Source organism: Phaethon aethereus (assembly GCF_964289735.1).
Source record: "Phaethon aethereus genome assembly, chromosome: 3".
NCBI lineage: Eukaryota > Metazoa > Chordata > Aves > Phaethontiformes > Phaethontidae > Phaethon > Phaethon aethereus.
The window spans coordinates 121,244,392-121,388,570 of NC_138576.1; the positions used below are offsets into that span (position 1 = coordinate 121,244,392).

Sequence of the window (144,179 nt, forward strand, 5' to 3'; positions counted from 1 at the left end):
GAGCAGCTAAAGGCTACAGTGAATAGAAACCAGTCCTGTATAATTGCCAGTGGCAGATCTACCTACATGCAGTTTGATGTTTCTTAGTGGATAGGGGTGGAGAATGACCACCTTATGCCTCCCGAATAAAGCTTCCTTTGTGCCTCGAGTTGTCCGTCTGGGGTGGGGGGAGTGATATACTGGTATAAAACACCTGCTGGTGGGATTTTGAACTCCTCTGGATAGTCAGAGCAGCAGCTCTTAACTTTCTGAGTGTAACTTCTCTCACTAGGGCATTCAGGGGACGCTGCTACCCCCAGGTCTTTTCTTTGGTCTCTTTCTCATGTCTGATGCTCTGGTGGAAAGGACACACATGCTCTGGGAAGGTCAAGAATCAATGTAGTGATAAGTGAGATAATGAATCGGTATAGAAAAAAGGAGGGAAAATCAGCCTTCTGCTGGCAGATGGAGAGAGGCACTCTTTGGGGAATTAATCGTGCTGCTTTCAAAATCAAATCTTCATGTCCCATTTAGAAAGAGTTTATTAATTCATTCCTTCTCATGCCTTGAGATTAAAAGAGTGAAAGAACTTTGAGTGGAGGTCGATGATTGCTTGCTTGCAACAGTGAAGGCTGGAGCTGATGACTGAGGTGTCCTCAATCTCCTTTGCTTTCCTGTTTCTGGACCTGATAACCGTTTCACAGAGAGGTTATATCAACCCCACCTTGTGGGCACTAGAGGGGTCTGTGGAATCTGTTGGTCCACTGGTACACTGCAATATAACCAAACTAATAACAAGGGACTTGGCTCCTAAATTTAGGCTTTTGAAAGGTTTTTGAAAATCTTGCCTGTAACATAGAGAAAAAAATCAATTATTAAAGAATCCATTAGCAAGTTATTGCCCCATTAGGTTTTTGTGAGTGCATCTCTTTAAAAGCTGTTTGAAAAGGGGAAAAAAAATCCCAAGTGATAAAGTAACTATAATAAGTAGCTACAAACAGCAGAAGAAAGTGAGAGCAGGATTACACTGCCAAATATCCCACCTGTAACTCCTGCCCCTTGTTTTTGCAAGGGACTGATTGCCACCTCCTGGTTGATGACTGGCGTTGAGGCCTAACTGCATAGCAGTTATTTTTACTGCTAAAGTAAAAAAGCCAAGGAATTAAATTCAAAAGGAAAGATTCTTATTTAAAAAAAGACCCTTCCTTAATCTTCAGTGCTTGGTCTGCGGACCACAGAGAAGGACGAACAGGTTTTGACCGGGCACATCTTCCCAGTTAAGCACTTTTGTTCTCCTCGTAAGACGCTGCCTGCTCTGCCGAGGCCGTCCATGGTGAGCTGTGGGTCATGCAGCGAGCCATCGGCCAGCCTCGCCTGCATGGGGAAGAAGACATCACACAGCTGTTCCCCCAGTTCATGCCAATCCTGTCATGCTTGTTGTGGAACAGAAGCCTTGGGATAGATAAGGGGGCAGGGGGGAGTTACTGGTTTTGAATAACCTAAACAAATGCAGTTAAACTGCCCCTGTGTTTCAGCAGTGCAGCCTCACACGTTGTAATAAAACATGTCTTGCCTTTAATTGCTTTTGAAATACGGGGATGCTGAATGCTTCAGAGCTGCTGCTTTCACCCACCAATTTTGTTTACCAGACAACCATGCTGGAGCAAGCGATTAAAAACACCCAGGAGAGTTATGACGATGAAATTCAGCTTTACAACGAGCAGATTGAAAACCTTAGGAAGGGGATAGAGGAGGCTGAGAGGACCTTGGAGAAATACACGACCGACTGCCGCCAGCTAGTGATCTACCAGCAGTCCCTGGAGAACGAGCTGGAACGGTACAAGCGCATCATCGAGAACGAGGACAGCCGGTAAGGCTGGATTTCTGGACTCTCCTAAAGGGGCCAGTTATCTCTTTTATCTCCTTCCAAAAATGTATGTTTAAGGGCATTTGATCCACCCAAAGCTATGGCCATTTCACACCTTTCACTGGAGATTTCCAGGGATGGGAACCTAAATAGATGCAAAATCTAGTCAAGGCTGTGCCAAGGAAAGGGTCAGAGCCATTTTGAGCTTCTTTCCATACAGTCTCCTTTCCATATACTGTCCTCGCGTCAGTGCACAGAGGTCAGGAGCATACAAAAGCGATTTGAACGCCCTCTCCACTGCCCGGGTGCTGCGGGGCTCAGACAGGGCAAACGTCCTGTAAAGCAAAGCACTCATGACAGCAAACGCATTCTTCGGGCAAGCGGGGGAAAAAAGGCTAGACTAGAAGAGATTTGCAGGGATTTGGATTACGTTTAAACGTACAGAGGAGTACTGGCTCCCTCTAATGTCAGCCGTCAGCCTCACATGTGAAAAGGAGCCGGGCTTTCACTGCAGCGCCCGGTGCTGCCTGCGCAGGCAGGCGCAGCAGGGCCAGACTTCTGAGCACCCAAAACGCTGCTCAGGGTTGTCCAGACGGTGCAGGGGAAGGACACTCGCTAAAAGTCCATCTCACGTGGGGAACAGGTGTTTCATCGATTTTTCAGTGTCTTGTTTTGGACACTGCATTCTGGATAGGAGTATCCGATCAGGGTAATTCTCATCGCCTAATATCAAAACACGCACCTCTTGCATATCAACACAGCACGTATGTCCTCCCTAGAGGCCAAAATATGTCAAGTTCTGGCAGAGCAGACTGGAAAGGCCACAGATATAGTAACTGGTTTGCATATAGGCCAGCCTCCTGATTTTCATTTTTAACACTTAATACCACAGACACCTCAAATATTTTCCAAGGAAGACTGTCAGTTTTCTTTTTGCCTGCTGAAATCAGGTATATGCAGGTAACGTTGTAATGGCTACCAAATTTCATATTTTACTGGCCGGCATTTACAGCTCTTGCCAACCTCTGCTGGGCATGGATTGACTGTTTGCTCATCCAAAATCTTCCCATCCTTTCAAAGTGCCGCGCTAAACTACAAACCTGTTGCTATGAGTTTTTACCACTGGTGTACTTTGCCTAGCAGAGCATCCCACATCTCCTGCTGGTGAAACCAGCTTCACTCCTGTGAAGGTGCTGTGGCTGTATTGATTTTCCCTAGACAAGAAACAGCGTCCCATCATTCTCTTTGACTCCTCACCACAGAGAAACACATTTCTGTAACCTCCATGTTTCATTTTGTGTAATTTCACTTGCTCTTGATGGGAATAAGGGGGAGAGGTCTGACCGATGTGTGTCTTCTCCGGCAGGTTAAACTCTGCTATAGCAGGAACGCCAGTCACACTCTTCACGCAGATCTATAGACCTGTCCAGCCTCAAGCATCGAGGGGAAGAGGTAAATCTGTGATATATCTTCCTGTCTGTCAAGAGCAGCATCATTGTATTTTAAGCTGTTTTTCCATTTGTCTTCCATATGACCAGCTGTGACAGCCTGACTCGAAGCTTGCTAAGTAAATGCAACAATTTCAGCTTGCCTCAGCTGGCTTTCAGACAAGCTGTCAAAGGCCAAAACCACAAGCAAGAGTTTCTTTGCTAATTTCTGCAATTTACTACTTAGGCCAATCAATAGAGCAAAGTCAGAAGGCACCTGAATCTATGGAAAGAGCTGGGGGTTTTGTGCTGACTTGTTGTGAGTTGCCAGCCCACACTTCAGTCACATGCAAAGAGCATCAGGGCATGTTGAGTGCTGCAGGCAGAGGACACTTTTTGGGGCCTGTTTATGTCCCATGGCCAGGTTTCCTCTGAATGGCATTTCCTCTCTGTTGTATCATTGCTTGTTAAAATTAGGATGCTTGTAAACCTGGTGACAAGGAAAAGGCTGGGACTAAAATAGTGAGGCTGCTCTTAACAAAGAGGCGAGTTGGTTTATAGAAAGGTGCTGTAGGTACTAACATAAGAGATTACTTGCTATAGCTTAAATCTAAAGCTTGCTGGGTTTTTTTTACTAACAACAAACTGCCCTGAGAACAGAGATTAACTGTGAAATGAGGTTTTTCTCTGGCACGCAGGTGTAATTTTTATACCTGCTCTGTGAACGATAGCAGTTTCATATAAAACGCGACCACAATGCATGAGGCCGAATCCTCAGCAGCTGCAAATAACTACTGTCCTGCAAAGTGTTGCTTTATACCCACTGAGGATTCAACCCATCTCTAGGCACACCTGCAAGGCGAACAGGGCATTTTATGTGCGTTACTGTACCTGTGACATGGGACGAAACAGCTGCCTGCAGGAAAGCGTATTCCTATCTGTCTGTCCCCTTGTTCCCGTAATTTCCAGTACCAACCTCTGCCGCCTCTGCTCTAGCAGTTCATGCTTTGAAAATCGGTAGCCTGGCCGCGCTCTGGCTACTGAGCTGTCATGGGCTCTGTGGCTACTGACTGCCCAGGAGATCAGCAACACGGTCTGTGGGCAGGGGTTCCCTCTGGGTGGGCCTAGATCTCACTGTCAGTGTTTGAGTGATGCCAAAATGTAGCTCCTCAGCACCGCACCGCTGGCTGCTTGGCTCTGTGCCTGCTGGCTGCTCGCTGCTTCCTCCTGATGTACCTCCCTGTATCTGCCCATACCCAAAATTGCTGTGACGGGAGGTGCCTGGCTCACCGTTAGCCCCCTTGGGACACAAAGGCGAGGTGTCCCCCTGCTGAGCTTGTCTTCAGAGGCACTGGAAGAGCTGGTGATAACACTTGCCTTTCCTGTCAGGCCTAGACAGCTCACCCAGCAACCCTGCATTCAGTGGGAAGGTTTTACATAAGGCTTTGGGGTTTTTTTGCTTCCTAAACCCCAGCAGAAGTTGTTAATGCCGGACAAGCTGTTTCTACTTAGTCCTACTGCCAGGCCATGCCTCTACCTTTGGGCACCTGGCTTCATTCTCTGCCTTGGGAGACGAGGTTTCTTGTCACATCAACAGGACCAAACCCTGCCATGGGACCTGGGAGGAAGGGGCCGAGCCTGTCTCGGTGCTGAATGCTCCTGCTGAGCGTTAGTCCAGGCCTAATAGGTGAACATGTTGTGCAGCTGCCTCTCTTACACGCACAGATGTCCTGTCCTCACACTGCGTATGGCAGTGGTGACCTCGGATGCAAAAGGGCTGCATGGCCAAGGGGCCCACACCAAAAGAAGAGGCTCTTGAATGCGCTGACAGAAGCTGTGCTCATGTTTGCTGCTGCATTCAGCTCTCCGGCTACAGCAGTGAGGATGAGAGGCAGCGTTTGCAGTGACTGTGTTCAGCACTGTTTGTTGTTTGCTTTGTTTTGATTTTTCCCTAGATATCACCCAGGCCGTGCAAGACATTGCCAGTGTAAAGCCCAGACAAAAAGCTCTGACAAAGAAAATTGCCAGGAAAAAGGAGCTGATGTCTAAAGACATAACTGACGGTCTCTCGCCTGAAAGAATGTACGAAAGAACTCTGGAAGGTTTTGACCAAGATCAGCTGGAGTTTAGGCACGAAGGCTCAGTCCCATGTGAACCTGGGCAGGAAGGATTAGAACTTGATGAAAAAGAAGTGGGCCCAGAGGATGTACCTGATGGAGCCCAGATAAGTAAAGCCTTCGATAAATTGTGTAACATCGTGAGGGAGAAAATGAGAGTTTGCAAGAAACCAGAGCCTAAACCTGATGCCCGTCCCAAAGGGCGTTATGTGCTGGTAACAGGGGAGGAAGGCTATGAAGAACCTTGCATCTTGGCCCCCTTCGTCCCGTCAAGGGGAGGGATCACAGTTTCCACCGGCAATGGGAAGGTGATGAACGGTGGTGATGTGGAGCCCATACCGGAGCTGCCAGAACCTGCCGAACCATCAGAAAAAGAGAAAGAGGGTATCTGTGAAAGGAGGGAAGAGTTTGAACGCCAAGGTAAACGGGAAGAGAGGGAGGACATGCTGGAACGGGGAAAAAAACCGAGAGGAAAGATCGAGCAGATCACAAAGTATCCAGACATCTCTGAGCCTGAGACAATTCCTTCCCCTGGTCTGGTAAGCCCAACCGAGCCAGGAGTCCTTCGAGAGACAGAATATGACCGAGAAGATAAGCAGGGCCTTTTGTTCAGGCAAGCAGGCTTGCCCGGCTCCATGAGCTACGAGAAGGTGGAGGTGGTGGAGTCCATCGAGAAGTTTTCAGACGACAGAATTCAGACGTACGAAGAGACAGCAATGATTGTGGAGACGATGATAGAGAAAACAAGCAAGAAGAAAGCAGGTGACAAAGGCTCTTAAGTGACACACACCCCCCCTTGATAGTCAACTTGTCTGGCATAGTTATTAAATGACTGTTTTTTTTCTGACCGAATGATACAGTAGTGAGGTTTTTGCTTGTTTGGTATGGAACAGATTGATACCTTGGTGGCAATTCTGTCTGACGTAGGCTCACTTTTGGTGCAATGACTCCAGGGCAACAAGTAATAGGCACAACCTATGCAACCGATTTTCATGATTAGGACAAGTTGAAAGTAATTATTATTATTACAGAGCTGCCTGGCTTTCCATGGTATCCGGGACAAATTTGCCACTGCCAGTGCATGTTCCTCTGCTGCTGCTATAGCTGCCGTACAATTCCCCATCTCTCAGACAGCTGCAAATGTTAACTTGTGACATCTGGTTCATTTAATAAAAGTTTTGCCTTCTACAGAAGATACCCACTGTGGGTTTGTGTCGCCTTTACCGTTGACGGATGGTCCCTACTAGTAAACGTCAAGTGACGGGGTGTGCAGGAGTTTTTCCAGGGGAGGGGCTGGATATCTGCTGAATAACCTATTCCAGATCTCTCATTTAGTCTTTAAACAGAGATGAGCTTGGCAGACCTTTCTTTTTGCATCTAAAGACAAACTCTCTGTATTTGAAATAAGCTCTTACTGCCTATCTTCTAAGAATAAAACTTTAAATTCCACCAAAGTGGGGGATAATGCTTATAAAACATACTAAAGGCATTATTTGTCCTTCACCAACACAACTAAAGTACGTACAAATGCCAAGAAGCTTTTGAGCAGACTGCAGCCCACCCGACTGCGTTTTGGTGTTTTCTTGTTCAAGTATATTGTTGGACTGTAGCGTTTTACAGAGTTTAACACTGCCACATGGTCCGGCCGCAGCCCGGTCACCCGCAGTCCCACGTTGCTCCATGGGGTTGCTGGAACAAGTGGTGCCTTCCTATGACCCCTTGCCTGGGGGAGCAAAAAGCAACACTTCGGCAACAGCCTCTTGCAGCTTCCAGAAATCTTGAACTCGGCGGGTGGGGGGGAGAAAAAAGGAAAAGAAATCCTTCACTTGTGTATGTGCAAATACCGAGCACTATTTAAAGTGCTTGTGCATCATTCAGGCCTCAGTTTGGCTTCAGGCATGCAAATACCCACTAAAGCGAGGTACATACTAAAGGGCTTTTCTAGGCTGGGCTCTACACCTTCCTTCTCCCATCCTGCCCTGTTCTCGCAGTTTCTGTTCCAGCTTTCGGCATTGTTATGCCTTTTTTTCTTTGTGGCTGATTACTCTTGTCAGTTGTGAAGGACAGGGCTAAACATCAGCTGAGCTGACGAGCCTGAGCTTCAGGAGTACCTTCTCGCACCACCCGAAACCCTCCTGCAATATTGTGTTGGGTTTTTTCATCATCGAGTCCCAGTGTATTGGTAGCATCTAATCTGACTGCTATGCCTGGTAAAGTAGCACCTTCTTCTTTGAAACAGGGGCAGGTGACCCACATAGTCACGTTTTTATTCAGGCTTTTTTGTCGATGCCGTTTTATTGAAACGCAGTGGGAGTATATGCCAGACATTTCTTGCTAGAGGGTGTGCTGCTTTTCAGTTTAATTCATTAACACTGTAAATAACCAGAGAGAAGGAATTTATCAGCGCATATGTAGGCTGCACTCTGGTGAGCTGGGGGCAACTGCTCAGAATAACTGCTCGTGAAAGCAGGTTTTGACTACTGCATGGGAAAAAAGAAATCAACTGCAGCAATAGGAAGTCTGTTTAAGAATTCTGTCACAGAACAGGGTGTGAACAGATTCAGGCACTACCTGGACAGAACTGGATATTTCCCCCCAACCATTGGATTTCACTGCAGTACAGAGAGTTGAATGTTCAGAATACAAAAAGCCTCAGTAATGGCAAAGAGGCAACGCTTCGGGAGAGCCTGGGTTAGGTGTCCCATGCGTGAATAGCCTCTGCCACCTTCATCTGTTTTGTGCCGTGGTGTCACCACTCTATGCTGCTGAGACAGAAACGTTTTTCTGATGCTCGTAAACCACGTTGAGCTGCTAGGCGATGCAAGTATCGCTCCTGAAGTGGGTTTAGAGGCCCATGCTACTGAAGGAGTCGTGCCGCACTGCATAGGCAGCAACCTGAGGTGCCAGACTTGAACCAAGCTGGTGCTGAGCTGCACCGTGGATGCCAATGTCAGCAGAAGCCAAGGACCATGAAGAACTAAGGCCTGAATTATGCTGCAATGCCTGACCTGCCTTCCATAAAGATGGCAGTTGCCCAGTAAGGCTGCAGATGACAGGCATCTTTGTGTAGATTTGTACGAAAATTATACAGAAACCCACTAGTATTCCATTGTTCGTAACGGCAGTGCAGAACGGCACAGTAAATCTCATGATTTCTGGGCTAACGTCTGCTTTCAACGCAGATTCTCAAATGCAAATTCTCAACCAAGTGTTTAAAAGCGTGACAGTGAAATACTCACCAGCATTTATCCAGCAGAGCCTGGGACAAGACCTAGGTTACTACAGTCACATTCTCACCTCAGGCCATCAGAGCTAGATCAGGAGGTTCCCTGCCATCTTTTACTGCTGCAGAGATGGTAAGAAAGTCTAAAAACACCGTGTACCCTGTGCCATGGGAATACATGTTCTAAAAGGTACCCAAAAGTGTGGGTGGGGAGTAGGGAGGAAGCAAGAAACAGGGTGGTTTTGCGGATCAAAGTGGTCCAAACAGCAGAGAAAAAAAAATTGGCTGCAGCATTGCCTTGGGGCCAGAACTGCTTATGAAATGCAGCGCAAAAATGTCACTGTCTCTCTTCCTGAGCGTCCTCTTCCCCACTGAGGGCAGCAGTTCGGCACCCGCGGCACTGCCAGCCTCTGCAGAGCTGCCCTTGGAGCCAGCGGGTTTCAAGCGTGTAAGTAATGCCCAAGGCTCTTCCTAGCCTGTGGCCTCAATCTTCTATGTCCCACCGTACCCCCGAGTTAACGTAAAACCTCTTAGTCTTCATCTGTTTTTTGGACGATTGTGTTTATTTTCTCAGTATCCAGCATACAGAGGATACAAATTTCCTTATCTGTATAAAAAGCAGAGGCATAGGAAGTCATCCCACTTAGAGCAGCGTATTTCTTCCCGTATACCTTCAGATAGGCAATGATGATGGGACCTGCCAGTTTACAACAGCTCTTTATTTTACCCATATTATAAAACATGATCACAGGGCTTTAGTTGAACAGTGGTCACCTGTTTTAAATCCCTTGTGTTATAAATACTAACAAATTAACTTTATTTTCTATCAATCAGCAATACCATAAAAACTTAGTCTAGCTAGACGTGCTTTTCAGCGAACCCCTGATGCAAAAATCCTTAAGAATGTGAAGTAGATTTCTATATTGTATATATACTTAGTTTTATATATATTTATATCAAAACTCACCATTTGTGTATATAACTCATTATTGTGATCTTTCATAATAAATTTATGTCAGCATTATGAAAATATGAACAACCATCTAGTTATTTTGCTGCTTTGTAAGATATTTAATGATTGAACAGAGAACTGCAAAATTACATGAATGCAATGGAAAGTCATGTACACGTTCATTAAGATTTCTACATGGACTTTTCGTATTCCAAAACTTTTTCCACATTTTAGGAGTCCTTCAAAAACTTCCAGTTACCTCTTTCTTTGAACACATACACACAAGAAGTAATGATGTGCGTATACGTATTATACATTACATACCATATGTAATTATATATTTAAAAGCAAATATATGTAACATACTCCGAATATACATATTGTATGTAATATATACATACAGAGATACCACAGGTGTGTTGTATGTGTTTAGAAATATGGGTGGATGCATAAATATATATATATATGGTAAATTTTTCCCTCTGATATGTATATGCTGCTCTTTCTGAGAACTGGGTGCCTTCCATGGAAACCTACTGCCATCAGCGCAATCCATTCACTTCCAAAGACGCAAGCAAACCTGTCCCCAACCCATTTAACTTCAGTGAGTTTCAGCTTATGAACTCCAGTTCATGCTTCAAAATGGACCCGTTTTGTCCTTGGGTTAAGTTTTAAATCACCAGACTAAACACAGCTGATGCTATAATGTATTTGAATAAGTAACCAAGAGTGCTTCAAAAAATAAAAATCACAGGGGGCCCGATTCTTCTCCTGCCAATACCCATTTTATCCCACTGTGACTCGACTGCCCGAAGGGACTGCTGCACGCAGCAAGGAACCTGTGAGTAGTGTGAGGCTGCTTGTCTCGGCTTTAGAGTGCAAGTCACATAAACTTTGCGTAGGTTGAGCTGTTTATTTTGCATTTGGATTTGTAAAGGAAAGAACAGGCCTTTTATGGAAAGGGAAGAGATGGACATTCACTAGAAAATAACAGCAGAGATGATTATACATTCTTAAGTGAAACGTGCACCATATAACCTTTGTGTTAAGTTTCTAATCTGTTAGATAAATGTTTACTTACTGAATGTGTTTCTACTACTATGCACCTGATTAACCAGGACAACTCTTATTAAAATGTTTTAGATGAATACTCTGCATATTAAAAATACATAATAAAATTCTGAAACTAGTCACTGCTAAAAAGTAGATCTTGGATCCTGCAAAGATCCGAAGCACCTGCTTAAAATTAGAATTCGAGTAGGTCCACTGATGGCCTCTACTGGAAATGAGTGCCTAAATATTTGCAGAATCAAGACCCTTTATTATTCAAAGGTTAAATTTGGGATCTCACACCTGAGAACATGTAGTGGTTACTACCATGAGTGATCCCCACCAAGGAGGAGGTTACGTCTTGCGCCAATAGCCAGAGCAGACTCCAAGGGCAGGACAGACTGACTTTACGGAGGGACTGACTCTTAAAAACAGCAAAGAGCAATGACTACCAACAAATCTTCCCAAACACTACCATTTTATTTCCCAAGAAGGCCGACTTTGCATTACAGATAAAGAACTTAGGCATATTTTTCTCCTTAAATATATTTGTATAACATAAAAATAACAACTCTCTATTTTTAAAAATGAAATTTGAGTAAAATTTGCTTTGGGACCAAAACTGTGTACTTCAAATTTCTCTCACGGCAATTTACTTACAGCTGGGTTGTAAACCCCAGAAAACAGGGGTCTGTGGTTGGAAATAGCAGCCTCATCTTACGCTGCTCTTCTACATCTTGGTACAGAGATGAGCAGATGCACTTTTGCACACAGGTTGCCAGAAATCCTACAGCCCATTCCCTATGTGCTTGTTCTGCTGTAAGATGGTAAATTGATTTCAATTGCCAAAATTAAAAAGAACAAAAAACCCAAAAAAACCCAACACAACAACAAACAACTGAAACTTGTGCTTCTAGAATGCCCTGACCCTGCTTGCAAAGCACTTTCCCTTGTCACCCAGCTTCGGCATCACTTTCCTTCCTTATTGCATGCCTGTTGAACCATTTTGTGGCTGAAGTGTTAGCGTGTATGTGGTATAGGCATAAAATCCTTCAAAAGAATTGGATTTCTGCAAATTGGATTGGTAAATTTTCTTCATCTCGATTATTTATTTTTGTAGGGTCTAGTGCTACTTTGGTTGAGCCCAATGGGGAAAGTCCCACTGAAGTCCATGATGCAGAAGGAGCTGTTAGACGTTCAAAGACCTCTCCAGCCAACCTCTTTGTGATTCCTTCTCTCATAATAATTTTTTTAAATGTGCCCATTATCACCAACTGCCAATGTTAAAATTAACTCTTTTTTTTTCATACAAACAACATTTACCACAAAAATGTGAAGGGAAAGCCATCAACTTGTTTGCAGGTTATTACCTATTTGTATGACACAAAAGAAAAATCATTTACAGTCACAAACTGTACATAGTATTCAGTGGGGGACAGTATATTTGTGGTTTAGAGTAAAAAAAGGCTTGCTTCAGTGGTAATTAATTATTGACGAGATATAAGACTTTAAAATCAAGAAAGTGTGATAATTTGGCTACAGAGACGATCATTGTAATATGTCTAACAGAGATTGAGATAGTAGAAAGGTGAGTAGAGGGATCTGGGGAAGGAAAGACACCGTCATGCAGAACAGCACTAGTTCTTGCTCAGTATACTCTTCAGGCTTCTCTCCACTGCTTCGTCTAGTTCTTCTTCCAGCTCTTCCTTCTTGGACATGGCCAGTTTGGACTGATAATCTTTTACTATTTGGTCTATATATGGTGCGCTCTGAGTCCCGTGCAGCATCAGTGTCCACTCCTTCAGCACGCCCCGCTGCGGCAGACTGCCAACAAACCCAATCTCTAGAGCCCAGGTGCCTCGGGGGTCTTCTCCCCAAGTGTGTGTGGTCATGAAAGGCCATTTGTCAAAACCCACCTTGGAGTCATCATCCCGGGGACGCCGGCTCAGTAAAATGGACTTGGTTCCCATTGGCGAGGTCATGTTGATGTTGAGGTCTCCTCGCCTAGTGGAATTCACAGTTATAACTGCTTGGACGTGTTCAAGGTATCGCACAAAGTTTTCCTTTCCCTCACAAGCATCGGTTGTAAGTGTGAGGACCAGCTTGCCACTTGGTGATATCTTTCTGCAGGTCAAAAGATAATTAAGCATATTAAAAGGATACACACAGCATGACATGGCTTATGCTAGAACTACTGGGTTCTGGTGCCTCACAGAAAAACCCATACTATTTTCCCTATTAATACACGGGAAAGTAAGGAAATAATAGTTGCAAACTTAGCCAGAAAGAGAACATTCTCTTTTTAGAAAATGCTATCGAAACCTTAATTGGAAAATACATTATGAAATGTACACCTACACAAAGAGAGAAGGAATACAATTAAGTAGTACATACTGCTCTTTAAGAAACATTAACATATATTTAATAGTTGCCTTTACTTATCACTATTATATTTGGTAATTGCATAATCATGTGTATGTTCAGTAGAAGAACTGTGAGCACTCAGTCATGTCAGACAGTCACCTGAAAAGAGAGCAGCAAACAGCTGTCTGGAGTCAGAGGAGCCAGTGCAGTGCAGTGACATTAAATCCTGCACCTTTGTTCAGATTTGGCAACCACCACAACAAACGTGGGATGCCAGTGTCGGCTCATTTGAAAAATATTTTTCCATGAAAATCGCTTATCCTTGAACTGCTCCTGCACGAGAGCACACACACTGAGGAAAGTAGTTGCACTTGTTTAACAAGTTGCTGAAGTGCTGCACCTTGAAGTCACAAATTTCTTGGTGGTTATAATTCAGTCCTTATGAAGGCAAAAGCATAATTAACTGAAGGACATCTGTCCCATGTATTACCAAAAAGCTAGACCTGCAGATGGAACGCAGGCTCAGTCCCGCTGCGTTTATTTTGCAAGGACCCTGTCATCAAACGGAAACCAGATGCCTGTTACCAGCGGACAGGGCTCCTTTGCTGGAGAGAGTCTGACACCCGACGATGCAACGCCTGGAAGTTGACACGCAACAGGAGAAAACCACCTCACGTCTGGGCCATGCAGTTGCTCCCAACTGTTAATGGACTTACCACCATTTGTCACCAGGATGAACTGCACACAACAGGGAGCAGCATTATGCCAGTCAATGCTTTTGGCTCCCTGTGTGTTGGGCACCCACAGGGTGTTTGCTCCCCGTGTAGTTGAGGAAACTCGTGAGGCAGCACCATTTTCCAGGTGGGCCTCCAAGGCTATCAGGAAGAGGCAAGCGCGTGCTGGGGGACAGCAAGGTTCTTCCGTGCCTTCCCAACTCTCGCAGAGGAGGCCAGTAGCCGCTGTGCGCTGGGCAGTCCTGCTTGGGATCTCAGCATGGGCCCCAAGGCACTGGCGCCTGGCACGGGAGCAGCGCCCTACCAGCAGTCGAGGTTGCCAAGGGCCTGCTAAACCCGTCGGGGTCAGGATGTAACTGGCAGTTACCAGCTGCCTCAGAAACTGGTGAGCAAACTAGACTGGAAGTGTAAACAAAATTCTCTGCCTTTTTACCGTCAAGTGTGCTGTGATCAGTGTGGCACTTTCCTCTGTCTAAAAGAAATACTTGAAAGTCAAGAATTACTGCAATCGTTAAAAAAGGGAGTAAGTCACAAAAGCCTCCAGTCAGCTCGTCGTTACCTCTTCCAGCGGCTTCTCCCTGACCTAGGTTTGCAGTAAAGTAAGAGAGAGAGTCCCTTTTAAAGGGCATTGACCACACTGCAGTAATGAATACCTTCTTTTCAATAGAAACAAGTACCAGCCTTTTCCCTTCGATAATGAAATAATGCGTTCTTCAGAGACCAGTGGAAGCATTTCATTCAAGCCTAGCTTCCAGGAATTATCCTCTTCTTGAGATGAGCTCCAGGTATTACAGCTTAGGATATCACTAATTAGCTCAGGCCAGTCTCTGCCGCCCTTTCATAGAGTATTGCATTCTTGGGAGCACTTGCAGGGAAAAAAGACATTCAGGTCCAGGTCCTCATGGCATTTAAACACTTAACCTTAAAAACGTTCTGAGTCTTACGGATGCCGTGGAGCAGAAGCTGGTATAACATAAATATTGTATAGCTAAAATATTTGAATATAGAAGATCCTCACGGTTTATTTTGTGTGCCAAAGCACAGGGCAAATACACTATATGCAGCCAGAGGTGAAGGATCATAATCTCGCAATTGCCACACACTTGCAATTTGTCTGCACAGGGAAGCATTGTCCTTAAAGCACTCTGAATTCACGCTGCCTCACAGCAATCTCACACAGCGGACAAAGCTCTGTCAAACAGTGCTTCATTCCGAGAGTTGTGATAAGTGCTTTCTATCTCCTCCAGTGAATGAGGGAGGACGCTACAGCCTGAGTCTTTTCTATCTATCAACACCCCTGAGTCTTTTCTATCTATCAACACCAAAACCCAAAGAAACCAGAGCAGTGTTACCACTCCATCTGCTTTGCAGACACCCTGACAGCTGCAGACAGCTTTTCTCTCCACCTTCTGAAGTGCTGCAGCACAGAAATTATCTCGGCTCTCTAAAACACATGAGAAAAGCCTTGCTCTGCTCCCGCTTTTCCTATTAATTGGGATCCAGTACTCTCTGCTTTGCCAGACTAATTGCTATAGCCCAGGTGAAGGTCCCCAAAGAAACTAAAAGAACCAGGGGTGCTGGAAAAAGCATGAAAGGAGCAGAAGAGGAGATGAGAGGAGATGGGCTTTCCAGACCTTCACACTGTGCCGCTGCCCAATTACTATATATCTCTCACTGAAAAATACATTCACTTCTGCAGGAAGTGTAGTACCCAGTTAGAGATGAGCAGGGGGAGCTAACTGCTCTCTAGAAGCACACTCCTGTGTTCCCGTCCCTCAGCTAATGGACTATGATGTCCTAAATTATCTTTTTATCTCCCTGAACCAGCCAGATTCAGACTTGGCCTTTTTTTTTTTTTTTTGCTGACCCAGCAAAAATCCCTTTTCAGAGCAAGTTCCTATTGCTAGCAAGTGTTTCTACACGCAGCAGAGAAACGCTGCACTTCAAATACGGATTGCTGTCAGCACACTGTATATTCTAGGCTGTCCATTCTTTCCTGGCCTGTTTCTGCTAAGTGACAGCGCTGCTCTGGCACACACCCCTGTATTGACTACTCACCTACCTAAATCTATATTGAATATGTATTTTATGTATACAAATACCTATACTTATAGAAACACATACAGAATATATATAGAAAATATTGTTCCAGCAAAGTCAAACTAGAAAAATAACGCAATTACCGATGGCAGAAGTGCAGTGTGGTTTTAATATCCAAGGAATCTCTGGAGATGCTGGGAATTCACTAGTTTTATTTACAGTATAATTAAAAAAATGTAGATGTTGCAAGTCATGATGCTTATTATCTCCTGTCAGTGACATTTTCACTGGGGGACGTAAATATTACATCAGTCCTATTAACACAGGGTAATGATAGGGGGGCACCCACACAGACCACACACAGAGACTACACTGCAGTAGAGTTCGGAGGCTTAGGTGGTGACTCACTTGGCTGAACCTTACAAATCTGTGTGCTGTAAGCAGAGAGCCTGTTCTGGGTGCTGCTCTCAAAAGACACCAGTGCAAGGCAGTGGATTTCTCAACTCTGGAGCTTGTGAGGCAATGACAGCTATAGGGAAGCTTTACTGCAGTCCCAGGACCCTGGGCAGCAGGAAATGCACCGTCCCCTCTGCTTTTCTATCCGTTCAACAGCAGAAACAGGACAGGAAAACAAAAGCAGGAGGAGACAATACTACTGCACAGTACTTGGCCCGACTCTGGCTCAGTCTGTTGCCAGAATACCTCTGCTACATTGTCTAATGCATGGAGCCAAGCCTACAGAAAGAAATCTCTCTTCCTCTAGGAAGATCCCCATTTCAATAAATGGGACTGCACTAAGATAAATGAGGTGATTTGTCTGCATTTAAATTATGAATAAACTAGAGATAGCTCAAAATTAGCTTCAGCACTCTCTCATTTTTTTCCTACCTGTGAGTGTGCGTAGGCCAGATAAATTAAAACTCAGATCTCAGCTGTAGAACCTTGGATCCTGCAAATACAAACCCATCTGGAAGGCTGGGAACAAACTTAGTCTTGCCTGGCTGAGCTATGTGCCAGGGTGGCATACTGGTTTGCTTGCTTTTCCCAACAGAGTAATGATGCCTTCAAAAATGGCACTGACAAGTCAAATTTCAAATGGTATAAACATAAATTTGCCATTATTAGGTTAGTATTTCAAATAATTAAACTGAACTATAGCTGTTGCAGTCAATTAATATTAATTCATTCACTTGTTGACTCATTCACTTCAGCACATGAAGGTAAATCAGAAAGTAATTTGACTACCTAGCCTGCAATTTGAGATTTGAAGAACATAAACACAATTAAATGCTGCAGTGTTCAAACCCAATCACTGGTACCTGTGGATGATTGTTTCAGTCTTCTGGAGATAAAACTGTCTGCTGGGATATGCCACAAGGAGATATGACCTGGTTGACAGATATTTCATGTGGCAGAAGTTTATGTAATTTACAGTGCCAGCCTCCCGGACTTTCACTTGTGCACAGGCTCTTTATCCGCAGAAACTTTGGCACAAACATACCTGTAAGTACCCGGGAGAAATGGATGTTGCTATTAACACTACTGGCACAAGCAATGATGATACAGATGAGCTGTAGAATGCACTCCTCCAGCAAACCAGGAACTGAAAGATGATGTAGTTTATTTTATCAACTTATTGAAATAGTTGGAATGCGAGGTATGGCAATATTAGGCTTTGTTAGAAAAAAAATTTCATTATGTTTCTTGACTATCTATGTCTTTGTCAACCTACTTGCATGCTTGTGGTCTCCTAAATACCTGGAAGAAGCCAAACACATACACTATACTATTATTCACTTACTCAGGCTCCTGGATTGACCCTCCAACACAATGGAATCTCTCGGGAACAGTCTTCCAGTCTTTCGCCATCTTAACCATTGCTCCTGCATCTAGGACACCGTAGCCAAACAAATGGTTGAATTCCAGCCCAACGCCATTTCTGCGCCATTGATGAACCTCATCGTGAAGCTGGTTCCTCTTGGAGGTGAGCACTGTCAGATGCTGCATGTCTCTCCATGTCAGATCCGAGCTGTGGAAGAGCAACATGGAAAACACACAGTACAGTATTTCCAAGCAGATATTAAAGACAGACGGAGTGTTTGAATAAGCCTTCTGGTAAAATTTGCTTCTATGAATCACACAGAAATTGTATCTATACACATATCAATAACAAAGCTTCTGTTGATTTCAGTGGGAACAAGAATAGGTTTTAATTGTATACTACTTCCACAAAATATATCCCCCAAAATTGCAAAATCATTTCTGATTGTTTCCCTGTTCTTGAAAACAACTGCTTTTAACTACACATTCTAGATCCACCATGCAATTTTTAAGCTACTAAAATGAGTAGGATGTTATACCAGGTCCTTAAAAGAATACAAAAAGACAAAGATGATGACAAAATTTCACCTAGCCTTCCCCTTAAATCTTGCCCTCTTTTCCTTGCCTGCTCCTCCTGCTTTTCCCATGGACCTTCCGAGATTCACCCAGAGAAGCCCCAAGCTGATGAAGCTGATGAGTTGCAACAATCGAGGTGTTAGTAATTTCAGTATTCTGCGCATATGGGTATATGGGCTGTGGGTGGCTGTGGGTTTGCATTATGAGGTACAGTAGAGCTTTGTCACCCATGATGTACTAGCATGGATGGATGCGGTCAAGTAACATTTGTCTAGATTCGATGATCATTTTTCATCATCAGCTCTTGTCTTCCTAGATTTGCAGTGATTATGATGACAGGAAGGGCACTTGTAAGTTATTATTCTGGAAGCTTTAGAACTGACATTCTAATTCTACGTAACTAAAGCTATTCCAGTTGTTTTATGATGAACTCTTTCAACATTACAATATGTCTGATTCAAACCATCAACCTTAAAAGGATCTGCTTTTCAGCTTTCTGTGCCCCAAGTAATAAGCATGTGTGCATGCTGAATATACACCAGAATAGCCAATTACTGTCATTTTTCCAAGGTGACACAAGATAGCTGAAAAGCAGATTATCACTTGCATCATTCTTACTGCAATCTTCTAAGAGCTGCTACATATCTTAAAACTGTACTTTCCATTTCACAGATTGGTCTGTTTTTAGAGATCTGTCAGACATATATTGTATATGAGCTGACATACTGCAGGCAAGAGGAGTCTGCAAGGGAGATTGTTAGCCACCCCCGTGAAGGCTGGTGTAACTCATGCAGGGTAGTTCTGCACAATACAATTTAATAGAGCCGGTCTGGAAGGAGATAGGAGATGCTGACAGTTCTTTCTCTCCCCTGACCGCCTTCTCAGCAAAAGGTTTGAAACTCATTTGCAAACCAGGGGCATTAGTCTAATAGTGATAGTAACAAGTGACAGTTTGGCAAGAGTAATTCCAGTCTTCACGGGTAATTCAAATGAAGAGGAATGATAATTATTCCTGAGATATTAAGGTTGTAGTCCAGGTTAAACAAGCAGTGGTCAGTAAATTCATTAAACCTTTATATTTTTACATGGTGGCTGTCTCACTGAACAAATTTGACAGTAGAAGGAATGATCATCCAAAGTTAAACACTTGCATGGGTGTTTTCCGTGTCTAAAACCTGAAAAAAATGAGACTTGGCCCAAGTCATGCTCTGAGCACAACAATCATTGCTCAGCTGATGATGTAGACTTTATATCCTCTGCCCAATCTTCATTCTTCTGCACTGTTGAAGAAAACTATGTGCATGTACATACAACTTCATGCGGCTGTTACAGCAACTGAAGCGCTATAACTCAGCAAATGTCTCTGGTATAGATTATTGTAAGGAAAACTTCTGCTAATTGTTAGAGAAGATAGCGAAGCAAGATATACAAGAGGGCTCCAATGTCATGAATAGCATGGAGGTGCTAAATAGACAATGGATATTTACTCTTTCACGTAACAGAGCAATTACGTAGCAGAGAAGCAAATTACCAGCCATGGGTTAAAAAAAAAACATAGGAAACATTCCCCGCCATCGCCAAAAAATATTACTACTGTGGAACTCATTGCCACTGGATGACACAGGTGCCAAATACAGACAAGGTGAAAGAGAGTTACACAAATTTAAGGAAGAGAAATGTGCCTGTGGCAGGATAGGCTGACTGCACTCTCCAAAGCACCGACTGCCAAAGCTGTTGTTGAAAGATCGCTCTTAATCCCCATTTGTTGTACTCTCCCCTAAGCATCTGTCATTGCAGACAGTATGTGGCACAAGATGAACTCCTGTCTGATACTATAGGTTCGTTCTTATGTTTTTCTAGGCTGGGCATTCCACACTGGATATGTGGAGAAAGGAAATAATCTCTCCCTCCAAACAGTGCTGGAGAAGACAAACCCCTGGAAGCAGTGGATGGAGATGACGCAGACAGAGCAAGTCAGCCAAAACATATCTGCTATCTGGCTTTGGCAAGAGGGTTGCTCCACCTGTAAGTGGGCCGTGCATGTCGCCACTGTAGCGGGCAGCTTGTTAGCTGCTCATTCTAGCCCCATGCCACAGCCAGCCAACTGAAATGATGAACAACATTAAACAAACCGCAGGCCCTCTCCTCTCTAGAGCTCACAAGGAATTTCTCAACAGCATACTTAGCCTCCAGGGCCAAGGCGAACACTCCGGCTGCTTCAGGGGCAGCTGCAGATGTTCCCGAGTGACGCAGGGTGCAGTTGCCATACAAATCCGTTGTAGCCTGCAATGATATTAGACATAATTAATGAAAGCAGATGGTCCATTTTCCTTGCAGCTACAGACTCAGAAAAATACAGAAGTGGAGTTTGTGCCCTTGCTCTTTAAAGTAATGGTGCATTTGTTCCTAGGATCTGTTTTCTTTAGAATAGTGCATCAATTTAAGAACACAATGAGACATAGTTACAGAAGGTGTGAATGCAAGAATAAATCATGATGTAGTAAAACAATGTTCACTACCACTTAGAACTCATAAACTCATATGGATGGCATTTATTTCCTATAAACACAGTTTAACCAAAGGCCTTAAACTCCCTTGTGGTTATCAGAAGGATTTGAAACTAGAATTGTGAACAGTATTGAGCTTTTCAACATTTGTGCAACTGCAGAACCAACAGCAGAACCAGGCTGCTATCTTCTATGCAGATCAATCACTAAGAAGAGACCAGAAGGAAACTTAAGAGATACATTTTATGCCAGTAACAACAGAGATGCCACAGATCATCTTGGCTGATGTCAGCATAGAGCTGATATCAAGATAGAAACCAGTATTTTTCCATCTGCCACCGCACATGGACATTTAAGATTATACAGTGGGTCTTTGGGGTTTGAGACAGGGCCATAGAAAATGTATAACAGCTTTTGGCAAAAACTAACCTTGAGTTACTACACCTGAATTTTCCACTCTGTGAATTAGTCTATGTCCTGGCTAGTCTGAAGGTTCTGAAGAGCAGTGATCAGTGCGGTGGAAGAGAATCTCAGTTACACCTGAACACAAACTGCGTATTCTCCAGCTGTAGGTATGGCCCTGAATATGATGCTCCGCACCGCTCAACAGGAGACTGAGGGTGATCTGAACCCCCACATCACCTCTGTGGGTGACTGAATGTCTTTCTGCTCTGTGCAGCTTGTAGCACAGCACAAGTCTGGTTTGTGACTGCTCTGCCAGCATAAGTAAGCATGATCTCAGAGGTTGACACTTTTCATTCAGATTTTTATAGAGACCTTTTGTCACACCATCCTCTGGGAAGAGTGCTATTGAACTTCTAAATCTGGTTTCTGATAAAGAAAGCACCAGCTACATGAAGCTCCAAGAGATGGAAGATCATTGCTGTTCTCAGTATTAATCCCACATCTCCTCAGCTGACAGTTTTGGCACCATCACGTACTGCAGATGAGAAAATATCCATCTCAACAAAGAACCATCTGCTGCTCCAAAGCAGACAGAGTTGTAATAGGTCGTGGGAGTGCACAAAGACAGCAGCAACAGCACAATAATATCTGGACTCACCACGCCAGCCTCCGGATTCCTCTTCCTCCCATTACTAAAGGTGGAGGCTAAGGTTGAAGAGCAGCTTTCATCATACAGAGCTGTCCGTCCATCATTTATAGCAGAATTGATGGAGATTGTCCACATGCTCGATGCGTAACCATCACAGTTACAGTCATCGTAGCTGCCCCCGTCTCCAGAGGCCCAGACATAGATGCTTCCTTTGCCGCCCCGGCCCTGTGAAAGGGAAAAATCCACCCTCTTGGGTTAAACTGCAAATAGGAGATAGCAGCTACCTTAAACTGCACATGTAATTGTAACGCTAGGCTTCTATAAAGGAGAAAACTGGTCCAAACAAAATATACATCAACCTTAAGCTGAAATAACATGGACTTCTGCAGGTTATTAAATCCAGTTACCTGGCAGCCATGGCCAGCTCTGCAACCTTAAGTACACAAAGCACTTCCATTTATCTCCTGTTTTGCTTGACGCCCCGAAGGCTCCTCTGCCAGATGCTACGACATTTTATGGATTCATTAGCATTTATGTCAAGGTCTAAGTGCTATGAGGAAAGCGTTCTTTTAAAAGGGATATAGGTCATCTCACACACTGGGTTTGTAAGATCCAATTAGGTCCAGGCAATGGCTGAAAAACTCTGTAAAACTGGCACCTTTTTCTCTCAATAGGTTTTTTCTCTTAAAGGTATCACTGACTCAGAGCTGTTTTTCTGACAAACCAGCTTCTACTACTAAGCAGAAAATAAAGTTATGGGACCATATGAATCACCTACAGAAAGATGGTCTGCCAGTTACACTGAAAAGGTGAGAGATGGATGGGAGAGGCTGAAGCTGAAGGGCAGCTATAAAGGCTTCCTGTTGGTTAAAGGAAAGAAATCTGTGTCCTCTCCCCAGCTCGCAAATGGTTGCAGATAGGCAAGAAGTGGGAAGGGATCAACTCAGCTCCTTCTTCTCATCCCATACTAAGAAAGAGGTAGGGGCTGCCTGGAAGGGGGTTAGACCCGAGAACCCCGACACTCAGGGAAAGATCAGCGCTACTGAACCCAAAGCTCAGATCTCCCACCAATTCCAGCACAGCCACCATTCTCTCTGCGTTTAGTCTAATGTAATTCCCTGTTTACTTCAAGCAGCACCAGAAGGGCACAATTTACCATACTGTTTATATGTGTTGGGCAGAAGGTAAGAAAAAAAAATCTCTTCTGGCCTCTTCATTGTCCAGCATGAAACGGGAAGTTAAAGAATATACAAACATAGCAACCTGCAATGGTATTTTAATTGGGAACCTTTTCTGCCAGGAATTTAAATCAAATCTGAGCTCCCAGCAGTAGCTTCTATTTTTCATCATACCCCACTGAACAGAGCAATCTCATTATTTCAAGCACATTAGTGAGTTGCATTATAATCCACTGAATTGCACAGCAGGTTTGCTGCCACTGGGGCATATAACATCTTGGGACATAGATTTTCATAATGAAGATGATGACCATGAAAAAGCTTACTGAAATCAGTCTAAGAACTCCCACAAAGATCTGAGATCAGTCATTTGAGTTTTAAGGGAGGAGGACACTGTTGCAAAAATACGTGTCTAAGAACAAAGCAATTCCAGCAAATTATTTTTTAAAAATTAAAAAGATCAGCATAACAAGAACAGTTATGCCTTTTTTCACTTTGACTTCTTCCCCTACAGGGCCCAACCCTGGCCTTTGGACTCACTTCAGAGGCTACATCCCAAGTTTGCCATCATGACCACAAACACCATCACACCACCTTGACACCATCTGCCTCCTTTGGACAGCCTCAGTGGCAGCTCGAGCACATCTCTGTCCCAAAATGGCAGGCTGCTGCCCAACGCAGAGAGCAGATGACTGCTGGTGCCAGGATTAGGATGTTTGGCATGTACACACCCATTCTTAAACAACCTTTTCCTTCCAGCCATTTTAAAGGGAGAGGAAACACTTCATTTTCATGTGATAAATTCACAGAAGTAGCTTGGTGCCTGTACGTTAGTCTCTGCAGCATTCAGCATGGGGACGCAGACTTAGCTCTGCTTGGCAAATTGTTCCACACTGCCAAAACTGGGTATTGCTGTGAAGCATTTCAACCCACAGGCAGGATCTGTGGCAGAATGGCCACAAACAGGTCTAGCAGATTGTAGGTGGGGAGCAGGGGGAATCCACAGAGGAAATTAAATTGGGCTCGAGTTCATGGGTGGAGTGCTGCTGGGGACAGGTTTCTGCATCTAATTACTCTAACGTGAGAATGACCTCGCGATACCACTTCTATGAGAGTCACATCCGTGGTGTGGCTTAGTGTTAAAACCTGTAATTCATCTCTTAATACTTCAATTGCCTTTCCTTCTTAGCCAGGACTGGAAAGAGGAGCACACGCTCCTGGAATAAACTGATAGCAGTCCAAGGGCATTACTTGCGATGGTGCTTGGGACTTGCTGCTTACATTTCCCACAGCCAGACCTGCAGTAGTTGGACAGTTCACCCAGGCACACTGTTTGGTGGCTGTCCTCAGGCATCCTTTCATTTAGCAGGCAGAATGTATTTCTTGGCTTCAGGGGAAGCGAATTTTCAGTCCTCTGGATGGTAGTAGTCTAAACCAGAAAAATCCCAGTTGGGTCAACTAAGTGTCATATTTAAAGCGAACTGAAAGCTCCTATTTCCATCTCAATGTTATATGAACCTAAAAAATTTCAGTGGTGTCACTCAACTTCGGCTGCTGTAAATTTAGACCAAAAAGAAGACTGACTGGTAAAGGTGGTCGTAATGCACACTACAAACACCAGAGGGAGCCTGAAGGAGGAGACAGGAAGAAGAGAGAAGACCAAGAAGATAATAAGATACATTGTAAAGAGTATCTTTCCTCCAGAATCCCGTTGAAACCTGTTCAATTTCCCCAAAAGTGATGCACAGAGTAGCACCCACACTTCTGAGCCATCTGAAGTTGTATCTCACTCAGAGGTGGAATAGATCTTGGTGCATTTATTACAAGCCCAAGAAAGGCCCACCTCTCAATTCAGGCTAAACCAGAATTAAATCCTGGGCAAGGCTATATGCTTAGAAAGTCACAGGCAGCTGCTGAGAAGCTTTCTCTGCAGAAACAGCTCATTTTCTATTTCCATGTCCTTCATGGGATGTTGTGCTACCAGCAAAAAATACTCCTGAGAAATTTTCTTACCCCTTTTCTCATCTTCTGAAGAGCATAATCCCAGAAAAACTTCTTTACTGAACTACCTTGCAAAAGTGAGTTGGCAGGGGACTGCAGCCTAATTCACTTTATGTAACTTCAGGCCCATCTGGAACTCTTTTTTTTTTTTTTTTTTCCCCCCCTTGTTACTGTGTTCTTTCATCGTGCTCGCTGGACTAGTGCCCGAGCCAGTGTTTCTCAAAGTTCTGATTGCTGGATCACACTTTCCAGATAAAAAATGGTGGTGGTTGACAAATACATCCCCTCCAGCTTCCCTGACCTTTCCAATCAAGGCTGGCAAGTGCCCGTGTGAATTACAGCTGGGCCTCTAACATGGCACAGCCTCTACAACGGCTCCTCTAGCTCACCCACTCCTGCCTGGCCATCGGAGTTGCTAAAGATGGATGGAAGGAACACAACAGTCTTTACAGCACATTTCTGATGCCCTCTGGCTTTGGCCTAATCCTTCAGTCATAGATCAGGACTAACAGTTTCCAACCGGCTTAAAACAAAGAACAGACTCCTGCCCCGAAAAGCCAAGTACCAGGGAACGACAGCATCAGGACACCATCAGGCAGATGGGCTCAGGAGAAGAATAAAAAAAAGCAGCACCTGACTGCGAGGAGGTATTTTTTTACACGCAGTGAAAAGGTATTTCAGGATAAGGACAGCCAAATGGTTTGCTCATATGGACGGATTGTCCCATTGATAAGGAAGAAAATGCAGCTGGAGCACATTGAAAAAAAAATAAAGAATTACAGAACTGCAAATGGCTTTCTGTAACAAATTCAAAGCACATATTACTTTATAAGCACCTTTCTTTTTGTGTGACATATGATAGCTATTTTGTAATTCTTCCCTTTAAGAAAACAGAAGTGTTTCAGCACCTTCTATATAATTTAATAGCAATTTATGTGCTTGCTATGGCAAGAGAGAGGCTGGTTTTGCAGGAAAAGCAAATAATTCTACTGCTTTTTCAGGTCTTTGCCATGGGTCCTACTGACTTATGAATAGGACTCAGTTAGTTTCCATCCTCTTTTCATCTCAACTTTATTTTTCTCTGAAAAGAGCGTTTCTCTTCAGGACTGAATTATTTGAAAATCCGTATGTGTTTTGTAATTAAAAACTGCATCCTTCAGTAACGATTGCTAATTATCTCAGAAAGTGTAGTTTGCAGCCCATGCAGGCAACGTAAAAATTGCCATCGCGCCCTGAGGCTGGGGCACGCCAAGGCAAGGACGGACTGTGGAAGAGCTGTGGGACCACGTGCTCACTGTCATGATGTGGCGGGGAGCATCGGGCTGGGCTCTCAAGACATCCAGGAGCCTACGCGGAGACCCTGCTCTGCCCTGGTGTCCCCACCACTCCTGCGCATGAGTGACTGCTATGTGTCATAAGCCAGCTGGAGGCAGTGAGTCCTTGGCGCGGCTGAACTGCTACTCATCTTTAGCACTGCCAGGGTTTTCTGGAGCCCATCTGCATACTCCTGCATCCCTGACGTGGTGCCAGCTGGACAGCCCACTGAGCCCTCGCTCTCCTGGCTCCGCCAGCTACCTCTGCATCTGCCAGGCTGATTTGCCCAGAGCAATCTGGTAGCCTGTGACTTCCTGGATCCCTTTGCTCCTTTCCTATACTGATTTCTTGGGGAATGCTAAAATCTAAAACAAAATTTAGGCAGAAATACATGCTTCACAGCCATCCAAGTAGTCTCAATTTAACCACAGAGACACCGAAGTTTTGAGCAGGAAACATATTTAGATTTCTAAAGTTTGCCGTTGCACACATTCAGGGGAACAGCTGTCTTGTTTGAGCTGAACGCCTTAGCACTTCTTGCAAGTCCAGCCCCTTCCAGAAGCCTGGAGCTGCTGTACTGTGTCCCTGGGAAAGCCCAAGATGTCTGGCCTACCCAGCACACCCACAAGTCATGGAGTTCAGCACAGCAGAAACAGCAGCTGTGTTATCCTGCTCAGATTCACCGCTGCTGAAGGAGGTGTCTCTTCGCTGTTGGCCTATCTAACCCTCAGGCATTCAACAGAGAAGGAGGAAAGGCCATTTTGGCAGGAGCAAGAACTCAGCTAAATGCCTGGCTGCTATGCAGAGGACAACCGTCACTTGGAACCATGTTTCAGCCATGCTTCTCCTGTTTTTGTCCCTTTCATATTTTGTTGCCTTCAATAACTGGCTGTCTGGTTCCTCCTAGCAGATTTCTGAAAGTATTTGGGTCAAGCAATAATCACCCCAGTACAAGAGACTGCTCCGTATGAGATTCTCAAAGAACTAAGCCCTATAATTGCTAAACTCTTAACAAAAGGCTTTATTTGACTTATTCTAGACTTGGTCACAGATGAGTACTGAACTCTCATCCACCAACCCCCAATTAATTACATAATTGTTAATACCTCCTTTAGCTAAAAATACTGCTTGAGCCATTTGCTATGTTTGAATTACTGTTGAAACTGGACAGACTTCTGCTAGCCAAGAGAAACGAATGGAAAATTACACCTTTGGTGAAGAGAGGCAGCATTAGGTTTCAGTTAGGGTTCAGTCCAGCAGGGAAATGGGGAGGGTACTTAAAAAATGCTGAGGCAAAACCTTTTAATTAGCCATTCCTTTTTCACAGGATTCTAGACTGCATACCACAAGTGATAATGCATTACTCTAGTCTAACAATTCTGCAGGCTTAATTCTGGTATCAATAATATTTGCACACATCAGTCTCATCCTCTTTTCAGTATTTCTGAGCTAGATTATCACCAAGAAAAAGGTTCTAAACACCCAATTTACTTTTCATCAGTGACAATGCTGGTTTCCCTGCCCAGAGCTCCCAACTGGCGTGATGAACCCCGGCCTCACAGCTTCACCCATGGCTCTTGCAACACTGTGCAAAGGTTCCCAGCTTGCAGCGTCAGCCTTGCTGGGAAGCTGGAGCGCATGGCTGCCGAGCTGCGGCATGGAGATTAGGCAAAACCACTCCTGGGGTCAGAGTGAGGCAACAAAATCTACATTTTGAGGCTACATTATTGTCTTGCCTCCTTAGAAAACAGTAATTTACATGTCAATAAAGAAAATATTTACATTTGGAGCTTACAAATATTGCCATGTTGTCCCAACCTATTGATACAGCAGCTTTCTGCTTTTTATGTGACAGTCAAATATTTGAGTCTTTGTCAAGGGCAATATTTAACCCTGTCACAGGCCCATGCAAAGCATAAACCTACAACAGCCAAGGTCCTCAATTGACCAAGGCATCGCTGAGGTGGCTGGTATCACAACAGAAACCAGTGGCACTTGAGATTTGCCCCTGTCCTGTCCTCAGAGGCACATGTCCACACCCTGAGCTGTGGCAGGAAAGCAGATGGTCACAGACTGATCTTCACATGTGGGTCATGTACTCAGTCAAAGGTCATGTATCCCATCACCAGATCAGAAAAGCGGGTCATGTTGTTTTACAAAAGCCTGAAAATATCCCCTGTCAGATGAACGGGGTGACTTCAGAATTCCAAGTAGATGTAACATACTGGCATGGGGTTTGATTTTATCGTACATAAATAAGACAAGGCATGGAATTATAACACGTATTCCAGACACAATGGTAATACGGTAGTAAAGGGCTCCCAAGTCATAAAGAAGCTTGTAAGGCTTTCTCAGAAATGGAGTAATCAGATGGTTGCTAGATCATAAACTAATTTCCCTATCCGCACTTGGCTGTTGAGCAAATGAAATTATGTTAGAGGTATCTAACTGCATATACTTTATTAACATGCTATCTTCAGCATATTTCAGAGAACAGTAACACAATGCCTGTGGCCTTGGAGAGAGGCAACTGAGAAATATTTCCTTTCATTTTTAACACTGTCCTTTCTTCTTTCATTGGTGAACCCAATTACAGAGCCATGATGAGACTGTAAGTTCTTAATACTGCTCCCCTGGCAATTTGTACTTGTGCAGCGTTTTCTTAGGTGGAACTGTATTATGGAAGCAATAATGTTTTCACCAGCACAAGCACAAATGGATCATGTCTTATATATTCTGGCTGAGCCGGCAAAGTCTCAAGAAATTAATTCAGCCCATGAGCAACTCCTCACAACCCTCTAATATAAAAGCCTACGTCATAAAAATGCAATAGATAGAGACCAGCTTAGCTTGATTACTCTTTTTACTGCCTTAAATTCCAATAGCTGAAGCTGGAAAGAACTGGACTCATGAAATGGCAAATCAGAAATGTTTACTGGATACTGCATTAAAGACTGGATGTACCATAAAACATGGGTGGAATTAGTTCTTGAGCTAGTTACCTTTTTCTGTTTAAGATGACTGCCGATACAATTCTAGATGCAAAGTACCAGAGAACAAAAAGTCTACGTTTAAGAGAGTTGTGCGGTCACAGCAATCCCATCTACCATCCCTACCTCCCCCTCCAAGCTCTATAGTCAACAAAGTGGGTAAGCACAGATCAGACAAGGGATATGTAAATCACACAGCATTGCTTTGTCCAGCCATGCTATATATAAAATGCCACTACCAGCTCACTCCTCCTTTCTCTCAAATGAAAGTACCTCTCAATCAGATGGGATAGCTAGCTATGCTCAACACTGCTGGGCTGCTTGTTCCTAAGTCCATCCTGGTTTCTTGCCCAGCTCTGAATTTAATTTGTATTTCTGCACCTGCAGTAAAATTCCTCCATAGCTCAAGGAAATACATCTGCAAATGTGTGACACAGAGTGATTAGAAGCAATAAAACTGAGCATATGAGCAGCCTGGTCTTGGTGCAGGGCTAAGATATCTTGGGACAGCCCAGAATAATGTTAGGTTGGTGATTTACTGTAAAGAAACATATACCTTTTCTCCCTACACCCCAGAACCTGCTGCTGGTCACAGATGTGTCTCAGACAGAGTCTAGAGGCCAGATAATAAAATCTCATTAAGGATATCCATTTTTTTGCTCCTGGCAAGTGTGTTTGAAGAAAGCAGGAGAGAGCACAACAGAATGCATTTTCTGGATCTCTCTTTCACCAGACAGAACAGCGTTTGTCCCTTCGCTTGTTGTGGACTACCCTAATGGATATCTGGCTCGGGCAGAGTCTAGCACAGTCTCCTGTTACAGCTGGCAGCCAGCATCAGATGCCTCACAGCAAAGGGCAAGTGCAAGACCTCCTCATTAGGCAGGTACTGGATACTCACAAGTTTCAACGTAAGTTATGAGATAACTCAGCAAAGCATAGATTGCACTAAAAAATGAACGGGATCGTGTCTTAGTAACAAAAAGCAGCATGAGTCCCTTTCCCAGTACCTTCTGATTACATGTATTATGCTGACACCAAGTTCATGCACACGTCATCCCCTTTGCATTCAGCCCTGGAAATGCAGTTAGTAAAAGAGCCCATAAAGGAGTTGCCAGTGTGATGAACAGTTTCTGCTGTCCTTCATTATGCTATTTTAGTGCTGTCTTTATTCATGCTATTTACCTTACAAGCGAACAGCACACCAAAGTGAAAGTATGTTTAAGACCGAAGGCAGGAATCAGCTTAACAAATGCCAAGAATGGGAAATGGAAGACGAAAGATACAAAGATACACCAGCCTTCGTCTGCCTGGTTATAGCTGTGTGGCTTCAAGCCATAAAAACAGACATATAAGCAAGAATTCTCACAGTTTCTGCAGTTTTCATCATCTTATCATTATCAGATGACCCCTGGCATCCCAGCAGCTCTGGAAGGAGGATTTCAAAAGGACATGACAGTGAAACGGAGTCTGGGGGAAGGATGAAACTCTTGTCAATGAGTTTCTCCTTGAGCTGGGTTCCCAAGTGTGGTGACAACAAGGTAAATGTTACCTGTGTTTGTCAACTCAGTTTGATTATTCCCTGTAAGAATTTTGTATCACTCCCACTTATTTATTTTTAGTTTATTGCATTAGAAGTAAGGATATTAATCTTCCTCTATGCAGGAGATCTTACATTTCCTTCTAGTACTTTTGAAAGTATTGCATTTAGTTTAACAACACATTTTTATTCTCAGCATGTTGCTTCCTCCCTGCCAATATTTCAGCTTCATCACTAATTTGTGAACCATCTCTCTGGTGAGAATCAGCTTTAGCCTGAGAAAAAGAAGTCCTACATTTATCTGTCTCTCGGCTTATAAAAGGTGCTTTTCTCTTTAGTAAGAGAGGGTTTTATTCTGAAAAATGACCATAAATTAGATTTACATTTGTACAGTCAATAGAGTATTTGATGCATATATTATAGACCTAAACTAGGTTAAAAGGTACTATATCAAAGGCTTGTTAAGTCTTCCTTTACATGCAGGGAAGTCTGTAGTGGGTTTTTCAAAGCACCACGGAGAAGATCCAGCATCCACTGACATCTTGAAATATCCTTAGAAAATCTGTCTCTCCACAAACAGAGATCGGAACAAACTATACCCCAAAAAAACATTCTATTGATAGGAAATGTAACAAGCAAAATAGGGGTAAAGCTACAATCACAATGCAAATGGATTTCTTTTGGGGTGGAGCTGTCTCTTCCGTGTAAGTCTTGCCAGGAAATAGCTGAGATACTGCCACTATAAATTAAGTGTAATTGTCCCTGGACAACAATATCTTTCTTAGGTAGAATCCAATTTCAGTCCTTCTGCTCTCTAATTCTGCAATGGCTGTTTTGACAGAACTGGTTTCCTAATGCAAGGCTCTCCTGTTAATTTTACATTTTCTGATAAAGTATGAGAGCAATCTTTCCCGAGTGCAGCTCACCATCACCATTTTCTCTCCTTCACAAGCATTCATCCTGAGAGATCTCAGGGCCCCTCCTGATCTTAATATTGCAAATTATTTCTTAAAGAGAATTAAAAATGCTTCTGAAGGGAAGGCATTAAAAAAGTAGCACCAACACTCCCAAGTATGGGACTATGACCAGACAACAGAACAGAAGAGAAAAATCCCTTCTTCTATAGTTAACATTCAAAGAGAAGGTTAATTCCAGCATAACTCCACAAACTAAAGCATATTGCGATACAATGGCAAGTTAATTGAAAGGTCTTTTAAATACCAAACTGCAAAAAAACATGACTACAATTTAAGATCTGCTTCTCTTGAAGGGTAAAATACCTCTATTTAGTTCAGTTTGCGTACCCCTGCCGGGGTTATTAGCGTCTTTTCTGTTACCTTTAGAAAAGTTCTGTATGCAAGGAGAATAACACAAAAACTATATGGGAATTTTTCTATAGTCAGAGTTTATGTCTGTTCCAACCAACATCAGTGAAAGGAAGATCAAATATCCACTAACTATAAGACATCAAGGTGTTGCTAAAAACATATCAACTGTGTCATGTACCTAAGAAAGATTCTCCCCAAGACTGGAGTGTTTAAGGGGATCTTTATGGAAACACCAGATAAATGAAAGTAAGTCATGAGAAGAAACACAGCTTGCGTAAGATGGCTTCAGAGGGACTTTGAGCTTTTCAGAGGTTTGTAAAGTTTATACTACAAAACTGAGCAGACTCGGGAGAAATTTGTGACAAGTCTTCCTGCGTTATTGCAGTACATTGCCAATTTTATGGGTGAGAGCATGAAGATGACTATAATTCATCTGTTACAGGCAAAACATTTGAGGTTCAAAATTTGAGATGCTTCACTACCTACCACAGCAGTAGATTTAATTATCCTGTCACAAAACATGGTAAACTGAATGTGCTGCTCACAGCGAGGTGGTGATGAAGAGTGGGAGAAACTGGCACGAGTAAGAGGAAGAAATAATTTGGATGGAAAAATGAGTAATTGTGGAGCTGCCACACAAAACCACCCCAGATGTTCTGGAGAATTTCAGATCTTTTCATTATGGAAACCCATCTACGATCAGCTAAGGGGAGGGGGCTCATTCCCCTACAGCACAAGGAGCAGCTGTGGTTGTCCTGGCTGCATACCACTCAAGAGATGGAGACAGAGCCGTGCAAGGTTGATTTGTTTGTTTTGGAGCAATTTGTTTTCTTTTTGAGTTGTGACATGCATTTTACCCAACCTTCTAATAGAATACAGGTTTAACAGATTCTAGGATGATATCGAGTGTCTTTAACAAAGACCTAGAAGGAGGGGGAAAAGTGGGAGTAAATAAGGAGGCTCCTGCTACTGGGGAATAATATTACTCCATGGACAGCTAAACAACTGTGGTTCAATCACAGCTACAATAATGACCATATATGAGTGACGTGAAGGACACTACAAATCCAGAACGATAATTAAATTGGTAGCCCACCAAAACAGACAATGTGATGTCAGTAGTACAGCTGGCATATTTCAACCTGGGAAATACTTAGAGGATCAGGCTTTTCCATTTTGACTTGCGATGGCATATGAAAAGCATCTGTAAGCTGACTAGAGATAAACACAGTTCCACGCAAGAGAGCATAGTATCCTGAGACTACACAGTAAAAGCAATGCCACAATACTACTGGGCGAACATCAATTGACCTTGGAATACACTGAAAGCTGAGGTAGTTGACACAATTGCATTGCACTCTGCAACACCTATGGGAGGACCATGTATTCCCAAGCCATTGGTTTCAGTGTGAGTGTGTACATATCATTCTGCCCCAGTACCCACACTACTGAACAAGACTGTTACCTTGTTCACACCATCTGCCATCGCTTGCAGTGTTAGCTCTCTAGGTCCATCCACAGTCTTTCCATTATCAGTTGGTCCCCAGCTGGCACTGTATATATCTATGACTTGAGGCATATGACTGATAGAGGAAGCCTCAATAATGTCTGTCATAAATGGCTGGTCGAGCATTCGAATACCTGTAGATTTAATCAACATAAACATGAATTATGCATTACCCAGCACAAGATGAAATCTCAGCACCTGAAGAAGTCCCCCAGTTACAGGTATTTTAATTCACTGGCAGTTTCACCCACTCAGTAATTCCGTGTTCACATTCACATTTCACCAGGGTGTGCTTACACCCAGCCACAGCAATGCAGTGTGGCCCAGAAAGAGAAAACACTTTATTGTTAGCTTTCTAATTACATAGTATTTTCCATCTACTATTTGAAAACACTTTAAAAACAGTAGTATTCAGTGATCTCAGCATTTCATAGCATTTAAATAATATTAATACTATTTAACATAGTATTTTGTAACAACTAGGGAAAAGGAGTAAGGCCCCCCCCATCTCTAAGTGATACTCAATGATGTGTTGACACTTCATTAGTTTTTCAAGTAATGTTTATGTTTATTTTGTTTTTTCCCCAGAATTTAATCAGAGGGGGGAAACACACTACACAACATTTTCCTGGAAAAAATATCACTGTGTCAACATGCAGACACAATAGCAAAATATGGCCAGCATTTGGAGAAAAAGGCAAACTAAAACCTGCTTCCTTTAACCCATACTGCATTAGAAATTGAGTTTGAGTTTAAACAAGACAATCCTAGGACATGCCAACTTCATACAACCTCGAAGTGTTGACCCTAAGCAAGCCAGAGTGCAACAAAGACAGGAGCGCAAGCCCTCACATCCATCATGCCCCACACACAGGACAGTTTCACTCCAACCTCTCTGTGGCCTTTGGATGAGTAACTCAGGATATGTTCCAACTCTCATTTGTGGCCTCAAGTTGAAGTTCAGCTTTTCCCAACAGTTTTAGGACACAGATGGGGCAGAAATCAATACCACAGAGCCAAACTGTGTGAATGGCAGCAAGAACCCTGATTTAAAAGCCAGTGCTTTTACTATATTCAATACAAAATCCATGTGTCAAATGTGAAGCTGGAAAAAGTGGTAAAAACTTCAAACAGAAACCAGACCAAAGCTGGAAATTCCTGATCTGCTAATTCAAGTTAGAAATTACGAAGTCAAACTCAGTGAGTGAGAAATCCCTTCAACATGCTTTTAAAATGCAGATCTGCACTAAAACCACAGAATTAATTATTGACCCTGGTGTGTGGGGGGAACAACAGGAGGAGCCAAGCCATCTGGTTTGACTTCAGGGCAAAAAAGAGCTACAAGAAGCAAAACATATGATGCCCCTGATCCTTGGCTACCAACTTCCAATTCTAGCTGCACACGTGGACCTTGCATCGTGTCAGCAGCAGACTCTCGACTCTAACGAACTTCCACGGTCCCGCTGACCACACGGTGGTGCTACAGGTGCACACTGTTCTCGGGCAGGAAAGGCTGGCACTTTAAAAAATCCGTGAGGATTTTGTTACGAAGTGGACAAATATGGAAGATTATTTGTAGGATGTTGGTCATCAGAAAAGGCCTTCACCTCTTTTTTTTTGAGCAAGCAGCTTGAAGTTGTAGAGTTATACTAATAATACAGATGAGATCCCCCACAAAACCCCATGCCTCAATTCATGCACCTCTTAAAGTGAAAGTTATTGCCAGAATGTAAATATGAAGCATCCCACCTCTGGAGAGGACATTAATATTACTGAAGAAAGGGGACATGCACTAGATCTGCCTGTCCAGTTACCAACTTTCAGTGATACCTCTTGGGGTTAACGGCTCAGCAAACGTTGCTTGGTGCCCTTCTACAGTACAGATTCAGCTTTTGATCATGCAGGTGGTAGGTGAAACGTAGCTTTCCCCAGACTCTTCTGACTCACGGTGAAACAGGGACTTGACAAGCAGGGTGGAGCTGCCCTGGCGCACACACTGTGAACCATCCCCAGAAAGAAATGGGCACATCCACACTGGAGTTTTAGTGTGGACTGGGGAATGAAATTAAATTCATAATCATCTATCTTTGCTTGCTGTGCCTTGGTTCTCATGATGGAACACGCAGAGTGGGAAAATGGATTTCTTTAGATTAAACTAAACCCACACATGCTGTCCAAGAGCCTAACTCATTCCAATCCCTGTATTCAGTCTATCGGTGCAGACAAGAATTAGTTAGAAGTAAAAACACCCAACACACCTGAGGTGTGAATGCTGGGTGCTAGGCACCACCCATTTCATTCTGTGCATCCTACCACTCTGCATCGCTTGTTAGAACAGAGGAAACCAATGACTGCAGAGATACACGGCACTGCAGGGCCTGCCCTGTGAGACCCTAAAGAGTAAGAGCAGCACAGGATTTTGCCTTTTCAAATACAGCTTCTAAGAGCAGAAGGAATTTATATTTTACCTCCTGCAAAATGAGATTTGTCACAAATGATTCTGCAACCACGCAGGGAAGAAGCATTGAAAATCAGCATAGAAACAGGAATTGGCATAAGAAGGAGCTGAGCTGCTCCTCTGCAATGTTATTAAAGAGGCTATATAAGGCCCTCAATTGAAAAGGCAAAGCCATGGAGAAATTCCTCTGCCCAGCTACTGTGAAAAATAATAAACACATGGCCCAGTGCCAGCCTGCAGTCCTGTCCTGGGCAATGCTCCCTGTCTCTGCAGAAGTTCTGCCTGAGGCACAGTGTCATAAGGACCATTTACACCTTGAAATACTACAGTACCTGCCACCTTGGAGTTGTACGCAACTCCCACGCCGCAGATGTTGTTGTTGGCAGCAGCAGACACCTCTCCTGCACACCTTGTCCCATGGCTGCAAAAGGGAAGACAGAGACACCACCGTGAACCCAGCTAATGCGTGTGCTGAATTGAGCCAGATCACCATGATCTTGTTTTTGCCTCATAGTCAGCTCCCAGTGCTTCAGAGGAAAACCGTTCCATGGCAAACTGTTCAGTGCTGTACTTGGATACTTAGATAAGCTCACTCCTTCCTGAAGCAGGAGATTATCAACTTCCCCTCTGCAGTATGAGCAATGCTTGCTCTGAGGTTAACATGCATACTTATGCTACACTGAGTTGTAAAGTTATTCAGACCTTTTCTTTTTAACAGGTTCTGCCTTGTTAGCAACTATTAGTCAGTAGAAATGCCCTTGACAGACCACCGTAAAAGTAAGATCAGTATACTTCTTTTATTCTTATGACTTGACAGTGCGACACCCATTATTTTGAACCCCACAGAACAAAGTCTGATTGCATTTTTCCTGTTCAAACATGTATCAGGAGCATATCCCTGCCCACCAAAGAAATGCTATGGAAAGAGGTGCGTACAATATCAAACTGGAGTGGCAGAAGGGAGCCACAAGGGACACTGCACTCCTCAGCACCAGAGTTGTAGCCTGGCTGGCAAGGCCCAAAGCTGGCCAGACCCAAGGCACATGCACCCCTCTCCTCCAGTGCCTAATTCCCAAGAGAGCTGACAAGATGCTCTAGTTGCCAGTTGGCAGAGCTACTGCTTTCTGCTCAAGTGGGAAATGTCTCTGCTCTGACACGGAGGTCCAGATCCGGGCTGACACATGGCATTTCAAGTACAGTTGGTGTCTCTGAAGTACTTTACAGCTCTCAACAGAGACCCTTTAACTGGGAGTGGCTTTGAGGCAGTCTTGCAGGAAGGCAGACTGCATTTTCCTTTCTCCTAATTCATCACAGAAATTAAACCACAGAGAATATAAAAATGGACAATAGTTTAAAAAAAAAAATAGCACAGCAGCAGAGAAACTGGTGAAACCTGTGCTGCTGTCAGGTTTAAATTTAAGATGTTGAATCAATATGAATCCATCCTACTGCTCACATCAATCCACTCTGTGCATTAAAACTGGCATTGCTCCTACAGCATGCTAAGGATTCATGCAATTAGCAGTGCTGTACTGTAAAGGCTACACAGAGTACCAGATGAACCATCCTGGGAGGCAGCAGAATTGTTTTGTTTTAATCATCTTTTTTCTCCCTCTCTCCCTTTAAGCATCTCTGGCAAAGGTGAGTGTAACATTAATAAAGGGGTCAGAAGCAACACATTCTTTTTCCCACTCTACTTGGAAGAATATACTTTTAAAGGCAGCTCCACAAAAAAAAAATTGACTGGCCTCAAATGTACACAATATCTTGATCATGAAAGGGTGAAGATCTCATTCAAGTTCCTTTTACAAAGGGGGCAGAGAGGAGAGCAATATGGATTTCTTATTCAGCTGCTGGAGAAATTTCTTTCAACAGTCAAGCAGGTTTTCCCTCATGCCCTTGTTCAAGGAACTGTGAAAAAAAAAAAAATAGTGTTGCTAGGTATTCATTATCTAGTCACCTGTGGGCTAGCTACAAGCCACAGAGCAGAATAAATGGCTTTGTTAAAAAATTGTCTTGACTGATGCTGTGGTGCAAAAAATCAGTGACACTGCCAGGTGAGCTCTTTCTCTCACTGATGGAAAAATTGTATTAGGACCTTCCCTGTGAAAAGGTTTTATCAGAAGGTCCTCTCCCCCACCTTGCCTCCCCAGTGCTCTGGCCCACATGATGGAGACAGCAAGCAAACCTGTTCCAGCAGCTCAGGGTTTAGATACCATGCTGCTGACTAGACAAAAAAAATCACGTGAGTTAGTGGAAACACATTTAGTTGAATTATTAATGGCAAATCACAGACTCTTCCAATATTGCCTTATTTGCTGTTCATGTATCGATAAACCCACTGTGGTTTCTATGAAGTGACCAATGTCATAGGCACAAATCACAGCTTTTCTCTGCAATGTTCACCTCTTCACTATTATGTCAATGTTTAAAACACGGGGATAGAAAACAGAATAGAAAAAAGAATATTTTCACCTACGAACAAGTTACTTCAAAGATAAACCATACAGTAGCATGCAGAGCAAGTTTTCCATAAACATTACATATGGAATAAAAGAAAACATTTTACATGAACATTTGTGAAAACCTAAGATGGAAGAAGGTGATTCAACTGAAAGTCAGTTTTGCCTTCAGCTGGTTTAAATAACATATCTGTACTAGTTGTGAAGATTTCACTCTGCTTTGTCTTTGAAAACTATTTCTAAAACCCACTACCAATGCTATAGTAGATGCCCTTTTATCGACACATCTTTTAAGAGTCAGAGATGGCACAGATTTTCATTGAGGTTCCTTTTCATCTGCTTTGAAATGCTTCTGCAGACAGCAAAGGACAGGCTACATCCTTCTTAACCTCAGCTATCTGCTGGGGAAGGGCTATGCAGAGCCGCAGTCTCAAAAGCTGTGAGGATCTGCCTATTCTTGTCCACTTTAGTTGCTTGCGCTGGGCAGCAGTTCAATACGCTAAGCTCAGAGGGACGCTTTTGTGGGTCAAATGCGATCCCATTTTTACTCACATTTACAGCTTCTGAGCATTCGAGTGTTTGCACAAGGGAAAGCGTCCCCCTACTTTGGGGAATGTGCCACTCTGCCTGCATCCAAACACACCAAGAACCAGCAGTTAGTGCTGTGGCTCCTCCCTGACACTTGTGTCATAACACTGCAGGCAGAAAGAGCTGCTAAATCTGTTCACACAAATTCTCAATTATTATGTTGTTTCCATTGTATTGACTGAAAAATGAGGAGGAGGGGAGCAGGCGTTTTTACCCTGTTAAGGAGCGCTGTCTGGAAGACAAGTTGAGTTCTTTCCTTGTCTTGGTGGTATTTTGTTTGGATCCATAATAAGTAAAGAACATTTTTACCTCTGGAGAATATGGGTTTCCAAGATAGTAATTTTTGCCCAGCTAACTCTTATCTAGGTGAGAGGATCTACAGAATACAAAGGCTATGGGAATGTAGATAATTATTGGTTATTTATATCGTCGCAGAAATTCGTAATCTCAGTGCTCTGAGACGGGGAGCCCCAAGTTGTGCCTTCTTCATGCTCATAGCAAGAAGTCAGAGGGCTGTAACAGAAAGGCCGAGCTATCTCTGACTCCCGTGGGTACCTCCGCACTGCACAACATGGTACATGCCAAGGTACTGAATGTGGTTCGGGAGGAGTGGGTGTTAAAAATCACAGGCCGTTCCCAAAGTGCTTCCTAAAAACCACTAAGCGCTGTAAAGCTGCCTCTGCTTTTGGGAACAGGGTTTGGTTCAGGTTCCTTCACTGCTCCTCAGGCCTGCCCCATGTTGCACCCAGTGTTCCCTATCCTGGCTTGGTCCCCAAGCTGTGGGTCTGAACACAGTCAAGCAGTCAGTACGGTAAGCAGGGGAATAAGTCCCTTGGCTGCCCAGTTATCTATGTGTCTCTCCCTGTAACAGCTGACCTGCCCAACTGCAATTCCCTGCCTGAGGCACCACACTGTCCCCTTCCAAAACCCACCTTCCTTGGTTTCATAGGCCAGTGGCTGTTAAACGGAAAGGCCAGAGTGTTTCCAGCAGCCTTAAAAAGCACAAAATGGACAGGGAATCTGTGCTTACAAGCAGAGCAGCTGCGATTAATGAAATACTCCATGCAAAAACCTTTCCTTTTTTTTCTTAAAGTCTAATGACACTTCGTACATGCAGCTGGCAGCTCACAAAAGGCCTTTGGTTCATCTCTTTAAAAAACAGTCCTCTACTTCTTGTTCCACAAATCACTTGAATTGCTCACACAGAAATATATTCTTTATGGAAAAAGGGATATTACACTATTCTATTTTGAGTCTGATCCTTCTGCATGCATAAAATTCAATGGGAGATACATCACTGACTGCAAACTGAGCAAAATGGAGCCTTTATTGCAGGTTTCTCACTGGCTTTTCTGCGTAACTACTCTCTATTCAGATGCACCTTTGCAGCTACATACAGGTACAGACAGGCCATCATAGGCAGACAGGAGTCAGAAGTTATGACAATAGCTTATCTATGAGCACATCAGTTTGATTAACAATATAGCCAAGAAATACGCAGAGAAAAACATAGTCACAACTACTCCTGAATAGCTGGGCATGGTGTCTTGGTTTACGCCTTAGCCTGCAGAAAACAGGAAATCTTGCATCCTAAAGCCTTCTTGAACTGTGCAGGCAGGAGAGGGATGCTTTACTGAATGCATTTCTCCTGTGATTTACCTTGCAAGGCAGAAAATTCCCTGTCTCACCAAAGAAACCTCAAGGTTCATGATAAAGAATGCTATACTTTCTAGGTATCATTTTTTTCTGGAAAGAATAATGAAGAAAATCAGCAATGCATTCCTGCGTTGCTTTTCTCCTCCTGACTTGCTGAATTGAGGTCCCCATCCCCTCTAGAAAAGAAATAGAAAAAAGTGTTGCAGTTCTCTGAAAACCTGAAGCATGTTTCATTCTCAGTAATTACAGATCGGGTCGCAGATGACTGTGCTGCTCACCTTTGATTCTTCACTTGGGTGCCTGAACTTAGCTAGAGGCACCTGGGGCCAGAGACCATAACCCCTGCCGCGTCCAGCATGCTCGAGGCCTGTTTTAAGAGACTTTAGGAGGTTAACTCTGCCTCCAGGGCCACCTTGCAGAACACGTGAGGACAGCAAACTGTGCCCAACTATAAAATACTTGATAGCAGCACAATCAGTGTTAATGGGGCTTGGCAGAACACACTTAGTTTTATGAAGTTCCACACTGAAAATGACAGGAGCTACCATTACCCACTAAAGCTAGATTTAATTTTCCTCTGTGCTGCTCCAGAGCTAAGTGGTATCTTTCTCCTACAAAGATCCTTTGCATAAATAAAGCGAGAAAGGCAGCAGACCTTCACAAATTAGAGCCCTAGTCTTTCTACAACTTTCCATTCACTAATGGGATTCATACTAGTTTGAAAGTGTCAGATGTCCTTTCCCGAAATGAAGGAGAAACCTCACCGGCATCTTGCTTTGGTTGAAAAATGGCAGGACTACAAAGGATAACATCACAGCTCCTAAATCTGTTTGATCCATGCCAGGAAGTCTGTGTCGGAGGTGGAAGCACAGCTGCTCCACATCTTTGTTGTGCTATTCTGACAGAACTAAAATTGATTTCTTTAGAAATAAAACCAAAAAATCCATACAAAACTCAGGGGCCATCCATACATCCGCACTAAGTTAGACATGAAAACCACATCAAATAGGCCTAAAATATTTTTTGATGAGCACTAAGACTGAGCCCTGAAACCTTTACAGGTTTTCAAATCCACAGTGCTGCTGCAACATCAATTATATTTGCATCTAGATGACTTCAGGGAATTTCACTGGAATTATCATGAAACAATTTCTACAAATTTACAGACCCTGGGGAGTACTGCCACAGAGGCAGAGATGCTGGACACCGAGATCACCAGGTCATACACACACCTTACAGGTGTGCCTTGGACTCTGCACCCTTGACTATGTTAAATCTTGCTAGGAGCACTTATAGCCTGACAAAACGGGCTGTTTCCTCGGACAGATACAGAACCCATGGTGCAGAGGTTGGGTTTTTTTAAAACTGTTGACACACATTTCTGTTCTATCCTAAACAAAAATAAGTTTTGGGAAACTAAAAAGGTTACTTTTCCTAAAATCTGAAGCCTTTTCTTATTTATACCATACCTTGAGGACCAGACCTTCTCCTGCTGGAATCTAGCTAAGTTCAGAACATATTGAAGGAGGAGTAAGACTTGGGCACTCATGATGTGTTCAGGAGAAATAACACAACAAACACAGCTGCACTGTTGATCCCAGGTTTATAAACACAACAGAACAGGTTCCCAGTCAGTGTACATTGACTTTAATTCATCTAGCAGCTAGACATACCTCAGAATCAGCCCTGAAATACTACCCATGTACACTATCCTTAAATCACGGTGAAGAGACAGATGATTCAAATCTTATGTAAGATTTAATTGTTTTTAAACTGGCCATTCTACACCATGCTGCTTTTCTGCCGCCTTAGTCTATAATCGGATGAAAAGACTTCCCCCCTGCCCCAATCCTTTTCCTGTCTCCAGTTTACTCCCTTTAAAATTAGCTAGCAGTGATACTGCCTCAGACACAGTAAATGGGAAACCAGTCAAAACTGTATTAAGCGTGTACAGATTTGGGCTACCACAATGTCCTAGGATAGCTGACAGAAAACGGTATTTGGCTATCACCCATTCAAACAATTTACACATAAACTCTTCTGAAGCAGCAACCTAATTTATAAGCCTTAAAATGGTTGTTCAGCATTATCTAGAAGTTACCTAAAAAAATTAAGTCAGAAGTAACCTCTAATTTTCAAGCAGTAGTGAGACTGCAGCTTCTGTTTTGGCAACCACAGAATTTAGCAGAAAACAGACATTCCACAAACATCAGCCAATACTTACAATTTCTTATAAACAAACTGAAGTGAAGAGCAGGCTCATCAAAACCCATTTACCTGTTAAACCAGTCATCCGTGTAGCGGGGGTAGGGGTAGGGATCATTACTGCTGAAGTCGTAGCTGGCTTTGGCATTCTGCAAAACACAAAAAGGTTCAGTAAATCAGCAGAAAAACAGATGTGCAGGACAAAGTGGAACACAGAAAAGGAGCTGAGAATCGTTAGTAAACTTTGCCCTCTTCATTCTGTGAGATGCATCTGGACGCAAACTGGCCCCTGTTGTGCTATGCATCTCCCACACCAGCAAGCCTGGGGAAAGATGCTTTCTGGGGTGCAAAGCCTCCTGTGCTGTGGACCATGAGTATTTCCAAATAGCATGGCTAATTGTGAGGTGGTGTGAGAGCTCGGGCTAACTACTGAGGAACTGTTCATCAACACTTACAAGAGTATTTAGGTAGTATGCTGCTTGGCGGGGCAGGACAAAGGCTAAACCCTATTTTCTAAGCAGCGGTGGAAGTGACTGGGTCACTTGGGTCTTCCATCATAGAATTATTTTTTTATTTTTTTAAAACTCATTTGTGGTACTACAACAAGCAGTCAAATCTCTAAAAGCATTTCAGTGCTTAAGAATGTGGGTTTCCCAAAATTCAAATGTGAAAACCGCATAAGGGGTCAGCACATATGCCTGAAAATCCCTTTGCATATTTTCTTGGTCCTTTAGTTGTCTGAACAAATGTGGCTTTCAGGCGCTTTGGGAGAATGTCATCCCATGTCTTTGCTTTTCATATAAATCATTCCTGATTTTGCCCTATCAGCAGAGTTAAGGACACTCAGCAACTTTTTGATGATGTATCTGAGAAGCAAAGAGAAAGTTTCAGGAAGTCAAGTGCCATCTTCTTTCTTCCCTCTTAACGAAAAAAGAAATAAAGAGTGACTGAAAATTAAGCTTTTAAAAATATTTAGAAGCTTCCTCTCAAGTGTATGTTCACAGAGTTTATATTTTAATAAACACCATACTCAAGGAGCAGAATTATGTTAATTCTTAATTAATGTGTACTTGTATTCTTTTTTCAGATTTGGCTGAGCATGCTATTGAAGATAATTTGAGACTCGTGTGTGAATAGCTTTGCTCCTAAAAACATTCCCTCTCAGCAGATTCTCAGTTCCTGGGGTACAGGAATAGACAGTCCACTGGTAGCACCAAAGTCTTTGGGTTTTGGATCCAAAACCCCTAGCTCTCAAAAACTCTTGTGCCAGAACAAAACGGGGACAACATTGTCCTTGATCCTTGGGGGTAAAAGTAAGCATCTTTCAAGTTACTGTACAGCAATTTCTTTTGGGTGATCATTTCAGAAAGCCTAGTTGCTTATATTCAGCACAGACAATATGGAGCAGAGATTTACAGAATGTCTATCACGTGGCTTGATGCTGTTCTCCAGCTCAGACATAGCTGAATCCCTTTGTGAGTATTGTTACTGATCTCTCCATGTCTCTAAACTAAGGCTCTGATTTTCAGCCTGAAGACGCCTTCCAATAATGTCAGCTATAGCCACAAATGCTCCGTGCTTCTAAGTCTCTGTGCCCAGGTGTATGTTTCATTTACCTCCTTTAATTACCACAACTGCTTATACAGCCCTTTGAACGGCATAGATTTGTATGAGTAAGAGTAAACAGAACATGACTTTTCATCTGGGGAAAGAAGAGGAATTTCACAGTGGCCTATAAATCAGGAATAGTACAAAGAAGGTGGACAGGGAGTTATTATTTACTACTACTCATAATATAAGAACTAGTGGGAATCCATAGAAATTACCAGAGGGGAGATTTAGAAGCAGCAGAAAACAAGAAGTACTTTTTCAAAGAACATGTAATGAGTTACAAAATTAATTGCCCCCCCTACACCCCCCCCCCCCCCAGCAATACAGAGGTTAAAAGCCTGAATGAAATCAAAAAGTGGTTAGACAAATTAACAGAAGGCAAATCTGGAAGAGGTATTTGATGCTGTGCTTCCTCCTTCTCCAACAGTCCATGAAACAGTGAATGCTAGAAGCTGGGTGGCCATAATCAGGTAGATACCACACAGTCTCTGACTTGGTGATCATGCCGCTCCCCAGTCATCCACCACTGGCTGCTGTTGGAGGCAGGATCTTGAGCTAGAAAAGTTCGGGCCTCACCCAGTGCGCCTGGCAAAAGCCACGTGGCACAGACACCCAATCTTAATGCACAGAGGAAGTTTGGGTTCTGCAGTGTCCAGGGGAGCTGCGACGAGGATTTGTACAAGGGGCCAGGTCTCATCTAATACATGGCAGTGAAAAGAAATGAGCGTGTCAACAGAAGATCCAGTCCTGTTCTTTATTAACAAGTGCAGTATCTACTTCTAGCAGGACAAGCTGGAAAACCACATTCTATGGTAAAGTCAAAATAGAAGCAATGACTCTAAGTAGTTTTAATTAGCAGATAAAACCCACTCTGTCACAGAGTCTAGCTTGGCAACCTTTGGGGAGAAAAGCATTTCAATCACAAATTAACGAAACTTTCTTACACTACTGCCTTGGACTAGACATGGCCTGGAAACTAGGCCTGCAGATTGCAAATGAGTAAGCTTAGTTCCAGTGATTTCAGATTGTTCCTTTCAGGTAGGTATGGTCTAACTCCGTACCAAATGTAATTAGTTCAATATATCGCCAGCTTTTTATTCAGTTAGAACTCCTATTTTCACTCTAAAAATATTGTACAGATGAGAATTTAAACTCAGTCATGGATCAGCTGTGTTTTTTTCCCCCACCTGGAAGAAATGAAGTCCTACTTACATAGACCCTAAGCTCAAAGGGGGTCTGGTGAGGCTGATTTTTCAGGCCATCATCAGACATGCAAGCACCTTGTGGTAGCTGTCAACCACTCTTGACTCTAGAATTCCCTTGTGCAAAGAATTATGGATGGAAAAGCAATTCTAGCTGTGCAGATGTATCACTTGTGTCCAGGGTAGTGACAGGCAAAGGGATTCCAGCATGAATGATTCAGCCACTCTTACAGCAGACTGCAGCTCTGCTGTATGTCCCATGTAACCACGTCAGCTTATGGAAAGGTTGCTTTAGGCAGGCTACAAACCAAGTTGTGCAGCACTCTTCCACATCCTGTAGCTCTTACTCGCTTGATTTTGGATCACTGCACTCAAAGGAAAAAGGTATCTAATGTAGCAGGAACCATCTACGAAGTGCAAAATTAAGAAGAATTCTTGGAAAGAAAACAGCTGCTGACTGCACAATTTATCTTCATTAGGGTCTTTGAGAAAAGAAAGTGAGTTTTGGCTTCACGAAGGAATATTCCGCCCACACTATGGAAACGGTAGAATGGATAACGAAACAGCAGTGACAAGTACAAATGGACCACTTCAAGTTCCTAATTTAAAGATCAAATCCCTAAATACCTAAGCCTCAACCTTTTTTTATTTTTTTAAAAGCATAAACCAGTGACAAATTCAATCAGTTTCAACACTGGACCAGAAAGGGAACTGCTTCAGTGGATGGCAAAAATGTTTCACCTTGTGTTTTGGGAAGTGAATATCAAAACCTGTGGCCTGCCAGTATCCTCCTCACACTGGACTCCCCAGCAGGCAGCAAGAGGGGATGTGTCACTAACGCAGAGCTGTAAACAGGGTAGGAACCCCGGGGGTGGCAACCAAAACCAGCACAGATCATGATCTGCAGCAGTACACTGAAATGAAAACATTTTGATTTTCAATTCAGGTGATTCAGTTTCCAGTTTTAATGCCAAAATAGTCCACTGGCAGTTATTCCTCTTTAGATTTGAAGTGTTTAATATTTGGTTTGCAACAACTAAGGTAGTTGCCTAGTCTTTTCCTACTATCAGTGGAGACAATCAACTCCATGGAGCAACTCAAGCCACCAACCTTGGGGCACTGATCATAGATAGGGGCCTAGGCTTAGACTAGTCATTAGGCAAACAGCGTTAGAATGAGATGAATCCTATCCCTCATTTCAATGAAAACCAGTTCTTTGATGCAAACCTGGTGTTTATCAGCAGTCACCATCTATTCATAATTACTTATAAATAACATCTATTATATAATAAAAATGGTTGTTTTGCTACCACAGAGAGGAACTGTCTTGTATTTTAAGGCTTATCTCTATTTTTGCTTTCTAGCACCCTGCACCTCTAAATAAGGTGCTAACAGAAGGTGCACCAAGTAAGATGCTAACAGAAAAGTACTGGATCAGATGAGATTCTTTCAATCATTTATTAAAGTTATAGCCTGCATACCATGATACGAATAGATTACTTTTGCCTGTGCATAAAATTCTGCTTTCCTTGAAAATAAGCTTAGACAGGCATTTTCCAAAGAATTGCCCTATACTTTTTAAAATACATGCAGTAAAGCCTTCTTTGTAAAACATTCATTCTGTAAAATATGACAACAACAATAAATCAGTTTTCCCACGTGTTGCTCAGATCTGTAATAAAATTATGTACCTTGAATAATGCAGCAAGCCCATAAATTTTTATATGGCTTTACAAGCCTCTACAGAATAATTCACATATACTCCTCTTTCCTCCGTAGCTCAGGAAACGTGCCTACGGCTCGCATGCTAGTCCAGGAGACAAACAATTAAAGACACATGTGCCGCTAGTCACAGTCTGACTCTATTCATGACGTTAAAGCACTGGTGAATATAGCCCAGAGATTTGTAGCTTTTAAAAGAAGAGAAACATTTTTAACACAGGTGGCATCTGGTCTTATCCTCTTCAGGCAACTGCAAATCCTTAGAGATCTGAGGCAGAAAGATACCTTTTACTTGTTTGATTTTTTTTACTGATCCAAAGAGCAAGCAAACCCCTGGGCTCAAATTACAACACATCACACCTTGAAGAGACCGTACTAAAATAACACGGAATGTCATGTGGTGGAAAGTGAAATTCAGTTTTGTACACAAAAGCTTAAGAAAATGGAATATGCTCACCAGGAGGTGAAAAGGGAGGCAACATGATATTTTGCCTAGGAGGGGTGCTATAAGGCTTAAAGGTCATTAATGAAAAACAGAAGCACTGTCGCTAAGTCCGTAGTCATACAGTAAGCTCTCTCCTCTCTGCCATGGGAAGCACGCTGATCTATTTTGGTTTGGTCTGTGGGGGTTTTTTAAATGGAAATGAAAAATCCCTGCAACTTCCTAAATAGCTCTGCCTCTACATGAACTAATTTACATGTCCTGTATTACTATCCAGCAAATTCAGAGCTGCATTCGACTTTGTCAACACCAAGAATATATCCACAAAGTAATGTGCTATGTTCAAAAATATTAACCTTAAAGACTGAAGTTCCTGTTGCTGAATATCATTATCTCCCTCCAGAAACATAAGCCTTTTACCCAGTTCTTACAGGTACATCATAAAAGTAAAAATACTCAGCCAGACAACAGCAGCCAGATCATGAATAATGAATAAGACAGCAGCACACTCTTCTGCCATCCTCCTTTTCAAAACAGTCATAGAATAATACATCAGAGCATCATCTGAAATGGATGAAGTAGAGAAGTGTGCTGGGTCCTGAATAATACTTGAGGTACACATAAGCCCTCCCGGTAGCCCAGTTTCAGGTATTCATTAAAGGCCCTGCCTGGCCACAGAACAAGCAAGTGCAGAGCATACTGCAGTGGTGATTTCATTTTCTACTTATCACTGGAAAAGTTCTTATTTCAATTTCCTTAATACTCATCAAGCATCTGGGATTAGGTCAAAAGAAGAACTAGTGGAATTATAGCCAAAACAGGATAAACTGACTACAAACAACAGGTGACTACTGCTTAATTTCTAACACTATAAATATTTGAGGTAACAAGTGGTAACAATTCTAATAATCCAGTTATTAGAATTTATAAGAAGACACATTCACTGTCTCACCTCTGATGCAGCTTCTTGTTTTTTCAAAGCTGAAACTTTTTCATGGCTTAGGTTTAAAAACAAAAAAACAAAAAAGGTAGCTGAAAAAGACATAGGGTCTCCTGTTAGCATTTATATTTATCTTCATTAAGGTAGCATTATTTCTGAAGTAACAGTTATGAAGAAAAATTGCTTCACTGAGATCATCTTACATTGTGTTCTTTTTCTAGATTAGACAGATTTCCTTTGTCAAGTAACTGATGATCTTCTCTACATTTCACTTGGCACTACAATGTCACACAACCTCTTATTTTACTTTTTCCCCCCTAATTTCTTTCCTACCTCCCCTGCAGACAACATCAGAAAACCAACACGAGTTACACTGCTGGCTGGTGCCCTTCAGCATGTAAGCATCTTCAAAAAGAAAGGCTGCAGCTAAACAAACTATTTCACATGGGGATGAGGCACCTGGGCAGTATAGCAGTGATGTTTAGTACACAGGTAGATCTAAGCACAAACTTTTTCAAGCTTCAAAGAAGAGGTGAAATCCTTAATTCCATTCTTAGGTACCAAGACTGTTGAATGTTTTCCCAGTTTACTAAACCAAGTGAAAGCCCAAATGCATCCAGCTAAATGCCATCTAACTCTGGCTGTTTGCTAATGCTTGGAATTAGGTATATGGTCAAACATGACCAAAAAAACCCAACAACCGCACTCAGAAAAAATTTATATCGGGAAGATTTTTTAAGAAGTGGAGAATTATTTTTTTTCTCCAATTAAGCTTTACTTATTAAACCAGCTTATTGAAATACTCTCCATTTCCTCTGCCCTGCATATTCACCTGACACAGAAAAAAGCATAAGAAATTGAGGCAGGCATGAGACTTTATTAAAAAACAAGTAGCCAAATGAACTTGTGCTTATAATAAAGAGGCTGCTTCACAACTCAGCTCTTGGCACTCTTAGCCTGCTCCACAATTTTCAGATTGATGTGGAGGAAACTTGAAGCACATCGTCAGTTGTTAATTACTTAGAGCCAGAGTTCTGAAGGCAAAAGCAAGTTAAGCTACAAAAAAACCCTATTTCTGCTCAGCCAAACATTCCTTAATTGTCAGAGGGGGTGCACAAGAATCTTTAAGCTATACCTGTTGAGATACTGACAGGGTACTGAATGTTCATGGGGTGGCACATTGCTCAGACAATTAAATTAATAAAATAAAAATAAATTAAGCAACTAGTTATTGTTAAATATTTTCAGGGCAAGTTACAAGTTTAAAGTTTTAAAGCTTCAGATTACGGAGTGAACTCTTTGACTTCTTTAATTCGGGGGCGGGAGGCGGGGAAGAAAAAAACCTGGCATCCAAATGCCTAGAGATATATGAGCCACTGAATTATTTTATCATAATAGGAAATACAAAGAGTGCAATGACTTTTACTGAAAAATACGGTGAACACACACTTCATCAAGCTTTAGTGTTCTGTTTTATTAAAAACCTGGCCCACATTCCCTTTCCAATACATGGATTTTTTCCCCCTTCAGATACCTTGGTTATGTACTAGTGTGACCTACTGAAGTTGGGAGAGTAACAGAGGTATAAAGCTGGCAGCAGAGAAACGAGGTTCAGGTCCATTATTCTTAGTTATTTTCCTGTAAGAAATAACTGACAAGTTTGTCAGTACATTAAATATGTGTTGGGTGCTGCGCTGCAGTAGAGGTTGTGTTTGCCATGTTTTGACGGCAGCCAGCACTTATGGCCTCTTCGAGGGATGAGCTGGAAAAGAAAAGGAGCTAAGTCCTCTTGCTCCTCTCAGGGAGCCCGATCCAAAGTCTACCAAAATCTGCCACGGGCTCTCCCACCAAACCCAGCAGGCAGGATTCAGACCACACTCAGCATAAAGGTCTCAAGTGGCACGTGGTGGATAAGGGACAATTTTTTCCATCAGTGGAAGAAAATCTATAGCTCAGGGTTTGCAGTACAAACTCAGCAGTCATTTGAATCCAGCTGTTATGCATGATATGGTGTGGGCAAAGAGCAGCCACTTCACTGGGAGAGCAAACAGTTCCCTGCTGCTGTGTGTGGCTAGCGGGAGTTGGCACCGACAATCACTCTCTGTGACTCCAAAGGCATCGCAGTCTGAGGCGTTAAAAACTGATCAATTATCAGCAATGCTCACAGCAAAGTGCGGGAATGCTGGACACGCAGTTATAATGGCACTCACAAAACAAACTTGGCAGGATATTAAGGGTGACCACTTTAACAGGTTATACCCATCATGTTGTTACTCAACAGGCAAACTGCGGCTTTGCAGAAGAGGGAAATCAAAGTGGCTTAGATGGTTTGGGGAGTAAGCTGCAACAGACAGACCTGGTCCATGGTGGTTATGGAGAGGGGAGGACAGGGAGAGCTATTCGAGTGATACAGAGGAACTGAAAGTAAGAACAGATGAGACAGAAAGTGGTAGGGTATCTTGCTTCTTCTGAAAGGTTTCTCAGCTGTCAAGAGAAAAAACCGTTAATGACTGCAACTGGTGTTTCACCTAAATTGCATGAATATGGAAGATGATGAATGGACACATAGGAATTGACACTGTAGGTGAATCAAAAGCAGGGGAACATTTCAGAGAAGAGAGTCTGTAAACTATTACCTACATTTCTTTTGCCACAAAAAGCAAATACAGGTTGACTTACATGCCTTAGAGTCAGAAGGTCTTGAAGATCAATTCTGTTTTATTCCGTTGCATGCTGACCTCATAAGCATAGTTTGAGAGCATCCCGTGGGAGTATTAATAACGTGACTATCCTCTGTCAAGACATGCTGGTTTCTCAGGGATTTTAATGGACCAATTTATATGCTTTTGGCTTTTAAAAGTTTGCATTGTTTATTCCATGTGGAATCAGCAAAACTAATGGACAGCTAAATCCAAAATTTCAGGGAGAGAAGGTGGGATCTTCAGAACAGACATTCTCATTCTCAACACATACTACATTTTATAAGTGTTTATGCTTTTAAACAGTACATCATCATTCCAGGTTCTTCTCTTAAAGATCAGCGTATCTGATCACAGCTAATGTTTTCACAGTAATTTACTGGATGTGTAATTTTAAGAAACGTCCTACGCATCATTAGCCGACTGAAAGAAAGATTCACAATTACATCAGTCGGGCATGGCATCACTGTTGACTAGTTCTGCAACTGAGTTAAGTGCCACTGAATTAAAAGTGATTTCGTTTCTCACAAGAAGTAATTCTAAAATACATATGCTAACACTGAAATTATGAAGTCCTTGAACATAGCATAGCCTTTGTGCTCTCCTTTGTACATATTCAAAGAGAGATTCATCTCCTTTAATAAAATCCAGACCACAACCTGCCTGCAGAACATTTCCAATGATCCCCAATCTACATCAAAGCTTATGAGTAAGGACAGCACAGGGGACATCCGACTGAGGTATGCACTACCATATTCATTTAACTTCCACCAAACAACAGCTACACAGCACTGGAAGTGGCTGAAGTTTCACCAAATACAAGCTCCTGTTCTACAGTAAAACATGTTCTCTTGGGCAGTCATGTTTCCACAGCTCTTGGTATCATTATTTGCTCAATTGAAGCTAGGAAGCCTATGCCTCTTACTGTGATGATTTAAAAAAAGGAAGAACATAGTAGAACAAACTTTACAAACCTGTTATTTATACGATCTGCCAAATTTCTTCTGATTGCTCTGAACTTAATGGAAAAACTACTAGTGACTTCAATGAGGCCAACATTTTATTAGACATTGTGCACTGCTATTCTGTTCCCCTGTAAGAGACATTCATTATGCTTATTGCTTCTGTTGGGAATGCAACAGAAACGAAGAACATTGTATTTAAATCAAAGCAATCTGAAATAGGGCAGGCGTTTAAAAATATCTTAACCACCTACATAGCTACTGAGAAGTAAAATATTGAGAACATAAGAGCATACAACTAAAATCAAACAATGCAAAGCAAATAACCATGTCAAGATGAAGTGTCAGAATGGAAAAAATTGAATTAATTTCCAATGAACCAAATTAATTTACAGGCACAGTGAAGGAGAGGTGTTTAAAGTATCGGAGGTCATCTGCATCTTTATCTACTGTATTTAGGCTATTATTGTTTCGCAGAAGAAAACGAGCTCCTTGTGCCTCCCTGCTCTCCTCTTCTGCAAGTTTGGCTTATCCAAAGGCTCGGCCAAAACTCTCCTTTTAAAATCAGCTGCATGCCCACTAGTTAACAGTGGGTTTGAGACTCTCCTTGCCAAAATCATCACTGTGCCTGAAAGTCTCTCTCTAACACCTGTGAAATTTTGATGAAGCTTTGTGAGGGACTAGTGTTCCCCACATGCACCATCTAAGTCAGACTTCCCCCGTGATACCCTGGTAGCCAAAAAGGAACTACAGCATGAATTTTAATTAAGTTCCATTTCAATGCTGATGGATATTCAGGGATTTCAACACTGGTTAGTATCTTAAACAGTATGAGCAGTTAAAATAACCACTCTTTGAAAAACAGAAAATAAGAAGAACTTCCAAATGAAAAAATCTTCTAAAATGTTTTTGCCTTTTTCAACCCAAAATGTGGTATTTTCACTTTGGGGAAACAGAAGCTCTGTATTTTATTTTGTTGAACTTGATTTTAAAATTACATGGTGTGCACTGTCTCTAGGGGACCATGTATCTGACCCTGTTCTCCCAAGTGGACCATGCACCAGAGTGGGATTTTGTTGCTGCTGTTTTAATTCAGTGTGTTGTAGAAGTCAAATATTTAAAATGAGGTTGAACTGATGCAAAATAAAAATATTTCACTTTTCCTGTGGACAGTTTGGTTTTATAAAACACTCATCTTTACTAGCAAATATATTGTTCTAACGGAAGATTTCTGGCCAGTTCCAAAAGCTAATTTGTCTGCAGAAAGGGAGGTAATAAAAACCCAAAACAAAACAATGCCAGGTCCTTCCATGGCAAACAGTGAGGACTAACATCTTTCCTCTACTTTTCTTGCCCAAATAAAAGAAAACGTTTCCAAAAAACTTACTTGGAGAAACACTGGTACACGCCAATTTCAAAAGCGCCAGCCAGAACTCATGCAGAAACGTCCTTATCTGCTCTCTTCTACCCCGTGCATTTCTCATTTCGACAATCTTAATTTACTTTCCACAGATGATGCCTTAAGTGAAAATTAATACCACTGCTTAATGATTAAAGTGATTAGCCACCTTGTACTTTCTCAGTGTGCAGCTGATTAATTAAGTACATCGATTATAGAGAAAAATAAATGTTGCAGACAATATGTGGTCTTTAGCTTGCAAAGTGAGTGTCTTTGGCACCATCTCACATTGCTTGCACACCAGGCATGCATTTAACTTGAAGATTATCCCTTTCAGGTAGTTCTAATACAGAATAAAGCTAGAAACTTTGTGTAGCATTCATTGCTCTGAAAATAATCTTAGGCAAATGCAACTACAATACATTAGTATTCTTCCAATTCCAAAGGAATTGTACTTTGAGGATGTTTTATAGCCAGTATAAAATCAGTGCATCCCCCTGAAGAGACCAACATTAGTGGAACAATGCCAACTCCGGCTGTATGGACGGTGCTAGGCATCAAGCCACAGAACTTGCCAAGCATTCAAGGTCCAGATCTCTCATAATGGCCTTTAGCAAAGCAGTTTAGCGTAACATCTTTCAGTGTGAGAAATCCAGTTTTCAGGTGCAAACGCAGTTCTGTATGTGACACAAATCACCTCTCCTTAAGGCAATCACATCTCCTTCACAAGTTGCAGTCTCCGTTGCATAAAAAGCCTCTTTCTATGCCCTCTGGCCACATTAAATGATCTAGAGGAGAAACAGTCTCCAAATTCTTTCTGCTGTTCTTTTTAATTGTGTCTTAAATTAAATTAAAATATGTCTTTTTAATTGAGTTGAAAACTATAAAGTTTTGATAACATCTATGATTACAAAACATTTTTGTCTTTCAAGAGGTATGAAGACACTACACCTCCTCTACGTAGCACCATGGCTTCTCTCTCCCATGGGCAGTACTCATATTAAGTAGCTGTAGAGAAGAGGAACTATACAGTCATCTTATTTAGATTGCAGCACACAGGCTCCACTGTAATAAGTACCTGCAAAAACAGGTACTATCAGGAGCAGGGGAGGAGGAGAGGACTGTTTGCAGGACCCCATTATGTTTTCCAAGATGTGAAGTATTTTCTGTGCGTGGTAAACGCAGCACAGCTTTCCAAGTACACAGAGAACCTCATCTGCCTGGCTCATCTTATCAGAGGCAGCATCATCTCTTTTTCAGCCTTGCATATGTTCAGAGAAAAAAACAGATCGTGCAGAACAGAAATGAGCCCAGAAGCTGATCCTGCACAGAATAACAGAAAAAATAACCAAGTCTGAAACAGGTAACTTCTTTCTCTTCCCAGTAACTTCTAATTTATGACAGTGAAACTTCATTGTCTTGCATGTCTTGAATGATCATCTTCTAAATGCTAAAACCAGCCTCCTAGCTGCCAGAAGCTACCTGAGCAGCATAAACAGCCCAACAGAAGGCCATCAGTTTTGGTTACTAAGGCATCAGTCAGCCTGGCATTTAAACACTTGATCCATCCTTCTATCCTGGCAAAAGAGAGGTTTCATTTTGTCTCAACACTTTCTTGATTAAATTTCTGCCTCAATCTGCTTTAACAGCATCCATCAAACAGTGTGCTTATGGAATTTTCAGTGTTTGTAGAGAGATGTATTGTGAATTTATCCCAGGTTTTGGTTGATAATTTTTAACTGTTATGGTGGTGTTTATTTTAGAAAACGTATTAGCAAAAAACCCAACTCCAAAGCAACACCAAAAAAAAAAAACCCGCCAACCAATCCAAAATCCAATTAGTGATGAGTTGAAACATCTGAAACAGTTTATTCTGGTCTTTATTTTTTGATAGCGTAAGCGTTATTTCAACATTGCAATTAAAAATACGTACTAGCAACAATGGCCAGCACGCAGAGTTTGCCCATAAAATATCTTTGATGTATTAGCAGTAAAGGTTTATTAAGCGTCTAATGCATGTGCTCAATAACCCTTAGAAATGCAGTAGGAAATAGCAGTGTGTCTCAGGCTCATTTGAAAATCATGCCGTAGGAATCAGATCTCATAAAGCTAACTGAAATCATTCACTGACGCCAAGCAAGAATTAACCTGACTCTGCTATAGTTTGTCTTTACATTCCCTGTAGATTCCCTGGGCTAATACTAATGACAGTGCAGAGACACTGGGAGCTTTTCAAAGTCTTCAGAGGGTTTCCAACAAACTTCTGTCAACCGGTGGCAATGTTTTTCTTGCCGCCAGTTACAGGTGAATTCTATTTGACTTAGGCAATTACATCAGCTGGGATTTCTGTGGGGCAGATCATCAGGGTCAAAGTAAGATGGTTCAATAGATGTCAATGGAGCTTTATCGACTTACAAAACCCCACAATCAGGCCTCAGTGATTTTAGTGGAGATACTGATGATTTATACTGGTAAATCATTGAGATCAGGCTCATGGCCTCCAGAACAATTTGACAGTCCTTTCGGTAGCATGCAGGGAGGTCAAAGCACACTTAGAAATTAATGCTAATCAAGGAAAAACAGACTTTCTAAAAGAAAGAAGATCCTTTATGCTGTTGCTAAGCTTTGATGCACATGTTGTAGTGTATACTTTATGCCTGTACTACTTCTTAGTTCTTTCGTGGCTGTAAAGGTTATTCAATGATGTTTTTTGTTCCTCTAGCAAATAATGGAAATTGCAGCTCATAAAAGAAGTTGAACATTTCCCTCCTTCACTGCTTATGTGATAAGATAATTATTCCCAAAATATGCTTCTGTTTGCCTCCCAGCAAGGAAGGGGGGAAGCTGTTATCAAGTTAGCTGGTGACAAGTTACCAAAGTTGTGAGATGGAGAGTGCTTTGTGTTTGGAGATGTTGCCAAAGGGGAAAGAGAAGACAGGTAAGACCACCTGCTGTTCACATTTGAATAAGAAGTGGTAGATGACAGAAAACCCAGGGTAACTCCAGAAAGTCTTCTCTTATTCCTTACATAAGGCTTTTTTTTCCGCAGCAAATCCTTTCCTGCGTACAGCCTGAGTGACAGCTGGTAAGGACCTTGGAAGATGGAACATAAGGTTGGACCATAAAGACACATGTTACACAGAAGAAAAGACAGAAAGTCAGGGGAAGGACAGCAACGAAGTGCTGCTAGTATGACTTCATGTTTGTGCACGTTACATCTGTGTGATTTCAAAATCTTTTTTCTTATCTGAATATGTTATATTACTACCTATTACTATTACTAAGAATTGCTGCATGTTTCTTATTTTACATATATCAGTACTTTGTAAAAAAGCTGCCTATTCACATAGTGACCTCCAGTTTTCTTACAGGAAGTGTTTGTCCCGTTCTCTCTCCCTCCACAGTTTCTTTTAAACATGCTTTCAGCTTCAGGCAGAGTTCAGACACTGAAACCAGTAATTTTTTACTCCTGGCCCAAGTCTCTTGGTGGGATTCTGATTTTCCTCACTACTGCTAATCAGGGATAAACCCACTTACACGACATGGTCAGTTCCCTGCTGCTGCAAATGAGATAATGCAGCTACACTGACTGCCACCAGCAGACACTGGCCAAGTATAAAAGCATCGCAACACAAACTGATACCAGAGAGATCAGCTTATGTTTCTGTTCGTGGCACAAATAAACTCAGTTTGCTCTCTTAGGTTTTTCTTTAAAACAACGTACTGAAATTTGTCATGTACACCCCCCACAGCTGCTGTTCTCCTTATTAGACATATCTAATATGCAGCCCTTGTTACTTGACTTTTCTTTCTCACTCAGATGCTGTATCTTGGAGAAATTGCTGGCTTTGTATGTACAGTCTGAGTTGAAAGAAAACCATGGAGTACATTAGGCTTCAGCTTTTTAATTATCAGTTCATAATGAAAGGTTTTCTTTGTGGGGAAAAAAAAATAATTTCCTGAAGGCTGAACCTCTGCAGGGTTTCCAAGGCTTGGAAGAAAATATCGATTGTTTGACAATGAGTCTGCCTGCATTCACGGTGCAGAATGGAAAATTCCAGCTTTGCCATAACCCCCTGATCCCAGAAAAGCAAGTAGCTATGCTGTGGCAAGCTGGGATTGAGTGCTGGGAGAGCAGTCCATCCAGACCTTGAGCAGGTACATTCCTTTCCATGTATACAAAGTTTTCATTAAAAAGAGAAAGAGATGATTTCAGTAGTACAGCTCAGAAACTGCAGAGAAAATATGGATAGAACTGCACTCTGTATGATAGGTCACAGTTCAGCAATTTTTAGAAGAAAATACAAATTGTTTTTTGTCTTTAGAAAGGTCTTTTTCTTCCCTGACTCTCCATTTTGTCTAAGTGCTAATCCTCATTAAACTATTCAAGCTAGAAGACCAGCAAGTCAAAAACATAAAAGACAAACTAAGCTGAGTAACCAATGCCAAGTTTTTATACTTGAACATGCGCTGAAGTGCCAAAAACACCACCTTTGAGAGACTTTCTAATTGCTCACAATTTTCCAAGCAAGATGTACAGACATTGCCAGGGTATGCAGGCCTTTACAGACTTAAGAAACATAAGCTGTAGACTTTTAATTTCCTATAAATAAACAATATAACTTAAGAGAAGGCTGCCCCAAAGTGCAAATATTGTGAAACACCAAACATGTTATAGGAATTGTACAAATGTGACTGCAATTGCTACGCCAGCCCAAAGTGAGTTCACAACTCATTCCCTGAGAGACTCGTTTCATTGCATTTTTACATCTAAACTGATCTTCCCTTCAGCTGAATTTAAGTCCTTGTCTTTAGTTCATGCTCAAATTACTACCTACTGGGAAAAAGGGCCCCCGTGGTCTCTGAGACACAGTAGATGCTGTCAGCGCAGGATCTCCTAGGACTCAAGGAGGCCTGCGCAGCCTTGCAGCAAGAGGAGGAGAGCCAAAGTGCAGGTGAACCAAGCCGTGCAACCACTGTGCCATACTCGGACGAGGGAGGAGATGGCAGATTTTAGCAGCGGGAGCAGGAATCAACCTTGCCCTTCAGCCAGCCACCTCTCAGACACAGCAACTGCAGCAGGCTCTGTGTGAGGAGGTGCCAGCACCTCTTACTGCTTACCAAGTTTACCCTTTTACTGGTTACCTTGCATATAGTGCGTTAATTTATCAAAACGTTTCCTTGCTGTCTCCTGTGGTATATTCAGTACGGAACTAAAACTGAACCTTAGGCAAAAAAAGATGAACTATACAAACTCAAGCTTTTCTTTTGCCTTTTTTGTCCCAGTGCTGTGACAGCCTAGAACCACAGATTTCATGCAATGGCTCATATTTTTTTATTTCTTACTAAAAGCATTGACGTGGTACCTCCTTTAAGACTGTGATCTTTCAGATGTGGTTTCTGCTACTCCTTTAATGATTGTCTTACCAACCACTGGTTCCTCGGTCTTTTCTCCCCTGTGTTGGGCTATTGATTTGCCCTGCACAAGCCATGCCTAATTCTGCATTTTGCATTGGCAGTCTTCTTTTGTTCCCCAGCAGCCTGATCATTGCTTCACTAGACTGCTCTTTGCTTGGACAAAGTCATTCCTACACAGACTTTTTCAGATTCTCATGTCAAGATCAGTCTCCTCACATTAAAGGTTTGTGTTCCCCATTCCCAGACAGCTTTTCTTCTCCAATTTTCATCCCAATAGTTCTTTTCTGTGATCTCAGGTTTCTCTCCAGCTCCACTATTTTCTGATTTCTAGCATCAGGTCTGTGCATTGTCATTCTCTATGTGATTTTCCACTAATTTCTAGAATATTCACTATCGCCACTCTAAAACCAATACATTTCTGCTAAGCCTGAAAAATGTTTATCCATCAAACAGAAAATATTTTTAGAATTTAAAGAGAAAACACTGTATTACTGAGAAATCTATTTTTGGTTTCTGGGCACTACCCGAGGTTCACTCTTAACAATGGAACTGTTCCTATTTCACGTTATATCAGATGTGGTATACAGACGTTTTGCCTGTTTATTTGAAACATGGTCTTTAGAATCAGAATAATCCTACATACTTTGTCCATGCCTGCTGCTGAAATGTGAGGAAAGAGCACATGCTGTCCCCAGATCATACACTAATACATATACACAGAACAATTCCTGTAAAAAAAAAAAAAAAAAAAAGCTCTCTTTTACAAACTTCTTTACTTGTACCAATTTATGGAAACATCCTACTGAGTTATTCCTCTTGGGCGAGAATTTTGCAGTTAGGGCACAGGGTTTAATTAGCTGCTCTCAAGTTATTAAGCCAGCTCATAAGCAATGAAATTGGCTATTCTGCACTTTACCTCTGTGGTGAGCTATTTCTCAAATTCCTTGTTCAAAGTCAACACCTTCTATATCCGTTTATTCTCTACCAAACATGCTTCACTACTTGCAACAACAAATAGGTTTTATTGTTGCTAACACAAATAGTGTTACTATTTTCACAATTGAAAATATGTAAAAATAATTGTCTTACTCTTTCTCATCTCCTGTTTTTACCAAGATTTCCAGTTTTTCTTCTTTTCATTTAATTGCAGTTGCAAACTAAACCACATTGCTCAGCTGAAGAAGCATGGGCTTCCCTCAGGAAGCCATTGACTGCAGGAGAACAGCGAGACCTAAAGCAGACCACTGCAACCTGACCCAGCAAGGAGCCACAGCTTCTTGACGCCCACTGCCCAACGGACTGCCAGAAGCCCAGCGCAAGAGCAGCATACCACAAAGGCAACCTACAGTCCATGGTTGCTGGCAGCCCTTGTAGATGCCTGGAGATAGGAGTGCTAGTGTCAGCGGGGGGTTGGGGAGAGCCTGGAAGAATTAAAAAAGATAAAAATCCTCTAGTCCAAAGTTCTGAAGCCTGAGGTAGGTTTGTGGAACAATCAAGTGACACAGAGTGTGCTGAGAATACACAGTCTGCCCTGCACATGCTTTGAAGCACTGGATCAAATCAGCTATCACAAAAGAATTAAGCCATTCCTGGAGGTTTCAAAGGCCAAGACATGCCTTGCCACAGCCCACAGCTCCGTGGCCCTTCAAGCAACAGGTGCATTCTGCATCTTAATAGCAGGATTTAGAGACAATTCCCAGGTTATTCATTTCTGTCCTAAATCCAATATTGCAAGCTGCAGCTTACTTAATGTGAGGCAGCACTGTCATTCCTCCGCAAAGAGCCTTGTCACCTTTCAATTCCTTGCAAAGGCACTCCCATTTTCAGTCTGCATCTTTCAATGTGAAATGTATCATCTCTAAGATCAGCAGTTCAGCTGTACTGTTGTTCCACTCATTATTTAAAATTTTGTAGCAGAGGGACTATAACAATAAGAAAATCCACATTCTACAGAAAAGGTCAGCATGTACTTACGTAATTTGATGCAAGATCAGGATGCAGATAATCAATTCCTGCAATAAGATAATGACAGAAGAGAAACCAAAGGTTAAGAGTTTCAAAAAAGATTTTCTAATCATCACAGAACAAAACAAGATTCCTTTGAAACCATAGGAAAATGATCATGGCAAATAATGCAACTTACTGAAGTGAGATTTTGGTTTTTAAATGTGGACTTTCAACCTGGTGTACCATTTCTGATGCAGTCCCAGCTAGAAGTTTTCAATCATTTATGTCAAAATCCAGGTGCCAACTGAAAACGTGAGCTCAGCGACAAAATTTATTGACCTGTTTTGTAGACTACATTATATTTACTTGGAAGATCCATTTAAATCACAACTTACCTTTATACAAGTTCTGTCATCTCAAAGCATACCAAAACTAACATCAGTAAGCACTGGATCAGTACAGGATCAGTACAGGAGTATTTTTAAACACTGAAAACTGTAAACTAAATAGACCTAGAATTACCTAAACTAGACTTGGGGAGATCACTAAGGAAAACCCTTCGGATTATATGTATGAAAGCGAACTTTTAATATTGGATTAGACCATTTTAGCAAATATCTGAATATGGATTCCACACCTTGGTAGCGTGCTAAAGATTGTAACAGCAGTGGTGCAGAATATACTCATTCTAACGCATCGTATCTTTCCACGTATGGCAAATACACAAATCCCAGTAGATAGTGTAACAGAAGCAACAGATCTACACTCAGATGGGATAAGCTGACCTATTACATATCCAGTTAAAACACAGAAAGAAATGGCCACCAATTTCATGTTCCATTTTGATCATTACTCTGCCCTGTGTCTGCAACCACCACACCATTACATGCTCAATTTTATCCGCAAGGAGAATGTCGTATTATCGCGGTTATTCCGATGAAACTATTACCTCCCATTATGTAGGGTCCTTAGCACTACATTTGCATGAAGAGACCCTTGCACCTGCTTTACTGATGCAAATGGTAGATGAACAACAGAAGTCTCTATGAAGAATCATGTTATTCAGATGCTCTCTTCCAGAACTACTGGAAACAAATATAAGGCAAATTACCCCCTTTTTCTAAAAGCTCTATCTGATGGGCCAACAGTTTTATTTGACCTGAAGCTCAAATAGTTTGTCATCATCCCCATCACAGTCATACCCAGCTATTCTGAAAGCTAAGTCCTGCCTCTGTGGGATCAGTGAAATTGTGATTTCTCATTACATCAATATATAGATGTCTGAGTCTACTTTCTTACTTCCACAAAAACATTGTCTTAGGAGTAAGCAGGTGAGAAACAGAAATATGTGAGGACAGATCTCAGCTGACCCTAGATGTGGATCCAGACATTTTATTTAGTTTTAATATTATTCAGTCACCATAAAAGGAAAACGTTCATAATTTAGCCCAAAGAAAAGTGTTAAGAGACTGTACAGTATTCCTGTACTTCAGCAAGGAACCTAGGGGCAGAACAGCTGTGACTTCAACTGTACGTTTATCTTCATCTTCCCTGAATTTAGCCTCAAATTAGTAATATATTTAATATGCAGGTCTTTACTGACATTCAGCATAAAAGTGTTTAATTATTTCAGCTTTAAAGTATGACTTTGAGAATAATGTAACCTGGAAAACGTTTTCTTAAGTACTTTTTGCACAGCAATTACATCCCCCAGTCAGTGCCCACAGAAGTCAAGGGGAGTCTTTCCTTTGGCTTAATGGCCATTATAGTGTGCTCTGGAAGATATCTGAGTGATAATTGGAAACTACTTTTAATGCTTGCATATCCATGCTTTAGTATCCCTAGTGAAGACTTCATAACATATTTCCCCTGAAGATCTCAAAGTCTTTATGGAGGCTGGTAGTCTCACCACTATAAGCAATCCATTATTACTTTTTAATCTTTTTTTTACTTTGATTACATGGAAAAAAACACTTAAAAATATTAAATTAGCACCCAGCCTTCACTTACCATCATCCATAATTCCTATGGTTACTCCCTTCCCTGTGTATCCCAGCTCCCATGCTTCAGCTACATTAAGGTCAAGTCCAGGAGTCCCATCTGCTTGACCAGTGTTAATCTAATACATCAGTGAAAAAGAAGAATAGCTTTTTTTACTTGACAGACACATTTCTAGAGGCACTGAATTTTGCTTTATGTCTTTGCATGTATCATTGGTATGGAAAACATATCCCATTTGCTTTGAAGTGCACATCTGTACATAATCATATCTACTGCAATAATGCAGTGTTAAAAAAAACACAAAGAAACACACAACCCTGGATAAATTCACTTCTTTGTGGTTTATAAGATTTGGTTAAACACCAAATCTTTTGGACCCAAAAAAGGACTTTTCCTACTTAAGCATGTCAGGGCAGTGGGTCAATCCAGAAAAAAGTTAGACCAATAGATTTTACAGAGGACTTTTTTTATGAGCAGGAAATGCTTTTTTCTTGAAAGCAGGGATCTACTGAAATTCATAACCACTGGGTTTAATACCAGAAACAACTTCTTTGATAACCAAGTTAGCCCTTCTTTAAGCAGGAAAGTTCACTAGATGAACTCCAAGTGTCCTTTCCAACCTTGTGTGTGTGTGTGATTACTCATGTGCTCCAACCTCATTTGCAAATTTCTCAAGTTCCATAGGAAAAATGATACAGCTTTTGCTGTTCCAGATGCAAAAATTTTCAATTTTGCATCAGACATATCTCATTTCAAAACACATATTAGTGTACTTTATAATCTAAAAAATATACAGCTTCATAAAAACTTTGTTATTTTTACCACTGCAACATTTTGATTGAAGTACCAGAAAGAAGTGAATTAATGCACGCTTTAGTTTATCATCTCATCAAGGATGAAGTCCCATCCATGCTAATGTGCCCTCATTCATCTGAAAATTCTTGTCTTAGTAAAAACAGCCATATTGGATAGATTCATAAAACATATGAAATGGATTAAAAGGAAATAGAAAAAGAAACACTCTTCTTAAGCAAAAGGACCTTTCTTAAGTTAACAAGGCAGTACTGCATTTACTTATTTAATCATAAATAGGCTGCAACATTAAAACTGTACAAAATTACTTCTATCAACTTTTTAAATAGAAAAATATCATTTTGGCTACGTCTATGTAAAATTTTAATTTTTCTCTTATGACTTAAGACTTCTCCCTATAAAATATGACACTTTAAAAATGAAACAATTTAGCAAAACATTAATTTCTTTTGACAGTAGCTTAAGCCAAAATTCATCAGTTTTCAGCTGTTCTGCTTTTGACAGAAGAAAATCAATTAATATTCAAATTTCCATAAGAAATGAAAAACCTTAACTTTTTCTAGCTAATACACTAGAACTTTTTGTTGTAATTCTGTAACAGTATTTTATCTGGGAACAGCTCAAAGACATGATTCATATGCAGTTTTAGGGGTCACACCAGCACACCAGGAATGCCCACAGGACACCAATACAGTTCTCTTTCAAGCCTTCTAAGGATCTTTCCGTTGACTGAAATGAAATTTAGCTCTTGAAATGTGCTGGGTCTTCCCAGCATAAAAGAGGTACAGTTAAAAACAACAGGACAGAGCCTTGTATCCATTCCCAAGTTCTTGTGACATATTTGGAAAGAACTCTTGCAAAACATTGCAACAGCACAGAATGGCTTGAATGCCAATTATTTAGTTACGATTAATGTGATTTTATTTCAAAACTTACCAGGTACCATTGCTTCGTAAATAAAGGATCATTCATGTTGATGTCAATGTCATTGATGTCTCTATATCCTCTCTTCCTTCTGCTGAAGCCTTCCTGTTGCACAGCTTTCTTTACCTAGAAGGGTTAATTTTTACATGTTTAGCTCAAAATTGTTAACCACAGATACAAAAAAATCTTAGCCCTGTTTTCATGACAGATAAAAGGTTATGAAATCACATTATTTGTGTCTGTATCATTAATTTGCAACTTCTAAACTTGTGGTTGATTTCAGTCAAAATTTGCAAAGATGTAGAGAGCTCAAGGACATGTTTTAGATGCCTGACAATCTGCATAAGAGCGAGCCTCTATTCAATTATCATTAGTGCCATGGATCTTTTTGCCATACTTTTCTTTTATAGCCACCAATATCAAAACATTGTTGTTATTAGAAGCTAAAATTATTTAAATAATTCCCAGTATGTCACCATCCCAAGCTGAAGGCACTGGAATGAGGATGCAGGTCTCAACCACACTTTCAGTTTTTCAGATTTTTCTTCAGGGTGTTTTCAGGGTATTAGATAGCCTTTCCTGCCAAGGAGATTTGCTGGGAGAAAAATATCTGGGGTTTTGTGCTTTCATCATACTCCTGAGGGTCTCAAAAACACATCTTATAGAGCTATCTACTTTCAGGCATTATCCTTGCAATAAATAAGTGATAAATAAATACATTGTCAAGAAAAATTAAATGGCAAAAAAGCCCACTAAACTGACCAGGCTGGCTAAAGTGTAAGATATGAAAATACTGGTTATGAAATATGAGGAGTCATAGTTTTTTAAGAGATCCTCTCCTTTATGAACAGCAAATCCACAAAAACATTATACTAAGCACTGTAGAAAACAAGAAAAGTTAGACACACAAATATCTTTGGAGGCAGGAATTACACATCAGACCATAATCATCTTACTTGTACCCAGTAAAAGAGCACTCCTAAAGGAGATCACTGAATGGTTGTAATTGTTGTTACAATATGTGCTAACACACTCCTAGACCTTGCAGAAGTACTGTCAAGTTTGGCATACTCTTTTTGTACTCTTTAGCCTAACACCTGGAATGAAGATAGCATGAGTCCCAGCATTTAATTAAAAATTTAAAAATTTCTTTTTTTTTTTTTTTTTTTAAATCTAGCCCTCCTGATCAAAGAGGAATGCTTTAAACCATGAACTGAGTGCACCTTGAGGTACAGCAAGAAGGCAGCAAAACCCTTAAAATTTCCTTAGGCATTTTCTTGAAAAAAATGCATGGTTATTAAATAAATCTAGTAACTCGGAGAACCACTTCTACATGTGTGGCTTTGGCATTTCTGATTAAGACAACATATACAGGAGTTACACCACTGTGTTGCAGTAACTCATGTAGTGTCAAAATCAACAGAGAAGGAATTCATCCAAACACTAAATCAGATCTTAGGACAGTTGAGTCATTCTTGGAGGTGTCCTGTCTCTGTTAATTAAAGCAGGAGCCTGAAAAGACAGTGCTCAGTGAGGTGCCTAAGGCTGAGATGAAACAGAGATCTAATGGATGGAGGCTAAAAGCTATTTTCCTCGCATCTATATTGCTTCATTATAACCCTGAAAACCTAATACCAATTCATAGTGAGCAGGATGGGGCAGCGTGCCCTGAAAAGGCAATATCAAATGATTCTAAAAATGTACTTGCATGAATTCTAGCTCCTTAACTAAAGGTACAAAATGATAAAACTTTGAATTGGTAGGTGCTTTCACTTGTATGTGTGTTGCCATTACTTCCGCCGGTTCATTAAAAGCAGACTGAAAAGAGAGAAAAAAACTAATACAGATAAGCTGGAAAGGGGAGAGTAGGACCCATACTAGGTGTCCTTAGTGGTGCCAGGTATCTGTACAGAGTAAAGAAAGGTATAAGCACACTGTTTGATACCTCTAACTAAGATAAGGCTCAGTGATGCCATGGAGACAACAGAGCAATCACCTGTCATTACGCCTTCCTCCGTTACCACCCCTGCCTCTCTGCTTGCGACTGCAAACCCTGAGCTGTCACCACAGAAAATAATTACGAACAGAAGCCAACCCTCACTTAGAGGGATGCCAGAGAAAAACATTTCCTGCGTTTGTGCTCCCACGCAAGCTTGCTGGCTCTGCAGGACCTGCTGCATTAAGGCACTGAATTAGGATTTAGTACAAAAGGATTTCTACTAATTAAAAAGCAATGCTTCGGAGCCCTGGCTTTTCTTTAAGACAGTGGAGGAAGTGGGGGAGCAATTTGCAGAAATAGCACAGGTTGGTTTCCCTCTTCAGGATCATCTATCTGATTTGTTCCATCTTCACAAGAAAATATAATTTATTTTTTGTATTATATTATATTACATTACATTGTGTTATTATTTCCTGAGACAAGGAAATATAACCCTTAAGGACATATAACCTTCTCTGAACTAAAACCACTGTTTCTGTTTTGTGAAAATTTCATATGAAGAAAAGGCATACAGGTTATTACCGTCTATGGCTGTAACAGCCTCTTTTTCACTGCAGAAACAAGGGGGTTTTCCTCACGTTCACTAATGATCATAACATACAATCACACCCAGAAAAGATTAGGCATTTCTGTCATGAAATGAGTTGAAAGGTATGGGTAAGGCCTTGGTGGCTTCCTACTTAAGCTACAAATTACCTCATTTACAATTGGCTTGTATAAACATCTTAGCCTGCACGAGGCAAGAGCTTGCCTTTCTCGTGATAAAAATGTGTCTAGAAAGCAATGATCCCAAGATCAGATAACATCCTTATACTCCAGAGGAAAAAAAAAAACCCAAACAAACCAGCAACAACAGAACTAACTTATCATTGGAAAAGGATGATGCAAATCCAATTATTTAGTGGAGAAGTGCCCATTTAGGGCTGCAGATAGCTGACTCAGGAAAACCACAGTCTTCTTGCCAACTGGTTATCAACATTAGAAAAATAGTACTTTTCCAAAGCTGGCAACTTGTGCTTTCATATCTAGTCTAGAGCAGGAGAGGGACCACATCTGACTGTTTCTATCTTACGGTTTTCTTCTTAAAGAAGGGCAGGCCTCCCTATGTCATCAGTAACATAAAAACATTAAATACCATCTTGCAGGTACTAGGTTTCAAAATCACATACAAGAGAGAACATCCCTGCATGTGCAATGGTAGAAAATAATTGAAAAATGTTCTGTTCTTGTAACAGCCATAATCCCATGTACTTGTGTCAAGTTCAGACCTGGAATCCAGCCCTCAATCCAATGCACAATGTAACCTCATGCCATCTTTTAAATACTCGTTTCTCTGAGACAGGAAAACCAGTGTTTGTAAGACTCAGGCTTCTGATAATAGCACCTCTAAATTATTTCAGCCTGTGAAACATGATACTTATTAGACACCAGTGAAGGAATGAGGTTTCACTAAAACAGCATTAATTTTACCGTCTCAAAATTTGACTCATTTATCAGCAATAACAGCCTTTTGTTTATTTCATTCTTAATTCATTTATTCCTTCTTCATTAGAATACTTGCTTAAGTAGAGAGCAAAATCTGAGCATCTACTTTATTAGCATGTAACTAAATCATGTAAAAGTTACTAGCTGTGTTGTAATCAGAATGAAGGTCATGTATCAAAGAAGGTAGCCCATGGATGAGAAGATCCTTACAAGAAGAAAAGGTTCAAGCATTGATTTTTAATATATTTGTACTTATGCATGGTGCATAAAGTCACTTAGATGATAATAAACCAGCAGGATATTGAAGCAGAACAAATTAACAAAATCATCAATTGACTGCAATACTGCTCCGGGAGGGCCAGAAACCACAGCACTCTAACTGTGCTCTATGCTGCTGTGAATGCCAAGATAATCAGCTCCTCGTTTTGACAGAACAGGGTTAATTGTACTGGTGAGCTCCTGCAGTTAAATGACCCTGTTATACTGAGCATAAATGACAGATTTACTAAATTATACCAGTGGATGCACCAAAGTGGAACAGTACACACAACCCCAACCTCAAGAATCAAGAACTCCAGAACAGGAGAATTTGGGCCAAATTCCACAGGAAAAAGACAGGCCCAGTGATGACATCTAGTAGGCATGGCTTTTTTAAAAGAAACATAGCAGTGAGATTATCAACCAATGTAATGGTTCTTCCTGTAAAGCCTCAGGGTCGACACAGGTCTGCTCCTGAAGGTGAAGTAAGAAGTTGGAAACCGATAATCTGTATTTTTTAAGAAGTCAGGCTGATGGTTGGACCTATGAATTGTACTGAAGATCAGTCTCCCGTGAAATATTACTATGAAGTTGGTCTGGAACAATGTGTCCAGATGCAAGAAGGCATTGTCAAATAAACCACCTTCAGCTAGCTGAAAGCTGTCCTGACTGTTGCTATCATTAATTTCTGACATCCAAAAAAAGATGGAGGCAGGACAGCTCAAGTGAGCCAGAGCAATCCGCACACCTAGCTCTCTTTAAAAAGTAGCGAGAATAGGTGTCACGCACCTACAGCAGCTTGTTGGGGTCTTATCCATAAATGACAACCCCTCTGCACCCAAACCCCATGCAGAGCTAGTAAGTGTGTTTTTCACCTCTGATTTCTGCCTAAGTAAACAGAAAGAAGTTTAATTTTACTATCCACTCCATCCACGTAACATAAAAGAGGTATGTCTATTAGGGAAATGCTGATCCCATTCACAGGGTACACACTCACCACCTGAGTGTGTTTTTCATTTTTGCTAAAGCCCCAAAGTAGCCAAGTTTTGTGTGACTCCACTACAAAATAAAAAGAATAATGCTGATCCTCCTCACTAGCAAAAAGAAAGTACAGACCTACTTGAACTGTAACTAAAGTCAGATGAACTGAACAAAACTGCATCACTTTTAAACGGCAATGGGGACAGCTCATTTCTGCTATTGAACCAATAACCTGGGGTGGTTATCGTTGAGGCTGCTAGACTACATCCAGCCATGGATCGTCACTGACGATCCAGTATTTATTAACCCAACGACAACTGCTCCTCTCAAGCAAGCTAATAACTTTCAAAGGTTCTCATGGATCTCTCAATACATAGCAACGAGTCCCAGATGTTAACTGTAGGTGTCTCTGGTGGATTATGCGTAACACTCTTGAAGTGCCTTTTCCATCTGTATCCATTAATCCCTGGGGAGTTTTCTGTACAAGGACTGTTTCCCCAAGCTATCCTGCCACTCCTCGGTAGGTGCGGTTAGAGTTGCTACACAGCAAAGATGCAGCAGCTGTTGAAGCACAAGGTGTTTGAAACATACAGTTTATCAACACAACCTTCCCCGCCATTTCTAAGCAAACAATACATTGAAGAAAATTGTTTTCAATTTGGAAGATTTCATGAAAGTAAAAAGGCATCTGTTTCCATCAAAATACTTGCATCACTCTTGTTTTACACAGTTTTAAATGGCTATTTTCGTAATGACAAACAGACAGCATGAGAATTGCTTTGATTTCTAGGAAGAGCAATGTCCACTGTAAAGCATGTCCATTTTTCATTATTCTTAGACTTCTCTCTACTTCGCTGTTTCTTTTTTGCTTTGTTACTAGTTGAAACACTGTCACTGTGTATCAAAGACCTGCTGCTTTTTTAGCTTATTACACTATGTTAGGACCAGTTGTAGTTTTCCACTTTCTCTAACCAGCCCCATTTGCCTCCACGAACACTACTAGTTTCTATAGACCATCAGCAGACAGTAAAGCCTCTGGACACTTACACTGTTCCCAGTCATCCCTCTTGGGATCTCTTCTCAGTTTTTCCTTGACTCCAGTTTGTGCTCTTCAAATGTCTTTCCCCTCTCTCTGGGTATGATATTGCAAAAAAGCCACACTCCTGGTAGAATAAACCAGGGACAAAATATTGCCACCATTAAATAATTCTGATTGTTATTCACTGCCTTGCATAGCAAAACCCAGCATAGTTGGGGCTGCTCACTAACTTCTCTGCAAAAATGATTTAAAATTGTAACACCAGAGGTACAGTTATTTAGGAAACCACTGCAGAAATTCAGCATCAATCAGACAATAGTAAAATATTAAGGTGAACACCCTGAACTCAAAGGTTCCACTCAGGCAATTAACCTTTCTTGATGGAAACACAATTTAAAGAACTCATGTTCCAACCAAGTTCATTTTTTTTTTTTTTTAAATATGCAAGAACTTACTTGCTTCTGCCTTATTTTGTGACCTTTCGTTTTTCTGATATTACTTCAATGCTTGGTAAATAAGGAGCTTTCAAAAATAAAAGAAGGGGAAAAGAAATCAATATTTTTGTCCATTTAGCAGGCCTCTCTCAGTTCAGTGACATTCAGGAAGCAGTGAGTGAAGAGACAAGGAATCAATGTGTAAGAGGAGGCTGCAGATCATATTCAACCTGCTCAGCTAAGCAATCAATAGCGCTCCTCTAGCTTCTACTTTGAAATGCAAGTGAGTTGTTTAGGCTGCAATGTTAAATGAACACTGAGTATGGATGGTCCGCAATGGAAAATGCCAATTAGGTAAAACTGAAATTTTCATAGGATCATGCCCTATTTGACAAAGTTTTTTTTGCTCTAGAACAGTATTAAGGTGAAAGACTGAGACAGAGAAAAAGCCCTGGATGTCCTGATAACGCAGTTCACTGCCTCAAGAACAAGCAAACTGCTTCACTCCTCTGCTCTCTCCTCAGTTTGGCCGTATCAGGATTTACACTATCACAGGTGCTGCCTAGTCTAGGAACTCTTCTCATTTCCAATTTTTCCACTGCTTAGACAAGTCAACAAGAGAGCAGGAGCATTTCTGAAATCTTATGAAATTTCCAAAGGAATGAAAAACTGCTTCTAATACTACACGGAGAAGCTGACATTACACTTTATGGTATATGATGACAGAAAAGTTGAAGTAATTTAAGTTTCAAACTATGTCTCAGTCCAAGACAGCAGGACAGTCGCTTCAGTTACAAAATCAAAGATCTCTGTAAGAAAGAAATTCCCCAGGAGTGGGCCGTAACTGCATGCATTAGTCTCTCCAGTGGATCTGGAGAGACTGTAAACCACAGGGACACTTTATCAGCAGCTTGTGGGTAAATTTTGCACTTTGCTGTCTCACCAGTTACATTGGGCCACAGAAATGATCAGCCTCTCCAAATAAATCAGAATAACCACCTCTTGGTGCAGGTGTAAACAGCATTTCTGGTGACAGAAAGGAAAATTGAGGCCCATGCACATAGGGCACTATCGACTGCAGATCCTCCCTTCTTAGCTGCAAAATTAGTTGCTACAAGTCATAGTTTTCCCTTCTCTTACAACCCGTTGCCAAGTACTGCAGATAGACCTTTCTTAAAACATCATGCTTGAAAAAAGACCACACAACCCACCTTCTTCTTCTTCCTCAACAGTAAGTCTTTTCATGAAGCAATTTTCATTTATTACATAGGCGACCATCACCTTTGAGGCAATACCCAAAGTAGGTCTAAGTTATATTTGCAGCCTCTCTGTGGTATAAAAGGGTTTTAGTTTAAATGGGAATCAGGCCCACTTCATCTTTAAGATTGCAAACCTTTTGGCATTGAGACTAGCTTTTTGATATATCTATGCAGTACAAAGAAGAGCGGTGCTCACATGATGCTGAATCTTATAATTTAATAATTCCCTCTTTGTCATCATTTGTTCATTTATAACTCTGGACTGTTTTTTATATTCCTGGGCAGTCTTCCAGCAAAGGACTATCCTCCTGCTCCACAATAGCTCACTGGCCCTATAAGGAGCGAGGTACTAGAGAGTCCACCTTTGTATAACCTCCTTTTTAAAGATTCCATTAGTACGGTTGCTGCTTCCACACAGCCGATGAATATCTGATACATCCCAAGAGAACGGGAGTGCTCATAGGCTAAAGATTCCTCTAACACTGTTGATTTTAAGTTAATTTATTTCATGAAGCAAATCCCCAGATAAGTGGGGACTCTAAGAAAATATCACTTGGAGAAAAATCTGTTCAGTTTGGTTTGTATGGGAAGACTCAACTGCCTTGCAACATGCCTGTGTAGGTATGCATCATCATTTAGGGAAACTGAGTCAGCAGAAGATGAGACCTTAAAGTTAGTCTGCAGCATGTGCTGAAAACAGATCCACCAGTCTCCAAAGCAATTCTGCACTTAAAAGCTGACTTCTAACCTGTGCTATAACTCGTCATACTTCCACTTCATTCTCCACGGCCTCCTTCCCATTCAAATGTCATCTGATAGCTCATCATTCATCTTGAAACATCTGCTTGGAAAAACAGAATACATGTTTTCTCTCATGGAATTAGTGGCACAGATTATCTCCTTTCCATGTTAACAGTGAATATGCCACACTTGTTGAAGAACTGCATGTTGCCCTGTCCTTTATGTGACTTATTTTGCTTTCCATGTGTACTCCTTTTCTAAACAGCTTCTAAGTCAAAAAAACAAACATTTTTATATAGCTGCCCCTCAAGCCCAATGACAGCATTCAGTCTTGGTAACCATGGTGGGAACTGCTTGGGGTTCCTCCCATGGATTGGGGCTTAGAGTAAAAGTTTACTTCAGCTTCCTCTGCCGTTTATGGCCCTTCTGAGCAGATAGGCCCCGCTGGATCCAGTGGCAGTGAAACATTTTCATACAAAATTGTTGCCAGAATCTCAGGTGAATAAAAATTGTATCATGGCACTAGGAGGGAAGGCAGGCAGACTAATCAGTGCCGTTGGTCTACATACGTGAACCAAGCTGAAAATCAATTTGATTTAAATTCATTTAAGAAAGTCTGAATTAAACCAGCTAGAACTAGCTCCGAGTCCTCCAAACCTGGACTCATGGGGTGACAGTGAAGAAAAGTTTGTCTCCACCATCCAGAATCCATGCTTTCTTAAACCTGGGTTCAGAAAGGGCACAAGTGCCTTTTGGTTTCTTTTTCCTGGCAGCAACCCTGTGAGCGCCCTACAGAATACAGTCCTTCTCTTTTGTAACCTCTCTTGCACGGTCATTGCTCAAAACAAGTTTTCCTTTCCCTGTTTCTTCTGCTCTGTGAGCAGATGATGCAGTTAGAATTTGGAGAGAATACCTCCCGAAGAGGCATCTGTTTCAGTTAATGTGGAAGGAAGCACCTCTGCACAGACAGAGGAGGCCGTCACAAATGGCCACTTACTCTTTCTCTGGCAGCTCCTGCGGTCTCTGTTCTGACTCAGGTCCCCACTGCACCATGTAGGCAGGTTGTGAGCACTGATTACTGCCCACTGCTGTCAACACCTCCCCAGCCAGGTGGTAATGACATCTGCAGAAGACCCATTTAGCTTTAATAAAAAACAAAGCCTATTTTTACAAAGCTGCCTGCCTGGAGTGATATAGCAACTAACTGCCAAAAAGTCTAAGCTTATTCTAATATTTCAAAACTGCAATACTTAAACGTCAAGGTTCGCATGAGCGGTAGTGATATATTAGTGAGCTTTACTTGTCCATTTTTAACGCCTTCAGAGCTCTGTTGCTATCTCAGTGGAGATGAGATATAGAATTGCAAACCACTGATCTTCCTAAAGTGCTGCCTGGTGAGAATTACATGGGCTGTACAATGTCTTCTCTCAGGAAATTTCATAACTAGAAGCCAGACACAAAACAGAAGCCAACCTCACAACAGAAGGAAAACCGCAATTATGCTGCTGCTCACATTCACGTATCTGCTCATGTACCCAAGAGCAGAGTGGTTGTTTATAGCACAGCTTCTTCTTTATTCTATTACCATAAATACACCGGACAGAAAAGACAAGGGAGCTTGCTCCCATGCATACCTTTCCCAGCCCAGTAGGAAGCGACTGATGATTTGTATCGATCAGGCTGTACAATGTAAAGGTTGCAATTGCACTTCTTCAGCTCCTATATTCAGAGGTTTATGGATCCCCGCACAAAGCCCGTTAATAAGATCAGCAAAGGTTTATGTATCACTGCTGTACAGCATTGGGTTAGCGGCCTATAGCTGCCAGGGACAGGCCATCTGCCACGGAGGAGCATCAAAACAGAACAGCTTCTACACAACAATTTCTGTATCAAGAGGAAAGGTAGGAAAAGCTGGGAAATAAGGGATTGGTTTACAAAAAAGAAAGAAACAGTCCATGTCCTATAACTCTGTCCTTCAACCAAATCAGTTTTTCATTCAATGCTTTCAAAGGACTGACCTTGATCCTTGTCACGACATGTCGTATGTCAGAATCCTTTCTTTTAATCTTAAAATGTTTTCCTTCAATTCCTGCCATGCAGCCTGCAGAGAGCGCAGTTGCAGAGCTCTCCAGTGCCTGGCACTGCAGTACAGAGCACGGCCAAGGGCACTTTTCCCACCTCCTCCCAGAATCTGGCTGCCATCAAGTGGCAGAAAACCACTCTTCTTCCCCTGAACTGCAGAACTGCCTAGCACCCAGCTTGAGCAGCATATTAAACGACGTTCCTCAAGGCAAAGTCTACAGCTCTTTTCTTGACAAAAAAGTCATCAGGACACAAGCAATTTGGCAAAATTGATCACATCTAGCGTGAGATGGTAGGCAGAAGACCTAACACGGGTGGGGTCAGCAAAGCAGGGAAGGGACACCATGCTGGGGCTCAGAGCTGGCCCCGACATAACAGAAGACACAGACAATTAACAGGGAAGGAAAAGCCTGTGAAACTGAGGCAAGTATGCTCAGGTTTTATCCCAGCTGAAACTCACCTTAGCTCATCACGGAGACAGAGTAGTAACAATGCACAGATGAGTGGGTCAAGTATTCTTTATGGGTTTTCTCCACAGCCCCCTTAGCAGAGAGGCTTTTTACATCACTGGATACGTTCTCCAGCAGTCTGACCTGCTGGCTAAGTCTCTCTCCAAAGCATATCTGCACAATTAAAATTATTTTCAAAAATCTTAGAAACAAAGGGGTTCTGCCTTCATTTCAAGGACCAGGACATCTAACTGGCCTGATTTCTCACAGACCCCTCTATTTATCCACTGCCTAAAGCAATGAAAACTGGCCCCCAAAGACTACAAAAGTCACCATTAATTGCAGCTGCATGTGCACTAGGAGTAATTTTGGTGCCAGAATTTTCCCTTGTCCCCACTGGGTCAGAGTACAGGCTGGTTTAAATAAAGTGATAAAAAGATCATCCTGCTGCAAATTCTTTGAACTATTGCTGCTTTTTTGTCCAGGAATGAGGGAGTATCTTTTCAGTTCAGTTATTAGCATAAAATAATTAGACTTTGGAGTATATTTTCCTCCCAGTGCACATACATAATTTGCATCAATATTAATAGGAACCTCTCTATTCAGTCATTGAAAGGAGGCTGTGCCCCAAGGGACTGAGAAAGACTAAACTCTAAATATGCTTTTGCTTATCACCGAAGATTTCCATACAGTCCTGTAAACTGCTATCCTCATTATATACTTCTTGCTCTTCCTGGTTTATTTCCATTGAGGTATATATGTTTAGCAAATCATGGAAGAAAATCCTTTGCTCAGGCTTCACACAGGAGGCAATCAAAAATGATGCATGCAAATTCTGTGGAAATTGCTCTTTGTGTCCAAGCTTTGAGATCCAATTCATGTTACGGTTTCCACAGAAGAAAAAACTTAATGGAAAAGCTTCCTTGATGAAATTACATTTCTTTGGTATGAAAAGTGATAAATCTCTGGTTAATGCTAACAGTGCCTAATGCTAAACAGTACGTTTAGGGGCTCTCCATAGTTCCAATAAACCAGCATTTAACCTGTGTTAAGGCAAACACTGAAGTGGCTTGAAACTACTTGTACTTCACAGAGAAAAGAAAGGGAGCTCTGGGGAAATAAACTACTACAGCAGAAGGATTGAGTTTAATGGCAGTTTGAACAGATGCCTGGATCGGGGTACGAAGTCCCTCGAATCTTGGGCCACTGCAGTCTTAAGGAGTCTAAAATACCCAATGCTAAATGACAGAATCATGGACTTGGCAAGCTGTTGGCAACACTGTGACATCAAGAGATGTTGTCCTTTGTTCTGGCCTTTCCTTTAAGAGCGACGTGAGCTGTACCTATGAATGACTATCACAAAAGGAAAATGACGAACAACAAAGTGCTGCCAAAGACATAGGAGAATTATGTAAGGGATGATACTGCCAAAGTCTCAGCAGCTCAAAAAGTCATTTTATGAGACTGAGGGTAACAACAGTACCCTACAAAATAGGGAAACTTGAACAAAAAAAAAGGAAAAAAAAAATCAAACCACAAAGGTAACAGAAAAGGACTGAAAATTACCATACTCCCTACTGGGTAGGGCCCCTCATCATTCCTAACTTCCCTTAGAGAAAGGGTAAACCCAGCCTAAGTTATTCCCTCTTGTTTCATCTTGCCACATGCCACCCTTGACTAAACTGCAAATGGGATCAGAGAAATGCTCTAGCTTCAAAACTGTAGTAGGTTTGTGCAGCAAGATTTGGGGGAGGGGGGTGGGAGGGGCCGGGGGGCAGTGGAGGTGCCTGCAGGAGTGGCTTATGTGAGAAGCTGATAGAAGCTTCGCCTATGTCCGACAAAGCCAGTACCAGCCAGCTCCAAGATGGACCCACCACTGGCCAAGGCCAAGCCCATCAGCAGTGATGGTAGCACCTCTGGGAGAACAGAGTTGAGTTAAGAACAGGGAGGGGACACCTGTGCAACTGCAGGTGGGGAGAGGAGTGAGAACATGTGAGAGGAACAGCTCTGCAGACACCTGGGGGGGGAATGTAGAGAACTCAGAAGTAAAGAAGGGAAGGGTGAGGGAAAGGTGTTTTAAGATTTAATTTTTATTTCTCTTTATCCTACTCTGATTTGATTGGCAATAAATTAAACTAATTTCCCTAAGTCAAGTCTGTTTTGCCCTTGACGGTAATTGCTGACTGATCTCCCTGTCCTTATCTCAACCCACTTTCATTGTATTTTCTCTCCCCTGTCCAGCTGAGGGGGGAGTGACAGAGCAGCTTTGGTGGGCACCTGGCATCTAGCCAAGGTCAACCCACCACAGAAACAATAATTTTCTTCACAAGATATTTTTTAAAATGCAATCACATTCCCTACCCCAACACCAGCTATCCCTGCAAAAAGAAAAGTGGGAATGCTGTCAGAGGAACAAACAGTGAGGACAGCTTGGGGAGGAGTGGCTGGAGAGTTGCCCGGCAGAAAGGGACCTGGGGGTGCTGGTTGACAGCTGGCTGAAGATGAGCCAGCAGTGTGCCCAGGTGGCCAAGAAGGCCAACAGCATCCTGGCCTGTATCAGAAATAGTGTGGCCAGCAGGAGTAGGGAAGTGATCGTGCCCTGTACTCGGCCCTGGTGAGGCCACACCTTGAATACTGTGTTCAGTTTTGGGCCCCTCACTACAAGAAGGATGCTGAGGTGCTGGAGCGTGTCCAGAGAAGGGCAACGAAGCTGGTGAGGGGTCTGGAGCACAAGTCTTATGAGGAGCGGCTGAGGGAACTGGGGTTGTTCAGTCTGGAGAAGGGGAGGCTGAGAGGAGACCTTATTGCTCTCTACAACTACCTGAAAGGGGGTTGTGGCCACGAGGGTGTTGGTCTCTTCTCCCAAGTAACCAGTGATAGGACAAGAGGAAGTGGCCTCAAGTTGCACCAGGGGAGGTTTAAATTGGATATTAGGAAAAATTTCTTCACCAAGAGGGTGGTCAAGCATTGGAACAGGCTGCTCAGGGCAGTGGTGGAGTCACCATCACTGGAAGTGTTCAAAAAATGTGTGAATGTGGCACTTCAGGACATGGTTTAAGGGACATGGTGGCGCTGGATTAATGGTTGGACTTGATGATCTTGAAGGTCCTTTCCAACCTTAGTGATTCTGTGACAGAGGAAGCAGGAATACCTAAAATCAAGAATATCACTGAGAAAAACATCAGGTGAAACCACCACAGTGGAACAACAGTGCACATTTGGTATTAGCTTCTTGGCTGAGATTCAATTCTCCAGACGCGCAAAGACCCAGGTTCCACCTCCTCTTGCCCAAGGGCAAATACAGACTCACTCAATTCATTTCAGGGAAATTACTTCAGATTTTCACTGCTGCAAATTGGAGCAACGTTTATCTCTTGTGTTTAACACTACCCCTGTGAGGAAAAAAAAAAAAAAAACTGTGAAAAGCCTCCCTCCGGTTGAATTCAAATTCAAACTTGCTGGGCTGAACTTGTGAGGACAACTTATTCTTCTTTGATTCAGCAGATAATGTCTGTTTCCAGAGTAACCAAATCAGAATATGCAATCCACTGTTGAGGGAAAGACACTGAGATATCGAGGGGGAATGTGTCAGTAGGGGTGCCCAGAGGAGGTGCACACTATGAAGCCGGAGCAGCATGCAGAGCCTCACGAATCGGTATGTTCAGGCTTTGCAAGCAGCAATGGCACATGGACATGGCCTGGAAACCTCCTTGTGTAGGGGCACTACCGGCATACCTTGTAAGTGGTGGCTCATAGGTGGCTCCACTCCAGCATTTCTGTCTTGGGGCTTGTGGAGGGGACAGCAGAGGCACATGTGACCAATTCCACAGAAATACTGCAAAAATCGCAGTGTGATCCCCATCTGAGGCATGTGTTGTTCCTTCACGCGCTTCCCCTCCCTCCCATTTCAGCCATGTACCCTCTTCCTCCACAGGTGCCTACAGGTGATGAAAACTGTCCAGAGGAGTTTGTCTTCCTTTTAACATAACTTACAATGCAGGCAACTTTTAAAGAGGAAGAAAGCACAAGGTCCTCATACCTTACCCAAGTGTGCAACTGAGATCATGGTTTCATCAGGGATGAAGGAAGCAGATGGTTATTTTGTTTGGTTTTCCTTGAGATCTGTTATGAAAACAAGAGTCCTGGAAAACTGCTGTGTTGTCCAGTAAAAAGTCTTCCGAGGTCCTTACAGAAAATATGTCTTGAAAAGAAAAAAATCCTTTTCCTGCTGTCAACCTTCACAACAAAATATAAAGGCAGAACTGAGAAAAGTTCTCTCCTATTCCCTCCTTGTATGTTCCCTCTCAATTTAACTCAGGATTTGAAAAAAAAACCCACAAACAAAAAACTATATAATCTCAAGGAAATAATTCATCATGGCTTTCATCAAAATCACTAGTTCCTCTAGTCAGGGTGGGTAGGTGGCTGCTGTTTCAATCAGGCAAAACATATTAAAAAAGAGGTTTCCAACCACCTCACAAAGGGGACAAAAAATAATTACCATTTCATTCTACATCTCCATCTGAGGCAAATATGCTCACCGAAGACAGCACCTTGTCCTGGAGGCAGTGCTGCAATTTGGGATCAGTGCTTTGTCCTGGTGTTACACCAATGCCCCTGGCAGTTGGGGCATGAAGTGAAAGGAGCTACATGTCAGCTTCCTATCCGCAGAGACACAAGAGCGCTGCGATTTCCATGAGCAAATACTGTAATAAAAACCATGCAACACCTACGCAAGCCTAATTGCTAAGAAATCACTAATACATGTCTCTGACAAACCACCCCTTCCCCTGCTGACCAACACACATTTGGGGTCAGCAGCCTAGTCTAAAGTAGGTCTAAAGTAACACAAAGACACAAAATTCCCTCACTTTCTCCTTCTTTCCATCTGAAAAGGCAAAGGCAAGGGGGAATGGACTTCACCTTTTGGGAAACGCTGAACCTATGTATTTTAAATCTATAAACTGCAGTATGTTCAGTCAAATAATTTGTGCATAGTTTATGCATAAGATTAGTTGCTTATTGGACAGCAAAGAATTAAACAGTAAATGAAAAAATGTTACTGAGGTTACTGTCTCCTAAACACAAAGACCTTTCACGCAATTCTCTATTAATACTGCAGAGGTAAATGTGCTTTCTCCATCTGCTACTGCTGTTACCCAGGAAGCACCGTCCTGGGAAAAGCTGGAATGAGCCATGGGGAAGCAAGGACAGGAGCAGGGGCAGGATCACTAGTACTGGATTATACTCAGGGACAAATGCCTCCATACAATTCTGTTATTATTTTACGCTTAGATAGCCTCTAGCACAGTAATTTCCCCTGAGCCTCCAGATCATGCATGTGGAAACACTAAATGACAACAGTAATTACAGTTTAAGGTTACTGTCCTTTGTCTAAGTCTTTTGGGCTTCAGAGGATCTGTGCTAATCTCTTGGTTTTTATTTTTTCCCCACAGTTCTCATCTCAGTTTTCTTACTGCCCAGGTGTTGTAAAGACCACAAATGGCTGTAATCCAACATCTTTTTTTTTCTTCTTCCCCTCCAGAACAGTAAGATTGGGCATCTGGAATCTACTCCTACTTTATTTTGCTTCACTGTATGACCTTTTGGAAAATTTAAAGCCCCTTCTACTTATTTTCAGCATTTGTGAAACAGGCATAATTCCTATTGAAATATGTTTTGAAACCTGTAGTTTCAGATTATTTCATTATGTACTATAAAAGACCACAAATTATTTCAGATGGACAGACAGATCATTTCAGTGGGAGATCTGCTAGTATTAAATCACCAGAGCAGTCCCTTTCTCACTATCATACATTTTATAGGCAGATAGAAAGTATTTGAGAAGATTTATTTGACTTTCTGGCTTACACTGAATTATTCATCGTTTGCACGTCAGGTAAGTAATTCACCTTGCACACGCTTCTCAAGTACAGTACTAACAAGAAAACCACGACAGGTAGATTTTTCTGACAAACAACATTCCCAAGCAAACAGCTGTCTTTACCAAAACACATCCTTTCTCTATGCAAAAAACACTCAGTATTCCACAGTGCATGGCAGGACACCAGTAGATGTCCGTTTGACTCATATTCCTAAAAGTAATGTCCTTTTTCATACCTTCCAATCTTCCAAATCAAACAACTGGCATTACTTTCATACACTCAAAGTTTTCTTCCAAACCTCACTGCCACATGAAAGTGAAAACATTTCATAATTAAACTCTAAATTCCACTGAGACATGCATATGGCAACTCTGAAGTTAAAACAAAAACCATTTTTTTGCTATGGCAAGTTTCTCACTGCAGAAAAGGTTTATCTTCCTTAAAGAGAGATAACTAACCAAACTAACTAACCAGACACAATCATTTATATCCTCCTTTTCAGGTTTTTCTCCAACTAGCTTCCTGGAAGTTAAAAAAAAAAAAAAAAAAAAGTATTCACAACTTATCTGCTGTAGGTCTCAAGTTAACTATTCGGGGGTGGGGTTTTTTTCAGTGACTTCTAGCCTAGGAATAAAAAAAATGCTTGCTCCTTTGGAGGACTGCATCACTGAGTTCCCATTACCGCCTTAGATGTTTTTAGAAAAGGCAGGGTGAGTTGAGCTCCCCTGGACTTGTGATGAACTCTTCAGGCAGTTTTGGATAAAAATTACTTTCTAGACCAACATTCAAACAGGACTAAAAAAAACCTTTTGATGCAGATGTTCAGCAAATTGTCATCGTTCAGCAAATCCACGATAGGAACAGTTAGCTTGTGCCAAACCCTTTCGTTTCAATTTTTCAAAACGGCTATGGAGCAAAGACCCAGTGGAGGTTTACTAGAGTTAACTGGCATCAGAGAGCAATACGTTTGCACAGCTGTGAGAAGCATGAGCCCTCACAGTGGCACTGCAGGCTTTAAGTTCGTTCTTAGCCATTTAGATTCAATTAAGAGCTGTGAAGCGAGCAGCCAGTTACCCATTTCTACAAGCAGGGGAACACTGTAGTCCTGGCCAATAATCAGGTGCTTGTTTCAGAGGTTGTCTCCCACTAGCTCTTTTTCCTTGCATGAAACATACTTTTCACATCATTATGGAAAATGGAGTTGGACCTATGGATGTCTGGAAGTAAGATGTTCATTTGGAAAGAAACAATGGAACTGAAGAGAACAGCCAAAAACTATAATTAAACAAAATCTTACAAAGATTCCAACCAGAAACATTGAAACAAAATTAAACTTAGCTTTTTGCTAAATAAAATAACTTGGTGCAATAAAATATTTTTGCTCTGATTTGGTATTTCAAATATGAAATCTGTTAATTTATGATTGCACTATCAGAAATAATAGGAGTTGAAGACTTAAAAATATTTTTTTCTTTAGGAAAATAATCATTTTAGTTAATTGATTGCTGGATGGAAAAATTTTCATAAGCTTTTCTTCTAACATGCCCTGCACAACTTCGGAAAGGACCCTTGAGATTTATGAGATATGAATATGGCTAGATCTGGAAACAAGAAAATAGAAATTTAAGATGGAGGTTTCCCTTGCTCTTTTCAGAAAATAAATAGTCCAAACAGAAATCCTCTTCCTATAGCAATCAAGGGAATTATTCTAAAAAAAGCCCCTGTTCCACAACAAATAAAATCAATTCCAATGAACGTTTTCCCAGGAGAGCATCACAGTTGAGGAAAGAAAATAAAGCAAGCACTGTTCAATTATCTCAGTAACTCCTGGCCTAAGAGAATCAGCATTTTTGTCCAAACTTTGCCAGAGATTTCTTGTTGCCACATGGTATTAAATCCCTAAAATGCGTGAGGCAGGCTATTACAAGAAGAGTTCAGCTTGTTCTGAGCTGGAAAAAACAGCAGTTATAATGGTACCTATAAAGTTTATAAAACGTATCTCCGATTTTTAAGATACTGTGCAGACACTAACTGGAATGTGGCTTCTCCAAAGAGCAGAGGGGTTGGGATAGCAGCTGCCAGTCAGAAAGAAAATGGCTCCAGGCATAACAGCGCTGACTTTGGTAGAATGGTAGAACCGCACCTAGGACAAAAGTGATCCAGAAGCTCTGCGGGGGGAGGCTGGCTGAGCGCCAGGGAAATCAGTGGCATGAGGCTCAGAATTGAGCTTATCTTATTTGCCAAGATGACAAAGTCAAATTAGACAGGAACAAATGTAATCAATCACTCAGCCTCAGACTCCAAGACAAAACACAGGGCATCTCCTTGCCCCAGTGGCTTACTTTATTTTTCAGGTTCTTGATGAGAAAACAACCAATCTTGGACTTCCTCCAAAGAAAAGGAATAAGAGAAAGCGTGCAGAGGTGGTGAGGAAGAAGAGAACCAGCTATTAATATTCAGCATAGCACTGCAGTGTTACATAAGCTAGAGCCCAGCAGTAATCAGCTTAGTGATACTGCTGTGAGACCAGGAGTATAAAAATAATAATTAGATCTGGCAACTCTGGTTCTTCTGTGGAGACATCACATTTGCAAGGCTCATGGATCCCTTACTGTGTATTGCTCTGTATGAAACAATAATGCTTGGAATCAATGAAGATAAGATGAATGGAGTCACGGTATTTACATTTATGAAATATTAAGTCTGTATACATAACGACAGCATATTTCTTTTCAGAACTCAAGACAGTAGATGGGCATCAATATAAAACATAAAGCAGCATCTTCACAGAAATGTGGCCATTCAGCTATAACTTCATACAAGCAAACTTGTAATATTGACCGGAGTCCATTTATGCTAGTATGGAGCTAATATTATACAACTAATTAGGAAAAATATGTAATGTGGAGATCACAGAATCACAGAATCACCAGGTTGGAAAGGACCTTCAAGATCATCAAGTCCAACCATCAATCCAGAACCACCATGTCCCCTAAACCATGTCCTGAAGCGCCACATCCACACGTTTTTTGAACACTTCCAGGGATGGCGACTCCACCACCTCCCTGGGCAGCCTGTTCCAATGCCTGACCACCCTCTCAGTGAAGAAATTTTTCCTAATATCCAATCTAAACCTCCCCTGGCGCAACTTGAGGCCATTTCCTCTTGTCCTATCACTAGTTACTTGGGAGAAGAGACCAACACCCTCATCGCCACAACCCCCTTTCAGGTAGTTGTAGAGAGCGATAAGGTCTCCCCTCAGCCTCCTCTTCTCCAGACTAAACAACCCCAGTTCCCTCAGCCGCTCCTCATAAGACATGTGCTCCAGACCCCTCACCAGCTTCGTTGCCCTTCTCTGGACACGCTCCAGCACCTCAACATCCTTCTTGTAGTGAGGGGCCCAAAACTGAACACAGTATTCAAGGTGCGGCCTCACCAGTGCCGAGTACAGGGGCACAATCACTTCCCTACTCCTGCTGGCCACACTATTCCTGATACAGGCCAGGATGTTATGGTATTTCTTAGTTTTTCAACAAGGTTTTATTCTACTCAGTCCTGTTCTCCCCCTCAGTAGGGAAGTTTACAAGGCCAAGAAACATTATTCAATTTCACCAATCCATGACATACATATTAGCATTTTAATTACTATTGGCTATTCGCAGCCATTAGAGGCACCCATTTTGCTGAAAAGCCATGTTCCAATGCAGCATCAAATAACTACTGCAGAAAACTATTCAGAAATAATTTAAATCTAAGCCTTTAATTCATTTCCATTGTATCTCCAATACTGCAATCAACTTTCTCTGACCTTTGTAAACCCCTTTTTGTATTCATGGAACACATCATGCATACAAACAGTGATTTCACAGATGCATTTGTAACTCCTTGTTGGCTTCTGGAGTGTTAAGTTGGTGGCAAAAAAAAAAAAAAAAAAGATATTGCATACACACTTCGAAGATCCAGAAACACAGAATTTTGGAACAGATTGCAATAAACCAACAGACTGAAATGCTGTTCATAAAGAAAACAACAGTAAAGTATGTGAAATGGCGTGAGTGAATGCACTACATAACACATTTATTGTGGGACATAGTAACATATGCCTTTATATCTTTTTTTTTTTTTTTAGCTTGAGTCTCTTAATAGAAAGGTGGTGAGGTTTTTTAATGTCACAGCCCTGTGACACAAGCCCTCGCACAGCATGCTCAGATACCACAGAAAACTACACAAAAAAAGTTCCATTTTTGTTATATTGTTATTAACTGTACACCGTTAGCTGTACTGCCTTTTATTTATTGACACCATCATATACAGTGAATGGTTCTGATCATCTAACCATACACACAAGAAACCCAGTCAGATAGAAACAGACTGTTATAAACCCATTTTGTTCCATTCTAAATCTACCATGTCAGTCTAAAACACATGGGCATCATATGTTATCAAGTATAATATTTTAACTAATGCTATATTCACAAAATCATAGAATAGTTTGGGTTGGAAGGGACTTTTAAAGGTCATCTAGTCCAACCCCCCTGCAGCGAGCAGGGACATCTTCAACTAGATCAGGTTGCTCAGAGCCCCATCCAACCTGACCTGGAATGTTTCGAGGGATGGAGCATCTACCACCTCTCTGGGAAACCTGTGCCAGGGTTTCACCACCCTCATTGTAAATGTCTGTATCTTTCCAGTGCTGAGGGCTCCAGAGCTGGACGTGGGACTCCAGGCAGGATCTCACCAGAGCAGAGCAGAGGGGCAGAATCACCTCCCTCAACCTGCTGGCTACACTTGTTTTGATGCGGACCAGGATACAGTTGGCCTTCTGGGCTGCAAGTGTACACTGCCAGCTCATGTCCGGCTTTTTATCCACCAGTACCCCCAAGTCCTTCTCGGCTGCTCTCAATCCCTTCATTCTCCAGCCTGTATTGATACTAGGGGTTGCCTCAACCCAGGTGCAGGACCCTGCATTTGGCCTTGTTGAACCTCATGAGGTTCACTGGGCCCATTCCTTGAGCTTGTCCAGGTCCCTCTGGATGTCATCCTGTCCCTCAGGTGTGTCAACTGCACCACTCAGCTTGGTGTTGTCTGCAAAGTATATGTCAACCAATTTATCTTCCCAAAATATATGTCAACCAATATACTTCCAATCTTTCAAAAGGATTTAACTCAAAGGCAGTTTTCCCATCTCCAAATTTTGTTAGGCTTAGAGATTTGCCAAAAGAAAGTAAGACTCCAAAAGGTCTTGCATTGTTCCTGAGGAAATTTTTCTAGCATACAATTTACTCGTATTGAAAACAAGAAAGTATAGCTGAATACACATGCTTTCTAAACTGAAGTGAAGTTAAACTTGACAAGGAGCTTACATATGGCAGTCTGGATTCTGTCATAGCTCTGATGTTGGTGACTTGGGAAAGGAGAGCACTACTGAACCCATGCATATTTTGCCATCATCGAGCACAAGTGCTCCCAGGCCAGGATTGACTCTTCCAAGTCAACCCCAGTTGCCCTGAACTCAGGCCTGGCAAGAGGAAGGAAAAGGGTCACCACACGGAGCTAGAAGATGTGGGTACAATGACAGCCCAGAGAAGGCAAAGCCAACCAGTGGCTGCTTTCCTTCATCTCATCAACACAGGTTGCATCTGGCTCGAGCTTCCCAAGGGAAAAAAAGCATAGTTATCACGAACACTACATCTGTGGATTCTTGGACCCAGTGAATGCTGAGATGTTCACAACCTTCAGTGACTGTTAGCTCAACACATTAGAGCACTGCATTTCTTATTCAAAACAAAACCAAGCTTCTCCCAAACGAAAGCAAACTTGTACAGCCCACTAGGTTCCAAGTTAATCCCAAGTCACTAGCACACACTGTCCATTCATCTCAACACCTACTAACAAAAAAACCAAAACCATATATTCTCAACACTGCTTGTATTATAGTATTTCTTCACCAAGAGAGTGGTCAAGCATTGGAACAGGCTGCCCAGGGAGGTGGTAGAGTCACCATCACTGGAAGTGTTCAACAAAACGCGTGGACGTGGCGCTTCAGGACATGGTTTAGAGGGCATGGTGATGTTGGGTTAACAGTTGGACTTCATGATCTTGAAGGTCTTTCCCAACCTTAATGATTCTGTGTAAATAGACCCCCCTGAAGATTCAAGGCTGGAAATTGCACAGACAAATAACAAAGGCAAGGCCTGCTCCACAAAACAGAGGCTCCATTTGTCAAGCAGGAAACAAGAGGGAGACCAGAAAAAGCAGAGGGAGACTAGGGAGTGATGCTGCAGTCAAAAGAACAGACCTCAGCAATAAAGCAGAAACCTTACTAATGCCAGTTCAGCAATTTACAGGCAGCAGAGTGGAGGCTGAACGTGATCAGCTGTCTCAACAGGTTTTTGTAAAACTACTGAACTTCCACATGCTTACAAATATTTTTGAGGAATAAAGCTCATTTTATTGCCTTACCCTACGTATCATGTTCAGCGGTATGAAAGTGATACAATACATGACTGGAAGCAACTTCAAGAGGTCATCTGAACCATCCCAGGGGCCCAGGAAGGAATCAGCCACACCTGAGTCAGTTACGACCACTGTCTAACCTGGTCTTAAAACCACTGGCCATACAGACTCCACAGCCCCAGATAGCACCAGGACTGCAGTGCGTCAGTAGTTTTATTTCTGGAAAACTCCACATGAATCTGCACAGCATCATCTTCACTTATCAGTCTATTATCTTGCAGTATATTCATTTATATATTTCTAATAGAAATAGGTTCAGCTTACGCTGTAATTTTAGTTATACACCATTTCCATAAAAGATATATGTATGCTTAAGTTTGATGTCATTTTGATAGTCTGTTATTTTATTATGTGCAGTTAATGGTGCTTTTTCATATAATGTAACTGTACAAGATTTCCAACATTCTTTAATGCTGATGTTGATGGATTTTTTTTCCTCCTTGTAGCTGTTTTTCTACTTACAAATAGAAATAACAGATCAATTCAACTTAGCTTTTACATCATGCTGGATATAACTGCATTTGCTCCAGTAGCAAATTGTTCGAAATACTTAAATTTCCATACTCAATAGTATTGTTATATTTCACATTAGAACTGTATTGCACATCACAAATACAATATGCACACACAGTCCAAATATAAGCCAGCGATGTTGCAACTTAACATCAGGAATTCAAACTTGGAAATCAGGAAATTCTTCAGTGAGTATGCTTAACATACTCACTCTGCAGTGAAGGGGACTACTGTGTCAACCTAAGTGACAGCTTAAGTATCTGAGTGACTCTAGGCTTCATTATTTTTTATATCAGAAAGAGAGTTCTTTCTATTCTTATTATAGAAACTGACTCCTATGCAATAATCGTGATATCTCAATTAAAGAGCAGCTAAGTGCTTTACAGTTGGAGTCACTGTTGCTCAACTATGCAAAACCCAGATGAATAGGGCTTTCTGTGAACAGTTAATCTCTATCAACCCTTGTTGTGCATGTATAGAGTCTACAAAGGCTTTGGACAACAAGAAACAGGCATCCCTCATATTCACTTTTTGAAAAGCAATCACAGGGAATTTAGCAATCATTATTTGCAGTGACAGCAGACAGGCTACCATACTATGTGTAGTAGAGTCATGAACCAAACTTGCTACTTCACCGACTTTCCAACACCTTTCTTTTGACCTTATCACAGAAACAAACAATTTCATGGCCTAAAGACTAGCTTATCCTCTGCACTCCGGAGGCGCAACAGTACCCTCTTCTGTCAGCAGAGCAAGAGGGGGAAAGAAGTAGTGGGAAAACTTTTTTCCCCTCACTTATCAGACAGCTAAGTCAGAACACTCTCGGTGTTCCAAGAGTGTTCTCACTCAAGGTGAGTGAGAACTCAAGGTGTTCCTTCCTCAAATACACTGCATAAAGCATAAGACTACTTAGGCCAGAAACAGATAAACCAGGGATATATTCATGGAAGACCCTGCCTGTTTTCTGCACAATATGCTTCACTTTGTCACGATGATTGACACCAAAAACGTCTTCAGTTCTTGACTGGTGAACAAGCTGGCAATGCAGCTTCAACCACCAGTGTTTAAGTTTGGGGGTGGCTGGGGCTTTTTCAGCACTGCAAAGACGACATTTCCTCTAACAAATTTTCCTTGGCTGTTCAATATTTATTACAGGTACTTAAGCAGAGCTTTTATTACTTAATGTTCCATTTCCTTCCAGAAGGATAAAACCAATGCTCATGTAATGCTGCCCCATAGTTTCATAAAATTGATGGCAGCTACAAACTTTTCCTGGGCATAATCTTACCAGCATGCCAGTCCCATGATAGCATGGATTGGGGCAAAATGCTAATAGACTTCATTAGGAAGTCTGTCACCTCTACCATCTGCAGCATGAATTTACATAAAAGAGCTGAAAACATGAAGGGCTTTTTACCTTGCCATTTTCTCCCATCCTTCTCTCTTTCCACACATATGCGTATCTCCCTGCATGGCAGAGTACTGGACGGGGGACCTGAAGCCTCCCCGCCAAGATCTGAGACAGGGCAGGAAGTCTTGGGCATTACATTTACTCTATATAACACTTATCCTCACAGAGGTTGAAAATTTTGTATAGATCTGGGGTCACTGCTGGGGTGAACTGCATGGAAATTAATCCCTCTACCCACAAAGGAAATCGACAGCAGGATTACAACAGTGCACAGGTCAAGTGCTGGCCCTTTCCTACAGGATGGGTTTTGGTATTGCTGCCCCTTTGCTCTCGGGCACGAGCACCTTTCTTCTCAGAGGGAAGAAGCATTACAGGATACCTTCCCAGGTTTGAGCAGAAACTTACCAGGGATTGAAAAATCACTGCCACTGGCCAGGAAGCTGGGGAATCAAGATGTGGGGCATGGAGCAGGAGTGAAGATGTGAAATATAGCCATTTAAAAAAACCTGTAAGATGCTCTTATTGCTATATTCCAGGGACAGAATTGTGTGTCTCCAGTACCAGAAGGCTGGAGAAACAGGTTACACATCCACAGACATTACAGAGATCCTACCAAATCTGCAAGGAAAGCTACAATGGCTCCTACATCATACATCCCCAGGTCACTGCGCTCTACACTCGCTGGAGAACTGAGGAGAACCGAGGAAATCGGGCCTCTCCTGATCTCATCAGGAAGATTTTCATTTTTTCAAAGGGGGAGATCTGTGCTGGCATCTAAGGGAACAGAGTCAAAAGGCTTCACCTTTAACCCATCTCAAGCCTATCATTAACACTGCCAGAAAGAGCACTGAAAGTGGACTTGCATTACACTGCCATTGCTAAGGGCTGCTGCTTATTAAGCTGCAGTGCTCTTCCCAAGCTGCTGGCCTTCTTTTCCCAAGTTAAAGGTGACCATGGATGAAATACCCACCTCTGGCAGAACTTGGCAACCCCCTGCCTAGCATGACAGGGCACTTCTGCCTTCACAGTCTGCAATGGTCCAACCACAAGCTAGTCATGTTAAGGGGGCATGGGAGGGATCTGAGGCAAGGAAGGATATGGAAGATTTTTGTTTAGTTAATTAAAAGCTTAGATCCTTTGCATTTACAGCCCTCTTTTCTTCCCTTGTCCCATGGCACAAGCAGTTTGGGAGCACTTTTAACCCTGGGCACCCAGAGGCTACTTGAAGCAGCTATGCATCTGCCCTCCCCAGACTTGCATATCGGCACGGGTATCGGCCAAGTCTCCCTTTCTAATCCCTTTCTGCAACGTAACAATTGCCATCACTGGGACGTTTCTTTCCAAAGAAGGCATCATCTAAGTGCCAAACTCACTCTCAGTGGAAGGTTTTCATTTCACCTTCCCTCCTCTGCATGTATGTATTTATTCCCCCAATACCAACACAGATGAACTTGCATATAGGTATCAGTAATGGGACTCTGCTCTTCTCTGTATATTAAAGCCTCTTTCTTGAGTGGGATTAATCTTGGCAGCTGTCTGACAGAAGAGACTGTGTGGGAGGAAAATGGTTTTATCTAAAACTTGAAAGAAAGCAAAATAATCTTTGAGAGAACAAACTGTGTTTCAACTCTTGCTTCTTCAGTGGAAGACTATTTACTAACAGAAAACACCCAACAACAGCAAAAATACAAAAGTATTGCTCTGAAAGGTATCACAACAACCGTGCATTTTTTCTTTCCTTTTACTTATGTGGCCACTTTTCAAAACATTTATTAATAATACAGCTGAGTCTCGCCATAGGAGGCCACAATCTCAGTCAGTTTTGAAAATCAAAATGAAGCAAATCCCATGGTTTTCTTTTAGCTATGGTGGAACAGGAAAGGTCTCCGCTTCCCATCCTGCCTCTACGGTACTTTTCAGAGACACGAAACCTAACAAACAAGACAGTATGAAATATCTCCCTATTTCTTAGTTACTTTTCCAGAGCAATCACATTGATGAAACATACCACTATTCCTCATAATTAAAACCAAAGTTTGCTCTTACAGAAGCTGTTATTTCCCCCTGCTCACAGGGAAGTCTCCCTTTGAAAAGGTCACCTAGCTCTAAGATCCCATTGTGACCTGCACTCAGGAGGTAGCATGCTGTGCTGTCCATGTGGACACTCATTTCCAGTCTCTCCAGTCTATCCCTGCGCTTCTCCATGTCCTCAGCTCGTGGGCTGGCTCCATGCCCAAATCACTCAACCTTTTTTCTGATGCTGTGCTCTTGTTCCAGCCTATCCCACTTATTTTCTCCTCACCTTCATGCTGATGTCTGGTCTCATCCTACTCAGACTCCTCATTGGTTTTATGTCACTCTGGGCCCTGCTGTCACCCTGCTGTTTCTTCCTGCTGCGCTGGGGTCATGGCAAAAACTGCCACCCTGCCTGCAGGTCCAGAGCAAAGTACAGCAGCTACTTAACTGAAGTTTCCCAAGGCAAACCAAGCCTAATAGCTGACCTTTTGGTCTGAGAAATTTCAGCTAAAACAATTAACAGATAAAGGCAGATGAAAATGCAATTTCACATGGAGAATGCTGGGTATCTTGCTGCTATGTCTTATCTCATTAAAATTTCCAGCTTTAACATGTAAAAAATGTTAAAGGGACATTTTTCCCAGCCAAAAATCTATTTGGTGCCAAAGACACATATGGTAAAATAACAAAATCCAAGTACACCTGCAAATTGGGGAAACCCACAACTGACACAAGAGTTGTTTCTGCACAAACCTCTCCTGGAAGGTTCTTGGTACCTCAGAGAATACAATGTAAACACCTAAACAGTCTCCATTTGAAGTAGTTCAATTCACTGTGGCATTTGCCATCCTGACAGGAGGATCCCTGAGAGGGCTGTACTGATAGCAAAAGCCATGGTGCTTCGTGCGCCTGCGCTTTTTTCTGGAACAGTACAGTAGCACAACACACTATATGACACTATCATATATGCTTTCACCTGCTGCCAGTACTGCTTCAGGCTTCAGCAACACCACTGTACTAAATAATGTCAAATCAATCACATTTGAGGCAGTTCCTCAGACAAAGATTCAGTTCCTGAAGGATCTCTAGGAAGGCACCTTAATAATGCTCCACTCCCACTCCCTTGACAGCAATGATGTTTATCATACAATCGCTGTATATGTTTAGCATATCTCCAAATTATTTTGGTAAAAACATTCAGGAAATTTTACACAACAAAGCTTTTTCGAGCATTTCAAAAGACGTGCAGAACATGAAAATGATGCAGTAACATGTTTGCATAGTGTTCTGCCATCTATCTCCACAGACTCTTGAAAAACTGACATAGTTCCTCAAGGGACTTACTTGATTAAAGAACATTAATTAATTGAGTGAACATCTGTGCTGTTTTGCAACTAATAATTAAAATTAGCTAGGAATTGTAATCTCCTTAAAAGTGAAAAGTATACAGAATAACTGCAGCCCACTTTCTCACAACATTTGGGTAGAGCTAAGCAACTACAGCATTTACCATAATGGTTCCTGAGAGATTTGCAAGGCCCTGTGGTGGAAGTTTGCTTCCTGGCTAGCCTGACAACAGGAACATTTTATTCTTGGCTTCATGTGTTAGCATATTAACCATGACAGTGCTGACATTTGTTGCTAAGTAAAATTGAATGTAAATGGTCTAGAAAGCTGCCATTAAACTTAGAAATTAATTTTGGAGTTTGAAATTAAGTACTGTTAACACAACTCATGTTTCCATTTACATGCAAATATGACAGGAATGTTAATGACTTCTCCAAACTCCATGTATAAAAGAAAGAAGGGAAATAAGAGTAATGATTTTAATTGCTCTCAAACTGTGTTACGAAAAGCAGCTGACCTATATGGTATCGTAAGAGCTCAAGGACTATCCAACAGGACAGCAAGTAGGAAGGCTAGGTGAGAAAATGTCACGTTACTTGTGGAAATTAAATGTTGCTTCCATCCCACAGTGTAACCTGCAAGCTTAGGATAGCCCCAGGATCATCCTTTTCCTCACACAGGAGATATTCTTAGTTATTTCAACACACGGCTTCATTCCCTGAGATTAAAGGAGGGAGCCAAGGAGAGACGAGCCATTGGTATGCAGCATCAGGAAGAAGTGGAGTTTAACAGCAAAAATGAGATTTCATTGCACATGCCAGAAGCCAACTCAGTCTAGAAACCGCAAATCTCAGATGACTGCAGAAGAGAACATCTCTGAATGAGAAGGTAGATTCATTTAAGCTGTTCTTCATAGCACTGCAGACACTTAGTCAAGAAGTACAGGCAAGAGCCAGTCTGGACTTAGAATGGGAGTGCTCAGCCACGTAATACTGAGGCTGCAGTGAGAACTGGTGGATTCATACAAATACCATAGATATTTGTAAAATTTTCAGAGACTTACAGAATTATTTATTTCCAGCACAGAGTCACCTGCACAATGACTGTACTCAGTCAGTAGTTTGCAACGTACTTAGTTGTATGCTTTTTCTGAAATGGCTTTTAACAAGATTGGGTGGTTCAGGAAAATGAAAGACACCTCTCTCAGGACATTTGCTTAGTATCCACTAATTGTAGATGGTTTCTGAACAGTTTACTTTGTGATCCCTGCTTGGTAAACAAAAGGAGGGAAGCCTGAGAATGTCTATTCAAGGCAGGTTGGATGGGTCTCTTCCTCACAGCCCCTCACCTGTACCTGGTAGCAGCTTTAGAGAAGGGGGCTAGGAAGATGTACCTCAGAGCACTGGAAGACCAGCAGCAGCCCCAGGGAACCTGCCAGCACTCAGCTCTTAGCATCTCAGGATGAAGTGATGGGGGCTGGCAGCACCTGGAACCTATGTAGTTTGCTGACATGGCTCCCAGCCAGGAGCAACCAGCCACGTGCATCCCAGTTGGACCTGGGCCCACAACCACTTGAAATTTCTGCAGAACTAAGAAAATTAAGCCGGGAATTCATCAGACCTTGCTTGGTCTGGCGTCACAACAACAACTATGATCTTATTTAACCTATTTTTCTTTTCTTCCTACTCAGTTTTTCATTTTTGTAGGTGTTCCAATACCATATAATATCTGGCAATAAAATTCTGTCTCGAGTAAAATTGTTCCCCCCTCTTTTTTACTCACAGTGCAGAGAATTTAAAGCCTACTGAAGGATTAAAAAATAATCCATTTGCTGTCATGATATCATTCCTCAGGCTTACCTACCTTCTTTGGGCAGTAAATACACTTTTTGTGCTACTTGGCCCCACTCCAACCCAGCATTATACTGGTGTAAGGACTTCGAAGGAAAAAGAATTTGCTAGTGCCAGCTCAGAGCCTTCCGCAAAAGGGGCCCTTCCCTACTGAGTGGTTTATGCTTCTGAAAATGGAGCACACCATCTGCAGACTGTGAGCAAGAGCCTCTAAAAGAAATACTGAGGGAGTACTGGCAGATGAAAAGCTGGACACGAGCTGACAATGTACGCTCGCAGCCCAGAAGGCCAACCGTACACTGGGCTGCATCACAAGAAGCGTGGCCAGCAGTTCAAGGGAGGAGATTCTGCCCTTTTACTCCAACTCTGGTGAGACCCCACCTGTTGTCCTTCATCCAGCTCTGGAGCCCTCAGCACAGGAAGGACATGGACCTCTTGGAGTAGGTCCAGAGAAGACCACAAAAATGATCACAGGGATGGAACACCTCTCCTATGAAGACAGGCTGAGAGACTTGGGGTTGTTCAGCCTGGAGAAGAGAAGGCTCCAGGGAGACCTTACTGCAGCCTTCCAGTACTTAAAGGGAGCTTATAAGAAAGATGGGGACAAACTTTTTAGCAGGGCCTGTTGTGATAGGACAAGGGGTAATGGATTTAAACTAAAAAAGGGCAGATTTAGACTACATATAAGGAAGACATTTTTCACAATGAGTCTGGTGAAACACTGGCACAGGTTGCCCAGAGAGGTGGTGGATGCCCTGGCCCTGGAAACATTCCAGGTCAGGTAGGACAGGGCTCTGAGCAATGTGATCTAGCTGAAGACGTCCCTGCTCACTGCAAGGGGGTTGGACTAGATGACCTTTAAAGGTCCCTTCCAACCCGAACTATTGTATGATTCTATCACAGCATACACTCTCTTAGCATCTGGAGTGTACACAATTCCCTGAGAAAAAGTCCCAGTGTGACTGCAGAGAAAATGCCACCATTCACACCACAAGGTATTCTGGGCTGGAGGACCCATGGACTAGCACAATGTCTGTGGAGGATGACTGTGGGATGTACTCTGGATGGCCCCTCCCAACAGTACAGAGACACAGTGCACTGAGATGTCCTGGAGGTTATAGCATCACTGAGACTTACTGGAGAGAGAATATATCTCAGAAGATGTAAGATTATTTGCAGTAGTGAAACAAAAATAAAAGCTAAGGCTGTTTGGGAGGTGTGTGTATATAGCAGTCACCAAGCCTGAAACAAGCATGGAGAAAACAAACGTAGCCATAACCACAGATTTGATCATCACCCTGATCTCATAAAAAAAACTGTCTGTGTCACAAAGAAAACATGACAGGTGCACATAACGATGAAACACTTACCCTGGAATCCTTTTCCAGATGAAGCTTGTGTTGAAGACTGCGTCTTCTTCTGGCCTTGGCAATGCCATTGTGATAAAAGAAGTATCCAGTATCTAAAAAAGGGAGCTGAGGAAGAGAGAGAGAGGGGAAAAAACATCATGGAGCTATTGGCTACTAATAAGGATGACATGGAAAACTTTTACCTGTGAAGTGACTCAGGAACCTACAACAAGACTTGTGAAGAGTTACGCCACAGGGCCCAAATCACTCTTGAGAATGTCAGTTCTAAGGTATTTTTGAAAAGTGTGCCCAGCAGCATTAAAGTTATTTGCTACACGTTTACAGTGTAGCTTCACTTGTATACACTTGGTACTATTTTCACCTTATGTTTAAGGTCAACAGTGCCCATATTTCTAAAGGGCTTCCCAAATCATATGAGGATTATTTCCCATTTCCTGAAAAAGCCAGAATAAAAGAACAAAATGAACTGCAAATTATTTGAAAATACCACAAACTATCCTTCAGCAACAAGGTGTTACACAAGAGCTTTTCTGAGACATTGTAATGCACCCAAGCTGATGCCATAAGCAGTAAGGCAGAAAGCAGAGTGATTTCCAATCTCTGAAAAATATGGTGTTTGGAACTTCTTCTGAACACCAGGAAATGGAACATAAGACAAAAATATATTAAGAAAACAGACAGCTCACAGTGTCCAGGTGGGAACAGTCTTGTACAGCTTTACCATCCAAGACGTTTAGGCAGCAAGTAAATACCTCCCGAGGGCTTTCCAGCCCCACCTAAGGCAGGTGCCAGGGAAGGATGACGCATATTTGTTATTAAATGCATCTCTCTCCATAGGATTGGCAGAGAGTGACTAGAAAGCCAGTAGACATTTAGCTTTGAGAAGGCTAAAAGACATGGTGTTAGAAGAACAGCATACCACTTCCAGCAGTCAGTTTGAAAGCTCTATTTGCATCTCAATTTCTATAGCTTTTTCCTGCTTCCAACTTAATAAGGAGATTCTGGTTAAATGTTTAAATCTAAGCAAGTAACTGCCTATTTTTAAACTAAGCATCCCTTCGTAGAAGTTGGGAAAAAGGCGAGGCGGGGGGCTCTTGTTGGGAAGTCATATGTTAATGCTGGGAACATTTCAGCTTCAAAGGTTAGCCTACCCTGCATGTAAAGGAACTACTTAAAAGAGATATTCCAGAGCAGCCGTGACAGCCCTGTTCCTCTCCTTTTTATTATATATACTTCATGATAACATAAACCTCTTAGCCAGAGTTCAAAGTTCTTTACCGAAAAACTGAGACTGATATCTAGATAGAATATTCATTGTGAAAGCCTGAGTTGAAAAAGGGTCACAGCATCTTGCTGCCATAAAACATATATTCCCATATACAGGTATACACAGTTCACAAATGTAATTTCCTTTCTATGAAGTTATCTCCTGCTTCATTAAAGCTATTACTTTATCTGGTGCAGTTCTGCAACTACATTTTGGCATACATGCGGAGTGGTGTGGGAATGGAAGATTCACAGTGAATTTTGAAAGTTTAAAATTTGGTCACATTCCGTAAATGAGTACGTAAGTTGTTTTTGTTTTTTTTTTTTTCCCTACAATGTCCTTTTTTATGTTAACTGAAACATTTAATATCAATTAAATCAAAAGAGTAGGGAAGTGATTGTGCCCCTGTACTCAACACTGGTGAGGCCGCACCTCGAATACCGTGGTCAGTGTTGGGTCCCTCACTACAAGAAGGATGCTGAGGTGCTGGAGCGTGTCCAGAGAAGGGCAACGAAGCTGGTGAGGGGTCTGGAGCACAAGACTTATGAGGAGCAGCTGAGGGAACTGGGGTTGTTTAGTCTGGAGAAGAGAAGGCTGAGGGGAGACCTCATCGCTCTCTACAACTACCTGAAAGGGGGTTGTGGCCACGAGGGTGTTGGTCTCTTCTCCCAAGTAACCAGTGATAGGACAAGAGGAAGTGGCCTCAAGTTGCACCAGGGGAGGTTTAAATTGGATATTAGGAAAAATTTCTTCACCAAGAGGGTGGTCAAGCATTGGAACAGGTTGCCCAGGGAGGTGGTGGAGTCACTATCTCTGGAAGTGTTCAAAAAACGTGTGGATGTGGTGCTTCAGGACATGGTTTAGGGGACACAGTGGCACTGGATTAATGGTTGGACTTGATGATCTTGAAGGTCCTTTCCAACCTTAGTGATGCTGTGAAAGCATTTTACGTTCACTTTTAAAATGCCACTGTCTATGACACATAATACATAAATGCAAAGTAACTTACCCAAAAAAACAATCAAAGCATTCTGTTCTGATAAAAAGATCTCTTTTTAAGTGTATATAGAAGGTTAAGGAGATGTCACAAAAATCATTACAGTCCCTTGGAGCTGATTTGCAGGGCTTAAGAGCTTTTCTGGGCAAATCAGAATAGTTTGCATCAGTTCCATACCCATGTGAAGAACACAACAGCTGGAGACAGAAGGAGAAATGAGGCTATGAAAGTTCATGGCAGCGGCCACAGGAAGTCTCTTTATGCTTCACATCCATCCTCAGAGCCACAGCTCTTAAGGCTCAAATTCTGTTTAGGTTTAGGTAAGTTTTTTAAAATGCAAATTTATATTTTATGTTTAAAAAGCCTAACCCTGTCATTTTTACCAACTGGATAATAAGGTATTTCCACAATCCAGAGTTTGGCAGTAGATCTGACTGTCCAAGAAACGATCCTTCCCCCATGTTGGATACATTACTCCACACCTCAAAAATATGCAGGGGAAAAAAAAAATCCAAATAGCCAGATCAGTTCTAGCTTGAAATCTATCTCACCGTGCTAACCATTATCATCCATCGCAAGCTGTGGTCCAATTACCCCTCTAATTCTCTCAATGAAATCAGGCTATTTTCCTTCTTTTAACCTCAGTATCAACCATTCAAATCAATTCCAGTCAAATACTGATCTTGATGTTCTTCCATTAAGGAAGACTCTCACCAATTTTGACAATATCTGGAAATACATAACACGTATTCACTGTTTGTCTTCTGTGTAGGCTTAGTTTCTGATGCCACTTAGAATGAAACAATATATCGCATAGTCAACTTTTAAAGCCAGTGTATTCAAGTCTGACCATACGCAAAAGCAATTACTGTCAGTACAACAATGACCAGATTTATGGACAAAATCAAGAATAAGTTTGACTCTGACTATTCCAGTCTTTCCACAGATATCTCAGTAATCTTTGAGGAACTCATACATTTTACAGTTCGCACGGTTTTCAAAGTTGTTCAATGAAACTGGAGGGGGACAAACAGGAAGGCAGCTAAGTGAGGCAATTCCTGAAATGTTACATGATCAAACACCACAAATTGTGAAAAATTCATTGCAGAAGCCAAACAATTTGCAGGAAGAATCTAAACCCTTCACTAAATCCTTAAAATTAATGAATGTACATGCAGTAGAAGTCAGACGCCAACAAAGGGCCTAAAATGTCACACACTTCGATAAGGACTTTGCATTGAGATCTGTGAATACCACAAGCAACTACCGAAGTGCTCCGGTTTTGATGAACTCCTGCTACTGAGTCAGCAACTCCTCTGCAGCAACGAAACAGCAGGACACAGGTAGCTCCCAGCAGGGTTTACATTCCCGCTATTAGCTTCTCCAGGAGGTCTACTCTGATTTGGAGCTAGAGCAAAATAGCAAATAGCAAAATGAACGGTGCATGTAATGAAGTGAAATAAAAACAGAAGGGCTCCTGTACATTAAAAAACTCCAAAGTGTCACCAGCAGTACCTACTCTGTAATATTCTTGTTGTAAAGCTGGAATTGTATTTAGGGAAAATTCCTACTTCAGCAGCAGCAGGCTTTGCATGTAACACAAAGGAATAATGCATTCAGCCCGGTAGCTCAGTTTCTTTCTGTAAGACAGAAGCGAAGCTTCCTGCCCTCAGAGAAAAATTAGCAATTATGTAAGATAACTGGTTACTGGAAAGCACTTGGATATTCAAGTGAGGAGGATTAGAGTTAGAAAAGGGTCCACTATTGCCTCGATGTATTGGGACCGTATTTATACAAAGTAGAACACAGAATCTCAGGAATTACAGGTACTTCATTATTTGCCATATTTGTATAAAGTTACCAGTGAAAAATGCATACAAGCAAAACCAGAATCACAAATACAACACAGCAAGTAGAGCAAAACCTTACGCATCCATCTGTCCCCCCCCTTTTCTTCAGATTTGCAGCCTCCTTATGGTTATAAAGATTACTATCTAAAGTAAAGATGAAATGCTGTTTAACCTCCTTCCTGAAATGGGCGTGGACCAGAAAACAACTTCTAAAAAATCAGGATTCAACTAAATAGAGGAAAGAAAAACTCTTTAGAAAGTAGAATGGCTAGGACGTACCATTCATATAGAAGGACGCAGGAAACGCTTCATATCATGCACAGTTTTAGCACCAATACCTCTGAGGCATCTTGGCTGTTCTCAGACTACTGCTCCACCAGAGAAGTCCAGGTGTAATTATTAGTGAAAGTAATAATTGTAATAATGTAAGTCATAATTGAAAGTAATAGAAGTAAGTTAAATGGTTCCCAGCCTTCCTGCGCTCTCCTCCTTACATCTATCAATCTTTCCCCAGCAAGGAAAGAAGAGAGAAGCAAATTTACTCTGTGCTGCCCTAAATGCCACCCCTGGGAAGAAGGGCTGTAAGGAGACAGCTATAATTCCCCCTACCAGGCATTGCTTCTGGGCAGTCATTTGCTGGTATTGGGGGAGGTGGGCGCAGACACAGTCCACTGCTGAGTCCTCAACTACTGGTCTGCTCCAAGAAGGAAAAATCAGGTATGAGGCAGCCTGTTCCTCACAGGCACCTTATCTAGGATGGGGCAGCACACACAGCTCCCTCAGAGCTGATGGCTCCCATCCCGACTTATCTACTTGACACAGAAAATTGAACTGTCCTCCTTTTTTCGGTCTTGCCTTGGACAATACACATGGTGGCACCAGATGCAGTTTTGCCTGTCTGAAAGCAAAGGGCATCAGTATCAGCTGCAAAGTGGTGCAGGGGTTTGAGGAAAAGAAGCCACAGAAAGAATAAATTCACACACTGCTCCTTATTCTGAAAGAGCAGCACTAGGGCCACCTTGGGCAGAGCTATTACTGAAAACCATAAAAGCATCAGCACCATCTGACCAGAAGCGCTTATCCATAGCAAAGGTATTACAAAGCAGAAAAAAATGCTAAAAAAAAAAAAAAAAAAATTAAAAATATGTTGAATAAAGCTGCCAGTGGCATCAGCAGTTCACCTGGCCCTCAGTGAGAGGTCCAGCATTCACAGCTTGCCACTAGTTTCAAAGACGTAACAAATACAACACAAAAATAAAGAGGAACCTTGATTCCCAGGTTTATCTTTAACATTAAATTTTACTGACTCACTCCAGGGCTCTATCTGTTCTACATACATTTCACAAGCAAATTAAAGTGCCCACAGAAAGCTTAAGAACAGATTAGATAACCCCCTCCCATTTTAATGGGACTTATCTCTGCCCAAGTCTTCCGATATAACCTCTCATGCTGTATCAACATAACACAGCATCCCTACAGTACGCTGCTAGCTTTTCTGCACCATTTCCAATGATTTCTCCCTGATATTGTAACATTCTAAAACCGGCTTGCTTGGACCTATTGTTAAGGTTCTTCTCCCAAGTTACCAATGGGGACAACAGTCCATAACAACTTTCTTTTGAGCAAAATAATTTAAAAATACAAGCAAAGAGTGATTTATAAGAAGTTACCCCAGGGTCACCTTCTTTGACCACCACCAAAATCAGCATTGATGGATCTGTCAGTGAACAAAATTCACAGAAAGCCCCCTCCAGCCAGGCTGCCAGAGACTCTCCTCAGGGCTCCTGGCCTGCCTTAGCATGAATATGTGGCCAGGGACACAAGGGTGCAAACAAACACTGGTGCTAAAGAAACCCTTTGTCTGCTCTGAGGAAAAAAAAAACAATACCCAACCCCCAAACAAAAATTTTTTTTTTTATACTACAACACAAAGCATCTCTCTCCCACAGAACCCAAGCACAGCTCCTGACTTTAAAAAGGGGCCCTAAGTCTGCACAGGTGAGCTCTTTCATCCCATTACTGTTCAGTAATTACACCAATGGAAAATACAACCTAAACCTGGCACAAGTAAATGCATTTGGAGCCTTCAAAGGCCCCACAAGCCTCACTCCTTCAGCTGCCATTATAGTTGAAGCACAACAAAGTGCCTCCCCGCAGAAATTAGAAACCTTTTAGAAACCTTTTCATCCCAGTTTCACCAAATACACTGAAGATGCTTATAAATATTCAATATGAATTTTTAAACTCTCTTTCTCTCATTTTCCCTCACCCCAATTAGCATTAGAAATCATTTTACTTTTAAATACACAGATGTGAGCCAAGTCTGAAGTCAAAGGCACTCACTCACTATAGCGATGAGGGCCATATAAGAGTAGAGCCAGCTAGAGACACAGGCAGCCCCAGGCATCAAAATAACACAGAACAAAGCATGAACAAGAAAGGATTAATTCAAATGTTGGTGGAGAAATGTGAAACAGCACAGAGGACTAAAGCTGTGCCAGAGCTTACCCAACATGAAATCCAGTCCACTGTGTCCCCATGGCCCCAGGCAAGGATTTCACACTTTCTCATTAGTGTGCTATAATTACTCTGAAGGCTCAGCATAAGGATCTCAGGGGGAGCTAGGGATCTGCACAAGCTCCAAGCAGCCCTCATGACTGGCACAACCAGGTCCAGGTCTGAGTGTTATGATTCAGTCTTTCTGGCTCGTTTCTCATTGCACCTGTGTCTTATTTAGCTGCCTCCACCAAAGCCTAATCTGCTTGTCTTGGCAAATCTGGCAGGTGGAGGTGTTAGCCATAGCTTTAACATGCCCAAAATGTAAATCTCATCAGATGATGATCTTTGTGAAATCAACTGATCAACACACAGTACAACACTTCTCCTACAAAATAATTCAGAAATGCCTGACTTAGATACTTGGGTATGTTTTCAGGTCTGTTTCAAATGCATATCCAAGCACCTCTTAAGGGAATCAGCAACAGGTGGTAGTAATAGGAAATGGTTGTGACTACTTGTTTGAGAGATCATTGATCTCTTCGTCCTTTTTTCCAGAAGTCAATGGAAATATTGTAATATGCATAGTAACAAAGCTACCTGTTACTGTTATTTAGGATATTGGTTATCCTGTAAGAACATGGTAACCTTGCTTAAAAAGTTCTATTAAGTCTCTCTCAAGCCAGCAGAAGTAGTTTCCGATTGTTTCTGAAGGGTTCCTCCATCCCCACAGTGAAATGTCTTTTCCTTGAGAAACCGTGTAAAGTCAAATGTGATATCCAAAGACTTTGCAGAATATATGCCTTTGGATTTTATTTTATCCAAAAGGATAAAACAAAGCCTTCTGTCTATCCCCCTTACATGTAGCAACCGCAAGGTTAAACAGTATTCCCAACAGCTGGACATGAGGGGTTTAGTAAATACAGGAAAGTAAACAGAAGAAGCTGTGGACTGCTACTACACTTACACGTCCAGTGCGTCCACATGGAATTCATCTGAGTTCCCCATACAATTCATGGAGGAAAAAAAAAAGAAAGAAAAAAAAAAAAAAAGCACTTTCAGAGCATGATTCATCTGACCTATGTTAGGTGGCCATGTTAAAATGAGCAGAGTTGAGCCCCAGGAGCACCTGTTTCACTCCAGACTGTAAGAGGAGCACATCTGTCCACGTTCAGGTAGATCAATTCTGATGTTAAATGCCTAGTTCTCATTTTCTCATCAGTGTTGTTTTTACATTATCACACATAATGCTTCTAAGTGCTTACAAAACACTGCTCCATTGGTTTGGTTTCAAGTTTGCAATATTTGGAATTTGATTTTCAATTGAATGAATCATACAGGTTTAACATTTTAGTGTATTTATATCACTGTTAAGTTTGTCACTGAAGAGCTTCATGCTGCAAACACATAACAGTCATTTAAGTCATCAGCGACAAGATTGTGGATTTGCCGATAGCTGGAGAAGCCATTTGAGGCTTTTAAAAGAGTTATTCTAGTTTATGTGAATGGATCTGTGCATTTTAGACAGTTTTATACATTACTCCCCAGTAACCATAAAACCCATTATTGATTCTACCACATGCACTGTTGAAAGCAGGATACCTTCCAGATTTGGAGAATAGGAGAACGTTCTTGCTTATATACTAGCACTCGCATTGGACTGTCCGGATTAATCCAGATCGTCATTACCTGGAGTAGGTGATTGTTACTGTTTGGCTGACAGCCTGAAGTGAAGGCTTAGCAATCATCATTATGTCCTCTTACATAGATGATGAGGATCTTGCAAGAAGAGCACCTCAGCCAAGCCCTGGGCACCAGGAAGAATCCTGGAGCTCAGCACCCAGAAAAGTCACAGTGAGCATCTAATGGTTGTGGTGTCATTTTTAGCAGCAACAAATGGCCACTGGGAAAATGAGACAGCCCCCTCTGATCATTCAGCTACACGGCTCTAACAACCACACACACAACAGATAAACATATACTTCATTTAGAATAATAAAGTAAATATGATTCCATCAGAAGCTGAATCAATTTAATTTTCTTAAAACACATATCAGTAGCACAAAACAAAATTTTTCCACAATTTGGTAGAATTTTGCTCGTTCTGTTAAAAAACAAAACAAAATGCAACACCCCCCCACCCCCATCCCCATAGACGACAAACCGAAATTAGACTTCAGACATTCTTTAGGGACACTTGCCCCTAGACTTACTTTCCTAACTTGGTCACATTCATAGTGACTTCAAGGAATTGCTCCTCAACTGTGCAGTGTAAATGACATCACAGCCAGAAAGCCGGTCAGTACCTGACCCAGTTAATTAACTGTAGTTCATTTAGCCGGTGACAGTCAATGCTTTAAGAATACAAGGGGAAAAAGGATTGTACCCCAAAAGTAACTTTGCTAGTTCTACATTTTATTACCAAAGGCAAACAGAACTTTTGCTATCAGTGCCTGTGTCCTGCTTGGAGCAAAGTGGCTCCTCTGGGTATCCAGGCACTCTTGCAAGTCTCTTCTGTGTTTTCAAAGCATCTCCCAAGGTGCTAATACTTTGTGAAAGTTTTCACACCTCAGATGACCTTCTCCCCAAGATCATTCTATCCAGGACCGGTTTTTTTCCCTTCTCTGCTGTTGCTTCACATGGTAGCCCCCTGCTGTAGGACAGAGCCAGGACTAAAACTCACCAGACATGAGTTTCACCATCTTCAGAGCTGCCAGGTAACCCCTCTGCCTCCTAATTTTAGGAGAATCTCAGGCAATTACAGTTGTAATATTCTTGTTTCAGTTGCCTTGCACGTAAAATAGCATAGTCTAATAAGTACTTGTTTAGTTATTTTGTTTATTGATAGGATTCATTTAATTAATGTTTGTACAGCACTACAGACTGTGCTATAAAACTCTAATTATAAAATGACAAGTGTCATCGTAAACATACATTAATGAGTATATCTACACGTATAATATATATGTATGCAATCAGGTACCTCTTTAGCAACAAATATTTAGGAGATATTTTAATACGTTTAGATAATACATGATGGAAGTCTCTTCTTCATATCAGTGTATCTGCCTTACGGAAAACTCATAAGAAATAGCTCGATTAGAGTCTGCGAATTTAAGCAACCATGGTATATCTGTAACTGAGCTGGATCAATACTGCTAACAGCAATTAGCACTGCTAACAAAGGCCACTTTGCCTCATTCCTCACCTACAACCCAGCTCTCCTTTTAAGCACATAACCAAACAGGTTGACTACTTATTGTCACACAGAAACCTCGTGTCACATCAGCTCTAAAAACACTGAGATAAAACCCATGAGATAATGTTTGCTATTTTTAAAACAGCATGAAGATGCAGTGTGCCCCAGCCACAAATTACTGGTACTTGTATCTCAAGGATGGAGAAGGGGCAAGATGTGGCTACACACTGACACCCTGAATTTCAGCAGAACACTTCAGCATTATTTTTAAAACTATGTCCACGTAGCAAAGCATGTAGGACAAACATGTGTGCAAGTGCTCAGCTAATGTAGCGCCTAAAAGCAAAGTCCACGAACTCAAGCTCTAATGAAGTACTGCTATAAAAGCAGCTCAGTCCAAAATCAGTTGGTTACTGGCAAGAGCTACTCAAGAAAGCACAGAAAAGGTGAACTAATGCAAAGATGCTAGACCTTACCAACACTTAAGGAAAATTCGCACCTCTCTTTCTATTCAAAACCTTCATTCTTTGCTTTTTTCCTCCATGTCTGTTTAATGCTAGGCTGTCAAGCAATAGCCAATTGACAGAAAGTGTTTCCCAGGGAGGTTTCTGTTGTTAGACCACACTGAACAAGTCTTCCAGTTCCCAGAGAAGCAGTCAATTCCTGGAGAAAATACCTGCTTTATGGGAGAGAAGCTGATAGGTAACAACTAGAAACAAAACTGTGACATTAAAGTACAGGGAGGGAACACTGTTGCTTCTTTTTTTTTTAAAAAAAAAAACTTAAAACAGCAGGCTTGAGAAAGGCAGGGCAAGGAAGCTTGAAGAAAAACATTTGCAGTGGAGCCAAGGAAAAGAGAAATTTTAGGACACCGTCGTCTTTGTTATTTTTGTAAAGTTGCTTGACTCTGCTAAGAGAAAGTCACGGACATTAATCCCCACTATTACAATACCAGGTCCGAGGCAAATTCTTCCATTACTTATGCCATCGTGAACTGGAGAGAGCTCCTGTCAGCACCAGTACACAACATAAGATCATCACTTCACAACAAAGACTACTTGCTCTGAGTGGGTTCAGGAGCTCCGAATTAGATGGAAGAAAAAGGATGACTCAAATCTGCTTTGATGCCAGATATAATTATGAGAAAGGAAACAAAACAGCACCACCACCTCTTCCTCTTCCTACTAGGACCTACCTCATTGACCTTTCAGGCACCTGTGAAATAAGTCTTTTTACTGTTTGTTACTAGCAATTAATAAATGACAGAAGTTTATTGCTGGCAGAAATTGTGGTCAATCCAGCGTGTGCCAATATGTTATCTTACTTTTATTGTATCAGTCAAGCAAGGCAAATGTAGGTTCTTAATTAATCACTCAGCATATTTCAGCCTTTAGAGCCTGGAATACTGGTTTCCCTACCACAGTACAATATATTTAACATGAATAAAATATGTTCAAAGAGAAAAAAAGGGATTTTACAAAATGAAATTGAGTGTTGTAATTCCCATCACAAGAAAAAGGAAAAAAATCCACTTGCTGTTCTCTCTGGGTCTTACTCTGAACTAGATCTGAATTGTGGGAGAAATTGAATGGTTTTACAGCTAAGAAGAGAAAAGTACATTTGCCTGTGAAGTTTTCGGATTTAAATGGTAACGTAAAAACTAATAGACTGAAATGCTGTGAAGACCAAAATTCAGTTGATGTCCTGATCCACAACTGTCATTCCACCAATGCTAACAACCCATTTTTCCAAATCTGTAAGTAAGTTCAGGTTCTGATTTTTCACCCAAATTCAGAACTGACAATTCCGCTTTACAGCTGGTTCAGAGTAACTTCTAAATCACTAAATTTAGTTGACACACATTTATAAAATTAATCAACACAGGGAAGCATAAGGTCCCTGAGGGACCGACGGAAATCCACCAGTCATGGTTAGACTAATTCACCGTATCTTGGCTGCAGCTAAAAGCCTTGAACAGAAGCTTCTGCTGCACTCAGTGTTGCACAGTACATGACAAAGACAGTACTCGCCCATAGAACGGATTTCAGAATCACACCCCTTCATTTCACTGGTGTTTCATAAAGAGTGAACAAGAGACAGGAGAATCCTCTGTCATCAGGTGAGGGGAGGCTATGTCCCACCTCTTACTTACCCATACGAGGAAAACATTCACCTGTTTGGCTCTAGCTAGATACCCAACACCCACCTAATAACAGTACCAGTTTCTCTACTTAATAATAATAACTAAGTATTTATTTGTTGGGTTTCAGGTTTTCACAGTTTGTTTCTATACTGTAGGAGAAGGCAGCTCTGACATACTACCCTTTTACTCATCAAGTAAGCAAATAATCTAGTTCAGTTTTAAGTATCTGGGACACACTTGCTGACTGGTTTGATGTAAACAGTGAGGTCGCTCTTTTCATTTCCTTTCTGTGGACAAAGAAGTTAAGAATGTAACATTTACACAGAAGTTTTGTTTGAGAAGGTTGGTAATACATGACAAAGAACATTATGTCCCAGTTCACTCCTGAACTGAGTAAACGAGAGCTATCGCTACCTAATTTATTTGTTTATAATCCCAGTGTATAAATGGTAAGACTGGGCTAGCTTGTAATTTCCTTTTTAAGGTCCAAACTCCCACTGCTTGCTGAACACAGCCAGCATTCAGCTGAGTTAGACTTTTGAGCTACTGTCATAAAACCATGACCAAATTGGATTTCACGCTGGCCGATAAGCTGTGTGTGGTGGCCATGCAGAATTTCACAGAACACACCACCAAATTCAGCTGTCTCTGAGACAGCACGCTCTGTCCCAAAGCATGGCCTGGAACCGCTGAGCCAAAATTAAATCTCCATTTCAGTAGTATAGGGTTAGCTTTTTCAATGAACTTATGAGAGTTAAATGTAGAGCTTGCCTTGATTTACAACAAGAGCAACACACCAGACTGCTTCAGGTTACTTGGAGAAATCCTGTCTGACAAATAGGCAAGCAGTTCAGCTTCTCCCACTGGAGGTCTGTGATGGATAGAAGCTCTGGGCTGCTCACTGCAGTATTTATAGCCACCATGCAGCCAGCATCCTGTAGAGACTTGACCCACTTAATTATGTGAAAAAGTTGAAAGAAAAAGAAAAAAGAACAGGGTTTCTGACAACTAGGATAGCATTACCAGGACAAAGGTAAATTTTAGATCCATTAACCACAGCACTGAGTTTGTTACTACAGCTCTCAAAGAAACTAGCCACCCATGCTACAGACTGGAACTGCACAGAAGCATTTCCCAGGTATAATATTTTAGTAAGAGTTGGCAGAATTATCATTCATTTTAGCATTTTGGCTTAATTTTCAGCTCACAGAATTTTCCATGAGCACATAAATAAATTCTACACGTTTCAGCAACTAGTTTGTAAGTATATTATTATTTATTATAAGCATTTGAAACTTGAGTTGCATGGATTAATTTTAATTGGAATAATTCCATAGATGGATGAGGGAAAGGGTCACATGCAAACTCCTCCTTAGCTACACTATGAAGTATTACCAGTACAACTATTCCAGGAAGCCTGATGCTTTTTCTTTTTGTTGTTAGTTTGGTTTTGTTGGTTTTTTTTAAATGGTCTTTTAAACGTGGTCTTACTGGTAAAAGCTCTAGTTTAAACAAAACTTCTGCTAATATTGTTCTGACATAGCATGAGTTAAAGATGTTAGCACTCCTACACTGACAGTAACAGCACTGGAATTGCATTTGTTTTCCCATTTTAACTACATCAGTACAGTTACAGCAGTAAAAGTTATAAGAGTAGGTAGGGTGTTACACCTTGTCACCTGTCATATTTTATGGGAAGCATAGAAGGCCATCTTCCACCACACAAAGGTTGGTTCTTCTAATAAGAAGACATTGACATAAATTCAAGCACCCTACAATGCGCCTCAGTGCCTTTCTGAAGGAGCCAAACCTAGCAGCAGTCAGTCTCTGGGTCCATTTGCCTGCTAATAAACAATGTCAAGAATGCCACAGGTTCTCAAATGGAAGAACTCAAACTGGGAGTGAACTGACAATTTCTTTCGGCCTAGAGTTTTCATCTGGAATTGAACACCCAGTATAGAAATAAAATGCTCCACCTCATTTGCAGTAAACTAAACCATCTGGTTCTGGTTGTAGGAATAGCAATAGGATCTGTCCACCTGGCCCGATACCAAAAAACAAGCCTTCAAGACAGGGTACTATTACAAAAACAGTTATCCTTTTGCTGCACAGCTCTGCAACCTCAGGTCTGGGGACAAATTAAATTTTGGTGTAGGTAATAGCAACAGATATCCATATTAGTTCTTAGAAATGGCTCTCAGACTGCTCTCAATATATGGAAAACCTACCCAGACAACTGAAGAGCTTTGAACAGGGCCCCACATGGAGCCACAGCATACAGGATCCCAAAGTTTTAATACATACAGGCAATGAATATATCCATATGTCACTGAGTCCAGAAATAGCCTGGAAGTAATCTGCAAGAAAAAGCTATCTGGGCAGAAGGGATGGGATCCCAGGCTGACAGCAGGATGGTGATACCACACTAATGATCTTTATTTAGCTAGTGCTGATATTAAAGTAACACCTTTGACTATAAATTCCATAGCACAGGTCCAAAACAGCTAAGGAACTGGTGGACTCGAAGGAAACAGAGCAAGAGATCTGTTTCCTCTGTAACAATCCTGCCTCTCCCAGTGCAAATCCTGAACCTCTTTTGTGCGGCACAGAAATTTCCACACGTCATCATGATTCATTTACACAGAGGTGTACAAGGAAGAGAAATAACCTGGGGAGCTGAAGTCACTCCATGCAATACTTTGAAGGGATTTCACAAAAGTAGAAAAAGGAGCATCACCAGCTAGGTGATCACCAGGTTAGGAGACACAGTACAGGGCAACAAGCTCTTTCCTGCCACCTGTCAATGAAGAACGTGTGGCTGCTCTGCCAGTGATCCCTCCGCCTCACAGGTACTCTCTGGAGCAGGAGCTCTAGGAAAGAAGTCAGAGGACTGCTGGTCACTTCTGGTTTCCATGGTGCTATGCCACCTTAAAACCGCTGGCCAGGGAGGCTGGCTCCAGTCTGGTGGTGCGCAGGCAGCCTCTGGCACAGAGGAGGCTGGGTGAGCTGTTCCTGCACCAGCAGCTTTGGCAAGGTGTGGGAAGGAGCAGGCAGCAGGTGACACTCCCCAGCATCCATGCTTTGAGCTCTGATGCTCCTCGGCTGCTTAAGCCCCTCAGACCCCATGCTGCTTCTTGGAGTGGAAAGCTGACCCTCATGCCTTCACACCACAACAAGCTTTCATCGGGATGGCACTTAGGGCTAGACTGCAGGGCAGCAGGCTAGTACACACCATGTTCAGTTCTGGTGTGCTGGATCACAGCATCCTGGAGTTGCTGTTTGCTTCTTCATATGTTTTCTCTATTTTTCCCCTTTACACTGGCAAAACTAAATATAATTTAAATGAAAACAAATAACTGCACAGCCCCAGTTGGGCTGCAGCATCAAAAAACAAGTGAAAAAAGAATTACTCGCAGCGCATTTCCTGGGTCTCTACCACATGTTCAATTTTGCCAGTGAGTTCAAGCATACGGAATAAATAGAATTATAAATGCAGACAGCTTTATAAATAGCCAGAATTTTGTATCTTTGTGTTCACTGAGATGTAGCCCTGTAAACAAAAGAAAACTTATCCATAAAGGTAAGGTTTAATGTGCGTGTTTTGTCGAGAAACAGAACGACAAACATTACTGTATTCAAAACAGTAATACAGCAATTACAGGAGGGATCTTATAGTAGGGGAGTCTGACCTTATTTTACATTCAAATAATAAATGCTATGAAAATCTGATGACGTAATTATTTTATACCTCAAACAGAACACTCACCACCAACAAGCAATCAGTTTCAGTCCCTGGTAGAGAAGGAGCTCTACAGAAACTGGGTTAGGGATGTACTTCAGCCTGTGGTTTACATTCTTCTTGTTCTTGATAGTTTACAGCTTTCGCATGCATAAGCGAGTACATTTAAGTAACGGGGAACTTTTTTTGTTCTGTGTTAGCCAGTTATAGTGTTTGCTCCTGGGGCTGTTTCTGCATCCAAGGCAGAATGCAAAATAAAAAAAAAACAAACCCAAAAAGCATCATTTTGAAAGAAATACACTATTTTCACGTACGAGACAAACTCTCTCCCAGCACAGCGAAACTCTTATTTAAGTCCACTAACATTCCTCTCGAGTGTAAGCAGGAGCTCTTTGCTTCCCAGTCTGTGCCCAGTGACATGCCTGGCCTTCACCTGCCAGGAGCTGACCAGGATCCCTCTGAAGGCAGATGGCTGCTCTCTCAGCATCTCCCCAATTACTTTCTTCCAGGGCTTTTCTGGAAAAGGGAGCTCTCCATCACCACCCAGCAGCGTGCCTTCCCACAGCAGGATCAAACTTTTCCTGCTAGTTAATTGCTTCTTCCTCCTAATTTAAACACATCAGTTCAGAGTATCTCTTGGAAACCAAAGCATTTGCTGTTATGGGGAAATGATCTACTGAAATCTCAGTAGCTGCACAATTAACATTTGCATGGAATTTACTTTTCCTTATTTCAGTAATAAAAAATCGCAACAGTGAAATCTAGGAAATGAAAGCTCTTGGGTTTCCTCAAAAAATTAGCATTGTATCTTTCATTTCTAAGAGGTTTTTCTGTTTCTGTAATAAAGGATTACTTTTGGAAACAAACATCCTTTCCTCTAGGCCAGGAACACAAAACTAATTAATTATTAAACACATATTAGTGCATGGAAACACTGCAGTCTAAGGCTCGATCTTAAGTCCTTGGACTCCAGCAGGCCCATGTGGGGTGGCCCAGGCTCTCCTCCTCCTCACTGCTTCACCATCCGTTTCCACACTGGAACACATCTGCACCCTCCGCACTGACCTCACCTAGCCAGAATTAATATTTTCATGAGCGCCTGGGTTAGCAGCACTTGCAAAGGCAACACAGGCATGTTTATCTGTAAAGTCTTATATGTGTTTATCCATATATGGACCACCATATACGTGCACAAATTGGCTCGTTAATATATACACACACAGAGTCAGCCAGGAGCCTGGCTAAGAATTCACTCTTTCCTCTTCTTTGCTCTATGCATAGGTGTTAAGGGAAACGGAACAAAAAAAATATGTACATGTATAAATCTATACCTATAAACAAATGTACAGGCACACATTCACAGCCAGCATTTTTTACATGCACAGAATCTCATCCGACCATCACAGTGCATTCTAAGCATGCAGAAGCACAGCCCAGCACCTTAAATATGACACTAGGCAAACACCTCTTCTCCAGATTTAGGGACTGATCTCCACAGGAAAGGATTTTCAGGGCTTTAGTGTGTGGACCCCAAGATAAAATTTTCACAATCCTTGGAGGAAATGCCTGCAAAGAGCTCCCAAGTCTGCAATCCCATTATTCTGCCTCCTGGTCTGCCTTCCACACCACATCAACTCCTACCTCACAGGCTCCCAGCCTAGATGCACAGAAGTGGGCTGCTACAGCAAGAAATAGAGCTTCTTTAACTGTTAAGTTTTGCTTTCGATAAGTCTGTATTTATGCAAAGTAAAAAAAAACCCAAAGCTCCCAACATTTCATCCAGAAAATCCTGGCCAGCTCCAGAAAGCTTGGTCCTCAACCAGCAGCTTCCTAAGCAAAAATGGGAAGCAGGAAAGTCACAGCTGTTAAAAGTACCTTGGGTTTTGCAAGATTTAAAGGGATATGTGATCAAATGAAGATTCAAGAAAGAAACAGACCAGCTTTGGGGAAAAAAATTCTCCATGTTTTGAAATCCATGTTTGGTTCTTATTTTAAAATCTGAGACCACTGAATGCTCATTGTTTAAAACTCTTCACCTCAATGCTAGCAGAAGTGGAATATTTAGCTATGGTGGCATTTTGTAGATTGTTTTGGTGGTGTTGATGAAATGGAAAGAAATGTCTAAACTCTGGTCTCTATTAGGAGACCTTTCCAAATGCTTCTTGAACTCCCCTTATTAGAAATGAACTAAAAATTGCAAGGCAAGGTCAGAAAGCAGCTTTTTTCAGCCTGCATTAAGAAATGTATTCTGGCGGCAACCATGCAGGAGGCAAATAAAACAAGGGAAAAAAAAGCAGTTGTTCCTTCCGCAGTTCTCACAATTTAACATGTAGCTATTAGGGGTCATCCTCATGACTCCTGAATACTTCAAGATAGTGAGGTTAACCATGTTAAGAAAAGAATGTGCTTTATCACGGTATCTGCTTCACCAGGAGCACAAACAGATTGAAAAAACTGCAAACATTAAAAACAAAAATGAAAAAAATCAAACAGCACAGTCAGAGTTGCAAAGAGATCTGTATTCAGGATTAATTCAGGGAAGGTTAAAGAAAAACTGACCAGTGTTTTTGAGATTCTGTCTCATGTTAGGATCCTAGATTTAAACATACGCACCTGTTTACGTAACTAGCAAGCCCTTCTTAATCAATTCATCAAGCACTGAATTTAAAGTACACATTTTAGCCCCCCTGAAGTTCTGTAGTGGTGTCAGAATGATAGTAGGAAGCATGGCCAAAGAATCAATTAGAAAGAGCACCACACAGTTCATAACATTAATCTTCAAGACAATGCTTTCTCTTGTGTTTCTGCAGAAATTTGTTAAGTAAATGTAATGTGCACTTGCTCAGAGATTTATTAGGAAAAAAAAGCGCACTAAAAATATGTAATTTTAAGATCAACTCCCATGAAGTCGTGTTAGACAATGTCTGCGATACAGAGTATGCATAGAAGAAACTGCTCTCATACACTAAATCCATGCACAGAACAAAGCTGAATCTGCCCTTCTGCTCCTGCTAGGAAAGTACCTGCACTGAAATAATAAAGGTGATTATTTTCAGGCAATGGCTCTCCCCCAATATGGGTAACGGTAACTGAATTTGGTTTAAGTATAACTCCTTACATTGTCCAAACACTATGTGTGGTTGAAGTATGAAAAGATCGCTTCTCCTTATGGTACAATTTTTTTTTTCCCTTGTATTTTTTGAGCATTACATTAGACAGCGTATCTACACGTGGTACTTTCCCCCGAGAGTTTATCACTAACAGCTCTGTTTCCATACACACATGGCCACATTCAACTTTCTGCACTGTCGTTACTGACATGAAAGCTGAGTCTGCAGACTGTAAGCAGAGACGCTAGACAAGCCTGATGATAGCAAAACAGATTAGGAGACTCTTCAGTTCAGCAATGCTGAAGAGACACGGGAGTAGATGGCACAAGCTTCTATTAACGCCCCACTATCGCCACCCAAGCCCCGTTACAGCTTTCCCCTGCAGAACGCAGATTGCTATCAGCCTTTCACGGATTATCCTCCGACACAGGCCGCTAAATGCCAAACCCTATGAACTTTCCCTATTCCCTAAAATTACTGCCTTGCAGATAGTAGGATGCTATTTTCTCTTGCATTTGAAGAGGAGGGGCTGGGAGGCTCACAAGCTTTTCAGGGACTGGGATGATGTAACCTAGAAACCTCTTGGGACAGCATGTGCTCAGTACAGGAGCCACCACCACCATCTGCCCCCCCACGCTGCAATCACACGCACATCACACCACAGCTCTGCTAGGCTTCGTTCCTAGAGACACCCGCATCCACGGGCAACAGCCCCCGCGCGGCACATACTGGAAAGCAGGTACTCTCCTCTCGCACGCCCGAGGGACTTCCCTCCAGCTCTCTGCCGACAGATGAGCTACCAAGACTGATGATTTCCATGAAGAATCTCTATGTCTCCTAATGTGTCTGAGGCACCCTGGCGAGAGGCACGGTGGAGGGGAGAGGATTGTAACAGCCCAGAAGCTGCATTTCTTCAGCTTACAAAATCCCCTTTCTCCCTGACTCTTACCCATGTGGTCACAGAATCATTTGAAAGCACTTAACAAAGTAGTAAGAAATCCAGCTCTGCACAAAGATACCCTTCCCTCTCGCTAAGGCCTCATCAGTCAGATATCCCCGGATAGGAGGGAGGGAGTACCAACAGGAGGAGAATATAAAAGGAAAACTATTGACCAAAGAGCCATATCTAAGAAGTTTCATGTAACAAGACTTAATCCCCACAAGGAATCCTTTCCCAAGGGCTTCAGCAGCTCAGCTCTGTCACTATCAGGAGAAGGCTGTGAGCCCAAAACAAAAGCATCCGATCAGCAGCAGGAGTAGGCTGTGGTCAAAGCAACAATGAACTTGTCCTCATTTCTCTAATGAGCCCCCACTGGAGTTGACACAAGGCAGCTTGAGGGAAGGAGTCTCACATCATATGCTTTTTAAATTATTTTTCTTTTTAATCGAGGTCTTAAGCCATTTCACTCATCCAAGTTCAGGGTGCCGTTCCCATTCATTTCCTTGGAAGCAGGAACAGGTTCTCATTGCATAACTACCAGAGAAAGAAAAACACAAACAAGCAGCAGCAACGCTAACACAGCTCGCTTTCCTTCCACGCTCCTCTAAGCCCAGTGCTACCTCGGCATTAAGTCTGCCCGGAATTATATTCACCAGGGCATTCTATCAGTTGCTCCCTGTCTTCACACAGATCTGACTGTACACTAAAATATTTAGAGGTCTAATTATTACTTGAATTGGAGAGACTTCTAGTGGAGCTGGGCTCCCCAGCAGCTCGGAAGAGAGTCTCTGCCACTGTGGCTACCTCTGATTTCCTGGGGAAAAAAGTCCGATGGCACTTGAAGTTTCCCAATTTTACTTTCATTAGTGATCAGCACTGATTGCTTATCACGTTTAATAGTAAGTATCTTCTTCAGTCTAGGGGCATCCTGTTTCTCTGTGAGAATAACAGAGATATGAAGAAGCCACCAGCCTCACAAACTTGAGTGTCAAAACCCCTATGAAGTCTTCCATTTAAATTGTGTGTAATGCTTCTCTATGGAGACATGGCTTTAGTTATTTTCTAAGTGCTCCGAGCAGCTCCCATCGCAGCCGTGCGCAGGAAGTCCTGGGCGGCCCTAGCCTCAACTCCCGACCCCGCAGGATGGGAGCTCAATGGGAGGATGTTTACATAGTAAGTCAAAAGGCACCAAGCTGCCGTGTGGGGAACTCGTCTGCTTTCCAGTCCAAGAAAATCACCCTTCTGGGCCGCTGCTGAGAAGCGCTTGCAATGGTTCTCGGCACCGCTACTCCTAAAATCCGCTCGGAAAGGGGATATTAACGCGGGGACGCGCCCCGCTCCGTCCCTTCTCCCCCGGTAAGTCGTGGCCAGGACCGTGCCGGGGGCCACCCCCGCGCCGCCGGGACACTCACGGCAGGACGCCGCATGCCCTCAGCCCACCGTGAAGGGCACCGCACCGCCACCACCCACCTCCCCAACGCCCCGAGCCTGCGCGGGGGCTTACCTTCCGCACCCCACCGAAGCCGTGCTCCGCCGCCACCCGCTCGGCCTCCGCCTGGCCCCCACCGTGCAGCTCCACCAAGAAATGGTTGGTGTAGACGGCTCCCCGGGCCGGGGCGCCGAGGAAGAGCAGGAGGAGGAAGAAGGCGCCCCGCAGCAGCGGCGGCCCCGCCGGCATGGCCCCGCGCTGCGCGCCCGGGGAGGCAGCCCGCCGCGCCGCGGGGAGGGCGCTGGGCGAGCGGGGAAGCGCCCAAAAGATGGGAAGGGGGGGGAGGGAAAAAAAAATTAAAATAAAAAAAATTAAAGCGGCGGAAGCAGAAAGGGAGCTGGGCGGCGGGGACCGGCCGGGCTGCGAGGGGCTCCTCCGGGGTGCCGGTGCGTGTGTGTGTGAGAGCGCGTACGTGTGCGCGCCGCCAGCGCTGCGTTCCCAGCCCCTCCTCGCCTCTAAGTCGGCGGCGGCCGGAGGGAAAGCACCAGTCGGGGGGGGTGCTGCCGCGCTGCCAATCATGGGCGACGAGGCTCGCCCCTGCCCCCCCGCGCCCCTCTAACGTCTCCCCTACACCCCCCTCTACAGACCGCACCCACACCTCGCACCCACTAACACGCCTTACACACCCTTCGCCGCCACCCCCCCCCCCGAACCCCCACCGACCCCAGCTGCACCCCTACATCACACACCAGTCCCAGTTCAGCACCCACAGCAGCCCCTGCCTCACTCCGTGCACCTCTTTCCCGTGGGCCGGGGAGCAGGAGGGATGTATGATCCCGAGCAGAGCCAGACGCCCCAGAGCAGGAGCCAAGAGGCAGGTGGCTGTAAGGGTCAGGAGGGGTGCTAAGGATTTTGGCAAAACGCACATGGCCAGAGCCAGCTTCACTTTTGAGCTCAGCAACCACTCCCTTCGAGCTGGCACCCCATGCCAGCTGCCCCCAGGGCAACGGGCACCACATCACCCTCCCTCTTTCTGCAGAAGCCCAGGCCGAGGGACGTGGCAGGGCAGCCCTAGGAGAAAGGCAGGTAAAGCCTCAGGCCCAGGGCCCCCCACTCTGACCACGAGTCCATGCTGCCAGGCGGGTGGAACACGCAGGGATCCAGGCAGGGGCCCTGGCCAATCCCCAAACGTGAGTTGGCAGGGAAATCGCTGGCAGCACAGCACCTAGACCTTCCCTGTGAAAAGACAGCCAAGGATGGGGAATGGGTGACAAGCCCTAAGGGGAGGGAAACTCAGAGCTGTAAAAAATAATCTGCCAAGTAGAAACAAACAGCACAGAATATGCAAGGTATAGTTTAGCTTGTTCCTACAGCTATGTTTTGTGACAAATTAACAAAAAGGTTAATCGTTTGATGGATCCCTCAGTGGTCCCCTAGAAAAGACTAGGGACACAGAAAGCATGGAAAGTTAGTACTGCCTTTAAAACAAACAAAATGATAGATTTACTGTAATCCGTTCTACAAACAGTCAAAAGTCTTTAAGTACAGAACTTCAATCAATCTGGGAAAACAAAGGAAAACAGCAAAGATCACGAGTGAGACTCTTCTTCCATTATCCTAAAATGCTTTAGAAAATGATAGAAGAGCTCACTGCATGATTGTGAATCTAAATGAGCATTGGTTTGTCATGACAAATTATTGATTTCCTTCCTCTGGATAAAAGAAAATCCCTATTCAAACAGAAGAGAAATAGTAACTTGGAGCCTGATCCAAAGCCCATTTAAGTCAACAGAAGTGCTGTAAATGAATGACTGATGTTGGGAAAAAAAAAATCAAACACGAAGGAAAAGTAAAACATTAGAAATGGCACAGCAGAAACGGAAAACATCTTTGCAGCCTCATTAAGAGACTCTGTCAATAGAATTCAGCTTTTAGATGCCTGTTCTAAGCATAGACAGTTATTAAAAAACAACTTTATATGTTATTTCTTAAAGCCAAGTTGTTTGTTTTCATCAATATTCAGCAACACCTCTCCTCACAACACCTCTCCCAGTATTAAAGCAGATCCTGCTGCATGATGTGTTTCCAGGTGACTTGGGGCCCCACGAGACTCTGGGGTCAGTAACACCTGCTGACGACTGCTCAACAGCCGATGGAGGCCTTGCTAGTTTCCATCCATAGCTGTTCCTCGGGATCAGAAACTAAAGGAAAATAAAAAAGAAGCAGGGGAAAGGGATTTTCGCTACTTTGAATTCCTGTCTATGAAAATATACGTAAGCCTTTCTTCCCCCAGAGGTCTTCCTTTGGTTGACATACCTCTTTCCATTTTGTTGCCAGTCCACAGAAAGAGGAACATTAATAACAAAGGCAATGGAGCAGCCCTCCTGGCTCCCTCAAATCAGCAAGACAAGATCCTGCACACATTCAGAAACTAGGACCATATCACAGGTCTGGGTGAGGAGCGTGACTCAGTCAGTCACTGTGTATCTTCTGACATCCCTGATGGCCGTCAGAGTACCGCTTTGCAAGTTAGTGCCACTGAAGAACTATAAGGCAGGGACACTGCAATGTCAAGGAGATAGCACCAACTGGCTCTCACTTATAAATCTCACAATGGCAAGCTTTGATGGTTTTGTCTATGGGATGATGTTTAAAAAAAAAAATTAAAACCACATAAATTAGGTTAGGAAAGACCGGGTTAAAAAGTCAGACCTGAATAACACCAGGAAGAAAAAAACTCAGTTTGAAGAGGCTATTTAAAGAAAAATGGTCACTGAAGTTGATGACTACAGACAGGACCACTGGGATTTCTAACCTAGTGCTTTATGTAAACTGTAAGGCTTATCTGTATTAATCTTGCTTCTGGTCTGTAGTCCTTTTTTTTCCCTTAATGTACCAATCTTGAGTTAAAAATCAAGACTGATTTATTACAGCCATTGTGGAAATGTTCCAATGATTTCTTACCATTTACAAAAAGTTGTAACTGCCTCTCTTTAAAATACTGATTGGTCCTGCACTGACTTTCAGGTGTTGCTTTTATTATGAATCTGTCCATGGAATTACTGAACTTTTATTGAACTTCTCCTCCTCAGACTATAGTTTTAAGGTTGTGATGATGAAGACATCTAGAGACCACTTCCCCAAGTCTCTTTATGTAAAGTATTATTTTCCATCCCTTCAACCATTCTCATTACATCTTTCTACTCCTTGAATTGTGAACCATAGCTGCATCAGATATTTTTTCAGCAGAGGTCAGGCCAGTGCTAAACAGATGTCACATTACATTTCTATTCTTACTGGGTACCCAGTGTTTCACCAGCCAAGGATTTCATCCAGTCTCCTTACCACTGAGTGTCCCTGATATGCAGAAGGGTACCCATGCCGACTCATACACTTCATCTCCCACAAGCCCTCTTCCAGACTGCCACTCTGGTGGAGTTATTATATCCTGGAGGACAGGTTATTATATCCTGCATGGCCAATGATCTTTGTCCCTAGATCTGTATTACCCTACTCTATCAAAATACACATTATTTACTTGCATGCAGCTTTCCAAACAATTCCACTCAGCACTCCTCTCTTTTATAGTTTATGAGTTCCTTCTTTAACCTACAAACTTTATTACTAATGAATTTACACTAAGGTACTGAATTTAGCAAGATTTTACAGAGATCTTGGCCCCAGTCCTCTGGAACCTCTCCAAAACCAAATCAACTTCATCAATGATTCCCACTTCTTAATTATACTTAAGAATCTAGCATTTAATCAGTTTTTTTGTCTGTTTCATAGATGCCATTTTGATTTTGTATCCAATTTATTCACCCACATGTCATGCGATATCAAGGGTCTCCCAGACACATGCAATGTCATAGACATGATGGATTAAAAAGTTTTCCAACTGCATCAGTTGGTCCAATAAAAGAGACTAAGGGTCCTCATAAACTTTGCTTCATCTAACAGAAGGCAAATAAACAACAGTCAAAACTACAACAGTGCATAAAAAAATGATATAAAGTTAAACAATTCCAGTTCCCAAATGGATTGCTGACTGCATCTTTAAACAACCATTGAATTAGTACAGTTATTCTACAACAACTAGTTGGCATTCAGTATGAGGTCAATAAAGTACTAACGTTTACAGGAGATGTTTCTTTCCCTGGTGACCGCATAGGATGGTACCATGCCAAGAGATCAATATGTCAGAGGAAGTTGGAAGAACTCCTTTCCTCACTGTGTAAGTCAATCGAGCCCTAAGTACAAGATTTACATTGCTTGCATCTTTGATCATCCATTCTAGCAGATACACAAGCAGTAGCATTCTGAAAAGTTGGAAACAGAATATTGCAATAACCAAACTTCACATGTTATGAGAGAGTGAAACACACGAGCATCCTTTTGCACAAGTCTAAGTCTCCCTTAAACCTGTCTTTCTGAAGCTGTGAAGTGAGCATACAACCATGCTTTAAGTGGACTCTAGAGCAGACTCAAAGATAATACCTACATTTGGAGAACAGAAATAGGACTAAAAAGGCATGAGAAGAGATTTCAAAAGGAAAGAACTGGACGCATAGTTAAAAAGCCCACGGTTGAAAGAAAGTGAAACAGTATTGTTTGACAACCTTGTTTAGAAGCTACTAGGACAGGGAGTGAACAGACCTATTTGAAGGAAAGCAAGAACTAGAGCCTTATATTCTCTGCGTATCAAGAAGACCAGAGAACCTGTGTAATTGAATGTACGGTATGAAGAGAATAGTGAAATGCCACCAGGAACTGCCACGGCAGTTGAGGGGACCAACTCACTGCTACGAGTTGGCCCACTTCAGCTACAGGATAAAAGTCTTCAGAAAGATTCCAGAACAAGCACTCTAAAAGTACATCTGTATCAGCCTTGCTGTGGATCATCAATTTATGACAGTGTATAAGAGCAAGCTTTAAACCAGTTTGTGTTGATACTGAGTAGCACAGGTATGAGGAAAGCAAAGCAGAAACCACAGTAAATGAGTTGAGAGAGAGCACAGCTACGATTGCTCCACTTTGGGCCGATTGCCAAATCAGCCATGACTGTCTTAAAAAGGGTTTTCATAAAAGACATCTGGACCATTTGAGGAGCACAACGGTGAAAAGATGGATGTATGAGTTATCCTAGCAAACTGATGAAGCCAAGCAAAACTGGTGTTTCTATGCAGAGGTTCTAGATTTAAAAGGTTGGGACACAGTTGTCTTACATAATTTCGAGATCATTTGCCCTAATTAAAAATACTCACCTGAACATTTTCTTTGCTTTATAGTATTGGAATATTTTATTACTGTTACAAATATATTAATGATGGCAGCATTATTTATAGGCACATGGGTCCTGATCTGCTATATATATACATGTTAAATGCTGTTAGGGAAGAGGAAGGGCTACAGCAGGCACCACTTTGGATCTAAGATGGGTGGCAGTTACCAGGCGCAGGAATTATGAACAAAGATGAAATATTTTATGCCATTGCTGTGTCGGACTGCATGGACCTTTCGAGCTTAAAGGACACTTGAAGACTAGAAGCCTAATCTACAGTTTCTAGTTACTTAGACTTCAAATTGCAGACAGAATCCTTTCAACACACTGTTAACTACACAAGTGTTACACTGCCAAGTGTCAGAGTGAACAAGAGCTGTATGTACTAATTTAGTGACATGCTAATGCAAATAGTAATGAAGAAGAGTATAAGAATTGGTTTTCAGCATCCATTGACTGCAGGCCACCTGGGCTGAGCAAAGAGGATAGGAGAAGGAAAGGTGTAACTTCCTCCTCATGCAGTTTTGTTTTTCTTTCATTTATTACCTCCAGACATAAGGAACAACAGAGGGGCTGGTAAGCAACATGGTGTCTGACAGGCAGAAGGTGAAAGCTGTTGATATAAACAGTAAAAGCAATCTCCCATGCTTACTATGATTTTGCAATCCAAGGTGGACAGAGAGATTTTACAGCTTACATGTAAAACACATGTTCACAAGAAAAAAATAAAGCCCTTAAAAGAAGAGAGTGCTTAACTGAGCATTTGCATATGCTTAAATTTAGGCACATGCTGAAAGCTTCATGCATTTCACTGGGACTACAGCATGTACGTGTCTGTCTGCTAAATGGGAATATGATTACCCATGTGCTGAAGTAGTTTCCTGAATCTGACTCTTAGCCACTGCTTAATATCCACATAGACAAACATTCAGCTTAGGCAGCCACAGCAGAGAGGTACTAAAAGTAATGAAAATATGTGCTTTGTTTATATTAAAAGGATATGCTTGTCACATTTACCAGGCTTGTTTGGATTTTCATGCTACCTTCAGCTTCTTTGCTGAAGACCGAGTCTGTCTGGAAAAGAGGTCTGTGCAAATGATATTAGAGAACTAGAATTGCTCATCACAGTCAGTTTGGAGCAGATGGTCTCAGTGACATTTTAGAAGGATACAGTAAGTGGAAGAAAGCTCCTAAGCGAGAGCTGGAAATGCTAGTGAAAAAAAAACCCAAAACAAAACAAAAAGAAAACCCAACAACAGCAGTAGACTTAAGGAAAAAGGGCAAAAGAAAGTCAAGGCATAAAAGACATTTGTGAACCATGGGAATGACTGGGCCAAAGGAAAACAGCTGGATAGGCAGAGTTAGGGACAGAGATCATGCATCAGGAGGACTGAAAATTGAACTCAAAAGGGAACATCAAAAGATCCAGTAAGATGGTCTCCAAGAAATCCACCCACATGGGTGATAAAACTTCCATGAATTACTAACAAATCTAACTTTGTCTCGGGAGCTCCCAACTGTGTTCCAAATGAATTACTGAAAGGCTCAGGTAAGGTGGGGAAGCAAGCAGTAATTGCAGTTCATTCAACTTGCTGAGTCCTTATAATTGCTCATCTCTTTGATGAAGGGAAACAGATGACAACATACAGGTGTGGCACAATTAATAACAAGCTCTCCAACTTTGGTGGAGAACTAATTGTGAATGCTTGACTGAAACATGGGACCAAACAGCTGTCCACCCAAAATGCAGTTTACTGCAGTAAGAAAAATAAAAATTTCAAGACTTCATTGTATAAATATCCTTTTAATGGAACTTACTTACAAAACTTCTGTATTTTCCACTTCATATTAAAGCCTTGCAGCCCACTGAAAAGTAGAGGCAGAGACAGGAAAAATATCTCCACCATCTCTGCTGCGCTGCTTCAATCACTCCTCTCATAATTCAGCTGCCAAGTACTGCCAGAGTTAAGCAGTTTGGTACATGACTGAGGTGAATTTGTCTGTGCTCTTACACAGGCCTGCAGTTCACCCCCTCCCTGGAAAAGGCTGTAGACCAGCAGTTTTTCCTTCATGTCATCATGCATCAAAAAAAGTCTTAATCTTACTATAAAAATAGAAAAGAAAACCCACAAAATAGCTTAAAGCATCATGCCAAAAAAGCAGTTCTAAGTTAATAGCTATTTACCCCTGTTAAGGTTCATTTCCGTCAGGATCTCTGCATAGTTACCTTTAGATTGTCACATTCAGCTGCCTCATTGCCAGGCCCCGCCTACAAACCTTTTCCCTTGCAACCAGTGACCTTCTCACACATCTGGTATGGAGGTGCTGGAGCTGGGATGCTGGCACAGCATAAGAATTGGGGCACAAAGCTCAGAGGGTGCTGCAGACATCAGCTTGGGCATCGGGAGGGTCAGAATGTGCCACATCTCGACATGGTGGCACTGAGTGCAGCTGCCACCACCCACCAGCCCAACCCTCTGTCACCAATCATGCCACAAAGAGCTGTTTGCTAGAGGCCACAGCTGACGCAGAGGAGATGGGTTAGCAATAGGAAAGGCATAGGGAGAAATTAAAACTTTAATTTTTCCCCTCCATCTCACAGGCACCTCATATAGTGACTACTAAGACTGTTTGCACAATGAAACCTCATTCCAGGCTGAGGTTCAGAAGTGCTGTGCTGTAGACAACAATAAACAGCCTTTTGTAAAGAAAAATAGAGGATTTGTAAAAAGCAGGCCATACAAAGCCTACTGAAATTCAGTGGAAGATGGATGACAAAGCCTATCTGTTCTCTGAAACTCTCCCCTGGCAGAAATAATTTTGTCTGGATTTTTGGTGTGAAAACAAACACATCTATTCCTACACCTTCCTTTCTGTACTGCTGTCCTTTTCCAAATCATTATGAAGCGTATACACACATATTGTCACACTAAGCAGTATCATGGCTTCCTACACAACTCACCAAAAAGCCACTGCATATTCATAATTAAAAAAGTAAATTCTGACAGCATAAGACAAAAGGAAAAAATATGAGCAAGTAGATCATTAGGAAAAAACACATCACTTGGCCCCTAAACTGCTCTCATATCATCAGTCTCTTCATAAAGAAGAGACTGTTATTACTTTTCCTATGAGATAACTGTAATGAACATCACAAAAATGTGCGCAGGCTTTGCTCACTTCTAAACCATTGCAACAACCTGCTGTTTGGCTACATCTTAATTTTACGTCTAGAAAATAAAGAATCCATGAGGAGCAGAGAGTTCAAGTCTTCAATAAACATCTTGGTATGGCAAAATGGAAGTTTAGTTTATTTGGGGTTTTGGTTTGGGTTTGATTTTGGTTTGGGTTTGATTTTGGTTTTGTTTTTACTTTGCTACACAATCAGATTTTAAGGAGCAAGAACCTATCTTCCATCAGAACTACCATGCTGGCTTCAAGGGTGGGGGGCCTTCAAGAGACTTCTCAATAATTTGTTAGCTCTTTGCAGCCCTTACCTCTCAATGGGAGCAAAGGTGCATCAGCATCTGTCTTAGTTTCAGCTGGGATAGAGTTAATTTTCTTCCTAGTAGCTGGTATAGTGCTATCTTCTGGATTCAGTATGAGAATAATGTTGATAACACACTGATGTTGTAGTTGTTGCTAAGTAATGCTTATAGTAAGTCAAGGATTTTTCAGCTCCCCACACTCTGCCAGCAGGGAGATGCACAAGAAGCTGCAAAGGGGCACAGCCAGGACAGCTGACCCAGACTGGCCAAAGGGATATTCATACCATACTGATACATTTATGTACTTTCTGGAGGGTTATTGATCACATGATTAGTTTAACTTCTGTACAGATTTCTTTAGCTGTTAATAACTGTGTGATTATGTTTAATAGCCTACTCTCATAGTTCTTAGGCTATACTTGCCTCAGTGCTAACCAAGAAATCAAAACAAGGAAGAGTTAAGAGCAAGGACTGAGAAATTAATGAGTACAGAGGAGATATCTTAACCTTGAGAATAGAAACATCCTAGAAGGAGTGCTCAAACAAGGATGATAAGAAAGAATCGCTTGGCTGAACAACAGAAAGGGCAAACATCCAAGGAGAAGAAACTATCCTCAGGGGACCTGTGATCATAAAAGGGAAAAAGGAGTAGGGGGCTAATTCCCCAAATGACCACCAATGACCACTCCAGACCCCCGCACATGCGTAGTGTAGTTTTGCAACGCCAGCATTATGCAAATGTAGTAGATAGGCAGGGAGGCGGAGATTTCTCAGAAAATGTGTGAATATTCATGTTTAAGATATATAAAGGATGAACTTTTGTTTCAGGGTATGCATGTTGGAGCGATCCCCCGTGAATCCAGCACTGCAATAAAGAATGCCTGCCTTCTAAAACTTCAAACTAAGTGTTAGAGGGTTTTCCTACCAACTTTTTCGGTAACAATACAGCATCATGCTCAGCATAGAAACTGGGGGAGTTGGCGGCGGGGTGGTGACCACAGCTCAAGAACTAACTGGTTATCAGTCAGCAGATGGTGAGCAATCATATTGTACATCACATATTTTGTATATTCTTTTATCATTATTATTATTTTATCTTCCCTTGCTGGCCTATTAAACTGTCTTTTCTGGGTAAAACCCACGAATTTTACCTTTCTTTCCCCCTCCCTCCCCAGTTCTCCTCCCCATCCCACTGGCGGGGGGAATGAGCAAGCGGCTGTGTGGCACTTAGTTGCCAGCTGGCTTTAAACCACGACAGCATTTAAAGGGAGGACTTGGGATTCAGCAAATTTTCCATCTGAATTTCACTTCAGAGAAGACCGTACAACAGTATCAAAGAAAGAGGAGAGGCTGATACTTCATTTGAAACTGACAGTTCCAAATTCAAGATGAAGGAATTTAAATGAGGGGGAAAAAAAAAAAGCCTAGTCTTTACCACAGGTTTGCCTTTGTACACGTATCTCACCTAACATCTGTGGTAGGATACTGGTCTTGGTGGAGCCATGGACCACTATGTTAAAAAAATCAAAAAGAAAAAGCATCTGGCTCCCCAAATGTGCATTGATGTTTTGCCCAAAGGTTTGTTTTGGCAGGTTCTTTTAGCCATATCCTTTTCAGGTTACTCTCAGGAGCGATCCCTTTGAACCATGGTGATATCTTGCATGAGGAAATTAAGCAACAGGATCACCAATATCATGAAAGGCATCACAAGACAAAAATAATCTCAGCGGGAAATGTATCAGTTCAATCTTCTTACAGAAGTGTGTAATATAGCACAGTCCAAATAGTTTTCGCTATTAAAGGGTTGCAGTAACACATTGTAGATATTGAATAACCGTTTGCAGTACCACGAAATGCAATAATGAAAAGAAATATGAAAAACAGAAAAAATGAACACTGAAAAAGGGAAAGAAAAGCCTGCAGTGTTCTATTTGCAATGCAACAATCCTGGATCTTACCAAATCACACCATTGTATCTCTGTATATACTCCTCTGTGTGATTATTGCTGAAGTGTGGGACAAAGTACACCCTATATTCAATGATATAGGCTGCACAACATAAGCATCGAATAAAGGATTATTTTTTTTTTAAATAAGGAACAGATGGTCACCTTATTCAAGCAGCTGTTGGGGGGGGGGGCGCGGAAACGATTCACTATCAGGCATCAAAGGCTAAAATTGGTTAGATTCAGATGCACTCCCTCCTGCTAAGCAGTGATACCGGCATTCAGGCACTAAGCAGGGTAAGACAGGAGGAAAGAAGTGAGGCAAGAAGGCTCCTCCTGGTCGGCTCTGCCTGCTGCTCTCCGTGGGATATGAGACATACCTACAAAGCCAAGCTGATGCTGAGCAAATGCTCTAACTATGCCTCAAGGCATTTTTGATGTCCAAGTTCAATGCTAACAAATGGAATTGCCAAAGAGTACAGTAAAGAAATAAGCATCTTAAAGCCTGTAAAATTAAAATTGAGTTATTTCAAGAGATTATATTCTATCACTAGGTGGCATTGCTCTAAATCTTTCAGTGCCTCTCTTCTGAGCTCTTTACTGTATGGGTAATATTCTAACAGCCGGTGAAACACAGATTTCACTGAGGTGACGCCAGCTGTGCTGCTCAAAATGTGTACAACACTTCAGTGAATGTATATGGTAAGAGATTTTATTCTAACTTTGGCCTCAACTCTTTGTTTACTACGACAGACATAAGCATGGTCCATAACCAGATGTTCAATTACTCCAACTGAAAGCCTCAGCCTACTCAGAAGCTTTTACAAAACAAATCCAGCCTCCTCTGATGGCTCTTCTCTTCCACAATTCACCTTCACAAGTCTTTCCACCAGGGACAGCACAGTTGGTTACAGCTCATGTTCATGTGTTGTACAACAGCTGTAAAGCCAGGGCTTTTTGCCAATTCACAGTACCAATGGGTTGACTCATTGGCCTGTGGAATTTGAAGAAAACATCAAAAAGTTCTTTTCAGGTTTTTTTTACTTGAACTGTTGAATTGCCTCTGAAAGCTGTTAATGAGAAGTCTGACAGCATGAAATAGAGGAGTAAAAAAAGTGTAAACATTTATATTACCTCTAAACCTCAGTAACATTTTCAGCAGCACAGAAGTGATACAAGAACTCAAACCCCCATTTTGAAACAACCTTCTTAAAATGCGTGTGCAATTCCATTTTGGAAACTACTGAAACCTCATTCTGACTCCAGTAACTAAATCTATGTATTGTATCTAAGGCTAATGACCCAATGTGCAATGGTACCATATCCCAAAGTGGGTTTAAAGCTTCAAGGAGGTAAAGTTTAGCCGTGTCCAGAAATGCAATCCCGAAATCCTCTAGCCTGTAATTACCTAAAGCACAGATGTGGCAAAAAGACTGTTTATGCACTTCATGTTCAGAAGTCAATGGGTAAGAAATATAGCACGGTTTTAGAAAATGGGACTATAGCCCAGACTCCTCACTCTTAGCTGAGGACCCCAGGCACTAGCTTAGAAATCATGATCCTTACACATCTACGTTTTTGAGAGATAACAAATGAGGACTTTGAGCCCCTTGCACAAGAAATCCTTGCATGTTTACTATCTTAACAACTACAGCCTCAGTTCCATTGCTAGATTTTTTTTCTTCCTTTCCAAGACAGACCCTTTAATAAAATGTACTCTATGGCCTGGATTGGCACTATCTGCTTTTCTTATTTGACAAGCTGATTTGTATTTGCCTCTGTTTCAACAAATCAACTTCATTAAGTCAGCAGCAATGACCCTTCCCATCTTCCTGAGCTCACATCAATGCCAAGAGGTCAGAACGGCTCTATGACCAGCAGTACTCATGGTCAACAGATTTTATCCTAGGAATGAGATGATCTGTAACAGCCACATCACTCAGTTTTAGGAGAAATACATGGCCATTCCACCTCCTTTTAAACCATCTCAGGGCAAAGATAGAGTGTTTTTCAGTAGAGGAAATCAAGACAGTCAAAAGAACAGTTATTTTCACTTTCAGTACTACACAGAGTTAATTTCCAAAAGTGCAAGAATTCTTATAAAACAACCTTTATTTCCTTTACACTCCTCCTTATATGCCCTCTCACTCTGATAAACATACGCATTACCATCTTCCACCTCTGAGAAGCGAGAAAGAACTTCACAGAAGTGGGTCAAGGAAGCTTTCCCTGCTCTCTAAGCCCATGCAGCCCGAGTTTCATTCACTACGTTCTCCAATAATTGCTTCCAGTCTTTGTAATTGGGCATGCATAACTGTTCAATCAGATTGATAACACTCATCCTTGCAAAGCACTTGAGCTCTAGGGATCAAAGCAGCTTAGCACTAATGGTAACTATTGTCTTTAACCTACAAAGGCCTTGAATACATGTTGGGGAAAAAAAAATAACAGGCAAAAAGTCTTAGCACTTCAACCAAATCAGTTAGATAAAATCAGTGAAACTCCCTTATGCTGGCTCTCAAGAAAACGTCTATAAATCAGTTTCTAACCCATTTAGTAGGAGCAGGAAGAGCTGTGTGCTGTGCTGTCAGCCCAAGGTGAATGGCACTGTGCTGGTGTGCTATTTCCCCAAGAGACACTGACGTCCTAATACAAGTCCTCCTTCTCTCCTTCCTTTTCTGAAACAGGTACAGCCAGAAAACAGACCCTCCTTCATGATGGGCCCAGGAATTGCTTTCTTAGTTTTTTCTATTCTCTCTTTCATCCAATCCAGAAAATGCGAGCCACTAATTAACATCTCATTTGCACTCCTCTACCTTGCAAGTACCATTTCTTGCTGAATTAGTCCAGTGCAGATGGAGCTGTATCATTCATTTGTGTGTACTTTGAAAAATCACACATTGAATCACCATCGTTAACAGGTGACTATCACAGCTTGACATTGCTGTATAGACATGGGCTGAGTGCACCCATTATGCCATTGGGATTGAATAGTTAAGTAGCCTGTTGATATTCTTAAAAATGAACAGTGATTGCTATTAATATATTAAGTCATCTTAATAAAACTACTCACATATACATGATAGATGATTATGCTGACAATAGGATTTAAAAAGGAAAACCTGTGTGATGAGAGCATGCCCTCACAGGGAAGTGAGATCTATGGTTCAAATATGTGAATTCAGAGACTGAATTCCTGCTCAGGTCTGCCACTTAATTCCAGTGTTCCCCTTGTCTACAAAATGGGAGCTTTTATATATATTAGGGATATCTAATTTAATCAGTATTGGAACATTTGCACGAATTATTATGACGAAATCCAAAACCCCATGTTTGCTCCCTCCAGAAGCAACTGCATGGAGCCTACAGGGACTCTTAACTTTTTGGCAGAGAAACAAGCTTTTCCTTCTCAAGAACAGACCATTCTTAGAGTCGTTTATCCGCTGCCCTCCCCGGCTGCCTGTTTAAGGCCTGTCATTTCTCTGCTCAGGAAGCAAATTCCATTTGTTTCTGTAGCATCCCTCATGAGAGTCTCAACAGGGCTGAGCACTGAAATGAAAGGTCACCAGGAAGTCAAAGCAAGAGCGGGCTGTGGGCTGGTACTCACGACAGCAGAAGAGAACAATGGCTTTGTGGCTACAGGCACATGGGCTTACTGCAGTTTTCTTGACCTCTGAGGATTTGGCTAAGATGTCAGATCTGAATTTCTTTCATTGAACATACAAAGTCAAGTCAGGCAAATGCTAGAAGGAAGAATGCCTTCTGAAAAGAAGACACAGTATCTGCTACAAGGTTAAAGGGAAAGAGTATCTGAGACTGAAGTATTCATTAGCTATCTTTCTGCTGATAGTCATTAGTAGTTATTAGTTACCTAACATTTCTGACAAAAGCATACTCTCTCTTCAGTCAAGAATTTGATGAGTTGCACTGGGAATACGTGGAATGATGTCAACAATTCTGGTCACTCAGATCCAAGAAAGACTGAAACTGCTGCAGGTACTAAAAAAACCCAAACCGTCAGGACAGTCATGGCAACCAAGAGTCAGCCCAAAGGTTGCAAAGTCCAGCTGGGTTTTTTCAACCAATCAAAGCAACAGGAGAGAAGGGATAAGGCTGCTCTGAAAAATCACAGTTACAGGATCAGAGAAAACACATCTAGAGGAAAGCACTGACAAGGAAGGCACACTTAAGAAAAGGCATGGTACTGTTATAAGAACAAATAGGTATTAATCCATACTGAGGCGTGATTACACTGAAAATTAAAAGATTATGCATTAAAAAAAGCATTAAAGGAGTGACGTCCTATAGCTGGGAAACAGGTTTTAAGATATAGCTTGCTAAGAGTATGAAAAAGTCTGTGATGTGGTGCATTCAGCACGAAGGGGCTGGAATTGCTAACCTGGTAGAACATTCCCAGTTCTTTGTACCAATGCTTCTTTTAAAATAAAATAAAAAGGCAGGGCTCATATAAGGCAATTATTTTCAAGAAACATACACAAGAAATAATCTTCATAGAAGTTTAATTTCCCCTTGTGGATTTGCAAAAAAAATTGTTAAACTTTGTTCCTCCCGTGCTACAATTAAAACACGTGCTGTGACTACACAGTGAAGAAAGGCAAAGAGCTAAGACTAAGCATTTTATCCAAGGGTGATAGATTTCTGAAAAGTCTATCAGCAGGGCTTGGCAACTAATGGATAAATTACAAGCCCATGATAGAGAATAACTAAGTTCTGTGGATTGAGCAAATGCCAAACGTGGCAGCTGATTTTTTTAGACTACAGAAACTCTCCAAAAGTAGCGACAGTTTACAACACAAAGTACCACCCCTTTGCTCCTAAGGCATGTTCTGTAGTACATATCCCTCTGGCAGGATAACACTGGTACCTTTTGTAATGAACTTTGCCAGTTCTGACTACATGAGACCAAGGATGACTGGGGGCAAAAATCCCAAAATATCTAGCGAGTATGTCTTGACCTGACCTTCTCTACAAAACGGTACAGGAGACCTAAGTGCTCCTAGGTAAAGCCTTGATCCAAATTTGACAGCTCGAGTCCTTATGTTATTGTGAGGGCCTCACTGGGAAGGGATGGAAGTCTCAGAGCCTCCCTGAAGAAGAAACTGAGCTGCAGCTCTCCTGAGCTGCCTTGCACAACACTAACTAGATCAGTTAGTACAGGAGGACTCATGTACTGGTCCTCTCCTTTCTCAGAGCCAAGGGGTACCTGGAGAATGCAACAGTTTTAAGGTCTCAAGAAGCTGCAACCCTGCTCCCATTTGGATATAGCCAGGGTGATTACACCCTACCAGCTGGCCCTTGCATGCTGCCCAGGAAAACACAGACAGAAGTAACATAGGAAGAGTGGCAAAGGGGGCTGGAGAGAAAGCGTGCATGAGACTGAGGGAAAGGAAAAGCAAGGAAAGAAGGCGATGGGAATTCAGAGGAGTATGGAGGAGGGAAAGAAGTGAAAGATGGCATGAAAGGGACACAGAGAAGAGATGGGGACAAAGTATGTGCAAAGCCCAAACAGAACAGTGTGAGAAACTACTATGGGAAATAAGAAAGCTGAGAGGACATATGAACAAGACATACTTCTCTGTCATGGCAAACCCAGTGCCTCCTGTCTCCCTCCTTCCAGGCAGCTTCCCCGCAAGAGTTTGCATTTCTGGCACAGCTGCCCGGTAGCTTTAAAGGTTCGTCTCTTTACCTATTTACACAAGATACTATGTCAAATATTAGAAAAGCACCTAAAAAACAGCTCTAAACAATCATCTAGCGTAGTTTCTGCACATCTGTAAGGGCTGGAAAGCAGCACCTTTTCAGTACAGCACCATTACAGTACACCTTTAAGCCTCTGCAAACAAATCCAACTAGCCAACAGTTGTTGATTTATCATGCAGTTCTCTGGACCCACAATAAGGTTGAATCCACCTACTAGATTCACCACAGAAATTCCTGAAAGGTGACTTGAATTACACTTAATCTTCGTTGCAATATGAAAATGTTGGAGTTGCGAGATGCTTCCATCCCTTAGAATGAACTAAATCTCCTCGTTCCAGGAAAAGGAAAGATGCTGCTTCAGCCTCATCAAACAACACAACTCTTATTGAGGTCTACAGAAATTTCACTGATGCAATGAAGGCAGAATAGATTGCAATTCTTCTCTGTTTTTATTTGGTAGTAAACAGCTCTATATAGCAGACTATGCCCCGAAGTACGCTTTCACACAAACCTGGTGATCCCCAGCAGGACTTACGTGAACAGAATTTGGCACTAGCTGTCTTAGGTATAAAGGTGCAGATTTACTACTCATAAGCCTGTGTTATTTCTCCAACACTTATTTGCTCCTGGCTTCCAGAGTTGCCATAAAACAGAAAGAAACTACAGCTTTTTTGTGAAATGACAGAAAAGCAGCAGTTCTCCTAGCTGCAGAGCTGTGAAAAGATGATGGCTGTTAGATATATTCTTTCTGACTGTACTTTTACAGGAGGAAATCAGTGTGAGTACGCACAATCCAAGGGCACTTCCTCAAAGATGGCAGTTGAATGCAGCTTTTGTTGGAAAACACACAGAAAAATCCTCAGAAGATTCAGAGGAGAAAAATCCTCTCCTCCAAGAGAAGCTCTCCCTATCTCACAAAGGCCCTGTAAGAGTCAGTCACACAGACCCGATCATTCCTGGGGTATCTGCAGCTGCTCATTTGGAAATACTGTGCCCCTCTTCTAGCAGTCAACTCTCATGCTGTTCCATGGCTAAAGGAACACAACCAAAACTCAGGTGGCTGTTCCTAGGAAGCCTTTCATGCAGTGCAGCCGTAGACTCTGATCTGTTAATACTTTGTTTATTTGTTTCTCAAGATTAGAGAGACCCCCCAGCTTTAACTACTTCTGCCTGACACTCTCTGCTGCTTGTATTTGAAGAGCTTCTAGAACATTCCAGAAGCAGCTGTCTGAAACTAAGAAACAGAGCACTCAGACATATGTGAAGATACTACTGACGCAGTATTCCTTGTCTCTTCCTCGGGCTGAGATAGCATCAATGACGTTTTTAGCCAAGGATGTAATGAAAGGAGATTAAGGACTTTTGAAATTTGGCTTGGTATTTTAGCAACAGAACGAACACAATGACAAACAAAATTTAAGCACGTACCTTACAAAAAATTATCAAATTGCTAAAAGTTATAAAAATTACATAGAGAGTTTCTGTCCTTACCAGTTTGTCAGTCTCAATCACGGAAAAAAGCTACAATTTCAAGTACTTCCTAGAATCGGGATCCCAAGCACACTAAGGTTCATGAGCAGCTTGTGTTTCAAAGAGGACCAAGGATGTCAGTGAAAGCAGAAATTCTCCCTGCATTCTGAAATAGTTTTACGAGTTAATACGGTATAACCAATCATTCTAGTTTAAAAAACAAAGCACATACTTCTGCAGAGATGGAAGAGATGCAGAGTGGGCAGTAAAGCCTTTTTACCTTGAAACACACCATGTTCTCATTTCTAAGTGTTCTTTCAGTCTCAGAGTTTGCTTATTTGCTTTTCCCCTCTGGCACTTTTGAGCAATGAGCAGGCTTTTAAAACCACTATGTGTCCTAATGTTAATCAGGAAGAAAAGCATCCACGGGCATGCAATAGATTGCTTGACTGTAAGCGTTCAAATCTGGGTTTAGAGTCCCAAAACAGAGACTAAACTTACTGCTGATTTTGGCTCCAGGATTCCTAGCACCAGTTACCCCAAGTGCTATGTTGCACGTAGATATGCAACTAGCACTCAGAGCTTTTAGAAACTTTTCTCAGAAGAGGTCCCATGAGTAAGGAAGAAGGCTGACTCCAGAGCTCAGGGCACTGTCCAAGACATTATGCCTGGGTAAGGGCTAGGACCACTGGTAGCTCCACCACAGGGCAAAAATTGGCAATGTTGCACTGTAAGTCTCATGACACCTACCACCATTAAGGCACCATTTATACGAGAATGGTTAATGACATAGGGAGTGACAGAAAAGAAAGTACAAAGCATTGGGCAAAGGAAAAAAGGTGAGCAATTTAGGTATTCTTTAATGTTTGACGCTATACAATATGAGTCCTTGCACACAACAGGAGGTATTTGACATTTCCCTCTTCAGAGATTAGCACTTACAGGTATTGATTTAAACTAGGATTTATACCATGACTGTCATTTTTATGAAGGGCACAATAAGAGAGATTAGCAAGAAATTGTCAGGCACACCATCCTTAATCAGCTGCAAACTGTTTTCATCCTAAATCTGCAGGTTTGTCAGCAAAAGCAAAATGCACATAACTAAGTGGGGTAACAGGAAAAGAGCATTCAGCCTGACAGAATAAAAATAGCTACCAAGAAAGGGTGCTATATAAGAGGTCTTTATTTTTAATCCAGAACAGATTCATGCCACCTCTTTTTCATCTTGTTATCTGGTTTGGATTAGAATTAAAGTTCCTTCTCAAACACCAAGCCCTCCCCATGCCCTTTATGGGACATGGGTTCCACCTGAGAATGTCAGAAGGCTGCCAGGCCAGCTTCCCAGTACCCTAGTCCCTTGCTAGATGCAAACTCAAGCAATGTGCATCCCTTTTTCAACCCAGGAGTCTTCCTTTGGAAGAAGTACGTTTAAAAACACAAAGTATAAGGAAACAACCGACACACCCCTGTGTGAAGTAGACATGAAGATTGAATATATCATTAAGTAGGATTTTCTTTGGCACAAATAGAAGTAAAAGCTTTGCTCCTTTCGAGTTTCAGTAAGAGTTCAACACCTACTTTGTTCTCAGCACAATTCGCCCAAGCGCCTTTCAACAGGCCTTGTCCCTCTAATCCATTCTGAAAACCCTGCTTTTGCCTGCTTGGCAGTTATGGAAACATATGCTACAGCCAACTGTATTTCAATTACAAAGGACAAAAATTGCAGGGAAAACACACCTGCATTTTCTGCCTCTCTTCTAGTTAGCCGACCTCTAAATTAAAAGCAGGAAAATGGGTGCCTCTTTCACTGCTAAAGTCTGCTTGAAAACTGCTTTCCTGTTTAGCCTGTACCATGCAATTTAAATTACTTTATTCTAAAAGTTACAAACCACCAAAAGTTCTTGCCTCAGAGTGAAGTGGATTAATATCCACAAGAATTGTATCTTTCTTGATAAGGTTTAGTCAGCATAGCCCTTTATCAATGGTGTGCTGGTCTGATAGAGCTGTTCCTGTTCAGGTTAGGTTCAGGCAACAAGCACAGTAAATTTTGTTCACTTTCTGCCTGGATGAGCTTAGGTAAAGCCCAATGCTGGTCCCCATGAGCTACAATTAATCTCCTGAATGGTAAAAACCTTTGACATCTTTTCTGTTATGTCTACAACTAATAAAAATTTCACAATTGCCTTGTTAAGGGAGAAATATGTTGAAGCAGCTCCCTATCATTCATACTGCTTTTTGAGCTGGTGTTACTGATCCAGAGGTGACTGAAAGCACATCCGCTGTGACAAAAGCGCCATGGAGCTGAAAAAGTAGGAGAGCTGTCCACGCTGTGTAGGGATCATAATGTGTTTAGACACACCGTCTCAAACCGGGCCTGCTGTTGCATTTCTGTGGAGTGCCTGAATGGACCCCCAAAGCCATGCCTGTTTATGTTTATGTAAGCAGCCAGCTTTGGATCTAAATTTCTTCTCATCATGTGGTGAAAGGTTATAGAGGCCAGGCTGTGCAAGGCTACTTCTGTCACAGGAACTGAATAGCAAGAGGATGGAGGAAGGGCTGGGGCAGAGGCATCAAGCCTTAGAGGGCTGCTTCAGAGGGAGTTGGAGAGGTGGGGTGCAGTCACAGTTATGTCCCACCCCAAGCAGCAATTCTGCACTGGGGAGCAGGAGCAACCACTTTACTTCCCAGGCCTCTGGTCTAAAAATAGATAGGGAGAACATTTTGCTGGTTTTTATCTGCAGCCTACTGTTTGAGAAAACTGCTTTCCTCATCTGCAGCTGTCCAGTGGGAAGCTCTCAAAGGAACAATGTCAAAATGCAGCACACCTCCACGGCCCAATGGGGCCAATTTATGATGGCTGAGGATCTGACCCAGACTGCTTCTCTCATTTTCTCTGCTACTCAATCTCTCAAAATGTTTTGCTCTCAGAGGTTTATCTTATGAAATAGTAGTATCATTCTGGCTCAGTGCCAAGGTTGGGCCAAGGAATGGCAACACATTAATGCTCCAGGTAATCAGCTCAACAACTTTCAACTGTCAGTCACAGCTCTCTCAAGCTATCCTGGTGGTAATAAATGTTTTCAGATATGCTCATTCCTGATGCATTAAAAACAGTATCCAGCAAATGTGAGACTTACGTCTCGGTGTACTCTAACATAATTGCAATGATCCAATAAACCAGTCAGAAAAAAATTTTAGTTTTTGTATAAACATCTATTTTTTTAAGCAGGGATACATAACTAGCTAAGGGAAAACTCAATAAATGTTTTCAGCATTAAGTAAAAAATAACTCACCATAATTATCCAAGTAGAAAATGAAGACTATTGTTGTGCCCAAGGAAAACAAAAAGCTTCTGGAAGGGGAAAAAATTCTTCCTTTATTTTAGTAGGGTTGTACTTCTGGATAGACCACATTTAAATTACTAGACTGGACTTTGAAAAGAGGATAATATAGCAAACTATCCAGACCACATAACCTTCCATAGGTTTAATCTACAGAGAGCTCAAGGTTTCATTTTCTGCATGAAGAGATAGGTCAGCTCTAATTCTGACATGAAAATTGTTTCAAGCCAGCTTTAGAAGAAAATTCCTGCATTATCAAGCCTCTCCCTGCAGCATATTAAATATTTCCTTGATCTGTTCCTACTTACCAAATAATTTACGGGATTCCCTGTGTTTCAGTCCATAGAAAGTCTGCTTGTAGTAGAAACACACTAAGCCTTGTGATAGAGAAGAGATCAATACCAACAAGAAAAAAATTGTTTATGCATTAGTTTTTATTCTCATAGGTGTTTATCCAATTACCAGTATCTGGTATGTTTTTATGTTCTGACTTAAATCTAAATTTTTCTGTTACAGAAATCTAATTCACATAAATAATATTTTGCAAAGAATTAACAACAGCTTTGTGCTCCTTCAGCAATTGTCACCCTCCTGAAGGACCATCTCCTTTTATAGGGTTGCTTTCTTCCATTTTGCTTTCCAAGTAAACAACCTCACCTGACACCTTATTCATCATCTACTAATGGTGGAGAATGGGAACGTGCTTGCACTCCTGATTTGTTACTCTTTTCATCAGACAGTAGAAAAAGACTGAAGGTAACAGTTTGTGAAGAGCCAAATGCTAACAAAATGGTTAGCCCTCAGTGATTTGCAGTAACTTAGAAATCATCCTTCCTTTTGCATTACCCACTGACATAACAGCTGCCTGACGCCTGTGATCAGCTACACCACATTTTTACTCCCTCGATAGCAACATTGTTTTAGAATTAAAAATCAAAACCCCAAGCCATGGAAGTACAGAGTCTAACTGGGGAGGGAAGAAGCTGAATTCTAGTTTTGGTTATAGCTCGCCAGAAGTATTGCGGGGGGCGGGGGGAAGCGGCGGAAGAAGAGTTCCTCACAAAATTGGAAGATCAAACAAGTTTGGGTTTTGGGTTCTCCCTGCCCCCTGTAAATACCAACATGCAGTATTTCCAAAAGGAAATCATTCCTATTGAGCCTGCAGCCCATGAAACAGAAATGAAAACTGGACAGCATGCTGAGCAATTACAGGAACCACCCAGAAGGACCCCAGGAAGAACTGCTCCTTGGGGCTCACAGAGTCCCCACTCTCTAACAGGCAATTAGTAGTACTGACACCAATGAATTCTCCCCAGCCAGAAAACAGCAAAACATTTTGATCTTTGGCCTTGGACCAAATCTATTCCAGAATTGGCAGTTCTCTCCTGAAATCAGAGGGGTTCAAAAAGCTACTCTGTCCTGGAGCTGAACATCTAGAAAGCATTATCTTTAACTCCTGTAGTACCCCAGCTGGACCATTCCTATAGAGCCAGAATTCAGACGTCAACATTGGATTCAACCAAAACTCGTCAAACTCCAAATACAGGGGCATATCTCCCCTTTACTCAGGAAAGAAATCTAATCAACATTTTTCCTGTGCCCCATTTCTGCATTGAGGAAGATGCTGAGTATCATTTCTACATGTTTCCTGCAGCATTCTACTGCCTTTTTCTAATTTAGTCTGAAATGTCCTTAGGTTAGACTACTGGAGTTTCCATTCTTATATACATTCCTCCCAGAAGCGGATGACTGTACTTCAGTGTTTACATTTCAATTACCAGCCTCCAACATCAACTCCACAAGTTCTCTGCTATTCAATGAAAACATACTTGTTTTCCTGTTGACATGCACAACACTTTTAGTTAATACGCCCCCAGACCAAAGAAGCCATCAATGAAACATTAATTTGTTGTGCTGCTTGAATTACATTTCCTGGCTGGGCAAACTAAAAGGTCCTGTCACAGGAATGGGTTTGTTACACTTAATGGCAGGTCTTACTCTTTCCGAGTCATCAAAACATTTAAGGTCTCTGCATAACTTCAAAATATCTGAATCAAGCATGAAAGGGCAATAAGAAAAACAAACCAAAAAGCTGAATGCTATCTCGCACTGTTCCATATGATTAAAGGGAATTAGAGAATGAGCAGAAAAGCCCTAGAGTCAGTGACATTGGTATTGGGCCAGAATGAGTATTTAGGGAGCTGCTGAAACTGCTAACACTTGGGAATCTTGTGCAGTTTCCCACTGTGGAAGATGAAATAATTAACCTACAGTCTGTGTGCCTCGGCCAGCCCAAGAAAGGAGAGGGGATGAGCAGAAAGTCTGTCAGACCCAAAATCTATGACACCTGAGATATCTCAAGGGAACAGATTCCAGCAGAGCGGGTCTTGAGGCAGAACATGGGGCTGGGATTCAGGACAATGGGATTTTACACCCATCTCTGTCCACGCAAAGAAAAAGATGTTTTACCTGCCTGTTTCTTTTCCTATCCCTTCATCTGCTCTATCAACTTAGATCAAAATGCTTTGTGTGCTTGCTAATTGGCACCCTGATACTGAGCAAGACTAAGAAGTGCTGCACGCTATAAATAAGCCTGTTATCAAAGTGACATTTGTTTGGGAGGCTGCTTCACACATTGGTCACAGACATCATTCCTGCCATGCTTCACAATAATAGCCATTCCATAGGTAGTCTCCCTTCTTGCTGTGTCGGCAAAAGCAGGCCTGATTGAAGGGGGATCAGGGGCAGCAAGGGTCAAAGCCTCTTTTTATTTAAAAGGAAGGACCCAATCACCTATAAAATATCCCATTAAAGCACGTTCAACCTAAATGCAAGATTCCATCCCTGCACAAGGTATCCAACCCAAGCATCAGGTTTGGTCTATTCCAAATAAAAAGGGTCTCTTCAAACAATATTATGAGAAATTTCTGAAGGAGAAGGGCTGGGTACATCTCCAAGTAGGTTTTCCACTTAGGAAGTTCTTCCCCAACTAAGGCAACATAAGAACAAAAAAAATCCTCCTATAAGCTAGTATTTTTAATTTCTTCTTCAGTATAGGCAGAAATGACTCAACAAGGTGAAGGAATTAAAAGAAGCAAAGGACTTGTTCCTTATGCTGTCTATTGAGGCAGGCTCAGTGCAGCCAGGCAGCAGTCTGCAGTCCCTCAGGTGAGTGCAAAACAGATTCAGAAACACTTAGTCTCTCTCCTGAAGTTCCTCAGCAGGAAATAGAGCTCAGCAAACCCTTTTATTTAATAAAAACCTTTACCTAGGAAACAGTACATCATCCAAGCCCACAGATCAGGTAACACCATCTCCTCGTACTGGTAAACTAAGATGAACATTTAGGTCAGTTTGCCTTACATAGCCATTGGAAAACTCTTGGAACAGGGTAAATCATTAAGAAAAGGCCCCTTTTACGCAGATGCCAGGAAAGATATGTATTAAGTTATTGCATGCATCTGTATCCATATCTGTGTCTTTGCATCTATCTAAAAACATACAACGCTGGTACTTCTTATTAGTTTGTTGAGAATGCCAATGCAAAGAGAAAGTGGCACATCTTTATTTAATGTGTTAATCACAGGAGTGTATCTGTGTTACACACACCATCAAAGCAACTGCACTTGCTACAGAAAAACCATGGGATACTTTTTGGTGTTGTGCTGCAGAAAACAGCGAGAAGGTTCAACTCTGCCCAGCTCCAGTTGATTTGTAAATAGTTTCTGTTCAATGAGATAAAGGTATTTACATTTTATGTTTTAGTGAGGGAATTAATTAATTTTCAATAGAATTGGGAACTTGTGTAAAGATTAACTGAGAAGGGTAATTTAGAAGGTTAATGTAATTTCCATCTCCTCCTCTGATCCCACGTTTTTATTTTTGGGTCCATCCATGCCAGCCCCATCCCCATGCTTGACATGCCTTATGAGCTTTTGAAATATCTCCTTTTACATCTTTTCACAAAACATACCTCTTCTTTCAAATCGATCTCATTTCTTGAACATGACACAAAAAGGTAAATCAATACATTTTAGACAAAATTCAGTGGCCGTATCACTGCAGTTGGTTTGATAGCTATTCGTTAATCCATTACAAAAAGTAAAACCTACTAAAAGATACAGGCTGAAACATATGCAAATATATATGAAAACAATTTACCCAGATCATTAACAATCTTGCAAGATTAATAGAAAACTTACTTACAGAATCAATATCCATTCCCCCTCTCTCAACTCTAACCCTGGATATACCATGAGAACAAATCATATTAATTTTAAAGCTAACCTGATCTAGGCTTTGCTGTTCCTCTCTAAGGGCAAAGAATTCTATGACATTTGGAAATAGCAACCAATTACACACCATGCATTTTTCAGTAGCATCCATTTCAAAGTGATATCATTACATGACTGAGCTCTACCCACTGCTTGTGGAGAGCTTTGTCTGGCCTGTTTTTTTGGTTGGGTGTTTTTTTTTTTTTCTTTGCAAATAACTGTATAGTATAAAGCTCTGAATAGCATACATTTATGAACCTGAGTATAAGTGTGCTGCTATTTTCACGGGAAAACTGGCATTATAAAAACAACCAGCACAGGGCCTCATAGCACTTACCTTCGGAAGACAATTGGTTTCATGGAGCAAATTCCAGCAGCTGCATTATCAAATAACCTGAAGACTATGCTGGATAAATAATAAAAAAATGAATCTCTGTGTGAGATGCAGGAGATGGAAATAAATTAATCTTTGCAGCTCATCTTCAGAACATCAAATAATATACCTGACCAATGAAAATCCAAACTGAAGATCTTATTACAGCTGCACATACAGACAGCACTTGTTTTATGAGACAATGTAAATGCACCCAGAAGCACTAGAAGACAGATCTTACCTTGTAGTTTCTAGAATCTAGTATTTAGCCCAAAATCTTTTAAAAGACTGCCCAAATTTAATAAATCATATGTAGAGTTATCTGCAGAGAGACAAAAACAGATGACTAAGTATACTGAAACCAAATAAAAATGCAATATCCCCAACTGTATACATATGTCATAAGCAACATTAAAAACTCCTTTTAATGCATCCTGTAGAAAAAAAAAGAGGTTTCAGTT

The 144,179-nt window shown here is 41.9% G+C and overlaps 2 protein-coding genes across 3 annotated transcripts in view; one reads left to right on the forward strand and one right to left on the reverse strand.

Moving 5' to 3' along the window:
- Positions 1–6,169, forward strand: part of BFSP1 (beaded filament structural protein 1) — a gene marked incomplete at both ends in the record, with an annotated part of 20,141 nt that extends 13,972 nt beyond the window's left edge. Inside the window, 3 exons of the mRNA XM_081998381.1 lie at positions 1,629–1,849; positions 3,213–3,298; positions 5,229–6,169. Of these exons, the coding sequence (XP_081854507.1) occupies positions 1,629–1,849; positions 3,213–3,298; positions 5,229–6,169 (1,248 nt within the window). The remainder of the gene's footprint in view (positions 1–1,628; positions 1,850–3,212; positions 3,299–5,228) is intronic.
- A 6,083-nt stretch (positions 6,170–12,252) lies between these two features.
- PCSK2 (proprotein convertase subtilisin/kexin type 2) lies at positions 12,253–118,522 on the reverse strand (the record flags this gene model as incomplete). Of its 2 annotated transcripts, XM_081997685.1 has the most annotated exons (12): positions 117,896–118,522; positions 96,651–96,755; positions 65,028–65,141; positions 63,288–63,396; positions 61,305–61,342; positions 43,008–43,084; positions 36,357–36,445; positions 33,525–33,700; positions 21,721–21,936; positions 20,333–20,433; positions 17,555–17,782; positions 12,253–12,739 (listed from the first exon to the last, which is right to left on the reverse strand). In XM_081997685.1, the coding sequence occupies exons 1-12, from the start codon at positions 118,397–118,399 to the stop codon at positions 12,253–12,255; spliced, it is 2,244 nt and encodes a 747-aa protein (XP_081853811.1). In that variant the 5' UTR covers positions 118,400–118,522. The 2 variants fall into 2 exon arrangements, with proteins under 2 accessions (XP_081853811.1, XP_081853812.1); XM_081997686.1 differs by lacking the exon at positions 96,651–96,755.
- Between the last annotated feature and the right edge of the window lie 25,657 nt (positions 118,523–144,179).